Source organism: Anguilla anguilla, chromosome 14, assembly GCF_013347855.1.
Source record: "Anguilla anguilla isolate fAngAng1 chromosome 14, fAngAng1.pri, whole genome shotgun sequence".
Lineage (NCBI taxonomy): Eukaryota > Metazoa > Chordata > Actinopteri > Anguilliformes > Anguillidae > Anguilla > Anguilla anguilla.
Window position 1 is genome coordinate 9,148,784 of NC_049214.1, and position 115,480 is coordinate 9,264,263.

The following is a 115,480-nucleotide window of genomic DNA, read 5'->3' on the forward strand; positions in this document are numbered from 1 at the left end:
GAAAATATTTTTTCTAACAAAATCACACCTCCAACAAAATAGTTTCAGTAGTTCAGTATAGAAGCAGTTGTTGCAATATGGCTATAAAGAACATAATTTTTTTTTTTTTTGGTTTCTGGATGACTTAATATAACCAAGTTTTTGAGAAAACAGAAGTAATGTGTTGAAGATGGAGAGAGGAAGTGGTGATAAATGATAATGATAAAATTCTCCACCCAGAGACAGATCACAACTGTGTGGTGTTTGTGTCCAGGTGAAGCCTGGTGTATTTAGTGAATATTAAATATAAATAGTGTATTTTTGTAAAATCCTTTTTAAAAAAAAAAATTTTTTACAATGAAAAACATAAGTTGTGTCATTTCTAAAAATCATATTTTATTATGGCATTTCTTTGATAAAGTATTGCTTCTTCAGTTTTGCTGTGAATATAATAAAATTTATCGAAGTTCTTTGCAGCATTGGCTCAAAGTTAAATACTTAAATACTTAAAACATTGAAAACAATAACAAAACAAACAATGTAGCAAAGGTAGCAAAGTAAAAAATGAAAACAGTTTGCACAGAAAATGACAGCTGAGAGTACACCAGCATATTTATTGAAGTTTTGGCAGCAGTATAGACGATGCACGGAAAGCCATCTTTTCTGTGAGTTCATTCTCATTATATTTTATGAAGCATTTCTTCCCTTGTTTCTCCTTAAGCTTGGTCAGCATGCTGTTGCGATCCTGTTGAATCTCTGACACATTCCAACAGAAGCCCCTGTCACACGGTGTTCTCCATTTTGATCAGCTCCATTATTAACTGTATCGTTTTTTCATCTGGAGGTCAGGGGAAAAATAAACAAGATGTTATGAACCAATGCATAAGGTACGGCTAAGTTGCCACATATCCCTGGGGGATAAAACTGTTGATGAGATACAATACCAAGTGAAGTGTCAAAATTTTGTGAACATTTGAATTGGGTTATAGGGTCATTTTCCCACATAATGAAGAACATATTACTTGGGGAGGAGGGTGGGGGCAGGGCATCTAAACACGGGAGAAAGAATCTTTTGGTTTCTAAGTCTTTTGTCTACCACAGGTCTGCCTGTTTAAAATGTACTACTTCGATTTTAAACAGGATTACTACTCTCTTTTACTTTTTTCTTCTACAAAAAACAGCAATGAATTCAGGCCCATTACCTTCAAGGTTCATCTTGGGGTTCTCCAGTTTTTTCTCCAGAAGAGAGTCGATTAGCTTCCTGAGGTGCTTGAAGATCACCCCTATTCTCACAGGAGCCTGTACAGCACATATAGAGCATTAGGGAAAGGGGAATGAAAGGCCAGCACTGCCATTATGGCTCAGAAAACTGAGTCTTAATGGCATACAGCAGATGCTCTCACCCAGAGTAACAGAGTAACCAGTCATTACTTTTCCAGATATGTTTGGCCTGATGGCAGCGCTAGAGGAAAGGTCATGGGATTACCAGGTTTCATCCTCTGGAGAGCATGTATATGTACAGTAAATTTCATGGCAATCTGACCATGACTTTTCCAGATATGTCGGTCATGGACAGATGGACGTCATTACATAACCTCCTTGGTGGAGGTTATCATTGTGCTGGAGCATCAACCTGTACACTACGCTTCATTTTTAACTTTCTATGTAACATTAAAACTTCCACCAAGGCTTTGGCGTATCTAGCAACTATCCCCAGTTACTCTTAAATCATCTGCATTTATATCTGCATTTTATACATTAAAGAAAGCTCATTATCCACACTCATCTTAAACTTAGACTGTGTCAGACATCCATGCAACCTTTCCATGTCAGAAAATCAGAATCCTAGGTTAAGACTGCACATCTGGAGAGGCCCTTTAAAAAGCTACCAAACCCTTGGTCAACATGAGCTGGAGATAAAGAATGCTAACTGTCAGAGATAATGGAAGTGGGCACAAGTCCCTGTTCAGCCTCTTCCCAAGTCATTCCCAGTCAAATCTAATCAGACTGCTGCACTGACAAAGAAAATCATTAACTTATACGTGATGGAATACACTCCCACGAGATTAACGGTAAGATGGGCTACACCTGATATGAAAACAAGAACACGAACAGTTGGAATGTTCAAATTTGCTATGGCAGGTTCTCTCTCTGAACACTCAAGAGGAAATGGCTCTGCCAGTTCCGTTCCTTTGACGACCTCCTGACCTGGAAATAAATCCATCCGTCCAGGGAGATGAGTCTCTCGCGATGCTGCACGTCAATGTCTCCCCCAAACAGCAGCATGGGGAAGGGGGAGATCAGAGTAGTGTCCCGCAGGTAGACCTTAGAGTACTTCACCTGTAATCACAACACAGACTTACTGTCTTCAACTGTCAAACAATTCTGATGATTAATTAGGATATATATTTAGATGTCCGTGCTCAATGGGGCTCTGTGAAATATAAAAAAATGGGAGAGCAAACTTTGCAATGAAACAAAACTGATTATTTTGTAGATGCTAGACACACTCAAATAACTCTCCTAAAGGTTTATTATGCAGGCGCACATGTAATGCATTCGGCTGGACATGTTCAGGCGCAGCCTAATATTTCTAACTATGGCATGTACATACATGTACATGTCAAAAAGCAGTGAAGACCCTCAACAAATAACATTAAATTAATAACAAGTACAGACAGATACAGTTTGAAACAGAAAAAGAAGATTCAGAACGGTATAGGTTTTCACAGTGAAATGCATTTTCTTATATTTATATTACATATATTTGCACATTTTACCAAACAAATCTATCCCCACTCATCATACAGATAACAACCAGAGACTACGTCTGTACATTTATGTTGAAGTTATGATATGAACTTCATAATATCAGGCTGCAATTGATCCCCAATGACAGTTTCACTGACTCAATCGAGTTGACTATCACATCACCACATACCACCGCTTAAAAAGTTAAAAAAAGAATAAGAAGGAAATGAAAATAATACAAAAAACGAACCAGTAACTCCCAAGCAACTGGAAAGGAAACGTGCAGGGCTCACCTTTTCCTGGAAGAGCAGCCAGCCGTAGGTCTGCAGGGTGCGGTTGACCGAGGAGGGGTGAACCTCGGCCTTGCCCTGGGCCGTCTCCACAGTGCACACGGCCCGCTCCAGGACGTCCACGGAGGGGGTGTACAGGACCCGCCCCACGCTGTCGTACAGCCCCGCGGTCACCACCGTGTTCAGGATGGCGATCTCCTTGGCCGTCAGGGGCCCGCTGGGCCTCGGGTCGGACCGGTCCCGAGGGCGCTGATCCCGCCTGGGCTTCGCGGGGACGAACCCGACCTGCTCCATCATACGCATCAGCTCCTGCTTCACGTCCTACAATACAATACAATACAATGTACTTTATTGTCCCCGCGGGGAAATTTGTCTTGGACTCAAATGCTGCACACATATAGCTGTCTCCATAGTAGTGTAATAAATAAACAAACAACATAAGCAAATCACAACCACAAATTACACACATTGCACATTACACATATTGCACATATTACACAACCAGTGATAAGACGTCCTGACGGTGACAACCACGTCACACTGACATTCAGAGAGCTTCCGGAGTAGCGTCCAAACGGGCTTTCAGGCCCACAGACGTTATTCTTACTTTGACATGTCATAGGAAATACCTCTATGGTTAAAAGGGCAGTGCGATTGAGGAAGTGCTTTCTGCAGTAGGCCATCTCAGCGCGAGTGCCCTCACTGCGAACGTTCTTCCACCTGAAAATGGGAAGAATCCTGCAGTTCAGTAGCAGCAAAACATCATTCTACGTAGCCAATGACATCAATGAAAATCTCAGCTGTGGTCTTTGAATTATTTAAAAAATGTTTTAGACACAGAACAATCTATACTTACCCCAGGTATGCATTGTAAATGGTGAGGTGGTCTGAATTGGCCACGGCAAAAGCTGCTTTGGCCAGATTGGCTTCCTCTCTTCTGTTCATTGGCGTAGCAAATGGAGACTTCTCAGAGATGGCTGCAGCTATAGTGGCCTGTCACACAAATTGCACCGCAATTAAAAAAAAATAAAAAAAATAAAATAAAAAATAAATAAATAAATAAAACTTATTGTGACTGATTCTTGCATTTACAGCATACCAGAATTGGCCTGAAAACGCTACATTGGGAGGTGGCTAATGCTGCTAAGCCCTTTGATTTGTTCACAGCAGTCAGTGGTGTCTGTGCCTGTTACAGGTGTAAGGGGATGTGCTTACGATGGGCTCCAGGCAGCCGAAGATGGCGGCGAAGACCAGCATCTTGCCAATCTTGACGTTGACGGGCAGGGCGGCGAGGTGGTGTCCCAGGGGGGTGAGCGTGGGACTGTCCGGCTGGCAGGCACCGATCCGGCGCAGCAGGCTCACCGCGTTGCTCACGGACTGGGGCTGGGGCGCGTCCAGCGCTCGGGACAGGAAGTCTTCAGGAGAGCCGTACTCACACTTCTGCGGGGCCACACACAGTGAGCTCATACCTGCCTTTCTGCCCCCTCATACGGTTTACTTGACTGGGGTGAATCTCAGGGATTCAGGTTATACGTGTGTCTAAAGGTAGAGGCAGCACAGCTTAAAAGACACTGAAGAGCTCTTGAAAGTAAAATGAGTTTTTTTGGACATACCAGGTGTTTTTCAGGTACATGCAGAACTACTTAAATACACATTACTGCTATTTATCATTGTACTTATCATTTACTTACATAGCATACATGTGATCCATTTACAAGGCTGGATATTTACTTTGGCGAGTCAGGCTAAGTACCTTGGTCAAGGGTATAATGATAGCACTCCACCTGGGATTGGAAACTGCTCACTTCCTTAACCACCATGTTACCTCACAAATCCATGATTATGAGCATGAACATGAATATGTAAATGCCTGTGTTCAATTCAAGCCACAATTAGGCTAGATGAAGTGGTAGCGAAATGATAGTCATATTGAAGTTGTAAGGAAAATTACTGCCAGTTGAAGTTTGAAAAAAACTTTCTTTTTTTAACACAACACCTGGTCTTTGGGACACCCATAGTATATATTATTTAAAAAATACTGCAAAAAAGCCAGTAAAATAATGTAAGAAAGAATCAGAAATGCAAATTTACCATGATGTGGAGACAGAGCTCTTCCAAAGGCACTCGAAGTATCTCCGGCACAGAGTAATCCATAAAGCTTTGAAATCTGTAACAGGAGAATTTATATACTAAAACAAATCATCTTCAATGAATATTAACATAAATATTATATAATCATATTTCATACATGTATACATTACATGATATATACCAGCATATAAATTTACCGGCAGATGATTTGTTACTGTGTCACCTGCTGGCTGACTGTGACATAACAGGCTAGGCCCAGGGCTCAGAGACCAAGTGTCCACGGCAACAAGTGTCCATGACGAGACACCCACCTATACTTGGCGAAGAGACGAAAGCAAAATCCCTCTCGAACCCGCCCTGCTCGACCTTGCCTCTGGAGGGCGCTGGCCTTACTAATGAACGTCTCCACCAGGGAGCTCATCTGACTGCTCTCGTGATATCTGTGGACAAGGCAGAGTGTAGCACAATGCAAGGGGAACCATCACACACCATACAGCAACAGCATAACATTCCACACACACCACTACTGCACAACACAGCAATTTCATTCTATTTCAGGCACTGGCAAGTAGTAAAGATATTAAATGTACTGCTTGAGTACATCTGATTTGGTCAAGACACACTTATTATTCCACGTTATGTGTTACACTGTACCTGTTCTCTTTTGTTTTTCCTGTGTCAATGACAAAAACAACATCTGGTATCGTAACTCCAGTCTCTGCGATGTTTGTGGATAACACAATCTGAAAGAAATATAAAATTTACACAAAAGGACAAGCCTTAACACATCATTCAGGTCTACATTACAATATGATTATAATTTTATAATAAAAACTCAAACAAAGAAAACTAAGTAAATAATTTCCTAACAGCAGTACCTTCCTTATGCCAGTAGGAGGCACTGTGAATGCAGCAGCCTGGTCCTGAGTAGACAGAGTAGAGTGCAGAGCAACCAACATATATCTGCAGAAAATGAAATTCATGCATGCTTTTAGTGCTCAAACACAACAGATCTCCTAGTAGGATACACTAGTAAACTGACTGAAATCAGCTGATCCACTGAAAATCCCTCAACCTCCCAGGCCCACCATTCCCTGCAGACCAAACCCAGCTTTCTTTGTAGAAAGTCAAAGTTCACCTCTCTTTGACCCGGAATCTTCTGTCTGTGGACAGGAGATCGTAGAGCTGCTGGATGTGCGCAAGACCAGGCAGGAACACCAGAACAGCACCATCGACATCAGCAAATTGAGGGGATTTATCTGTCACCGGAAACAGCAGTGTTAATATGACAATATGACTGTTCACTCAATAAGATATACAAATATCTTTTATTAGCCTGTAATCATTTTTAGTTACGAAATAAATTAACTTGTGTAGTGTGTATTCCTGCTTCTTGCTCACTGCATGCTGGGATAGGCTCCAGTTGCTCCCCCCCCCCACCAGGAGTATGCAGTTTAGAATATGGATGGATGGATGGATGGTATCTGGAGCCTTGTGGAAGTTTACCCAAGTAATCCAGGAGGTCCAGGATGAGGTCCATGTTGATTTTGTTGGGGTTCATGTACTGAAGTGCGTGTCGTGTACGGCTGCTGTAATGGTCCAGGTCAGGGCCCCCGTCCCAGCCGGCCCCTGGGTCTCTGATCACAAAGTCCTAAAACCAGGGGGAAGTGCAGAGGGATTTTATAACGAGATCTCACTGCAGAATCGGCGTTCGTGAGCAACGCTGCAGCGAAACCACGAGCGCGTCTTACCTGGTGCACCCGGGTCTTCCCTCCTTTCACCGTGACGTTGACGTTCACTTCCTCCTCTTCCTCCAGGAACTTCTGGCTGTAGTCGGAGTCCTGCTCCAACACGTAGCCCGTCTCCTCCACTATCTCTTCTAGATGGAAAACCTAATGGCGCACAGCAGCCAGGAGGCGAGGGTCACGTCATCACCTGCTTGTGTTTTTGCTAACAGACAAGGCAGCACAGCTCAGAAGGTGCCATGCCTGGACCTCCGAGCGTGTGGGGGGGGTGGGGGATATGGCTTAACAGTCGACTGACAGACTGTGCCACACATCGCACCAGACAGCAGACAGCCCCACTCTTTAATTACCAATTCGTTATAAATCTCAAAATAGATTGTGGTCGTATTAGCAGAACAATAGTTACTAAACACTAGAAAGAGAACATTAAAATAAGCAGAAAATCTTTTTACCCCATCCAAATTTCAGTGAACATATTTTGGTGGTTTGGTCACCAATGATCATTCACAAAAAAAGCTATTTCCTGTCAAAGGTTCACTGCTGTCAGAAATTACATAAGTATTTACTCCACAAATGCAGTACATATATAAAAAATGACAACATTATTAACATCATCCATATCTTCACAAGGAAACTGAATCTCACACTTGCACCAGTTTCTAATACGTCATAGCTGCGAAAGACCTGCATTCACACTTTCCCTTCAGTAGGGCACTTACTGTAGGCAAGACAGTATGTTTGTTACTCCTACGTCTTTCACGTTGATACTTGGTTCTTACTTTTACAGTGAATTCCTGATGTCCTGATGTCCGTCTAACCTCACTGTAACCCATGTAACTGCGAGTCGCTCTGGGTAAGAGTGCCTGCAGAATGAGTGTGTATGTGGGCCCCCGATGCTCACCTCCACGGGGAAGGTCCTGCCCGGGACGGTCACCACAGGGCAGCGGTTGAAGTAGGCCGCAAACTTGTTGCAGTCGACCGTGGCGCTCATCAGCACCAGGTGCAGGTCCGAGCGCTTCTGAACGATGTCCCTCAGGATGGTCAGGAGGAAGTCCGACTGGACGCTGCGCTCGTGCACCTGAATCACAAGCAACAGTTGGGAGAGCTCAGCTCCCAGTGCTGTACTCCAGTACACTTCCAAAACAAGACCAATGCGCAGAACACAGTCCTTTTGCATCATTTTCCATGTAAAAGCATCACATCTCAACAAACACCATTGTTTTACATAGAAAAATAGAGAATATAGTTCAGTGCAGAACTACAAGAAGTTACAATCAACTAATACTAAAATTCCTTGATATTCCTTTGTGTGGTGCTGCAATTCGGGATATTCAACATTATTAATGAAATCCTTATTAAGAATCATTGGTAAGCAAGGGTTCTAAAATGGGAATAGTGTTATGAACGGATTATATCTGAAAGGGATGCCGGTCTTTCCCCACCTCATCGACGATGATGTGTGTCAAACTGCTCAGCAGGCCGTCCTGCTGCAGTTTCCTCAGCAGGACCCCAGTGGTGCAGTACAGCAAACGGGTCGAGTCGCCCGACCGGGTTTCCATACGGATCTGATAACCGCACAGCGACGTCTGCAGGCAAAACATCCAGCTATTTCACACTCAAATACATATCACAAAATTCAGAACTAAACTATAATAACATCGCCTTTATTGTGCTGTGCAGTCTGTCTTTTGGTGTTTGTTCCATTGGACTTTTGCCGATTTGCAATTAAATATCTGTTCTGTTCAATAAACATATCTTTATTTGCTGCACAGACATTAAAGTTTGAGTGCTATGTGAAGGTAAAGAACAAAATTCCTATTTTATTCTATTATTAACTCTCTGAAGTACAGGGTCAGTGGTCTAGAACTCCATTACTTTCTATTACCAGTAGTGCTTGTTACATCAGCACTAGAAAGTCCAGATAAGAACATTCTAAACACTTGTGATCTTACTCCTGAAAGGGTTAAAGTGCCAGCGGGTGAACGGCTGTGCTCCAGGCCTCTCACCTTGGCCCCTGGCCCGTCCTCGCAGCCCAGCTCCTGGGACACTCTGGTGGCCAGGCTCATGGCGGAGATCCTGCGGGGCTGGGTCACCACCACGCTGCAGGGCTGGGCCTCAGGCCCCCCAGCCAGCAGGTCATCCAGGATGAACTGGGGGACCTGGGTGCTCTTGCCGCTGCCGGTCTCCCCGGCGACCACCACCACCCGGTGCCTCCGGATGGCCTCCAGGACGCGCTGGCGATGCTGGAAGACGGGCAGCTGCTGCCGCTCCCGCAGCAGGCGCTGGGCTAGCGGCGAGCCGCGCAGCTTCAGCAGGAGGGCGCGGCTCGCGCCCCAGCCCCCGCCCGCCGGGGCCGCCTCCGCCCCCGGGCCCTCGTCCTCCTGAGACAGGAGGTTCTCCCACGAGTCCTCGGGGTCGTCCGCGGCCTGCGGACCCGACCGGGCGGGGCACGGCGGCTCGTGTGGCTGCTGCTGCTTGAGGCGGCTCAGCAGCCGGGCGATGAACTGGTCCCTGGGCTTGTTGATCTCCGTGCGCGTCTGCTCCGCCTCCTGCTGCTCGCTGTCCCGCCACTCCAGCCACACCTCCCGATACGTGGACGGCAGCAGCTGGTGCACCGACTGGGAGAAGAGAGGAGTGACACGGGGGGGGGGGCAGCATTGAGCAGAGCATGATGGGAGAGGGAGAGAGAGAAAGGGATGAGAAAGGGGAGATAATGAAGGAGAGAGGGAGAGAAGGGAGAGAGACACAGAGGGGGACAGCGTTCAGCAGAGCATGATGGGAGAGGGAGAGATAGAGAGAGTGGGGAGAGAAAATGAGGGAGAGAGGGGAGAGAACATGGAAATGAGAGAGATGAGAAAGAATAAGAAAGACAAGGTGTAAGGGGGACATGGAGAGGGTGAGAGAAAGTAAGAGAGTGAGGGGTGAAAAAAGGGAAGGGGGAGGGAGAGAACAAAAGAAAGAAAAAGGAGAATGAAAAAATGAGGGTGAGAAAGAAAACGCCAGTAGTGCTGTGACTTAAGTAAATTCTTCAGTGCACTCAGCATCCTGACGCTCCCATTGGCAGATGTGAGTGCATTTTCCATACCTGTCCCTTGACTAGGTTGTAGAGGGCCAGGGTCGCTCCCAAGTGCTGTGCCTGCATGCCGTCTTCGGTCAAGATAGTGGGGCAGACCTCCAGTACGTTTTCAACCCTTTGAACGCGCACTCTGGGAAAGATCAACACGTATTCATCTTAATGCAGCTTAATGCAGCATCCATTCAGTTCTCAACCACAGTTTAAACACATGAACCACAGGGAGCCTACAGTTAATGTTCAATTCAATTGTTAATGGCTCTACAGTATTAAGTCGGTAAAACTTTCTGAAACTACTTACAGCCTAAACATCTTAAGTACAGTTTCCATACTATCCATGACAACATCCAAGAACTATTTTTATCATAAAAGATCTGAACATTTTATATTTAATAGGATAAATCATTGCTGACATATCACAACATCTCAAAACGGTATGATCCCAATATCCAGACAAAAGACTTTGGGCCTCATTCACAAGACATGCATGCAATCAAATTTTATCATTAACCGTGCTTACAAAATGTATCCACAAACATTTAAGCACGTTTACAAACCTGCATTTCCAGTACTTGCCCACAGGAACCTTCTGGAAGGATGGTGGTGGGCTTTTGGGGAGGTTTTTCCTGCACCAGTCGATAAGAAACTGCTTGGGAGACTTGCCTGTCCAGCTCCGGGATGTATAGTCAAAGTTTCTGATGTCTTTTGGCTCATTCTTCTTCACTGCTGGATACACAGCGTTGCAAAATGCCACATTACCACCGCTGATCGACATGTACAGTAATTCAAAATGCAAAGCTATGATTAAAAGGCCAGTTTGTGGCCTGCCTTAAAGTAGCGGTTTGAGTGCCTTACTCTTTTCTGCTGGGGGTGCTTCAGATTTTTCAAAAAGGCTAAAGTTCAGATCCTCCTTTCCCTCCAGAACAGGAGCTGGTTTCTTCTCCTCTTTGGGAGCTTCAGTCACTTTTATTGCTGGATTAAACATTGGATGTGATTCCAATGGCTTCATTTCTGAAACATGAGTAAAATGACATTCATATTAATTATGGCGGTTATGATGCACACTATATCCTAAATTTCAGGCTGTGATTGTGAAGTGGGCCGATATGGGTCGATCTAGCCTCACCCTCCCAGTGTGAAAGGTCCTGACTCAAGTCTGATTTTAGAGACTGCCATAATGTGACAATTGCAATTCTTTGGCTATGGTTGTTAGTTTTTACTGAGGCGGCGTTATCACACCTATGATTTAGTAATTGTACAAATCATTTTTTGTTGCTGTTTGGACTGCCAACGTGAAATCCCTGCAGAAGGGTCTCATACAAAAATACTTCACAAATTGCATCTAAAAGCAATGAGTCAATGTACTGAGGCAGAGCCTCGTGGAGTCAGTGTCTCTCTGGCAGACCTTGCTGGATGACTCGGATTCTGTCCTGTGCAGTCCTTTGGCCGGCTTTGTCTCTCTTTGCTTTTGCTGAAACGGCCATTTCTCTCGCGTCATACAGCTGGGCTGTGAGCACCAGGTATCTGTCATTCTGCACAAGACAACACACATTTCAACTCACCCATGTTACCATGGCAACAATGTCACTCAAACAAAATCACCGTTGCAAAAAAAGGGACCACACTTCATAACAGACCCAGATCAACATGCATTTGAAATAATACACACAACCACAGAAATAAAAAAGATTCTGTATCCTCTTGATATTTGAAAAATAAATAAATAAAATATTTTTTTTAAAATTGATATCCAGAAGAAAGAAATTCTTACAATAATTTGGTGTTATCTATCAGGCCACCATACGCACTCACTCTTTTGAGAGGAGTGTAAGATGGTTCTAGATGTTAACAACTTACAGGATCAAACTTCTCATTCAGCTCTGGGTTTCGTGGTTTCCCTCTGTCCTCTTCTTCCTCACTTTCATCTTCGCTGGACTGTTCAGCATATCTCAGGATCCAATCCTTCATGCTTGTTGCTTCATCCTTTACAGGAGCCTTCTACCATAAAGACAACCAACAAAACACTCAAAGATCAAGACAGGTATTCCAGGTGTTACTCGTGTTCACTCATTCCCTCCTGTATAACCGATAAAATGCACTGAATTTCAAATGCTCTGAAATATTAAATATTGTATTTTGTTTTATCTACAGTGCTCTAAGTACTTCCTCAATGTACAATTTACAAGTGCTTCTGTTGTAGGTAGCGGAGAACTGACCCAAGCAAAATGAAGTGGATGTCGTTTTAGGGTAGGGGTAGAGCAGCATTACTATAGATAGTAAATGAAATGTACCTTTGCATCTTCTCGGTCTGGCTCTTTGGGAACCTCTGCTCTAGGCTGCTGTTGCTTCCTCTCTGTCGGGTTCTGAAATTTTGGCTTGGTCTTATGGTTCTCCTCGTGCATCTTTTGACTGAAACCCTCAGGTAGCTCCTCTGCTCAAACAACAGGAATTGAACATTTGGCAGCAATCATACCAACACAGAAGGCATATTTTAAGTATAGCACTGCTGCTCTAGTGGTCAGGGGACTAGACAAGAGTTAACAGGAATAACAAGCTCTATTTTCAGATTCAGTGCAATGCAAAGAAATAGGGATTTGTGTAACAGGTCTAATAACTTAAATGAGTAAAATGAAAAAGGTAAAATAAATCTTTGCTCTGCATTTACCATCCTTGAGATTTAGGCAAAGCCAGTCGAGTGCAGAGTGCAGATCCCCCCCATACAGCACGCTGGATTTCATAGCTTCCTCTATGTGCTCTGTCTTAAAGTGGAGTTTCTGCAGAGCTGTGTATAAGTCCTGTAGAGAGAAAGCATGAGGACTGACAGCTCATCTTCACTTATTCTGACTGCAGGGTATCATCATGCAAATGACAAAATTAAAAAAACAATGAACCTATATCACAATGACCAAAGCTTGAAAATTAAGGTGAAACCTTAAAATGCCAATTTCATGTTGAAAGGCAGCATTTTCTTGCTTCGCCATGTAGAAAATCCACCTACCAGAAGCTTTTTTGTTGTCAGTCTCCCTGATACTGGTCCTTTATCACCATTTTCTTGTCTATAGTCATTGATCAGCTTGATTATTTTTTTCTCCAAGTCCGCTTGTATGAAAACCTTTAAAAAACAGCAAGCATTGGCAAGGGCATTAAAACTCGATGTTCAACAGGCTCATTCTAGCTTTTGAATAAATAGAGGCTGTGCAAGCCAGAACGCCTTACTTTGAGAATAGACTTGTCATGTATTGGTATTCCCCCTGTATCTACTTGTGGAGTACTGGTGAAGCTGTATGTCTTCGGCGCTTTGATAAATAAAATAAAAACAATAATATTATACATAAGAACAGTAATATATAACTATTTTTGGAATTATACAATTCCACGGAAGTATATGTTAAGGACATCGGAAATGTGCAATAACGACATCTATGACATGCAATCGGAGTGATAACAGGGACAATTCTGCAATAACCAAAGACAATTCTGCAATAACCAAATGAAACAGCTAGTTAGCGAAGTTTGAATTATCGATAACTAGCTATGAAGACTTTCTTGCGCAAAAGGAAGTTAATAAGTCGCTACATCAACACACCTTTGGATTTGTTGTCCTTCGCAGCAGTTTTAACAGAGTTTTGTTTCTGCTGTGGTTTCTTTCCAGTAGCATTTGCGTCTGGCATGTCATTTCCAGAAGGAGCGTTATCATTGCATGCTGCAGCCGGTGGCACCGCAGTTGAATTCGCCGACTTTTTCTTTTTCCCACCCATTGCGAGCTAGTGATTATTTGACCGTAAAACCAGGGCTATATATTCGAATCGGACATCTGCCTGTCACCGTGAAGCTGGATCATGCACGAAGCCAGCTATCTGTGTGGCACGTTGGCATCAACCGGCCTAGTTTCCACTATGCTAGCTAACTAGCTGAAGAAGGTAGCCAGACAGCACCAGCAGTAGCCTTTCACGTTCAACTTGAAATTGAGACGATCTTCGAAATACATTACACGTAAGTGTTTACGAGCGAATATTATAGATTTATTTTCTTAAACAATACTAGCCTTCTTTCTACAACGTAATATTTTATATGTCCTTCCATTACAAACTAAAAGTCTCTGTAGTCCACGACAATTGTCCTCTCCCGCTTGCCATACCGGAAATGCGCTTGTTGTTGAAAAGTGCATTTTGGGTGTTGTCGGCTATTTTGCAACAGGTGAGAGATTTCTTTTGCAGTTGCTCTCTGCACCTGTATACTCCTGTGTGTAATGTGAAGCACTAAATATGTCAACAAGGAAGACTGAGCAAGCATATGGTAATAAGCCGTATCATAAATCATGTATTGGTCGTGCCAAATGACATGTATCCTGCCTTCCACTCATAGACTGTATAAAAATGTACATGCCTTCCTGCCTTCCACGATGCTTCCTGCCTACGCCACGGCTGAGCTACATCTTTCCAGCAGGTGGCGCGGGACTTCACTTTCTGGTGCCTACTATCGTAAGAAATTTAATACTGTACCCGTAATAAATGTAATACTGTTTAATAGTTTCCTTTAAAACGTGGAATTTCGCACGATTCTTAAAAAAATTATATAGGGTCGCTTACTAATTTATGCACGGATTTGACTCCTAATATTTCACAATGGATACATGGCTATTGCCTGTGATTTAGAATATTTAATCAAAAATATAATTCATTTTAAAAAGTGAATTTATTTATGATTTAATAAGCTACATTACATCAATTTAATGACTTCATTTTTTCCATATCTGGGGGAGTAAAAACATGTAAGCATGCACACATGCAGAAGAGAAGACTTGTTACACTGCTGATAGACCAGCATCTTCTCTTTCCTTCCATAGTTCAAAGGGAATCCTTGACTTTCAGTGTCTTTTAAAGCTGAGCTCCACTGGTGAGAGCATTATCACACAGCACTCAGTGCAGATATATTACACACACACACACACACACACATACATATATATATATATATTACACTGCCAATTACATCAAAATGTGTGCTCAGGGTGTGATGTAGAATACAGCTCACCAGGTGACACTGTTTTCAGTGGTGGGATAATGGCTTTTGACTGTCTTAGGGTACGGTGTCTGCACATTTGAACAGATTATGCATGCATTCCCAATGTGCTAAATAACGTCTGGATACAGCAGATCTGCTATTGAACTTAGGGTGTCCGATCTGATAACACCTGCAGGAGCAGGCCATAAATTCAGTACAGGGGATATTTTCCAGTATGACACAATGATGGGAGACCTTCTCCCCATCTCCTACGCATGCACCCTCATAGCATTGTTAAAGTTATTGTGGTCCTCATTGAACAGCTAGTTACATCTGCCTTGCAACCTTAAAATAAAAGTTTTCTTTGGGTCTGAATTTTTACAATGTGACTCAATGGATGGAAAAATCTGGCCAGCTCATCAATTGCCTAACACATATACCAGATATACCACTTAATATATTTGTAACCCACAGATGTATTTGATTCATATGCAAATTCAGTTTCATTGTCTATAATTGTTTATAAATTGTGCAAAATGTTCAATGCTGAATAATATGGTATACAGCAGGGCGTCCTAACCCTATTCCTGGAGATCTGCCATCCTGTAGGCTTTCATTTCAAACCTAATTTGGCACACCTGATTCTACTAATTAGCAGCTGAAAATATTTAGCTGTTGAATGAGGTGTGCTTTGTGAGGGTCAGAGTCCAAACCTACAGGATGGTAGCTCTCCAAGAACAGGGTTGGGTGGCCCTAGTATACAGAATCACTCATGGACTGATTTGAGCAATCAAATGCATATGAAATGTTTTTTCATTTTATTTGATATACCATACCAATGAAATCGTTCACTTTGGCTCAGTGTGTTTTGTGATAATTCTCAATCCTTTGCTGTGTTCTATATCTGCTTGATCACAGAGGAATCAGAGCATGCAATGCCATTGAGTAAGCAGTAAAATAAGCACTGCACAAAGCTGGTGAATCTGTGGTTGGATGCTTGAGCAGTTGGGGAGAGGGGGGTACGTCGGTATTGTTTTCTGTATTTATTTTAGTGTATATAAATGATGCACGGTGTGTTGTTTATTTTAGTGCATAAATGTGATGAAAGAATGAATATTTGGATATTTTTTCCATAGGACTATCAGCATTATTTAGATGGTTGTAGAGAGGAGATTCCGGCTCGTGACCCTCTGTCATAGGAAGAGGAAATGAGGTCAGCTACAACCCAACCCACACAGCATAGCAGTGAATCTGTTTGACATTTGAGTCAGTTCACTCAATCAGTCAGTGAAGAAAGAAATTCACATTATTCAGTCAGTATTTTTACCTGAATCTTAAAGCGGTGTGGTTGTGCCGTTAAATTATTATAACAAATGAACAACAAGAATACAGAGCTGGGCATAACAAATACAGCAATGCTTTGTTTTGTTTGTGTGAAATAAAAAAATTTAAAAAATGGATTAAGTGAAACTAAAGTCTGCACATGGAAATCATACAGAGCTGTGTCTGGCTTGCCAATATTTTGGGGATTGCTCATGACAAAATGTGGTTTCATAAAAGTGAAGCCATCCAAATGGCCGACCACTCAGGAAATAAGATGTGGCCTTGTTACCTAATGGTTGATTTACATCCTGACCACAGATTGACAGGAAATTGTGACACATTCAAAATAAAGTGGTATATATAAACAGGGAGTTGAAAAACAACGGAAATGTAATTAAAAAAAAAAAAAATACACCCCAGAGTTTCCGGAGTTTTTATTTTTATTTTTTATTGTGCTTCAAAAAAAAAAAAAAAACACGAGGATCAGGCAGTAATTATGTTGAGAAACACATGCTGTAGGTTTGTCAGTTTTTTTGTGATGATCCCTTTTTTTGCTCACTGAGATAAACAAGGGCTGTGAAACAAATTATAATCTATGATGTAAATTATGAGCTTCAGAAGGAAAACAGTCCTCCATTTAGACAGCAGCTTTGACCTCATGGCAACAACAGTAAGATTAGATGACTGCAAAAACTACTCTTGCACACTGAATGTCCAGTGTTTTTCTTTTTCTTGGTCCATTCTGCACCAACATCTGCAATCTCCATTCAATCCAAAAATAAAAACCATCATACATTAGGTGTTGTGGTGTAATGCATCAAAATAATTCTGTCTAGTCTCACAAGGAAACCAATGTGTACAGTATAGCTTGAGGACACATTTTTTCCAGCTGAAAAGATGCAATTCAATTGACAACAATAACAACTCTCATATTTTTTTAACCAACCAATTTTTGTATACAAACACTGAAAAGAGGATGTCTGTGTGTACCACAGCATGTACATGCTTTTAATCTCCTCCTGAACTTGATTTTATCTGAGGTTTTCCTGTTACAATGCAGAGTAAAGAGCAAAGTTAGTACAGGAAAAATGGACAGTGGATCTGCTGTTCTCAGACTTAAGGTGCTGGAGGAGGGAGAAGCTTTACAATCAGTGCCTCTCTGTCAGCTGCCTGGTGCTGGGTTTAAACAGGATCAGCATAAATAGTAACAATTTAATGGTTTCAGGGGCCTGTGTTTGTGTCTGTATCAACATGTACCCCCTTGCCTCTATCTGTAGTGTACCTTGTTACAGTTCATCAAGGAAATGAGTCTATGATTACAGATTAGAGATGTGAACAAAAGCATCTGACTTAAAGAAACAAAGCACTGCCTACTTACTCTAATACGTACTGTTTGTTTTATACATTTCACAATCCTGTAAGGATTTCTTTTTAATTGCTGTGCAATTGGCCGTTTCATAGCTAATTAGTGCTGCTCTGTGATTACAACTAACTATATTTTTAGAAACTGCAAGCAGCAGGTACAAGCTGCAAGCTTGTTTTTGCCTTAGATTTCTCGACTACATAAATCTAATACTCTGCCTTCCCCCTTCTGTCCTGCCGCCAAAATGGAGAGAATTTGGATGCCACGTGTAGCATTTCTCTAATGCACTGCTGTTGAACCTTTTGAAAAAAGTTTCCCTTATGACACAGATTTTCTAGGCACTCTTTCTGGAGAAATTAACCTGTCTTTAGCAGTTTGATTACGATCGGTTTGGCTGCGCCAAACAGTCTTGAGTTTAACATCCTGTCCGCGGTGTTTGTCGAAACAGTCACTTTGAGTTCCTGCGCAGCGATGGGGACTTTGGAGGGTAGCCTATTTCCCGCTTTCTCCTTTTGATCCCACAGGCCTTCTTCGGAGGGGGAGTGCGCAGCATGAGTCGGGAGCCCTGGCCTTAGCGCTTTCGCTGCTCTTGGACGGAAGGTGTCAAGTTCTAGCCAGATAACGCCAGTGGAATGATATGCCGGTCCAGCGCCAAGTCTCACGGCAGCTCCATCTCCAGTCTGCTGTCTTTCTCTGGGCTTTCGTAAACTGAACCAAAAAGAAGAAGTTTAAGGGCCAATTCATGGTGCAAGGGCCGGTTTTGCATTTTCCAGCTGCTAGACCCTAGAACCCTTGTAAACCGTGTAAAACCAACACCCCCTCCTCCCAGAACATGAACATTTTAACAGATTTTTAGATATGCCTTACACTTTTTGGGGGTCAAAAAGCCCAGCCACGTTTTCACTTCTTTTCCCTCATCTGATCTGTGAAATGCTTTCAAAACCTGTCCAGGCCATCAGATCTACGCCCGTTTCGCGCTAATTGGTCCCAGCGCTTCCTGCCGGATGTTGCAGAAGCTCCATTGGCATTCACGTCACAGCTCCCTGTTCCTGCCAGCGCTGGCGGACGTCTGCTCCAGACGTGGCTCTCTTTAGAGGGCGGCAGGGGGCGGAAGCTTTGAAGAAACCTGCTGATTGGAGGGAGCAGAACTGAAGCAGTGCAGGAAGAGAAGCATCCTGGCTGGAAGATGGAAGAGCAGGCAGGGGGAGCAGAAGTACACTGGCCAGGAAAGCATCGATTTTAAATCTCAGGGCTTTGCAGTTTTGTGGAATGCACAGTGTAAGGCCTCTTAAAAACAATGTCTGCTGTGTCATTGGAAATCACCAGAAAATCTTAATATGTCCATGTTTAGATAAAATATATAGAATGAATAAAAAACCTTTCAGATAGCAAGCACATGTTGTTTGCCAGTGCATTTCTTTGCAATTGATAGATGCAAAGCCAAAACATGAGGCACTGGATCTGAGATACTTTTTGCAGCAGTTAACATAATTATGAACCTTTTAAATGTATTTTGATGCCGATTAACATGAAATGATCCATCAACTGTAACAGTATGGAAATAAAGCGATTAATTTTACTGCATTCAAGACTGACTGACCAGTCCAGGCCTGGGCCCTGTGTCAAGGCAGTTATTGCTTATTAGCGCCACATGTAGCATTGCAGCTTCATCCAAGCGCAGGATGCAAACCTAGAGGCATATCAATATGTGAGACTGCTAGACTTCAGGAATGGCACTCCTGGTGGAAATGATCCAAATATTCCATTGTTTGGTCTCCTGCTTTCATTGATTTCCTGTTCTCAACTCTGCCTCACTACAAGCCAATTTGCCAGGTCCCTTCTAGGATAGAAAATAACCCCAGCGGTATTTTTTGGCTATCACTGTTAGCTAGTAGTTGGAGAGAGGGACGCAAATGCCTTTTCCTATGCTGCATGATGCTTCAGCTGCATGACCAATAGCTATCATCTCCTGTGAAGTATGTGAAGTCATCTGTGACTTTGTTGCAAAAGTCAACATAGCATAGTTTGATTGTCTACTCCGAAACAGAATGTGTCTTTGGTTAAATTATAGTTTTGAGATTCTGAAACCTGTTGTCATAGCCAAATGTTGCCTCTCATTGTTCAGTGCGCTTGTAAGACATTTCCTTATTAAAGATTAATTGAGCAGTATATTAAGGAATAATGTGGCTTACTGTTTACAAGCTCTGATCAGTTCTAAGTGCTTTTGACATTCATAGAGGAAGTTTTTAACATACTTTTGAGTGGATGTTAGATGAAGACAAAAAACCTCCACATTTTACAGTGTCAATATATTGTAATAGCGCATGCATTTCCTCATAGGCTGTTCTGAATGTGTTTCTGTTTCCCAGATTCGATCTGCTGGCGCCATGAAAATTGTTTATAACTTTCCTAGTTTCCTCATATCGCCCTTTATAAGTCAACTGTCATTATGCTAGGATTCAAAACATGATAACTTACAGTTTTAATTAGCTTCCTTTTATCACTAAAAGTGGCTAATGTGGCTTTTAAATGTGTTGGTCTCCAGTAAATGACTTTATTAAAATGGAACTTCTGTATGTTGAAGAAGTCATATAAGAACACCATACAAGCCACAACAAAGTAAGGAGTGGAAATATTTGCTTGTTGTGAATCTGATTCTGAGAAAGTTTTAAGTGAACAGTTAGCCTCTCTGAGTACTGTTTGAACAAGGATAGTAATATTTTCCACGCTGCTCATGGCTTCGTCCCGTGTGGCTTTGATTAACTTTTCTTCATTCATTATGTACACAGGCGGCTTTGCTCTTTGATATATTTGTTGCATGTTTCTGATTGTAGAATTTTAGGCTCGGCTGTTGAGCTGGATTTGTAAAAACTGCAGGAGATCCCCACATAAAAGCTTCACGTGTTTTAATGCTGTTTTCATTGCAATCCTTAAAGCCTGTTTAAATGGGACTGAACGTCTGTGTGGACATTTGTAAAGAAAGAGAAGTAGGCTTGAGCCTTTTAAAATGTTTGTCCAGGAGCACTCTTTCCAGTATATACTGTACATCCATCTCATGGTCTGTATGCCTTGAAGTACATGTGAGCATACATGTATATGTAATCATTTTATATTATACATTCAATGAAATGGCTGCTGTGTTTTTTAAATGTCAAGATGATTTTATTATTTTGTAGCAAAGTGATACATGGATACATTTAGTTTTGCCATGTGGGTGGGAGTTGGCACTCATGCCTACATCACATGATCAAACTGAGGGTCGTCTATGTGACATTTACATCTCTGTAATGAGCTGGAAAATGCTGTGTGTCTGGAAATGTGTCTGGAAGTTGGGGGTTCTGTCATGCCCCTCTAAATGTCTGTATGTTTTTGAAAGGTGGAGCATGTCCTGAAGAGAGGTGTCGGGATTCACCACAGAGAGCTCCTCCCTGGTGAAACCATAGTGATCCTGTTCTCCAAAGGCACGCTCAAGGCCAGCAAGAGCTTTCATCTTCTTCCCCTGCCACCCTGACAGGAAATCTTTCAATGCCTCCTCAAAGCCTCTGTAAGTGTTGAACCTAATGCTGCTTTTTACAAGGGGTTCACAGATCAACACTAGCACAACACTGATAATCTAGAATAACTGGGCACCTCTTTTTAAAATCTGAGGAACATGATATCAGTGAAATATGCGGAAATTTGTGTTTTTCAACCGAACTGTATCATGGCTTACTGGCTTTGAATGCTACAGAGGCATGCAGGCTGCTTGATGTTTGGATGTTAGGAGGTAATCGGAAGGTTAAAAGCAGTACTACAATTCCCTCTCAGTCTAGCTACAGCCCTGCTTCAAAGAATAATGCAGTGTTGGTCCTTTTAAGGCTTGCTTTCTTAAAAGAGCCTCTAGTAGTTTTCTTTGGAAGACCTGGAAAATACACATGGTGCATTTGCTTTGCCAACAAAACAACAGTTTTCAAAAATGAAAAAAATGAAAATAAAAATACAAAAAACTTAATGTTTTGTGACTTGCAGCAAATAAACAGCCTTGAACTGCTCTAAACATTTTTGTTCCATCACCGAGTTGCCATGTTAGACTCAACAAAGTTGACTCAAGCAGTGCCAGCAGCCCTCTTGTGCTTTGCGTAGTGATTTGCAGCCTCTTATGCCCTCTTAGTAAATTCCCACAAGGCCTTGTGTGCCATCCAGAGCTTTTGGGGGTAAACATGCCAGTCCACCAATTGACAGCACCCAACGCCTGTACTGGTGGCTTGTTTCTGAAACAGAGGAGCCGGTGACAAATGTTTGCAGTTTAAACGTTTGTATGTAAATTGTTGCCATTCATTTTTTATTGCAATAGTGCTGTTTAACCATTGATGCATTCTACAGTAACAATAAAAAAACTGTATCATGATGTACAAGTGTGGCACAGAAATTGTGCTTTGACCATGGTACTATCCTTGTGTCGCTTCTCTACTAAATACCAGTACATGTGAAATTTTAGCTGTCTTAGTCGAGTTGTGTGCTAAAAAATGAAATAGTTCCCTGAAACTCATTCTTTTTCTTTTTATCTATCAAGGCAACAAAAAATGATTTCCGTAAATCTGAGACTTAGCTCATGTACTCTGAATAATGCTTGTCATTTCACAAAATCAGGATTTGACATTAAACAAACAGACACATATTGTTTACGTGAGAGAGGAGCTAGGAGTCAAGCTGTTATGAATAAAGGCTCATTTTCTGCTGGCATTCAGTGAAGTTTAGGAAAGGAAACTGGTGTCCAGAGTGGCTGTTTTCAACATCTGGTGATGATAAACGTGCCAAGAGAACATGCATTCAAGGACTTGGAGTTTTTAAAACAAAGAAATAAAAGTTTGGGCTTTGTTCCAGTGTGCGACTGTTCTTCTTGGGTAGCCAGAGCAATCATGAGTTCTACCTACTGCAGAACTATAATGGGACCTACATTGTATTGTATATAGGTTTATTAAATAAAGTGAGCACAAGACACAGTGACATGTTGGTTGGGCATGGTGGTCACCTTAGCCATACTTTCATAGAGCAGCATCATTCTATAGCATGCTGTATTAGTGCCACAGTTAGCAGCACTAACACACTACGTGCCTTCTGTTAGTGTCTGTATCAATCTGTATCGATCTCAGCCATTTTCTGCTCCAGTGTAGCCTCTGGGATCTATACGGCAGAGATACACTGCACTCTGGGAAAATAATCTCAATGTTTTTAGAGTTCTGTCAGGCTGTCAGAGTTGTGCAGTCTTGTTGAAGATGCAACTCTCACCTGAAATATAAGACTTAAGTTCCTCTGATCACCACATAGCACTGCCCTAGTATAACCACATCTCAGTCTGGGATTCTGATACAGTGGTCTGCATATTTGTAGAACTACTACTAGTCTCTTATTTTCTATTGTACCCTGGTTAGGATTTTCTGAATGACTGCACAGCAACTGTGTTTACACTGGTAACGTTCATGCATTGAAAATTCCCTAATACAGTACCTTTGTCTGTCTATCTTCAAAAAGTAAATTTGTGCCAATTGTTTTGAAATGACCGAGTCCACTCTTTCCCCAGACAACAGAGGGAATGTTCATTTCCTGGGGGAGAGTCAAGTGGTCTGTTGCTACATAAATGTGGTGTTGATGCCAACAGTCAATGCTCTGTTGGAGGTATTTGTGGGCTATGGACCTATTCAGTCCCTCAATGTCAGTGCAATCAAATTTGGATCTATTTGAAGGGGTGGAAATAATGTTCATCTTGGCACAATATTCATGAAGATTAATTGCAGAAAAGGGCAAATTTGTCATTGAAACGAATTACATGACATATCTGTGGCCTTTCATTATTCACAATGCCCCATTGAATCTAAACCCTTTGGAATTGCCACACCTATCGAGCCACAGAACCCTATTGTTCTCTCAGAAAAAATGAAAATGGATTTTGAAGTGGGTTTGTGTGGTTTATCCTTGAGATCTGTACCTTTTTGTTTTTCCATTTTGTATGAAATGGTCAAATTAAACGAATACCAGAACTACACCACATTTTTTGGATCTAAGAATAGGCAATAAAATCTATTTTGCTTTGGCTGCAAGTGAGCACATCCAGTTTTAAATCCTTGCTTTGAATATTATCACATTTTTGTGTCCCATACTGCTTTCAAAATTGTGTAATGCATTGCGTGATTGTGTATTAATGAAATATACTTCAGCAATCTCTTGACTGCATTCCAATTCTGAAAATATATTCATATATATTCAAGTGAAGTGGCAAAGGAAAATTCTGTACTGATGTCAAGAAACATTTTTTAATACAGTGTCATCACTACATAGAGCAGTTTGTCCAGTCATGCAGTTTGTCCTATGGGGGCGTATTTGTAACAATTGCTTGTGAGATGCAGTCATGTAATGCACATTTTTTTCATGAAACGGCTGTATATGACCCTTCATGTTTAATATTGCAGTGTAGGATAGACACACACACATTGCATGCACACACACACACACACACACAAACATATTCCACTCCACTAGTTATATAAGAAACAAAATTTAAACCGCAAAATGGCACAAAATGTTCCACAGCCGTGTTAGCTTGCATGTTAAAAAGTACAGCTGACTGTCAGTTATTCATGTCAGAAATTCTTCCAAAGATAATACATTTTTTACCATTTTTCTGGTATAGCTGTCCTGTTGAGCAAAAGCTGGCCTACTACACTGTACTGAATCTGTAATGTTCTAGTGATGCACTCAGGGTATGTGCTGGAGAAGCCCAATTATGTATTGCACTACGTTGCTGCTCCTAGAGTTGTTGAGAGTTCAACTCCAGCTCATTAACAGCATTTCATGCAGAAAAGACTGTGGGCTCAGACAGTGATTAATGAAGACCTTGTATATCCAAAACCACCATTTAAAAAAAAAAATGTGGTATCAACATTTTTTTCTCATTGTTGATCTGTTTATGGAGCAATCCTCTGATGAAAGTAGTTCTCAAAGGCAAACAAACTGAATAACATCTGTTCACAATTACAGTTGTAGTGTATTAATTATTCACAGTTTTTCTTCAACATGCAGAGCATATCTTACACTATTATTTATGAGTACAGCTTGGTATTTACCAGTGCTATTCGGGTTGGTACCTACCTTAAAAGTAGTGCAGTGTCACATATGGGTTTGAACCGACAGTGCTATAATTTGACTACCGTCTTGCTGCAGCCATAACAGCATTACAGATGCCACAGGCCTGCACCACTATTTGGAAAACTTAGTCTTGTGCTATAATTTTCTGTACCCTAAGGTTTTAGCAGGCTGGTAGCTGAAATGGAGAATGTATCGCTTTTAGGTTGAGCTATCTGTCTTTTGGGGTGTTCACTATACCTCTAGTCTTAGAGCAGCCAGATATACAGGGATTTACAACACAGTGTTTCACTGGTCTGTTGTTTCACAGTGAGGTATGAACAATCATATTCTCTGTCTCTTATCATGGGCTTTTTGAGTGCTGTACTGTGTCACCATAAATAGACGACTTACCAAATTCCATTACAGAAATGAAGAAACTAAAAGCTTGGTACATCACCATAAAAATCCATATTAAGGAGGATGTTGTGATGTATTTCACAATCTTGCAATATCTTGCCAAACTGGGAAAGGAGGCTAAAGGACTACATATAACCTTACGTATTTTGACATCCAGAAAATATTGGATGCTGCTCAGGTTACGGCCAGAAAGAATAAATAAAGAAAATCCCACTTTGCCTTACTTTCCATTCTTTGAATAGTTTTAAACTCTGATTTTTATGGGTCTTTCCCCTCATTTTCAATATCCGTTTGTATTTCGAGGCCTGTCTCATTGTTGGAATGGGCTCATTGCTGTCCATTTGAGTGCAGCTCAGTATGCTCCAAAGCATGTGTTGCCAGAACTTCTTTTCACTGACCTGCGCAGTCATAGCGTTGGAGGAGTACACTGTAAGCACAGCTGCTTCACACAGACTGCAGGTGCCTAATTGATCAGATGAGGTCTGCGATGCGCGGAGGCGCAGACAGTCTTGCCGTATGAAATCCTTCCTCCCTTGGTGCCAGGTATGCAGGCTGTGTGCCTGCTGGCCATGGTTGGTGCTGGCACAGTCGACACTGGTAAGATCTAGACTTGACACCAGACCATGGGAACCAGACAAACCGGAATTGGATTTTCACTGCCTTATTTTACATTTTGTAAATATAATGAATAGTTATCTTTAAGAGAAAACCACCGAAGAAGTTAAGATGTGTAGGTGGGTTTGTGAAATCTTTCAGTGCATGATGTTATTGAGTTGTTGTTGTGACAACTTGATGTCTCCTATATTACACTGGGTTCACTTTGCAGTGCTCCACCGCTCATGGGGTAGCATTGAAAAATATTTTTAGAACATTGATACCCGGATCAGTCATTCTGCAGTTTTTATTCCCACAAAAAAATGTAACGAAATTCATGAATGCCAGCATCCATTGCATGCGTTCTCTTTCCTCATCCAATATTTTAAAAAATAAGGTATTACTCATTTTAGATTGTCAATCCTACTGGTAATAATGTACAGTATAACCCCAACTGCATGTTTTAGCACTGAAGCTATATTTTGTCCTGAGCTATCACTTTTTATGCATTTATAAACAAGATAGTATTGAATGTTTTAATATGTTTTAATATTTCATATGTAATACTATATGTTTGTACTGAAGCTTTGTTTTGCTGAAGCTTTGTGTTGCTCTGTAGATGGCTAAAACAATGCTGCTAGAGCAGAGGAAATTCAGCCCTACAGTGGCTCTACAAGACTGTGTGTGTTTGATACCACAGAGAGTCCACCCTGACCAGGTTTACAAAGAAAGGTAAACTCTTTAGCAGCATGACTCCAAATAATCACCACAATAAAAGCAAAATATCGATAGGATAAAGGCTCAAGCATCATTAGGTAGAGTGTGAGGAAACTGGAAAAGCAAACATTGTTAACCTCTCATGTGCTAATCTTCTGAAACACCAGGAAACTCCTGTTTGCTGATTGCTTGCCATTATTAACCTGCCACACAAACTTTCTCCTTTGTAATTTGATTCACATCAAGTGAACATTTTACTGCATGTGTGATTACGTCCTTTGAGTCATCAAGGGTGTTGGATTTTTACTAAAAAGTAAATATTTAGTGGAGATCTGAAGAGCTATTTTAGTGCTAGATATGAATGGGTATCATTGTTTAAATGAAAGTTCTTATAATAGAATAATGTTGTTGTATAATATCGAGTGGAAGAAAGACAGTCTTTCTTCCTATTGCATCCTGTACAAACACAGACTATTCCTCTGATATTCAACTGCCCTGCCCCAGGGAGAACATCCTTATTTATACTGGCTTATAGAGACTTTTACCAGCATTGAGCTTCTTTCTGTGCTGCTTGTCCAGTCTGTCCAAGTCACGGGAAATGGCCAGCTACCTCGACTGAATTGTGTATGAATAACCATCTTACAGTATCATATTACCATTTTTATAAATGAAAGAGATCCCCATCTGCAATAAAATCCACAAGCATACATTCAATGGTTCAGTTTCAGAGGATGTGGGGGCCTGTTTAAATCAAGCCAAATATGAAGTTTTAAAAACAATTGCAGTGGAGCACATCCACATCCATAATGACCACTTGTGATTTTGCCCTAAAACATTTTTAAAAGGCTATCATTTAGCTCCAATCATTACAGTCAATGTATGAGCAGTGATCACTATATTCAGTTTTCAGATTTCTGGAAACTTTGAGGCTACTGCACAATTATACAAGATTTATGGTCAGCAATGAAGAATGTAAGTGTAAGCAATAAATTCATCGTACACAATGTATCATACACGCGCAAGTCTTCTCTTATTTCACTGGGGTTGAACAAGCTCTGCACTAAATGTTAAGTAGTTAACTGTAGCTGAATAGCATGGAAACACACCACCACACCCAGCATTGAAACACCATCTGCCCTTCACACACAAACCCCAGGTTCATCAGGTTATCTATCAGGGGAGTGAGTGAACATTAAGCTGTCTTGTCTATGCACTGTTATCCAGCATACATTACAGGGAGACATTCCTTATACAGTAGAATTATGGTAGTGTTTGGAAATGTAAGTTATTTAACTTGGCATCAATGCTGAAAGATGACATCAGTGCTTAAACACTTTCTCATAACTGGTGTGGTTTGGGTGTGAGGCACACTCGGTTTATGTGTACATACTGTTTCTGCACGAAACATTTTAATTATTATTATTTTTATTTTTTTTACAAAATCTGATTCCCGGTTCCTCTGGATCTGTCCTACCTCCGAAGTGTCCTCTGTCAGTTTGTCCATCACTTTCATTCTACAGTTCACCTGCTGGGTTATACAGATATTGCAGTAAAGGGCACTTCACACTGTTGTTGCCGACATGCTACAGAAGCCTGACCAGCCAACACTGTGGCCAATAATGTGCTGCATCTGTGGGCTGCAGCTGGCCACAGTCAGCACTGGCATGGTCAGATTGTGATACTAAACCACAGGGCTTGTCACTACATTGAAAACCAGTGCTGCAGCTGGACAAGTCTCCCATCACATATAGTATGTTTTGCTTGACGTTGTAATAAGAACTGAATTATCAATTTTGTCATTTGTAATCAGGTACTGAAAATGAATGTGACCAATCACCCTGTTCCATTTCAACAGACTAATTTTCTTGCAAGTCTTCAGATATTTTAAACATGTCTTCATTAGAAGTGATCCCTACACATGAAGCAGATTTTGTGGTTGAATTGTATCATAGTGGAATACTGCAGACAGAGCCAGAATTTTTATACTTGGTTGCTCAATCCCCAGATTTATTTTTCCACTGTATTTCTTTTGCTCCTTACCAAATTCTAGCTAAATAATAAATTAGTGTGCAAATTCTGTTACACCTCAAAATCCCTTCAAATTCACACATAGCTGTTTACTGAATTCAGCTATTTGTTCGTCTCTTTGGGAAAAGTGAAATGTGAGAAGCCGCAAGTTTTCTCAATACCTCCCTGAGACTCCTTAGAAAGCTAGTTCTCGAATCCCTGTGGGTTTCTTTCTGGTAAAAACATTTAGAAGGGATCACACTTAAGCCTGAAAGCAGATGACATCTCCAAGTTTCCTTTTTTTTGTCATTCTGCTGCATGCTGAAAAGCAGACCCAGCAGTCTGTCTACAGTGGGCTGCTGGGGGTATGGGCCTCTCTGAAAGCAATTATTCACTTAGTTCCCAGTATCCCTCTTCCAGATGAGCTGCACTGCCTCTGTAATCAATAAAAATGAAAAAAGTGTCAACGTGTACCCAGGGTTATTTCTTAAAATACGTATGGAGAACTTATTGTCAGAATATTTTACCATATATATAAAAAAGCCTTGTACCTGTATTCATAGTAGAAAGTAAAGCAAGGATTTATTTTGGGCAGACTGATTTATAAGGCTGCCTTGCCAATTCAGCCAAACACTAATGCATGTTTGGATGGTCCTGAAGATGGCAACGAGAAAATGACTTACACATCACTCCAACATTTGTTTAGGTTTTGCTTTCCACGATCAACTTGTCCGCTTTTCATTGACCAAACAATTGATTGTGATGTAGATGATGAGATTATGATTGGCTGTTGTTTCACATGATGAGATGTGTTTCAATCAGGCTTCAGCTCACACCCATCTCTTCTCTCAGTTGACAATCCACAGTGCCCTGTAACCGCTTGATACATGCAGACAATGCAAACACAATTTATTAAACTTAACGAGGAGATCTCTGGATTTGTCAAACTGTATTTTGGATGAAGAACACAAAATTATTATCCTGATTAAATATGAGTCAGGACAAATCTTAATAGAATGCAGCAGACAAATGTATGCTGAAATCCAGAGAGTGGATAACTGCACTCTTTTGTGAACTTCTATGTTTCTGTTCTCTTGTACCGTGCTCAGATTTGCTGTGGTCTGGGAGGACAGTAATTCAATCTTTACCATGCATTAATTCATCATTTTCATATAGTTGTGTTAGATTGTGAGCCATTGTTGACTGGCTACATATATTCATTTAAAATTATGTTCCTGCCCATTAATAGTATGGGTATAAAATAGCAGGAGTTACATTAATGCATGAGGAAGGTGGAGGCTTTCAAGCTCAGGATGTCCTCCACCCAGTAAGGCAGACGCCAGCCTGGTGTCTGTCTACTCACTGTGTGAGATGAAAGAACAGATGGGCTCGGTCACTTCCCTTAAAAGCATTTCAATGAACATGGAAATACACGAAGGACTATGGATAGAAGTGCTTTTCTGGGTTTGAAAATGTTGATGCTAAAGTCAAAATGTTAAAAATCATAACCTGAAGCAATCAAATAAAATATACATTCAGATTATGTTTTCCCTTTGTTTGGGTTTCTTTTCTCATTGTGGAAAAAGCGGGGCAAAGACAATTTTGGAGGACATTCAGAGGTGACACAGTTCCAGTAAAGTTTGTCTGGAACTATAAAATTATTTAACATTGAGGCAGTCAAATGCAAGTAGCTAACCTATGAAAAGTATAATTGAAATATGATCACATATACTGTATAATGTCATTTGTCTATAAAAAAACTTCACACATTCACAGACACTCATTGGATACAACACAAAAAATGTAACTAGGACTGTGGTAGGTTAGTCACTCCATTAACATTTGAAGTAAATGGTTTTATTGATGACAGAATATTAATGTGCCAATGATTTATTGTATTTGTTCATGATAAAGTAATAGATAGCAAATAGATTCACATTTTATTTTACTGTAATTATTGTGGTAAATATCAGCATATAAATTATTCAAATCCAGCTGTAAAGTGGTTTGTCCTAAAACAGGATTACACTCTCTTTAATTCATTAGCCACAACAAGGGATTTACATGTGCTCTAAAAAGATCTTAAACCCTCAGCCATCTTTTATCCATCATTTTAGCCATCATTTATCTCTTAAACATCAATGACAATGACAAACAAATGACAATTTCCATGACTTGTTATTAATTTTCAACAAATGTTGTCTCTGAACATATCTTCTCTACTCACAACTCCTCAGTAACTTTATAGTTCTTTTAGAATTGTGAATTATTTTGCTGTCTGTGATGCATGCATATTAGAAACAGAAGAGTCACCTCTTCAGGCTGCACCTCTCCCCATTCCTCCCTACTTCCCTGTAATCTTTAAATTGACTGTAAGCTTAGGGTTGAAACTAGGTAGCTGTTTCGTAGTTGACTTAGTTAATGCACTCGTCTTAACTACTGCTTGTATTTTTGCATAGACTGCGTTGTTGCTGTTCTGGTTTGTGTTAGTGTTAATCAGTTTAACCTACAGGGTCCAAGTTCAACTATGCGGTTGTTCCCTGCACTTGGAAGGGTACTTCTCTCTACGGTTCTCAACACACTTGTTCCTGGTTATGGTTATACACTTTGTTGTACGTCGCTCTGGATAAAAGCGTCTGCCAAATGCCTGTAATGTAACAGGACCTCTACATAAATGTGATAAAGTTTTAATTTTACATTCAGTCATGTTACATAACCTGGTTTTATTTGAATAATTAAATTTATATAATTCAGTCACAGGGTACAGTTTGACATGACTGTCACAGATGTTTGAACACTGAACTGAATAGCATGAATGCTATAGTGTGCAGTAAGATTGCTGATACAGCTCTTTGGGGATGCTGAATGATACATCCCCCCTCTGCACATCTTTCTTTAAAACAAATACATTTCAGCTGTGGTGCCAGGAAGGGAGTTAGGGTGCTGTCCACCAGGAGGCAGCACTGGCCCCACACACAGGTATGGCCACAGCTGCAATGCATTGTAATCACTGCAGCTGTGGCCCATTACCTAATCACCGGGCCTAATAAAAGGCCTGGTTCGCAGGCCTAAAGGGAGAGAGCTTTGGTGAGCTACTGTATGAGATGGACAAGAGCTAGGGTTAGGGTTAGCGTTAGGGTTAGTTTTTTCCTCTTTTCCTCTTTTCTTTTTCTTTTTTCTTTGTAGTGTTTGGTTGCCAGATTGGCCTTTTTGTATTTAATATTCTTATTGTTTTGGGATTTTTATACCAATAAAAGGCAGCAAGCCAAACACTTCTTTTAGTTTTTTTTCCTGTCTCTTGACCACGTGAGCTGTGGTCACCCCCGGCCCTTCAATTTCAAAACAAAGCTAGATCAAAATAATTCACCAACAACATTTATGAAATATCCACCAGACTCATTTTTCAGATAAGGTTAAAGATTCAAACTACCTACATCAGTTTCATAGTCTTACTGTATAGTGTTAAAGGCCTGCCCACTGCAAAAAAAGTGACTGGACTTAGGGAGTGGTTTTAAACAATGGGTTTTACCATGGAAGAAAACTTATCCTTTAAAAAGTAGACAGCAGATGTTTACATCATCAAGCTCTCGCGTGCCATCAGTGCTGCGGTGAGCATGATGACATAAACATATATTATGTAGTTTTTTAAACAATATCAGAAATCAAAGAATACTATTTTAAAAATACAATTTGTTATAATCATATGATATGAAAACATGTTGTTTAGAAAAAGAGGTTGTGTAATTGTTTTCTCATGAGAAAATGACATGACAATGTTTTTCCACTATGGGATATCCCATTGTTCCAAAGCACTTTCCAGGTCCAGTCCCTTTTTTTTTGCAGTGGGTGGGACTTTTAATACATCGTCATAGATTTTCAAGTCAGAGTAGAAATTCCAGTCAGAGCATGCTTCTATTGAAATTGTTAGTTCATACTTACCTCACAGCAACAGATATACAAGACCTCCCATCTACAACGGTGTCCCCTCAATCCTAATCCTAGAGATCCAGCAAATCAGCTGGGTTGCACTTAAGTGTGTGACAGTATGGAATAGCACGTTTTTGCTGCAGACAGAGATAGTAGTTAGTGGTCTCTTTTTGTATCCGGACTCCTGAACAGAAGATGGTTCTGCTCAGCAGATTTTTGTTCCAGGAAAAGGAAGCTTTTCTCCCTTTCCTGCTCACTTTTCAGTGCCATATAATGAGATAAAAATAGTATGAACATGCAGCAAAGAGATGTGTTTATCCCAGTATTCACATGGGATGTTTTAAGAGCTTGACTAAGCACTGTATTTAGTTCATGGGCACTTTAGTAAGATGTGTATCTTCCTCTCCCTGCTGCATTTTCAGTTGAACAGACTTTTGCCCATACAGTCTCCTGATCTCACTGCACAAGTTACCCATGAACACTTCTGTTTTCTGTGTTCATGTAATCACGTTTCCCCGGTTATCAAGGACAGTGCCGGCCCTGGGGAAGGGTGGAGTTGAAAAGTGTTGGGTCTATTTTAAGCACTCTTCATGGCTTTGCATACCTTTTAAATCTTTCCAATCAGACAGGACAAGACCTGAAACCTCTCTGTCCATCTCTGCTCCAGCTTCTAAATTGGCATTGTACATTTATTTAATTATACTTATGGAGTCAGGGTAACGCTTAGTCAGAACTTATATTGGGCCGCTGTAAAGATTATGGATTGCAGTTGCTGTTTGATTTATGAAGGTCAGCCCACAAATGAACAGGTCTTGTTTTTCAGTCAAATGGAAAGTCACTACAAATGCAGGTTAAACATAATGCAGATCCAGAAACAATTTAGAAAGGTATGCAACACTAGTGTAGTGCCTCAAGTTTTAGTAGAACAGAGCAGGATATGTTATTGAATACATTTGGGTCTAGTATAGTAATTCCAGCATAATTCGCCACTTTGATTACTGAGGACATGAAAGGCACAGACCAACTGTTGAGTGCTTTGAGAACATAAGTGGCCATTCCCAGCCCAATGTAAATAGTGTGGGTTCAGGCAGAGTGTGGTTGGAGAGGTGACTCATAGCATTTCCCTACTGACCACAGGCAGCCACTCAGCATTCTGGGATTGGGGGCTCTCTCTGGTTGGCCCAAAGACAAACTAACTGACCCTCTGTGAGGACTGGCACTGTGGATCTTAATGCCCAACATGTTTGTGCAGCTGGAGTGGACAGTAGGGCCAGAGAAGAGCCTGGGAAGTAGGGGAAAGCACTAGTACAGGGTCTCCCTTTTGTCCCCTTTTGTACCCTATTGTAAATTAGTTCTTCAAGTGCAACTTGTAAGTGACCAGAGAGTTGTGTTTCAAGAATTTATCTACCCATACTAATGATATCAAACAAGCCATGATAGTGACATAAGAAAATAAGATAACCTATTTATGATGAGCAATATGTTTACATTTGTACTGAGAAATGTATAGAATAATATATGAAATATATTGCAAAATATACCAATTATTGCCACTTTGGTCTCAGGCCTGAATATAACCACCAGAATGTATTATTAAATGATAAAAACAATATTTTGGTGGTGTTATATGTTGCATGGTTTGACCCTTGCTGGCACCTGAACACTTATGAGGGCATTCTGGGATTGATTGACCTTGAAATTGTACTGTAATTAGGCAGTAAAGGTGGACACCTGCTGTACTCCGTCTCTACCCCAGTTATTACTATAACTCCACCACAGTTATTACTATAAATGTATGTGTCACTATAGTGATGCATTACATTACATTTCATTTATTTGGCAGAATACGTTGCAATAGGTGTATCCTGGAAAATGTACTTGTAGTGTCACCATAGACCGAAATGTATTATAAGCTATACTGTAATATATTTTTCAATATATTTTTGTTGCATATGTGTGTGCCAGACTGTTTGTTGACTATTGGAGTCTCCTCAGCATCAGTATAAAGGCATTACTTATAGTGTTTGTCCCCAGTGGCTCAGGAGTCCTCACTTTTCATTCTTAATGGCATGGTCTTGGTTCCCCCCTTTCCAGAACTCTGTTTCGTGTGTTCTGTTGGGAAACCCCAGCAGGGAGGGAGAGCGGGCTTTGAGATGTGCTATGCACATGTGTTGTAGTCTGTCTGCGGGCTTGTGAGGACCAAGGGCACTTCATTGGGAGAATGCACAGCTGCCTTGTCACTCAGCTGCCAGAGTGGGGCTGGCACAGCTTCCCCAACTGGAGCTCTGCCCTGAAACTGGAGCATCAGGCTGGTGAAATCACGACTCATTTACACAGAGCCAATGGGGCTGCATAGGTGATAGGGCAGAGCCACCTGACTAGTTGACCAACCTAACCAGACCGGCAGATGGTGAACCGAGGGCGTGATGTGAATCGCTGCAGTTCGCTTAGGCTAGAGCCTCATATTCTTGAACAAGCATGCCAAAAATATTTTAAAAAATTGTAAGTGCACTTCTTTTATGACTGTTTATTTTAAGATAGCTATTTGAATTCATCATGCTTTATTTTTGGAAACAATCGTTAGAATGAAATGTTTTCTTTGTAACAATGACTAACAAAGCAGAACATAACACCATAGCAATAAAACGTGATTCACAGGTTGGAGATTAAAAAAGTAACACATATTTGGGAAATTTGTGAGACGACCCCCCGATGTATCATTTGAACTGTTTCCATGTTGATTGACCCATAACATACCCATCTCGTCTTGAACCCAGTTTCTCAGCTTTCCAAAACCAATCTGCTGAATAACTGTGAAAAGCAGTGACCTCTTTTTTTTCTTTCTTTGAGACCCTGATCTCAAACAGTAAGGGTATAACAGTAAGGCATTACAGGCGTTAGGAGTGTTTTCTTGACTGGAGCAGATTAAAGTGATTGCTCTGATGCTAATGGCAGGAAGTGCTGTTTTTGCTGGACAGATACTGATGTGGGGGTAGGTTGGAGATGATGGATGGTCAGTGTCTCTTGGAGAAGACACCCCGTGCACAGTCAGCCTTTTCTCGCACCTCCCTGCCGAGTCGACCGTCGGGATCGGGGCTGGGGGTGGGGTGGGGTGGGGGAGACAGTGCAAATATTGACTTCGCGCGAGTGGCCAGGTCTCCGGCAGGTCCGAGTGCGGATCAGTGCGGTGTTAAAGGTCGGGGGCCGGGACGCTGAAGAGATACGCCAGCTGCAGGCGAACAATGGCCCAGTGCTTGCCTGAGACCGCCTCTCGCTCATCTCTGGCACTGTGCTGTTTTGTCTCTGTGTGAGTCTATTGCATGACATGCACTAACACAGCTGGCTTACTTTCCCTCCCTCCCCCACAATGGCTTTTTGTAGCCTCAGCCAGCCTGTTTTGTTGACCAGGACCACTTGACATAGAATTTCATTATAAAGGGAGTTCATCTCATATCTCTGTTTCTCACTTTGCCAGTCACTGCTTTTGGCTTTTGGATCAGTGAGAAATCTGGCTTGTGTGTGCAGTGTGAATAGTTTTATAGACTGGAGAATGACATTCTTGAACAAGCATACCAAAATTATTCAGAAACGCTTACCTTTTAAGCCAAGCTTAAGCTTAAGGAAAGTGTGTACCCCACACCATCAGCATGTAAACCTCACTCTGCGGTTGTATTTTATTGCTCTGCTAAATGTTAAATTGAAACTTTGCCCCAGTAGCTTTACTTGCTAATACTTGTGGCAAGCAAATATAGAAGTATACTTTACAAGTACAGCTCAGACCTGTGCTGCGAATATAATTCAGCCTTGCTTAAAAATTTGGTCAGTTGGCCCTAGATGTACATTGAGGACGCTGATGTGATTTACCATGCTCTCCCTCTCTGAAGGGGTGCCAAGATACACAGTTGACTTCACTGCTGGCATAAGGTGCAGGTAACCTCAACGTGACTGGAATAGGTCAGTGCCCAGAAGCAATCTGTGAACGATTCCCAGTTTGTGTATGCAAGTAAACAGTGTATGCAGGCAAGTAAACAGTAACAACACATCCCATTGCCAAGTCAATTTTATTTCCTGTCTTCAAGCACCAAAGCTCACACCCACACGTCTGTATAATGAAGATATTATTGAGCTTTGCTGCCATTTTTAAATGTGTGTGTGCGTGTGTGTGTGTGCCCGCACGCTTGTGCATTTATATGTGCAAAAACGGTAAATGTGCTGTTGCACATGCTTCTGCCTCTTTTCAAATTAACGTTTGGTGAATCAGGAATACACCTTTGTGTACACAGAGGCCAAGTTAGATGAAGAAGAGGAGACATACCTCAGACCACACCGACCCCAGTGTTCGTGATATGACACTTTTTACAGAGTGTTCATGTTCAGTCAAAAGTGCAAGATGATGAAGTTTTACAACACAAACAAAGAGTATTGACTGCATGTCAGTTTCATAAGTATACAAATATAGGTCCAAAACACTCGGACTCTATTAATTAAGAAAAAAAAAATCTAACTCATGTTCAGTTAAATGTAGAATCCTGTATTCATTTAACCTTGGAGAAAAGAATTCTGCTGGCTGGTGTTTCTGCCAACAAAGCTTGCCCTTTGCTGGCAGTTTCTCGATGTTATTTAGTGACACCAGTGGATCCTCTTGATGTCATACTTTCAGAACGGTCTATGGTGATTATTCTTGGTGCCATGGATTTGACTCTCAAGGTTGGTTCTGCTGCTGCTGAATCAATTAAAGCCCCTCATTCTCTAAATCTAATGTCCATGGCCTTCAGGTACAGTCTTGCCTTTAACAAGTAAAACGCATGTTCATTTGAATTCAGGACGGGAGACTGACTTGACCAGTCATTCCACTTTTTGGCCCTGGCCCAGTTTTTTAAATGTACTTTTTTTTAATGAACTCTTGGCTGTTCTGGTTGTGAGGCGTACTAGTGGTTTGCATCTTGCTGTAAACCCACTGAGCTCTTGCTGGTGTAGCCTTCTCTTTATGGTAGCCATTGACACATCTATGCCTATATCCTGGAGTTGTAGATGTGGAGACTCTTAGACTGTTGGCTAGTGAAAAGGGGTTTTTCTTCACAATTGAAAATATTTTTTGGTCATCCACTACAGTGGTCTACCATTCCTTTTCTATTCAGGAACATTGGAAATACATGAACTTTAAAAATACCCAACAATATTTAACTACATGTAATAGTTGGTTGTATATTTTCATCAAAAAAGATGGGCAATATAATTCTTAGATTAGTGCTGAAACTGTTGTAAGGCAGAAAAGGGGTCAGTTGATTCATGCATCTAGGAGGTGCTTCTAATGAGGAGATCGTATCAGAAACAGTGGAGCTCTCATTTTACACACCAGCTTTCCAGTAACTGGCCATGACGTCAGAGGGCAGATTAAGTAACTGTAGGCCTCATGGGTCTAATTAATGAAGCAGATTCCTGGAAATGGAAGTAGAATAATCTCTCTATTTATGCATGTCTGTATGTTGGTCAGTCTGTAGAATATTGTTTACTTAGCAATTATTTGGAGGAAGTATCATTGTGGCATAGACAGCAAAAGTATGGCGTACAAAGGAATGTTATCAGATGAGCCCACCAATAAGCTTCAGTGACCAGTACTGACCAAGCAATCGCTCCATATAGCAAATGGGACCCACAGCGAATTAACAGGCACTGAATAACTTCTGCCCAGTACACTGCCAGCCAGTGGCAAGCTATTTTAGTGCTGACTGAGAGGGATTTTTGGTAATTTAATTATGTTTCAAACTGTGTATCGGTTGTTAGGCTTCCATGAAAGGACACACATTGTTTCTCCTGAATAAACCATCCATACCTTTTTCAGTATGCACGTTGAAAACGTTATGCACCTGCAAAAAAGTTTTTAAAGCTTTATCCCTACAAAGGTTGTTTTACAACAAAAATTTATTTTGCAATGCCGAAGTTTAAACAGAAGACGTGAAAATCACTCGTCTAAGTGAATATTTCTGGAGTCTCCAAATGGCCTTTTTGGAAACTTGCCTAAACATATGTAGCTCAGAAAAAACAATGCAGCATGACCCTTTTTCGTGGTATTGTCAACATAAATTGAACCAGGACTTGTCCAGTGTTGTGGCTGTGGCTCCTTTGTGTTTCTAAGCCCACCAGGCACAGCCATAAGCATCTGCATCCACTAAAAATAAATAAATCTAACAGGTGAAAAAAAAACTTCCATTTCCACTGTTTGAGCATCTGTTACTTTGTCTCAGTAGTATTTAGAGTAATCCAATGGTTACCTTTCAGAAGAGACCAGGATTATGCCTGTAGTCAAAAGAGTTTAAAAAAATAGTGACCTTTTTTTGGTGTATGCCATTTTCAGGCTTGTGTTAAAAAGAGGGGTGCTACAGAAGAGGTTAATCATTAAAATATTGAAGTTAAAAACAACAGGGAAATAATGAAAACCTCTGATTAAGAAAGGGAGAAAAAATCAGAATTCAAAGTAAATGACTGAGTTTTGCTACTGGAGGATGATTTGAAGAGCCTGCATCAGTCTGTCCAAAGCCCACTGTACACTCATATATCATTAGGCTTTCAGGGGTGCACTGGTTGTCTTTCACAGTACGAATACCTGGCTTCTTTGGCTATATTCTGTTCCCAGTGACTCATCCTCTCCCCCTGCTCTGTCTGCAGGAAGCATCATTCACTGCACAAAGTGTCTGGCGGAGCTGCTAAGAGAGATGGGTCCGGCAGCTAAGGGTGTCTGCAGAGAGGAGAGAAGGATCCAGCACAAGCTGTGTCCATCTGAGCGTCTGTGAATGGCGAGTGGTACAGAGGTAGGAACAGCTAGTTATCTGGAATTATTTTCTTTTTGTTTCTCAATTAAATATTTGGGATCTCAAATCCCAGCTGAATTTGGAATGTGCAATTCGCAAACTACTGTATGTACAAGCATGATCATATGCACCCCTGCTGACAGCTTGGAAAAGTGAAGACAACTCGCAGTTCTCCTTAAAAACACACGGTGTCAGCCAGCTGCTTCTTTTCATACCGCAGCCACAAGCTGCGCACGAGCAGAGGAGACCCAATTATACGTGTGCGTGGGAAGCAAGCCATAGGCGCCCGGATGGCTAACAGGGGTCACTTGAACAATGAACAACGCTATCCCCACTATCAGAGTCCCTCCCATATATCCCTTGGGCAATGTAAAGCCAATTGTGTGGCACCCCTGTCGGGCTGCCGGCCACAGCTGGCACTGGTTAGATTTTATTCAAGACTATGGTGCTCACGCACGTACCAAAAGGGGTCCTTTTACTGTGTGAGCTACCCAACAGCCCAAAATTATTTTTTTTCTTCCACAGCTAAGCCCCACCTACCTCAGGGGGTTGTATGAGAGTGCAGACGGTTGTTTGCTTTCCTCCCTTGTAGCACTTTGTGTTGCATACTACCAGATAGCCCCCACTGGAAACAATTATTTATTGTGCATTTCTTGTTATTGTGTATCTTTCCCCCATATCTGAAAATCTGCCCATATGATCTTTTAATAGCGCCACAAACCATAGTTATGTATTTAATTACAACAGTGTTACAAAGTAAATCCAAGGATTTATTCAAATTTCAGGACAACAAACCCTTTTTGGGTCTGTCCATTCTGTCAAGGTGGCACCTACAATTGCTTTACAATAGGAACAAGTGTGACGTTTTACAGTTGGTGTCACATGTCAACAGAAATGGCTGTTGTTGGTCTTTAAAGACCATTTGAAATCATAACTTCTGCCAGGCTACACCTTAGTACATACAGTGACCAGACATCATCCCTCTACAGTTTTTAAGTGTTCATTAAAAGACTGGACAAAAATGTGCTGACTTTTTTTATTTGTGTTACTAAGCATAGTGGGTTTTTAATTTTTCAAAAATCGCGAAACACAAATTTGTACATAAAATTCTAAAACTATTTTAATATAAAAAATAATTTTGCATATTGCTTTTATATATATGGAACAGTAAAAAAAAAGTTAAAATGGAGGTGTTTTCATCGCAAGCACATGTACATAATATGGGTGCTTATTGTAAAGGAATACACAGGGTGCTTCGGTTGCAGTAGTAGCAGTCCAGCCAAGGCAATATTTGACATTATCACACATAGTCCATAATGAGTTCAGCCTCCAGACTTGTATATGCCGTCTGGGGAGTGAGAAGCAGGGTTACATTCACAGGGTGTCCACTTGAGTCCTCCTTGTCTTAGTGGCTACTGCCAAAATGGTTTCCATTAGTGGGGGTTTCCTGTAAACTGGTGTGTGGTATTTCCTCCTCTTTTGCTGGCACCACTGGCTTTTTGAAGAAATCAGACACAAATACAACCTGCAAGGTGGACAGAGGACAGGTGTCAAATGGAATTGTACATTTGTCCTATATCTCATAATTCTACAAACCCATTTGTCCCATTTAATTTTCCTGTAGCACGTTTTACATTTTTAATTAAGAAATGTGCTATTCATTTTTCATTTGAATCCAGATGGGGGAAAGGGTTACTGATAGTAATGGAACGACAGTACAGAAACTGCGATGGCGCTAGAATTAAACCCCCAAATGCGAGCATGGAATAAAATTGGCGAATCTCATGCCTGTTGGATCACAAAATAAAATAAACTGTCACAACTGATATAATCCACTGTGTGATCACCGCAGATAAGTTGATGCAGAGTCGTTGTTTCCAGGGCGACAGCCCTGGTGCATACTCACAATAAGTATGGCCATCAGGGCTCCCTGGATCAGGCCAGTGAGGACGTCGCTCCAGTGGTGCTTGTAGTCCGACACGCGGGAGAGGCCCACGTACACAGAGGCAGCGACCAGGAAGAACTGGAGGGTGGGCCGGAGCAGCCGGGCCCACTCGGCCTGAAGCCTGGCCTGAATATAAAGCTGGGGGGGCGGGGGGGGGGAATGGAGTCAATCGCTGAGACGAACATCCCATGCTTTACTTTAATAACATTGTGTTCGGCAGATTAGTCAATGCTGGATATGTAAATATGAATTTAGTATCATAAGCCTTATTGTTTTCAGCTAGAATTGAGCAGTTTCAGCTTCTGAACGACACAAATCAAGTCCATATACTGTACATCTTATTCGGCGTAATAATATTTAGCCATTTTCTTCAGCAACAGTAAATAAGCAAAAAACAACAACAACAAAAAAATGTCTGGGAGGGTATCTTCTGTTCAGTTCCGTTAGGCATACATAGTGTATTTAGATGGCTAGCTGACGTATTTATACATCATCATAATACATACTGTATTCACCACTTTCTAGATCTAGCTCTTTCTCAGTAGCATTAAACTGTACGTGTTCATGTACTATTTTGTTCTACATCAGTGTTTGCTTCTAGATTTCACCTTACAGAGGAGAACCATTTATGCATATACTGGTTTACAGTCCTTGTTTTCTGGGCCACGTGCTGGAAAAGTCAACATGGACGTTTAAGCGGTCTGCAGCTTGTCTGATTGGATGTGCTGCCTGTCTGCTCTTCCTGCCGTCACCCCAGCTGAAAGCCAGCCGCCGTTGAGCTCATTCCTCCTTCCCAGATGCAAATAGCAACATTTGCCTTTTAGATGTTATCCAAAAGCAACAGAGCAAAGGGAGACTGAGGTCTGCCTTCAAAAACAATTCAGTCACGCCATTTTTACATTTGGGTCTGGCTGAAAGAAACGACAGACCTCCTCTCTCACATCGTAAGCCTAAGAGGGAAATCCAAGTGTACTGGCTCTGAAAGACGTCAATGCCGAGAGCAGGCTGTGTCCGATCTCGCCTCTCCCCGACTGACATTTTGCCATGGGAGTCAACTGGCCAAAAGGTCGGATGGCGCAGTCTGTGCGCCTGGTATTGTTTGTGTCTTGGGTGGGCACCGCATGCCGGGTGTTGTGGGCGTCCTCACAGCCTGTTTTCAATAAGGTCTCTCTGTGGCCCCAGAGATGCAGGGCAGCAGTGCCCCGAGCTACTCTGTTCCCTCTCAACCCCGTCGCTGTGGCGGGAGCCGCCGCGCAAGCCAGCCCTCCCATAATAAACAACACGTTGAGCCGGGCCTTTCTGGTTACCGCAAACCCCAGTCTGACCACAGCCTCTTCAGCAGCCAGCCAGTGCCCTTCCACAGCTTGCTCTCCAGGCTAGACACACTCTTCCCTCCCCGTCAGAGGAGACAGAGTGAGGCTGTCGTTCTGCCACAGAGAGGTATTGTAACTTTTGGCATTGTCACCGAAGGATTGTATGTGGGTGGCTGAAAGCACGTGGCTCGATATGTCTGTAAGTGTTTCCTTCATAAAAACTGCTTGTGCTTTTCCTTAAAACTGTGCTCTCCATTGCTTCTTTGTTAACCGTTTCAGAAATAATCGTTAATGCACACAATTACACATATGTAAAAAGGACAGTACTAAATGGCTGCCTATTGTGTTTATTCCACACCCTACTCTAAATGAAAACATAAATTATCCCAGATTCTGTGTACTTTAATCCAGTCCCTCTATGTACTACTAGAGCGGTGGGAAGAACAACAGGCAAAATTCTTTACTAGGAAATATGACACTTGGCGAGTGCTGTGCATGAGGCCATATTTTCTGACTTGACCTGATACTCTGTTCGTGCTATGACTTCACGTCCCAGTGGGGGGCGATCTGGAGTAAGCTTGCAGTGTTTAGTGTGCACGTGGAATCTGGGTTTAGCCCCAGCTGACTTCATCAGTGGATGTGCGCCAACTGGTGCAACAGCTTACAAGGGATTCAGCAGGAAAAATGAGCCTTGAGCGAATTTTAATCAGGTTGCAGAGACACACTGCAGCTGCATTCCATGGTGTTGTGTGAGCAGTTATTCATGTTTAAGATTTGAGAGATGGGTTCATTTCGCTCTGCCCATGGTCTCATTCAATACAGCTGACTTAAATGCTCTGACACAAGCTTTTTTTCTGAGCAAAATCAAATGGTCCAAGCCAAATATCAGGCTTCTTTTCATGGCCTCTGATTAGATGTGATGTGATGTGCATGGTTATCTCCTCTGCTTCAGTAGGAAGCTAACCCAAAAGCTCGAGGAAAAAAAAAACAAACAAAAAAAAAAACATCCTCTTTCCAAAACTAAGATTGGTTACCCCTGAAAACATCTTAAAAGTTCATTTTGCTTGGTTACAGAACCTACAGCTGTGTTATCGGAAATGCTTTATCTGAAAATAGACCATTTATTTAAACTAAACAACCTCTTCCACTGGCCCAGACCTAACACACTGCAGACTGTACGCTTGCTTTTCAATGACCTCAAGCCCGCAGAGCAAGTTCAATAAATGTGTGAAAAGTTGTCATATGGAGCCAGTGAAGCACACATGACTTGCCACATCACACTGACACTATAATTCCACAGCATGAACAGAGAAATTCCATGTTCTTATCAGATGAGGTTGGATTTACTGTGGTGTGATGGGGCACAGTGCCTAAAACACAGATACTAATCCAAAGGAGATACTTTCCATTCAGAAGGACCCGTGCAGTTGTACCTGTGAATAAATTCCTGAAGTTGAGTTGCTTCAATAAAAGGCCAGATGTATAAATAGATTCTGTGAACAGGTGTAAACCATATAAATAGTGCTGGATATGGTCAACTGCTACAGAAATAAATATTAATGCCAGAGTATTATTATGCTAAATCCTGGGATTACCATGTGATATATTATGGCCTGTGATGTAACACAAATGCAGGTCAATCTTTATAGATGCGAAGTTTTCTTTGCGTTGCGTAGTGCACTGTGATCATTAAGTCAGGTCTACCTATAGTCCCGTCCTCAAAAAATATAATCCAGTTGGTTTTATACACTTCTTTAAACCGTTAGTAGGCTCACGTTAATAGAAGAGAGACAAAATGTTTGATAAAGGCAATGGTTGAGTAGCCATGACTAAAGAACTTACAGATATATATTTTAAAAATGTATTCTTATAATTTGAATTCTAAAGGTTAAATCCCTGCAGAGGTTTGTCTCTTCTAATGTCATTTTATGATTTTCCTTAGTACAGGCTATACAGATGTATAAAAAACAAAATCGCTATAACGTACATTCACCCCTTCCCCAGTACCACATAAACATTGTGTAAATTTAACCTACGGTACTGGTCAGAGAACACTACCCTTCACTGGTTGGTTCATTCAGTTCACCAGAAATGATGGACATTTCCTCTATAAATAGAAAGGAATGTTCGGCAATAGTTTCATCCTATTATACAGCTTCCTGTGTGGCATAATGGCAGCAGAATGAATAAGTGACTGTATACATAATTCCAAGGTGATGTACAACTGCAGAATTTTCCATATAGTGTCTTGATTATATAACAACTATAATTTAATGCAATGTAACACAGCACCTTCAAACATATACCATGTATTGCCACTACTGCTTAGGAACAGAAGACTATTTGCATTGCTATTTGGACTTCTAAAAAAAACCTGATTAGTTTGTGCTTTTAAGGTTATCAGCAGCCAGTTAAAAATAGTCTCATTGGTGGTTCTGTTATCATCATTGCAGTCAGTAAATGAACACAGTGCTTCCTGGCATTATAGGAAGAAAGGTGAAAAGCCCATAGGATTGCCTTGCTGTCAGTAACCTCTGTGGCAAGAAACAAGACCTTGAAACACAATGAATTAGAATAAATGAAACTGACACACAATAAAAGGAACAATGAGACTACACACCACTTTGAATCTGTGTACAGACAATGTCGTTCACATATCCGTGAGTGCGTATAGTGTGCATGTCTTTGCTCGGTTCTCAGAAAGGAAATCTCTCTGTCCGGGCTGAAAAGACCACTGTCCTCAGACATTTTCAAAAGTGAAACTGACCTCTCCCCTTCCGACCATTAAATAAGATGGCAGACCAACAATTGTAAATTAATTAAACATTTTTCTCAGAGTTCATACTTACTGCTAGGAAAAGCATGCAGTACATGGAGAAGGAAGAGTGACCAGAATAGAAGGAGAGCCTGCAAAACAAAAGACAAAATGAATATGGGAGTTTGTGCAGTTGCATTGACTGGTCACGGAGAAACAAACCCCCATACACCATTGTCGTTGATTGATATATTCCCCCCATTGTTCACTAGAATAACACACACACACACCTTTTTCCTGGCGACTGAACCTAGCAAAATGTCACATCCATTGGCGTCTGTAATCCAACACGACAGGGGATGTTGAAGCAGTACCAGAAAATGAGGCTGAATTATTTGTCGGATTTAGGGCCTTCCTGTTTACTTAAGCAGGGAAGTAGAGGATCCGCCCATAGATGGCTGTGATAAGGAACTGCTGAATTAAAACCTGGAGTATACGTGTAGTGAATGGGGGGGGGGGCTGCTGTCAGCTACATGTCAGCTGTAGTATTAGGCCGGGATTATATTATCCACTGGTCAACTTTCCCAGGCACAGGGCAGATAAATCATAAAACCAGCAGCAGAGCAGCATGCATGCCTCAGTCACGCCTCACAAGTCACATGGGCAATGCCAAATGTCCATTAACATGGCATGTACTGTACTTTAGGTCCAAAGAAAAGAAACATGCATAAAAGCAGCATGACACCATGTGTAAAAGATTCAAGCCCGTTTCATTACAAGGGTTGGAATGTAACACTGGTTGGGTATACATTTTCAGTTCCAGGAAACCTGTAATTTTAGACAGCAACATGGCACCATCCTTGAGCTTCGGTTTCCAATGCTCAATTCTTGGATGGCTGCAAGATCATCCTGGTTTATTCAGAACCGCAGCTTTTGAGCCATGCTTGATTTACTCGTTCCACGAATGACTCCCACACTCATTGAAACAGTTGAGAACATGAGTCAGATTTATCTTCCTATATTACAGTAGCTATAGGAACCACACCTTCTATAAGTATGACCCTGTACAGACTTGAATTCCAAACTGTGTGATTCAAGTTCACAGAATAATCTGAGTGTGTTCATTAAGCACTCCACCCTGACTAATGTGCTTGTGCATTTGTTTCTAATTGGCATACTGGAAATAGGTATCATGACAAGGAAAAAAAAAAACACAGAGAAAAAAAAAAACTAAATCTTGCTAGCTAAAAAGTGTTGCTCAAGATTTTTAACAGAAGAACACTGAAAGTAGATGGAACAGGATGTGGACGAGGCCTTAGTCTTGCTTCTCTCATGAAAAACCATTGTGGCTCTGAGGCACGCAATTAGTTTCATGTTTTGTCACTTCCAGTCACATTAGTTCTACTACTTCTTTTCTTAAAAAGCTATCTCATCCCAACATGGGCAAAATTACTGAATGTTGTCATGCAATTATTTACTGAAGGGAGAAAAGTTAAAAATTGAATTTCAGTTGTTTAACTTTCCTTTCAATTGTTATTCTGTCTTTGTGCAAATGTAAAATAATTGTGGGGGGCAGCCTGGCATCTTTCACAGTTCAAAAAGGCGAAAGGACACTTAGCATTGTGTGCATGGAGATGAAGTGAACAGCTTTGTTTAAGATTGGAATTCTGCTCATTGGTTAAAGAATTATGTGAGAGTGATCACACTGGTCAAAGAGCAGATCAATATAAAATTCAAAATGCATGTCTGTTTAGTTCGTGAGTTAGACCTGCGGCCACATAAATGTTCTTGTTCTAAAGGATCATGATAAACCCAGCCCCCCGACACTCCGTAACTATGGCAACACAGGGACACTGGTAGAAACCAGGTACACTGCTTTTCAGGAGTCACTATAAAATTAGTTAATAGTGATTTTATAACTATCCTGTTTTGTGTGCAGATATGGCTTATAAAATGCAATCTAAACATACAGTACCTGTACCTTTACACATACTCTACAACCAAAAGTATCCGGACACCCCTTGATCTGGGGCTGTTTTTCATGGTTTGGGCTTGACCCCTTAGTTCCAGTGAAGGCGAATCTTAATGTTACAGCAACAGAATTTGACTAGCCTGCACAGAACCCTTACCTGAACCGCATACAACAGCTTTGGGATCAATTGGAAAGCCAAATGCGAGCCAGGCCTAATCGCCCAATCAGTGCCAGACTTCACTAATGCTCTTATGGCTGAATGAATGCAAATCCCTACAGCAATGCTCCAACATCTAGTATATAGCCTTCCCAGAAGAGTGGTGGTTGTTATAGCAGAAAAGGGTGAACCAACACCATATTAATGCCCATAATTTTGGATGAGATGTAGGTGTCCTTACACACTATACTTTTGGCCATATAGTGTATAAGGAAGCTTTTCTTTCTACAGTTAAGTTGAAGAAAAAATTCAGACAATTTTATCAGATTTATGGAAAATATTTTCAATCTCAGCATCACTTACCGGCCCTCATTGACCATGGTCTTGTCGCCGGTGCAGTTGAAATCTTCGACGTAGACATCGACTTTGCAGATCTGGTCCCACTGGTCTGGCTTGCACACATCCAAGAAATGTGGCCTCAGCCGACCGATCGCGTACTTGGCAATGTCAGTCAGGGACTGGCTCATAGCAGCACCAAATAAAAAAGTGCCCACTGCCTTATAAACACAGGCCACATAGCTATTGCCAAAAGATGACTTTGAATTGACACGCTTACAATACACTGAAAGGCACTCCCCAAAGATCATCTGTAAGAATGAGATGGGTGAACATGGATTAATGCCACAAATTCCAGCCACCATCATTCAGTTTCATTCATATATGAAGCACAGAACTTGCCAAAACAGTCATCACTTATTGAGTAATGCTTTTGTTGGCAACATTTTACACAAATATACCCTACCAGAAGAGTTCTCCAATTTTATCAAAATTTATTTTGAACAAATAATGTTTGGTATCACCCAATAAAAATGACCATTATGCCAACATCAAGGAATCCCGATGCAAAATGTTGCCAACACTTCAGTTACAAATTCCAGTTAAGAGACAGTAGGTAACAATTAGCAAAAAAATGAAATATTAGGCCGTGACTGAGTGTCCACTGAATTTGGCTACATCATACATCTGCAATGCAGCAATGACAGGAAAGCAAACCGTATGGAGACAGAGAAAATTCAAGTGGTACTTCACAATGCAGCCATCACTGATTTACTTAAAAAAGACACAGCTGGAGATGGATGTGCATCAAACATTTCTTGTGACACAAATAAAGTGAACCCACAATCACTTGTGTTCCAGCTCCCACTGCCCACTAAATTACAGAAGCTTATCATTTCAAATTGTTGCATTGCCTTTAAAAAACTGCTATTGGTCACACAATAACAATTATTGGTCACACAATAACACAGAGACCCCACATACATAGGTATGAAATTTCACACTGTGTGGAGTCTGATTTATGTAAATATTTGCTCTGCATTAGCCTCTTGCTAATAAATAATAATAATTAATAAAAAAAGAGGGCATTAAAATGGGTTATGGGAACAATTAAAAATTCTACCGGTTTATGCATTATAGTCTTATTTACTGAGAACAATGACTTGAAAATTTTATATATTTAATCCATGACATCATAGCTCATTAATTATAGAGGCACTGATGTCAAAGCATGACAAAATGGAAGATAATTAAAATCCCCTGACTCAGAAACTATTTCTTGCTTTTCAATATTCGATATCAGCTAAGGCGTAAATTAGTTATACTGAGTTTAAGACATGATACCAAATTATTCATCACAACCCTTCAAAAGTGGGGAGGAAAATAACGTAGGGACAGCCTAACATCGTTACCATTCCAGACACCGAATAAAGCATATGGTGCAATAACACTGGCAGATTCCATAACACATCTGAAATGCAAAATATTCTAAATGTTAACAGTGTGCAGAGATTAAATGATTGGATTAGCTTCAGTTCAGGTCCATTTAGTCTTTGTCTAGGAAAATGGTTGAGAAGTGAGAGTTGTTTTTATATTTGTTGCGCTATTTTTGCACAAGGAATGTTGTGCTAGAAAAGGAAAAACAAGAATTTAACATTAGATCGATGTAGCCTATATGAGTGCATACATAATTTTATAAGTAATCTGTAATCTGCCATTGTTTTCGCTTTCTTTATTACTTCATCTTGGTGCAAGTATTCACACTGCAAATGTGCAGAAACTCGGTTGTAGATCTCATATTACCCATCCTTCTCTTTACATTTTTCTCACCACAGACAAGAACAAAGCAACTCCCCAAAGAGGAAAAAGAGGCCACGTTGCAAGGATAGCAGTGTACCTGTAAAAACTGTTTTACGGTAACATTATGGACCTCACGGTAGTTGTTTTCTAGTGTGAGGTGCTTACTTGTAAATGGTTTTATATTTGTTTTCTTGTTCTCAGTCAATTCAAGCATATGAATAGTGAAGAGATTCGTTTAAATTCTAGCGGTGACAAAATTTTTGTAACTTTAAAGATCATAACCACCATTATCAGGTCGATTTGCAGTGTGTCAACTGGTACCAGAGAAGTACAATGTTAGGTGTGTAGAGTAGAACAGAATTCTCCACATGAGAAATAAATGCATACGGAAATGTTATCAGATGGGCCCAGAGTGCATTGCTGTATGGATTCATACCTTGCAAATATGGCCATTTTCCAGATCATTCCTAATTATAAGCCTTTTATTTGTGTCTCATTGACACCATTATTTTGTTATGCATTTGTTTTTAATGTGGATGAACCTGTTGTTGTGCAAAGACAGCAGAGGAATGATATGGGTATAGTAAGCACTACATAGTAAGGTACATTGCATTTAATGCTGAGGTATACGCCACCAGCAGCGATGGTGTTCATACAACAGCAGATGAGCAGACAGAGCAGAAATGGCACATTTAGGAGGCAAAGCAAAATGACTTACAGCAAGCACTGTGCAGGGAATCATTATCCCACCTAACAACTGATAGGATATGGTGTCTTCTTTAAAGGGGTACTTGACTGAATCATCGTTACAGAAAAATCCTCGTTTGAATGGATTGTGTAGCAGTGTGAGTATTGTGAATGGGAGTCCAGCTAGCAAAAGCAATAAGAGAATAGAGAACAGTTAACAGGAGGCTCCACACCCACATGTTGTTACTAGACTCCTCATTTGAGGGCAATTAGTATTCAAACAGAGAAGAACAATGAGAAATGACCACTGTAGGTTAAAGAAAGTACTTTAGGCACGTACTTCCGCCCAGCTTGCCTGATGAAAAAATTGTGTTAACTGTAGATGTGCACATACTGTAGCAGCCCAGACAACAAAAAATAGATTAAATACTGATGAAGCCTGAACAGAAATAATTGTCTGTGGTTAACCTAATTCAACTTTTTTCAGTCCTGAATTTGTCTCTGTATGACTTTGTCCTGAACAAGTAGGCGTAACTAGAGAAAACAGGACAAATCAGCAAAGCATACAGCATTTCACTATACTGTATAAATGGTACTATAATATTTTATTTCCTTGAGGTCTGCAGCAAAACTATTGTTGAAGTTGTGATTTATGTGCATTATTATAATTGAATCACGCCTCTGTTTTCTTCATCATACTGTATATAAAAACCAAAGTGGATGAAGAATGTAGGCTGTGGGAATTAAATTTTCCCATAGCACTGCAAGGCCATGCAAGATCATGGCTTAGTTGTAAACTCTCAAGGGACAAACTCTCCAGGCTTGACCTCAAATTTCAAACTAGTCAACAAATGTGTGGGATTTACCCACAGATAGTTTTTCTTTGCATCCACTGTGGTGAATGCCACAGTGTTTGGTTTGAAATAGGAAATAGCAGTGGCTGGACTCATATGCCAAGAAACAGAGAGAATCAACATCTCCTCCAGAATGTCAATGTAAATTACTAATTCCTAAGCAAGCCATCATGAGTTTGGAGACTACAAGGTTATGAGCTAATATACATTATTAATAACATGCTTTGCCATTTGGCTACTTTGCTCGCAATTTTATTTGATTATTTTATTTTTATTTACTGTAGGATTCTTAGTGCTGTGAAGTATACATGTGTCAGGCTAATTTTATTCAAAATATGCATCAAGCTACTTCTAGTATTATCAACGGGTGTGCTATCTCCTATACCTCTGGTTGTTAATGATAGCAAATTTAGTGTAATTTAGCAGTTGTCCCTGTGTAAAAATTACAGTGGCAGTCAACACTGTAAAAAAGGGACAAAATGACCAAGCCCTTGTGACACGTCACTTCGGCTAATCAGAGGGGGAAAAAACTGGGCCATGGAAAAAGTGCCGTTTTGAGAAGGCAGCTTCCTTTTTAGTTTAGTTTAGTTTAGAGTTCTGTGCTCCCGATGTGAGGAGGAGACGGCTTCTTCGACTCATGTGACTATTCTCGCTATTTTTCACGTTAAACCCACCACTAATCATACTGACCATGTCATCGGATGATGACGAGGTCAGCATATTCTGTTTGTGTGTCCGAACTAAGGCGGCCATTAGAGAGCGATGAGACCAACAGAACTCGCTGGTGTCAGAACAAAGACTGTTGCGGGTACAAAACCTGTTGCCTTCCACCTCTGGTCCAGTTTCCGGAACAAGTGTAATTTGTACATATCGACCCATCATTGGAAACAACGCTAAGCACGCATAACTATTCACGTAGGATCTGGGTTTTAAAGGGTTTGTCTTACCGTTATTAGTTTGCTGGCTAACGCACTGCAAACATGTAGGATCTGGGTTAGACATTCTTACCATTATTCACCTACTGGCTGAAGCACTGTAAGCAAAGTAGTTATCTAAAGCAAGTGAACTGTAGGAAAGCCTGTATGGTAGGCCTAGCAGTTAGCTAATGTATTTAAATGCATTTAGCTACAGCTAAGTTTGAACAGCTATGATAGGAATATATAGTTAATAGGAACATTTGTTCCAATTAACACCAGAGGCAAGGGTCAGTCCACTGTGCACTCATCCTTCATAGTTAATACAGCTACATACAGGCTAAGTGAACAAAAGTACCAGTAACTTGTACGTACAAATGAGCAAAACAAAGTACCAAAGGTTAAGTTATGTGATAGTGTTTTATCCCATAAGGGATCGACCGGAAGGGGAAGGCAACAGGTTTTGTACCCGCAACAGTCTTTGCACTTACACCAGCTTACCGCCTCTCAATCCTCGGTGAGGCCAATTGCCTCGCCAATGCTGACCATTGAACACTTAGTTGCAGGGCTCACACTTCTGCTTTGGAATGAGCGCTTACCGCGGGAGTCAACCGGAGGCCCAACTTAACTATGAATACACAAATATATTTATTCTGGGTTTAATACGTCTGCTTCTTCTTTTTATACTACCCAACAGGCTCCTTTGCTAATTAAGGTTCCTTTGCTACTTCAAACATGATATACTCAATGTCTCTCTCATATCTGCTAAGGAACTTGATTATGCTGTAGGCTTTTGTAAGAACTTCACTAGAATGTGTACTACTCTTCACCAGGCCTTATTGCATGCACATTTTAAAAATCACAGGTCTGTTTTCTGAAATTAACTTTATAACAGTGACAAATATTACTGAAATGTGGGAAAATAAAAATGTTAGGCATGTAGGCTATCACCAGTCATGTTAGCAGGCTTACTGTTACTGCTTTTGTCTTAATGAAGTTGCAATGATTTAAATAAAAAACTGGAAAATTGGGAGAATTAAAAGGAAAAACAGCTTAGTCAAAAACCAAGGAAATATTTGCCTATGTGATTCTGGCAACTGCCCTATCGGTAACGGAACTCTTCAAATTCACCAGCTTGTAGTCATAGTGACACCTAAAAATCATACGAGTAAATAACTTGTAGCCATAGGTGCTTGTTACTGAAAACAGACAAAAGGAACCGCTCAAATCATCAGGTTAAGGCGGCTCTGTGAAATCCCCTAGCTGAGCTTTTCTTTCTGTGGAAAGCCAAAAACCACAGAAAACAAACAATAGGACGTGACATTTTATTAAAATAATATGAAAAGCACAGTGTTCACTCATAGTGAGAGAGGCAGACCACAGGCTGCTTGCTTCTCTCTCATGTAACAGACAGCAGAAATAAAGAAAAGAGAAAACACCCAGTGATGTATGCTCTGTAGCACTGTTTGTGAGATTTCAGTAAAACCACATTCTGTAACCATTAAGCACAGAAGACCCAGCCCTCGCATGCAAAGTTAACCGCTTAAGTGTCATTCTTTAACTAGCGATCACATTATAAGCACATTGACAAATGCTATAAATATTTACAATTGATTAAAAGTTTTGCAGACAGTGGAAACACCAAGTGTTTAATAGAATTAGCTGAAGCTATTCAGAAAATGCATTAAACATGATTTTACGCAAGATTTGTTATTTCGTTACAAACAAACACTAAAAAACGTTTACTGTCCACATTTACACAGTTTCTTCAACAAAATCAATTCACTATAAGATAACATGCTTGAAGCACTGAACTCAAATTTAAAGTAATACAGCTCAATGTACAATCAATTATATCATTACACATGAGAAGTGTATATTCATAATTAAATAAAATGTTTAAATTTCTTTAATCTTACAAATCTAATGCCTCCATGAAAGTTAGACTATGTGTCTACAGCCATAATAACAGCATAGTGAAAATCCTAGCAGCTGAAAACCACACAAACTAAAACCCGTCATTTACAGAAATGTCAACAGACAGCCCCTGAAAAAAGGGGACAGTCCACATTATAGTTTTCAAGAAATCCCTGGCAAACAAAAGCAGATCTATTTTGTCAATACAGACCTTTCACAGTTATGTAAAGAGATCTCCCAGTGAAAATTTCAGTCTTTACCCACAACAGCTGCATTAAAAGTACCACTGACTTGACTTGTCTCCAACACGGCTGCAAAACGGCATACCAGTTTTAATATTACAATCCTGGGGTCCTCAACAGACATAAACTGCCACAAGCTACGAGTGATTTCTGCATTTTTTAAATGTTTTTTTTTTTGTGGGGAAAAAAGACATTTTGTAACCCAGCTCTTGTAAGGCTATTTTAGATTTTCATTAACGTGAGTGCAGGAGGAGAACCTTGCAGACAAGGGCCTTTTGGGGTTCACAGAAGTAGCAGAAACTGTCAGCAGGTCTGCATGCAAATCAACTGAACTTCTGTCCAAAAGCCCGACTGACAGAGGTAATGAGAGAAGATTCTGGCCACGCAACCACGGGGGATAAAGTTGCACAGTAACGACTTCTGCTTCTGACATTGGAAAAATGATACTGAATTTCTATCGACCACTTCAAATCAAGTCAGTAACTATGTGTTCTAGAAAAACATTATCAGATGTTTATAATATCAGATGTTTTTTATGCAAAAGAGATACTAACTCTGTTTTCCAGATCTACGATAATAATTTGTATTTAAATCAGTGGTAGAGGCAGGCCCAAGGGAGCACCCATTTACTGGCATATGGCTCATCAGGGTCAATCAGCTATCATTTAATTCAATTGCTGCACTCACCATGGTGAGTTGTCATATGTGCTTAAACACGCTAAGTGCTTGAACAAATAAGTGCATGCTCTGTCTAGGCCCAAAGTAATATTTCCTCTTGTGTTCAGGCATATCGTTTCATTGGAACGTGTATTGCAAGCTTCACGATGAAGTGTGTCAACATGTAGAACATAAGCGCATAACGCACGTTTATATGGTTAACATATGAAATACTACTTGTGCCTATACTGCTTGTATGACGATTTCATCCTGACTATCATTTTTTTCCCCTTTTGCATAGTTTCATGTGGCCACAGCAGAACAGAGGGTTTATGTGTTCCAATGTTTAATTCTGCTGTGGACAGTAAAGCTATGCATTAAAATAACAAAAAATGTCCTGTACTGTAATGTGCAGAAGCTTATATCCGAGGACAATTTTGATATAAATACAATATACACCCCTTCACAATTTTGATCCAACTGAGAAATTGGCACTGGGTACAATAATCTGTCTGGCCACCGTGTCTTTTTCCCCAGTGTGAGAGACAATATCCCACCTTGTGAAATTCCTGTAAGAGGGTAAAGCGATTCTTTATCTCAATCATACTTCATTCGATATCGGACTAGAGGGCACACAGTAACTTATTTGCCTAGAGGGAGTCTTCCCCTGGCCCTTGATAATCAGTGCTAAATTTTAAGTGTTGTGTTACATCAAAAACATATGAATTGAATGAAAATTACAATTGTCAACCTAATTTATTACTAATTGTTTTATTTTTTGTTTCCAGATTTTATATAGAGGTTTTACAAAACATAATTGAACATTTGATATAAAAATATGGCATTATTTTTTTTTAGCTCAGACTGATTAGTATATGGTTCTAATAGTACCTGTGTGCTGGCAAAATGCCCAGTTGAAACAGTTCTTTTTTGAATGACAATCTGAGGAATAGCTTTTCATACTACAGCTGTAGAATCTTCATTTGCAATGACAACCCAGTGTTAAATTAATAACTGTTTAGAAATGCACCAACTGCTGATGAAAACCACAAATGACCCTACTGACTGACTGAGCTCCCATTGCAGTTTCAGAAGTATTAGCCATCTAATCTCTCCAGTGGTTGACAGAGGACACCCAGCCTGCATTTAGATGTAAAGTTTCTATCAGAAAACAAAAAACAAAAAAACTGTTAGATGATGAGGGCGAATAACGTGTAAACTGCATAATAGATGAATGCACACAACAAGCTTATAACGTTCCCTGAATCATTAGCAAAGTACAGAGTTTAAGTCATCTTAACTGCCAAATTTTATAGGTAGAGCAACAATAGAGTTGTACTGCAGAAGCACTCTGTTCTTTTGACCCCCATCACCGCAGCTTAGTCATTGTGTACCTCACCACATTCTATTAGTCAGTCTCACGTTACAGATATAGATAGGCCAGATCGCGCATGATTCATTAGACAGAGACATTGCAACAAAAGACACAGAGGCAGACAGATCCCCATGAGACAGCCCATGAGTGACAGCCATGGCTTTCCACGGTGGCTCGGTCATGGAGGGAGGCCATGGCGCTCACTCACTGGAGCCTCGCACGTGTAAGCATGCTTCGTTCTGCCTCTCCCACACCAGAGACCGGTGGAGATTACTTACAGAGCATATAGGCAGGGAGAAGCCCACCGTGTACAGCACGGTGGAGGTGACTGTACTGGGATGGAACGGGTACTTGATGCTGTCATCGTTACAGAAAAATCCCCTCTGATAGGGCTTTATTTTGCCCAGGTTAAATGCTGCCAGGGGCAACCCAGCTGTGGATGGAAACAGGTTACACACATTAACAATTCTGCTGAAAAGTTCCTCACAAGGGGTGGGCACTGTAGAGCCACATAGCTGTTAGAATAGGCATTCTCAAATAGCTACTCAGAGGACAGTGGGCAGTGGATCCATGAAAAAAAAAATCCTCCTGTTACTTTTTCTGGTATCTGATGCATCTGTATAGGTAGTTTTACCACATATATAACACACATGTATATAACACAGAGAACTGGAGACTGAAATGATGGCTTGGATAAGCTACAGGAGTTGGTAAGAAAAATAACTTTTCAGATCAAGGAAAGACCAGTCAGTGACTGATAGTAATTTAGCTCCCCCCACTTTGCAGATATGGGTTGTAAAATTAAATATAACAGATCAGAATGGATATTAGTGTGATATTCTACACATCGTATAGCTACATATTAGATGTGCTGATAAACAAAATGCACAGTTGCCTTAAAATTAATAATAGCGGCTTATAAAAGCTTCACTATTTCTACCACATTTAGCCCAATTGAAGTAAAATGCTGCAACCAAAAATAGTACCACGGGACCTTAAACAAGATTAATGAATGAATTATATTTTCATAAATTACACACAAGATTATGCATGAGATCACTTCCTCTGATGTCTGATGAGCAAGACTGATGAGCAGGACTCAAATAGAACAATGAATCATCATGTGCTTTCAGCGTTTCAGCACTAAAATTTCTAAGCCAAACTAGTCTTAGCTATATCTTATGGTCGCAAATCTTATTATTATTATTTTTTTGTGCTGTTAATTTGAATGTACAGTAGCGCTGGGATCCTTGGATCCACCTAGCTAATACATGGCATTACAAGGGGACTACTGTCTAGCTGTGAAAAAATAAGATGGTACTTTTCTTTGGTTCGCAAATTCACACACCATGTTTCACTCAGTCAGGACAGAGGATTCCTCTGTGCTTTCATTTTTAATCTAGCACTTCACAGCACATACAGTGTGTTCCTTGTCAGCTGATAGCCAATTAATTTGAATGAAAGTTAGCAAAAGAATGCTTGTCACATCCCATACATTCCCCAGTTCCTTTTCCAACGACTGAACTAATTGAATTTGTATAGAACCACAGCGGAAGGACTGAAGGCTTTTTCTTTGGCTTGTTAGAATAAATAAATGACACTCAGTGTGCCACATCACGTGTGTGAAAGAATTCCATTTGGTGTTCTGTCCAATGTGCTATAATACACTTAAAGAGGAGGGTTGTACCACAAACCAGTTAGCTGTCACTGGCCTGAGATGAAACATTGGGAACAGTCTGCACATTCTACCTACACATGGCAAATGGTACATTGGGCAAAGTTCAAAAAGCTATAGCTAGCTCATATACTGAAAATAATACCCAGAGTCAGCATTGTCCAATTTTACACCTTTTTTAGCACGCACTAAAATGCTATCCTGCAATTCTATGTGATATTTCAAGCAACTGTAGGGAGACATGATGAAGCAATAAATTGTGGATTGCAATACTATGTAGTCTTTTATGAGCAATGTTTTATAGCAGCCAGACAGATAAAAGATAACAGATTACGATGACAGAATAAGTGAATTTTAAGCATTGACATATAAATATGCTTAAGTATATTGAAAGATAATAAACTCTATATTTGTCCCATGGAGAAATTATTAAAATCTATAATGTCATTGCAAAAAGATAGTATGAATGAATATTTGGCTTGGAAAAGAGGGAGGAATGTCTTAACTTCATGCATCTTTTAATAGTAGTCTAAAATTTACATGGGGTTTAGATAGTTGTCCTTTTCTTGACACAAGGTGAACTTATTAACATTCCAAAATGAATTTTTCAAAATTATAAAGTGCATTTTATACTGTTTTTTTATTGTTTACAAATGCAGAAGAGACATCTTGCACAACTGTTTTGGCTGGTTTCTTCAGTGTGCAGGCTCCTGCAAAAGTTTGTAATGTGCACTTTAAAATATCATTTTTGAGTGCAAGGGAGAGCATGGTGATTGCTGATACAAACTTGACGCATAACATAAGGTGTCAGGTGGCCCTCACAGCTGTAATGAGCATTCCTAGCCACAAAGACCTTGTTTAACCTTGTATCCACTATAGGTGTCCCTCCTGGGACTGTATTTTGGCTCTCGGTCAATCCCTGACATGTGTAACTGTGTCAACAATGTAAGTTGCTCTGGATAAGAATTACTGCTCAAGGCCAAATGTGATACAGGTGAAATTCAACAAAGACTACGTCCCGCTTGACAAAACTGACACATATCCAGTTTTTTATGTTCAGGCAATGTATGATTGGCTGAAGGATATTGCTATATTATCACCAACATTCCATTATTGCTGAACTTTGATATTGAATGCTTTTGCTAATATATAATGTATAAACACGTAACCCAGAAAAACACACCGCCGAAGTGGAGCCATTAATGGCATCTTTGTAGTCCGCCAGTCGCCAGCATACAGGCATGGAAACACAGTTTTGTTTATCAAACTCTCAACAAATGCATGGTCTTCCATTTTATTTTTGTTAAGGTTAGGCTAGTTGATGACTTTACACATAGCTAAAAATAATTACAGGAAATTAGAACATTCTCTAATAATATTGTCATGACAACTGAGCTGGCGATGGGGTCAAAGTTCAATACAATTCAACTTTGACCCCATCGCCACATTCACTTAGACTGGGACAGACACAGGAATTTATTTTTGAAATAGGTTCATTCTGTCTGCTTTTAGAGCATGGTGCATTTCATTAGCAGATCACATGCTTTTTTCCAAACCAAGTAACTTGGAAACAGTGGAAGAGTTTCCACGGAGAATTGTGCTCATATAAAATCCCACTGGCCCGACATTGGCCCTGGAAAGATGCATAGCATCAACTGTAGCTCAACTAACCCTTTTGGTGGACATGATAGGCTTTTCAGCAAATTCCCAGGCTCTTCAACGTGTACAATTAACTACCAATACTGAACTTCTTTTCTTACCTTTGGACAGCTAATAATGTGGTCTGTCATTTTACCTACCGATTTACCATTTGACCTAACTCATCAATTTATCTTTCAACCTGGGCACACTGATGTACAGGCATTTCAATTTCACGCCCCATAAACATAATTTTGACTGTACTAATTAAAGACAAAATTATATCTTATGCTTAATATGCACACGATTCAAAGGGCTTTAATTGTTTAAAATACCTGTTACCATATACTGTAAGGTCAACTGCACAGGAAATCTGGAAAAATCCTATGAACACCGACTTGCGCATGTAGGCAAAGCAAGCACACGTGTGTACACACACACACCGTATTGATTTTGCTCATACGATGCATGGGAAGTAAAGCAATTCAGATAAATGGCCCTTGGCAATATGCCTATATGCAGTAACGTAAAACTGCCCATATGGGTTTGGTTAGGGAAGTTTACCCTGGGGAATATATAGCCTATAAGATTTATCCAACTTCACTTTCTGTTCATAACAGACCCAGTCTATGGACTCCTGTTATTGAATCACAGCAGATAAATTATCTCATTATGACCTCTCATAAACAACCATGATAATCGATCTACATGGATACAAACTGTTGGGAAGGATAGTGGGGGGTACGGGTAAGGGGGTGTAGTTCTAATGTAGTCATGAGTTTTGAAACGCTTGGAAGGATCTTCCACATATTGCGTCAATTTCATAAACTAAAACATTTTGGATTGCATTACTAAACTAAAGCTGTTCCATGTCACCAGCATTAATTATAAATTATCTGCGTGCAACCATACTTGAATAGCCTACTGTGGTGCGATGGCTGTTACCGTGGTGTGGTCATTGGTGTCAGAGAATCAGACAGACAATCACTTGACGTTAAGACATATCTGAATAATTTAACGGACAGCCACACAGTGGATTCATTTGCAGCGAAATCATGTAGCCTTAGCCTACTGTGCTCCACTGCCCCATCTGTTATTACCACGGAAGCAATCTCGATCTTTATAAAGACGAAGGGTGCATTTTTGAAGCGCTAAACATTGCTAAGCATGTCCATGAAATTTCAGAAAATCGTGTAATGTACACGTTGTATTAATTAGCTAAAATAACTAATGAATATACAAAGCGAAGTAAAGAATATCTCCAGTTACTGGTTGTTGCCACAGTAAAACCAAGCATGCGTACGTTCATCTAACAATCTAGCGTGACGATTTGAAGCATCCAAGGGGTAGTCATTATCATCGTTTTATTCATAGTTAGAGCGTTGAGTTTGTCTAAGGCTATTTTAAACATTGTAGACCTATCAAATGTCTGCTTGCACTGGATTCCATGACAGAGACGAATTGGCAACATAGAAATAACCTACATAACCATTCGCAGCTGTTTAGAAATACTCTAAACTACTCTAAACCGGAGTAGGTCTGACAGGATGCAGCCACAAGAGCAAGTTACAAGTTACACGATCATTGCCCAAAGCAACTTAAATTCTTCCGAAACTGCAACACGATTTCAGAATATAGCATAGCCTAGGTTACTTGAAGATTAATATCAAATAATATGCGAGTTCGTGGTACGCAACCGCTATACATCACCGGGCAGCACATGTAGCTTCCCTTAACATGCACGCAGACTCAGTCACGGTTTAGGCACGACACGTTCCACCTGATCGTCTGTTTCAAAAAAGCACGCTATTTAGTTTTCACGCAAACTAGCTAATTGTATAACACTCTCCCTACGATAGCACAGCAATAACACTAAAGACACTGATCATTAGATTAGGCTTTTCTTGGTTATGTCTAAATAATATATTTGATTTATTCTCAAAACTACGTGCATGCCCCAATATAAGGTTGATAATATTTTATAGTGCTTATAGCCGTCACAATTTGTATGCGGAAAAAAGAAGAGTTTAAAGCAACTAGCGACCAAAGCATGACCACTCCCTTTGTCTTGACGTAACACGTAACAAGAATGAACCTGTCAAGGAGCATGCTTAAAGCGTTCAAATAAAACACAAAATCACATGTAGCTCGTTTGTAAACACATAACCCCCTTTGTACATACCAAGTATAAGACACGCTATGTCTAAGAGAATGAATGGGATTCCTCTTGTTTCGAACATGTTCGATCTTCCGTTGGTAATAATAAATCGCTCCTCGGATGGTTGAGTGTTCGATTGATTTCCTTGAAAAGTGCCTGACGTCCACCGATCGTTTTTTGCATTTAAAGGTAAAACTGCAATATAACTATTCACTGATAAAATGCAAATAAAATGTAGACTATCGACATACGGAGGACTACGTTTGTTATGGTTTGCTTATTCCTTTTGTTTCTGCTAAGTACAACACAAGAACGTAAAAATAAAAGCAAAGGGCGCGGACCCTCTCCCACTGAACTTGACCCACCACCGTCTCATTTACCAGGGCTATTCTCAAATGCTGGCAGTCCAGCACAATACCGACCAGAACTGTTCACGGAGAGACAAGCATTGAGATGTCATGTTAGTAGTTTACGGGGATAAGGCGAGGAGCCTATCGCGTGCCTGCCAGCATCGCCACGTCCATATCGCTCCACCTTCTTTTCACTGCGGTACTGCGGTGGAAAATTAAGACTACTTCCTTGTTTGGTCACACCCCTAGCTACGTCATTATTTATTTATTCATTTGCAAGAATTCCTGTCACAACCCTTATGGTACTTCTGACGGCAAAGGTGTGTCTTTCATTGAAACACATGCAATAGCATCAGTAAAAGCTTCAGTTTTATGCCAAAGGAGGAAGAAGCAGTCATGGGGAGCATCAGCCTGACTCAACATGAATATAACAATTCTGACAAACCACAGATTCCATGGTGGTATTTTCATGTCGTAACTTTAAAGCAGTGTGCTTAAATAGAAGGACTTGTAATGCACACAACTAACACGCTGAGATACTGGCATCAGATGACAATCTTTTATTACCCCTGGTTTCTGATCATTTTATTTGGGAGGTACTGCAGTATTCAGTGCCAGTGTCAGGCACCTAGTGCCACACTTGAACCCACAGTTTCACTCAAAACCCAGTTATTTTTAAACAGCGTTGTTTCTTGGAGCTACTCTAAATATACGAAATACTATATGACAGTCATAGTCATACACAACATTATTGTAGGTCACAGTAGAAATGACATAATCAAAATTTTCACTTAGCCTTGCCGCCAGCATCATAATTTTCCTGGAAAATTATATGAAAGTAGTAATTAGTAGAAAAATATTTTACTTACTGTTTTATGCATACTCAGAAACATAAAGCTGTGGTTTAGGTAAAGAGTGCCTCATTCTCCTGAAATGTACAGAGTCTTTGTTCTACCAAGTCTATGTAAAATACAAATAACTGCAAACAATAAATATGACTATTATCAATCCCCCTGCTATTGTATTATACTGTATATGATCAAATACTGACTAAAAAATAGTACCATATTTATAGGGTTTCAGCTTTGAGACATATTCCATCTGTTATTCATTCTCTGACAACAAAAAGAGAAGGAAAAAAAAAAACCTGAGAATATGGATGAGCATGGCAGAACTGGATTATGTGTCATACATACTAGCTACAGTTTCCAATGTGACTACATGGTCATAATAAATGCAAAACTATTTTGACAACTGTGCATTCTACTGTAAATTTTATGTTTAACATAAGTGTATCTGAACATTTAAATGTCATGACTACTTTGACTAATTTAAATGAAATGGAACTAAACCGACTGGTACTTTTCAATGCATGTGTTGCTTTAGCAAACAGTCTGTCACCTTTAGACATTGCCCTGGTTGTTGCTGCAAGGTGTCGTAAATCGTACCATGTGACCTGCTTTTCTCCCTCATACGTAACTGTTGGCTGTTGTACAACAACACGACATGGCTTTTAAGTCAAGCATTTCATTTCAGGTCTGTCCTCGTTGCGATCCTAATACTATCACATGACTAATCCCTGCCTTGGCAGTAAAGTCACTTTATAGGATTGGCCCTGTATTAAGTGAATGAACTTGCAGTATACCACTGGGATGGATGGAATATTCTTCCACGAATATGAGGCAATGTCACAATTAACTTCTACTTCAACCTGGACTGCAGCCATGTGGGATCTAGAATAGGAATTTCATAATTGTGGGCTTCTGTGTATCTAAATCTTGTTACAATCAATGTTCATGCCAGTAATGGATACTGGATGTTTCAGGTTCTGTGTTCAATTCAATTATAATCTTATTTTACAAGCATAATCATACCATCATGTCAGTAATCTGCAATAACTGTTATAACACATTTTTTTTTATCAATGAATGTGTTACCAAAAAAAAAAAAAAAAGATTAAAAACAAGTATTTTTTTTAGTTTTTTTTTTTTTTTTTAGCGGTGCAACATTTAAAACACCATGCACAAGTCATTAGAAGTGTGCGTACAGATACTCGAGTAATTTCCCCATCATTGCATAATGGAATCGATAATTGAGAACGTATTTTCCTTTCTATTTAATATTTAATCTGCTCTCAGAATATTTCGTAATCTACCAGAGCGTCATTTCCATATGTTTAATCACACAGGTTATATAAATAAGTAAATAAATAAATAAACGTGCATCAATACTTTGAAAGCTGCTTGCATATCAACAGAAACATAAACATTCAAAGCCTAGAATGTTATATTCTTGAACATTTTTTTAAACATGTCTTCTTGGTTTACACTTTAATTGAACTGGACAAGAACTGATGTTTCGCAATGAGCACTACCTCCCCTCATTTTACTCTCAAATATTTACATTCAAATTCTGCCGTGTCTGGACTCTTCTACATTATTCAGCTCCATCCGATGCTAAGATCGTATCAATGAAACACTGCCATCTAATGGATATCGGTACTAAGCAGATGCTTATGACGTGCAATATTGAACTCTTTCAGTACTATAAGCATGGTATGCACTCATAGTGTTAAATAAGCTTTCTGAAACTAAGTGTCTCCAAGAGATGATCCCAAATCAGCAAACCTGACTCTTACTACAACCACAACCTCACTCTTATTGCAGTCAAATGGTACAATCATTTTTACCTGGTTCATGGCCCATGCTGATTCTTATTCTGAGATTTTTGTGATTGCCATTCAAAAATGAAAAAAAGGGGGGGAAAACTGCTTGTGAGAGGTTAGGCTTGCTGAATTCAATCGAGAAATGAAAAGGGGGCAAACTGTGAAGGTGGTACTGGTGCTGAAATGCATGATCTAAGGCAGGGGTTCCCAAAATGTATACATCCCAAGGCCCTCTAACAAGTTCTCCATGTGCCTGAGAGCCCCAATTTAATGAAAAAAAAATCAACTTAGTTTTGATACTTTCACCCAACACCCACCAGTGACTAAAGCGACTATTTATCAGAGTAGAACATAAAAGTTTTATTTAAATTGTGATGCCATTATATCATGGATGTCCGCAGGACATCTATCTACGACCCCACGATACAAAGGATCCAAGGTGTGCATGGATGACAATGCATTGTGCATATAAATTATGTTACCAAAATCAAAAACAGGAAGAAAAGTTGCAGACTCAAGTATTTTTCTTGCAATGAAGGAAAAACATTACTTATGCAAAATAATAGTAATAATAAAAAATCAGCTTCAACATTTGTCCAAGTTCAATATGAACTTTGAAATGTAGATATTTATCGTTCCAAAAACCAAGGTACTTTTAGCATGAAACATGCTGAAATGCAGTGTTATCATGCAATCTAGAGCAACAACTATCAGATTAAACAATTTTATCTTAATAATATTCTGAATAATATTAAAAGCAGATTGAACATTTTCTGTGGCACACTTAGAAGTATCAACATCTGAGAAGACTACAGTGCCATCAGAATATTATATTACATTTTATTTGGCAAATTCTGTAAATTCTACAAACAAATAACCCTAACCAAAACAAAAAGCCAACTTTAATGATCTATTTATTCTTGTGTTATTCTAATGATTTTGATTATGATTGCTATTAGTAGAAAAAAATTCCATATATATTCACTAATTTCATAGTTTAATCTTGTAAATATGTTTGATGACATACTGTGCAGTCAGGCAGAAAAATGCATACAATCACTCATACAGCTTTTAGCGTGCCATAAAGGAGAATTTATGTACCGGTGAAGAAGCACACGTAGTTTCAGAATGCAGTTTTTATTTTTTCCATTCCCTTTAAAAGAAAATGTATAGAAGAAAGAAATATTTTTTTACAATGCAGCTTCACTACAATATCCTGCAAAAAAGAAACTGAATGTCATTCAAAAAGTCTTCTCTTCTGTAGCAGTTATAACAACCTTTCTATTTATATGCAAACATCACAGCTTCCAATGCAAAGTGCATTCCTAAATATATTAGATTGTTCTCTGTACAGGCTTTGGTAAACCAAATACAAAAATAGGACCTTTGAGTCCTGAGTAAAAACATGTCATAGAGGATTTTTAAGTACAATTTGTAGAAAACCAAACTTCTCTTTATTAACAACACTACATCAACAACCCTACATTTTGTGTGTGAATTTACTCATGGCAAAGTACAATTTACAACAGCTGCTTTTCCATAATGTGGCCTTGTATTGTTCTGTGTATTACACCGCAATTGTTTATCAAGACTACAAGTTATAAAGACATTCAGATTTTCTGGTTGGGTAATGAGACACAACGGAAGGAAACAACATGCCTGAGAGTGCACATACAATGCTTGGACACTAGATGGAACAAGAACCTCTGCCAAGAAACAGCTGCGCGTTTGAAAGGTCTTTAAATTTACAATGTCGCAGTTCTTTGAACTGCCCGTTAAGTAAAAGATGTGCATTATTATGAACTGTCAGAAGTTTAGCTATTGTAAAACATAGCTGGAGAGAATTTATCAATACTGTCTTATGGTTGAGAATGACACAAAATGCTGAAAAAATACCACTTCGCTGACATTTATTTTTGCATATCAACACCTGCAACCACGTTGTGCATGAGTTGTCACATTCAACATTTTAGGTTTTTGGACCTTTGTAATACCTTTCTTTGCATTGAGTGCAGTTTCAAATAACAAAAATACCAAACTCTTTGTTTTTACATCATTAAAAAGCTCACATGTATTGTGTACACAAAAATAAATATAGAGTAAAATGTAACTTTTGGGGTTACATACAGTGTATGAAATATGAAAAAATATGTGCTATTAATTCTGCGTAATAGTTATGCATTTTGACAGGATTTCTCCATTTGAACATTTAAAGCCTGGGATTTCAACTGGAGGTCCATGATCTCAATTAATCCCCCCTACTCCCATCCTGGTCCTCGCTTGCAATCTCAGCCTCCCCACCCCATATTTTTATTGTACTGGGGTCACATAAAAGCACCCAAGATGCCCAGTGTCAAAAAACCTATCCCTTATTCCCAGCCCAAATGGCTTCCAAACATACAAGCAGTACAGCATGTCAAATAAATATCGTTTGATTCATTAAATAAGACAAATTGGTAGGAAAAAATATAAACTAGATGGTTTTTAAAATAAGACAGAGAAGATGTACATATGAACAGCAAACCAAGGCCCAGTCACACTCTATAAACCTGGTCCTTACCAGCGGATTTCTACGACAAAGTAAAACACACTATTACAGGTCTACAGTTATGTGTTAGTTATGAACCTTTATGAGTGAATAGTATGTATTATAAATGTATTGAATGTATTTTCTGCTTTGATATTGAATCTCTGGCTGAATGTGCCACTTTTGAATCCATGTGTAATTCAACATAATGAAAGAGGCCCATATATAGAGTAAATTCAGTTAATTCAGCAATCCTGTAGACTTTTCCTTGGCAACAGACAATTTACTTTCAATAACACCAACAATCATAGCCACCCCATCTTTTTCACTTTGGGGTTACCATAATTCAAACTGAAGTCTGCCTAAAGGCTCTTGTTATGCTAATAGTACAATACTTAAAGAATGCTTATAGTCACAGATTATGATTTATTAATGTACCCAATGCATGCTGGGATAGGCACCAGCACCCCCATGACCGGGTTAGATAATGGATGGATGGATGGATGGATAGATTTTTGGACTGTAAATGTACTACTGTAAAAAATGCATACATGTGCACATTAAAATATATAAGACACAAAATCAAACTATATAAGACAGGGGAAACATTTTGTAACCAGGCTTTTAAGTGTTTTAAGATTTTCAGCAGGCATTGAGGCTGATCTTGTGAATATTCAGATCATAAATGAATGGATAAATCTCATTGACTGCAGGGGACTGTGTTTGTGATCAATATGACTTTTGACTGTGAGCACTAAACACATACTTTTACTCAATGTAAATGGCAGCACCTCCAATGAATTTGTGCCAAATTATGTCCAAGAAATGTTTTTGATTGCATGACTCATTCTGCAGCTGCAGTACTGTTGTCAGCTAACAACTATCACAAATGGGCATATTTCCATTCACAAACAGTACAATGTTAAGTGTTAAATCAACTCTGATCAAGTAGATGTTACTCTAATATAGGAAATTATGATCCCTTTTGGAGTTGAACTCATAGTTGAAGAATGTTGCAATATCTCAGAACACTTTACTGTGTAATGTCCAGCACTGAAGCATGCAAGTCTTGAAGTGTTTACTATGTGGTATTTGTTGTTGGTAGCCTTAATATATTCTTATGCCTACTGAAAATTCCCCACTCCCGTAGCCAAATTGCTTGCACTGTACAATATGAAAGTCAGGCCAAACTTGACTGAAAGATAGAGACAATGTGATTAAGTGATCCTTTTCTAAACTTCTCATAATGATGGCTCAACACATTATGCTTCTTATCTAGAGACAAATACAGCTGCCATCTATTCACATCTTTACAAATATAATCTGCCAGAAACTTTGGGGATTTGATACAGGCCTCAGTGGGGAGGGTGGAAGTTGAAGATGGGGCTAGCACATATAAATCTCTTTTATCCTGTCATTTCTATTCATCCTACATTTCTAACCCCTAACCTCATTCCTGCCTCTGTCATTGCTTTACCATACCTTTTCAAGTCCTCTACTTCCACCCTATAAAAATGTATATCTCCACTGTTACAGTTACAAATCCTCTACTTCCACCCTCTCAAAACCCCTTCCCCACACAGTTGTTATTATTATGTTTTAACCTAAACCACTTCAGGTCTTCTCCTTGCAGTTTCTGAAAACATCTACCCGCGCCATTTCAAGTCTTCCACCAGCACTCTCTCATGTCTTTTTGCCTGCTCCGTTGTGTTTCTGTCTGCGCAGGTGGGCCTCGATCTCGTGTCTGAAGAAGAGCATTCCCAGCTGTCCGTGGGAGGCCTCGTTCATGGCTTTAGACTGCATGCACATCTTGTACTGCTCGGGCGGGAGCTCGTCTGCGCAGCGCTTCTCGTGCCACAGGTGGAAGAGCCCGCGCGAGGGCGAGCGCACCACCAGCAGGTTGCTGTGCAGGTACTTCCTGTAGAGGTGAACGTCCTCCCCGCCCCAGCCCTTGATGTCCACATCAAAGCCACCTGCAAAGACACAAGGAGAATCAGCATTTACAGTTCGCTAAGACTATACTGGACCTACAGCAATGTTGACATAGATACTGTTGTCCTGTTCTATTAGGACTATTATTTAAGTGACACAAGTTACCAAGTTCCCACAATAGAAATTATTTTCATGATTCATGTTTCAGTACGACTTTATGTTGGGGTGTTGTGTGTGTGTGTGTGTGTGTGTGTGTGAATGTGTTTGTATAAGAGAGTGAAATATCATGTGTAAGTTTGCGAGGAAGGGTGCGAGAGAGATGAAAAATGGAAGAGAGGGAGGACGTTTTTTTTATTTTTATCTCTCCATCAAACTGGTAATTCAGAGCTCAGAGTCAGAACAAAGAACTGAAGCATGAAGATAAGAACCCATTTTCATTTGCCATCTATTTACAAATCAGAGCCTGAAACACGTTCTATTTCCAAAATTTTATCACCTAAACACCCAATAACACAAATGCTGCTAGAGCTCTGCAGCTGCGTCGTTGTTCTGCGCCTGTGACCCAAATAGACCCCACTTGTCCTCGAGTTCCACTGCAGAGAATGAATGGAGGCAGCGAGAGCACTAGAGGTGCTGTGTGATCCTCCTCAATCACCTTATCACATTTTAAAATATAAATTAGCCTATATAAAGCCCTAACCAGACAAATGCACACACACATACACAGGCGCACAGACACACACACAGACGCACGCACACATACACTTACAGTACCAATTTTAAAGATATCCAATCTTTATTGTCTTAGTGGGAGGCATTTACAATCTTGCCCCTGGAAGTCAATGTATTCTGAATAGGGGAAGTAATAGGAAATAAGATATTTTATCTTTGACTACAGAAATTGGTATTTTTATCCCACATGTAAAAATAAAAAATAGCAAGTACAAAAAAATGAATAGGTTATAAATAAATAGGTTACAAATCACCATTTCTCCTTCATTACTCATGTTTTTCAATAACAGGAAAAACAAGCTGTCAGACGATAAACGGTCTGAACTGCCATTCCTAGACATATTGTCCACTTTCCAGAAATTGGTGGTAATAAAATATTTTACAACTTCTGATGTCATGGCCTGGCTTTACCTTGAGTGGAAAAATCAATTGAAGCAAACTTGCTAAAGGAGCTGATATCCCAAGGGCTTGCCATACCGCAAATGGTGTGGATTTGGCCATGGCACTTTGCAAATGGACCAGGCTGTCTTTCATGTTTTCTTCTATTAAAATTTGACAAGTCAATTTCCGAGAAAGCAACCGATTCCAAGTTGTGCTGTTTGTATATAAACACTTATGATACCATGAAACATTTACATGTAAATGACATGCAACCGATGCAACATGCACAAATGCAATGAACTTACATGAATGAGGGTACATCTTTCATATAGTATTGCGGATACAGACCTTATTTTTATTTTAAAGCATATAGTCTTTAAGATATGTGTATGCCAACACATCAAGTGACATGATTAGTATGTTTAGTAATATGCCCACTGTTAGACATAATGAATATATTTACCTATATTGATGAAATCTGACCTATACTGACAGGTCATGCCGAAGCCAAAATCCCTCCAGAATCCTGTATCTTTTTTGATTACCTGAAAAAGATAAATACACCAATTTGTTTTTTTTAACACAGGTCAACTTGCCTGTCTTAAAATGGTTCGAGGTTTTGTAAAATGTGTTTTTACAAAAATTGAAACATTTAGAGAGGATACTTTACCAGCTGCTGTTCTATTGGTGGAATGTTGTCATGGTGACCATAAATCAGGCTTGGGTTATACTGACTGAATAGAACTGGATAGAATACTTTTTTACCTAAGAGATTGGGAAAAACGACATTATCTCAGAAATGGACTGTCATTTGATACAAACAAGATGGTTAAGCCTAAAAAAAAACCCCTGAAAAAAACACTTCAATTTAGTAGAAGACACCCATACTTCTTAATGGTAAGTAACTCATGAAGCTCACACGTGATGTTCACCCAGTTGGCTTCTTTCTTGGGCTTCAATGGATGGAAAATGACCACTCCATCAATTACAAAATTTCTCACTGGGACTTCCAATCATCGTTCAAGCCAAGTTTGTGCCATGTGGTCCATGGTACCATGGTCCAAATTATATGTGCCTGTACACTGCGAATGCACAGTACAGGACATAGTATAATGCGTATCAATGACTGTTTCATGCGAATGTGAATTTTCACATTTGTTACATGAAGGTGACTGTGAATCACTGATGCTCACAGATTTCTCTGAATGAAAGGGGTCCTCACCGGGCTGTGCATTGAGTCGGCAGGAGTCCAGAAACTCGGCCGTGAAGTAGATGTCCACGTCACAGAAGAAGAGCAGGACGTTGCCACCCTTCCACGCCCTTGCGCCCACGTCCAGGCCCCGCCCCCGGGAGAACTCCTCATTCAGCTGGATCAAGGTGAAGTTCTTGAAGTTTATCTCTCTGCACAGAAGAAGAGTAGGACTTCAATCTCTTGTAGTAGGGGTTTCAGAGTGACTTGCATTAACTGAACTTTCCACTTGCTGAGCCATCACTTAAAAAATGATAGAATGACCAAGAGCCCAAAAACTTCTCACCCACAAGGTTGAATGATGCCTACAGAGAAATATCAGGAACTTTTATGCATGTAATATCAAGTATATTTCCCGTTTATTTATGATAGGCAAGGACCATAAAATTATTTTGTCTTGAAGTGGATCTGGTAATGAAATTATAAAGTTGCTTACTTTAACTCAGGGGGCGATTAAATCTTAGATGACATGGTTTTGCATAATTCACATTACAATTCAATTTAAAATAAGCTGTAAAGGTTGTCTGAGGAAGGACAAAATAATAATTGGAATGAGGTAGTTTATTATTAGGCAGAACAGTGGTGTAGTGAATAGCACTTTTGCCTCTCAACAAGAAGGCACTGAGTTTGAATCTTGGCTGAGGGCCTTTCTGTGTGGACTTGGCATGTTCTCCTGTGTCTGCGTGGGTTCCCTCTGGGTACTCTTGTATCCTCCCCCAGCCCAAAGGCATGCAGGTTAGGTTAATTGGAGAGTGTGAATTGTCCTTGGGGAATGAATTTGTGAGTGAATAGTGTGTGGGCCATGCAATGGATTAGTGACCTATCCAGGGTATTTCAGCCATTCACCCAATACTGGGATAGGCCACAGAACACCACCCACCCAACCGCTAAACCCCCACCTCCGACCCCACGATTCTGACCCTGGAGTAAGTTCTTTGGATGGATAAATGGATGGATGGATAGTTCATTACTGTAATGTCTTACAATGTAGACTAAAAAAAGGAATCAAAGAAAAAGCTTTGTTAAGTTTTATTTTTCATTGACCAGGCGATTAAGAATTAAGAATGTGAGTTCTCGGTCAAGCACCCTATTTTTGTCTTTAATTCCTAGGACAGTCCCACAAGAAATGTAGCATGCATTGCCCATTGCCATAACCAGGATGTGCAGGAACAGTAAAGGACACTAAGGAGCTGCTTCCATTAAAGCAAGACTGTCAGAGAAAGGTAAGCACTGTCCAAATGATTCACAAAACCTGTTGATTAGGTACAGCACACAATAGCCCCATCCCTATTAGTCATCGTTAATTTCCACAGTGCAGCACAGAAAGACCGTCTGAATCCTGAATTTCAGAAACAAAAAAAAAGGTCCTGATTAATCTCTTATCTAGGACTTGCCCCTGGGCAAAATGAATTTTTCAAATGAGATGAGTTAACCTAATAATTGGCAAACTGATATTAAGTGGGCACATGGTACATTAAAAATATCATACCTCAAACACCTGACTGGAGCTGTGCCACATTTCACAAACATTATCTCCCACTGCAATGTTCTCTGTGCTTCATTCACCCACAGTACCAAGGGATGAGTAGAAGAGAAGACAGACAGAAGACAAGTGGTGTGATTTTATATCATTGCCCGGATGGATAACTGAGCATAACTGAGCAAAAGATGCACAGTAATGAGGACAACATGCTGGCCAGGCCCACAGTTATCCTTAGGCACACTTGTGAAGGTGAAAGGCAGTTATGTGCAGTTTTCTTTGAAGCACCTTGAGGTACACTAGTCCTCAGTGTTGTCAATGTCAGCCATTTTGCCTCTGGTGATGTACCTGTTACTCAGAGTGCCAGGTTTGTTTATGCCCCATGACACAGCCATCAGGAAATGCTTTAAATAGCTAATGCTATGGGAGAACAAAGTACACAATGCAAATATGATGAATAATTTACTTTCAGGCTTCACCTTGAGAAGGAAGTTTTAGAAAATGTGTCATTACCTCACCAGATTTTTAAAAAAAAGTTTGATTCCTATAGAAGAGAGTACTAAAGATGGTCTATCAAGAGTAGAGACTGCTTATTAATTTTCTATTTACATTTCAACCCCTTTCCTCCTAACTGAAGGGTCCTGCTCATCAGAGACAGTCACCATCTCAATATGATAGCATATTTACAGTATGTGCCTGAATCACAGTCTGATATTTTAAAGTATCTAAGTATTCCTTTTTAGTGCATCACATACCTTATAAACAGAGCACACCCCAGAAAGGGGACTGGCACAGGTGTGTAGATTAATCAAAAAGATTTTAACTTTCAATAATCATCAAATATTCACAGTGCACACAAGTTTCTTTTATTCCTGTACCCCGCCTACAGTAAAAACATTGTTTTTGCTGCCCATCCTTATTCATTAGAGCCAGGATTGAGAGACGTCAGTTATTTTTGAATGCCTTGAGTTTCCCTTTGTCTTGTTTGTCATGCAAAATCATTTATACCTTCAACACTCGGACTCAGTGACACCAAAGTGTCACCAATCCTTGAGAAGTGTTTGGAACACATCAGATGGAGTTGACGTTGACATGCTCTGACACAGCTGCAGGTCTAACAGTGCCACTAGATCTGTCTGAGTCATGCTGACAAATGAGGAGAATTAAGAATTTGATTCCATTATGGGGTCCTCACTCAAAATTAAAAATCCTTCCAGTTAAACGAACTGGCAGGACGAAAGCAATGTGTAATTTGTCATATACTTACATGTACATATTTGGCAGACACTCTTATCCAGAGTGACACCTTACATCATACAATAAGATCACAGCAGCTTTAGTATGATAGCACCTTTATGCAGTAGATGGTCTGCTTGGTTATTCTCTAGACCAGGGATAGGCGATTTTAAATATGAGTTTTTTTTTCACCAATTACCCTGGCTAAATGAGCTAATTAACTGTATACACCAACACTGGTTCACTCATGGATTAGATCACGGTAAAACGCTTCATATCGGGACACAAGAACAGTCTGCCATTCATGTGTTGATCAAGAAATGTTGCGAAAATGTCAGATGGTGTAAATATAGATAATTAAATAATTAAGGCCAGAAGTTGTCATGAAAATCATAAACAGATATGGCCCTTTTCACCTACCTCTGCTCTAGATCACCAACACCAACTTGAAGTAATATCTCCAGTTTGAATATTTCTTTGTGTAGTACTTCTCCATACAGTTTAACCCAAATCAACCTCTGGGTTATAGCACAGGAACATATTGGTGTGATGCATAGAGCTTTCAGATGAAAAATTCAGTGGTTTCCCAGGGTAATCCAACAAGAGCCCACTTTTTAAGAGTACTTCTTAAGAGTACTTCTTAGGGTCAACAAGGCATCTGCTTTCTAATAAGGGACACTGCAGTCTTGTTGTAGTTCAGCCACCAGTAAAAGTTTGGGGGCCAAAACAGGATAAATGCTGAGTGCTTGCTTACTAATATTTTGGGCACGGGAACACCAGTTGAGGAATTTATACTGGTTTACAATTCTAAAGATGGAGAGAACGGTTTATTCCAGCTCATCGAAATTCCTCTACAGTAGGGAAAGCCAGCTAAAAATAGCCAGGATTTATTATTTTCCTTCCTGTATGTGTTAGCAAATTCAGATTTGTCTGCAGGGAGTCATCATATTCTTGGAAAAAAAAAAAAAAGCTAGAACTGCTCATGTCCCTGGGGAATAGATTGGAGAGGGGTGGGGTGAGGGGCAGATATTTCCATATTCACCACTAGCATCCAAAGAGTATGTGTTGTCATTTCAAACTGCCAAACAAGTCCTCCACTCTGGGCCATATAATTCATAATTAAATTAAGTTATTACAGGGAATGAGTGAATGAGCAAACTGACAAATGGACAGCAGAGCAGTAAGGGTCAGTTTACTGGGATAATTTGGATTAATTATCCTCTCTACACTCCAGTCTGTTAAAGTAATTCATCTTAATGAACGTAACTGCACAGTGCCCTACGTGGTGCAAATTACAAGCACTCAGTGTGGCTCTTAGTATGCTTATTATGCATAGGTTTACTGGGCAGGAATGCACTGCAGTGGTTAGGAGACTGGACAAAGCATTGCAGGCCTAAGTGCAAAATGTCATCTGAACAGGGTGCTTCAGTGTAAATGTTCTACACAGTCACATTTTCAGTGTTAATTCAACACTAACACAGTACACATGAGTCCAACAGGGACCAGAGCAGAACCCTATTTACTCAGTAACAGTTGATTTAACACTACACATTGTACTGTGTATGAAATACCCAGCATTATACAATAAACATTAAAATATGTAAATTGCCTTGAGCAATAACATTTCTTTATAACAAATGATGTCAGTAACATGAACAACAGTTAATTTTAAAATTTAAAACGAATTTAACAAAAAAAAGTTAATTTTAAAATAATAATAATAATATACACTATATGGCAAAAAAGTATGTGGACACCTGATATCCAACATCTCATCTAAAATTATGGGCATTAATATGGAGTTGGTCCACCCTTTGCTCCTATAACAACCACCAATCTTATGGGACGGCTATATTCTAGATTTTGGAGCATTGCTGCCAGGATTTGCTTCAATTCAGCCAGAAGACCATTAGTGAGGTCAAGCACTGATTGGGCGATTAGGCCTGGCTTGCAGTTGGCTTTCCAATTGATCCCAAAGGTGTTGGATGGGCTTGAGGTCAGGGCTCTGTTCGGACCAGTCAAGTTCTTCCACACCGCTTTCAACAAAACCATTTATATACTGACCTTGCTGTGTGCCCTGGGGCATTGCCATGCTGAAAAAGGAAATGGCCTTTCCCAAACTAGAATCATCGAGAATGTCATTATATGCGGTATCATTAAGTTTTGCTTTCACTGGAGCTATCACATCACAAAATCGCTGTGCTGCTCACATTACACCACAGCCTTTTTATAATCTGTGGTCTTGTCGATGTAGTGGTGCACACACTACATGATCGAATGCAGATGAGATTCACAAATTACAGGATCTTTCACATTGAGGATTCCAAACCTCTGTTGTCTCAGAAAAAACATGCTGGAGGTGATTATATTTTCTTGCGCTCATTTGTACTGAAAAGAAAACAAATAGGACATAATGCAATATATGGTGCAATGGTTGGGAAGATTCAGGCAGCAAGGATTGTCTGTTCAGAGAGAGTTGGATGTGAATAAGCCAGTGGAATGACAATGTAGCATGTTCAAACTGCATCGCCGGGAATGACGTATTTGTGCTTTTCTTTGTATTATTAAATTCTTAGATAAAAATAATAAAGTAGCCTTCAAAGCCATGTTGTTTTGTAGTTATCCTCCGCTTGGTTTCCCCCCCACTGGTCATACAGTGCTCACACTATAAGATTGTGTGCCTACGATTTCAAACATGCTTGAAAATGTGAGGGTGTCTGGGACTCCTAAAAATCGCAGTCGGAAGAGACTCAGAACCGCTCACGCTCATACTTAATGACCGTCAGTGACAGGCGCGAGCCCCGATTAGGCTCCAACCTGGGGTTTTTGCGGCAGATCTCAGAACTCGTCTGCGACTGAAAAATCGGCCCAAACATCATGTAGTGTGAGCCCGGGATAAGGGGCTTAGCCCAAGCCATGAAAAACAGCCCTAGAGCAAGGGGTGTCCAGATACTTTTGGTCATATAATGTATCAATAAATTAGCAAATACGTTAGCACTTTATTATTTCAATCAGCATAACCAGACCATAATACAACATAATACAACCATAATAATCACATTGCTCAGTGTTGCTGCATGTGTAAATAATATTGCAATAAAATATTTTTATTTTATTTTATAAAATATAAGAACATCCATACTATTGCAGAGCATGTTATAAAATGCAGAAACAAAGTATAGTATGGCCTTACTGGTTTTAAAACCACAACCACCCCAGCACACTATCTAATACTGCTCCAGGAAGTAGTGTGTCAGTCTGTCTCTGCTCTGTGAGGCATCTGCTATTCATATACTGTGTACTGGAAATAACATTGTTTTGGAATCTACAAGGATATTTGAATGTTAAGATGAAAGTATTTTTGCTCTCTTTTAGAGAACAACTTCAAAAGCAGAGGTCCATACGATTTAACGTGACATCCACCACCTGCTTCTGTCTGAACCCACAGACCTCTTATCTGGGGTGAAGATAAGAACAGCTCATTTCATTTTGAAATACATGCTTTCTGAAGCTTACGTTTAATCGAAGGGACAATCTCTTCCATTTCCTATTAATTTCTGGGGCAGTTTCTACAGTGCAGTAATTTTGTATTATGTCCTGAATTAGGTCTCTCTGCATCCTAAAACTGCTGCTTGAAGATTTAGAATTAAGTATGAAACAGATTAACAAAAATAAGGCACAGGGCGATTTTTCATTTTAAACTGTGCATGCAAATACTACTTAAAAGACTCCTGGTGATAATAAAATATTCCTTATCCTTAACTCAGAGTGTCCCTGTCAATATTGCAAAACCATTATTTCCTTCCTTCTTGAACTGACAGAGAATTTAGCTTTGTTTTTGCCAAATGAGCTTAAATTTTAATCCACTAAAAAACAACTATTTTGTTTTTGGAAATAACATGATTTTGTGGACTCAAAATATCCTCACTTCTCCCTACCCCTTCACAGTCCCTTTTCTAGATGTATTAGAAGTAAATCCAGTACTTAGGGGTGCTATTGTCACAATATACTCCAAGCTTAGAGTGCACAAACATGTAACATCGCTGAATGATTACCAGGGAAAAGACCAGAATACTCTCACTACAGGCTTAACATTACCATCTATTTTGGAGCGTGTGCATACTTTGTTGAAATATGTGAGGCCAAGTTTCATTCAGTTCAGTTCCATCCATCCATCCATCCATTACCTATACCCGCTGATCTTGGGCAGGGTTGCGGGGGGCACTGGAGCCTATCCCAGCATGCATTGGGTGAGAGGAATACACCCTGGACAGGCCGCCAATCTATGGCAGGGCACACATACCATTCACTCACACTCTCATACCTATGGGCACGTTAGAGTCTCTAATTAGCCAATCCTGCATGTGTTTGGACTGTGGGAGGAAACCTGAGTACGTGGAGGAAACTCCACACAGGAAGGCACAGGCCAGGATACGAACGGGATTTGCTACCCACTATGTGTTTGGACAGGTCTTTTTCGAAAAATTTGCATGAGTGCATTATATTTCAGTCTTGTATATTTGGATAGTGCTCTTGGGTCTATGGGGGTATACCTTATAGCCTGTCTTTTGGTGTTGCCCTTTTGGTGGGCTGCTTTTCTGCTTTTCCTAACTTTCCTAACTGACAGATTGGCGGTTGTTTTGGTTGGGGTAAAGGGATAACTGTTTTCTCTGCAGCTATAGAAGGAGATCTAGTGGAAGAGGTTCTCTTGAACCTGGCAGGCATTTCTCAACTGGAGAGAGGTTCTGGAGCCTCAAAACGTTTTCCAGTTGGATGTTGCACTGCCATGGTGTAGGTGTACATGGATATTTTTGTGCCTTATCCAATTTGACACTCTCCTCCGCTGAAACCCATTGTTAGGGATACCAGCACTGATACTATAAAAAGCACCTACAGTGCTTCTGCAAGATGTAAAAAAAAGCAAAGTCCTTTTCATTGGGTACACCATGAATGTGCAAATAAACTTTAAAACAGCCAGGACTGGATTAAATCTACTTCTGCAAATTAAGGCAAGTGTTCCTTTTATTCGTAAGCAGTTTGGTGAGATTTGGTGATAACACAACTCATCAAATTACTGTTGTGAAGAAAAAGGCTTGTATTTGGCTGTGACATTACGACAACAGTTTATTGAATCCAAGAATCACTGAAATGCTATGCGCTTTGGTATATCCAACCTAATGCCTTTGCAGTTTCATTTCATAATACTTTAGTTATTTATTTATGCATTTTTGTATTCATTTATTTATTGTTTCCAGAAGATATAAGAACAGTTTTAATCTCCAGTTTGATATACACTTCAAAATATAATTATAATGCGAGGTACAGTAGCTACTGTTGCTTCACAGGACGATCCCAGGTTTCCTTGGGTGCACCACTGTGTGACTCATCTCCGCATACCAGGGCCACCCCACTGCCACAGTGCAGCTTGGGAACAGGAAGTAGGACTCAAACAGATGAGTTTGTCCTTTGGGCCTCCAGACTGGGAGACGGCTTGGCCACAGAAACAGACACTCAGTGGAAATGCAGGTGCTCAGCGGAAGAAGCGTGTTTACATTGTCTCGACTGTTAGCGGGCGAGGCCCAGAGCTCAACAAGCAGGAAAGTGCCATTCAACTCAACCCATCTGCTGTTGACTTTACCAAAGGGATGGGCTTCCTCTCTTGGGAGGTGGGGTTTCTAAAACATAAACTGGTGCTTTGGAGATATCTCTGGTGACATGCTATTTTATCTGCAGTTTTGGAGAAAAACAGCCCTTCCCCCTATGTATGCACATGTGTCTTTATGTCATGTCTATGCTGACTTTAGGAAAAGGAAGGAAGTCTGTTCATCTTACATAGGGTCACAAAAACCATGATGGCCTGAAACACAGAAGTCTTGTCGGAATACCACATTCTACACTTTTCTGTGGTATTTCCCTGGGCATTTAAACATACCTGTGGGCTACAGTATATTCTTACAAGAATTTCTCAGTGGTGGCAGCTTGCTGAAGTAAAATTTTTACTGGAGCTTTATTACAAATCAATACATCCTCAAGATGTGAAAATATTTTTCTTACAGAATGATAATAATATGAATGGATTTGACTTTGACGTTTAGACATCTGTTGGGAAAGAACTATTTAAACAGTTGTCACTATGCTTTATCCTCATCTTATGCATGCCTGACATCCATTTTGGCTAATATGCAATCCCTTATACTCAGTCATACTCATCGGGGCATACTTATTTTTGCTACAGAGGCAAGACTTCTTTTTATGATTGACATTTTGTTAAATATGGCATTCATACATGGACCCATCTCTTCCTTAAGATTTTAATATATATTAGGGTGGTTACTACACCTACCAATTAAAATGCTTGGAAACTGGCCAGCAATGGATATGCTGTGACCATTGTTCTGTTAGAGGTGGAGTCTGGTGTACAGATTCTATTTGGTACTGAGAAATCTACCAAGTTCATCCCAACTGCTGCTTGATTGTATAAACTATGTAATATAATTCCAGAGCAGAGATTTCTGAATAACAGACTGGGTAGAAACCCTATAATAATTTGACAAAGCACATTAAGACTTGAAGGCTTAGGCAACAGGTGGTTGCATTGCATCCAGATTCATAGGACATTACAGAACCCTGCATTCATAGGACATTACAGAACCCTGCATTCATAATCTTGCTATCAAGAACTAATACTGATCTACAGTATCCATGGAGCTAATCTCTCAATTTGCTTAGTTTGAAGTAAATTTCCTTCGAGATGTTATCGTTCAACATTCAGAGTAAACAGGCAAAACTTACAATGTACAAAGTTGGTAATTAGCATGAATTTGTCCCCATTCACAAAATGGATGTTGAGGAAAGGGACTTACTCAGAGAGAAATAATGCAATGCATCCCCACAATAACAAAGCTCTGCTCCCTTTGACCACAAATATTGTACACTAGGGTAGGCTTGTCATGTAGAATAACAAGCAAGTATTGTTTTATTTGAGTTATTTGAGTAAATACTTACAATTTATAGGGGAGAAACTGACATCTGTGTAAATTCCCCTCTTTGGGAAGTACAAAATTATTTAGCAAAATATTAAATAATGATATATTTTCCTCTTCTTATAGTGATCTTCTGCAGCCCCAATATCAACTGTAACTGAATGTCCAGTTTCAATAAAAAATTTTTTTGTGGTTGCACAAAAGCATTCTGAATAAACTCTTGCTTGAAACCCTCAACTGAAGGGCTACACACCCGTGCTTCTCTTTACTTTGGTCAAAAAGCCTCCAGCTCTCCTTTTCACCTATTATTTATTTGTTTATTTAATCATGAATTAATTGAAGCTGTTTTGTATTTAGATTGAAATCAAAGGGCAAGGTTACAGTCTCTTGACTACACACTTGTCGGATGTGCAAAAATCTGGCCTTGGAGAACTTGTTTTACTTGCTTAACAAGAAAAACAGGACCAGTCATTCCCTGATGGTTACTTTGAACACCTTTTAAAAATGTTTTTCTCTTCTTCAAATCCTCATAAAATGGAGAGAGGCTCAGAAAATCTCTTGGGAGAAAACACTGCAGCAGGAAGAAGAAAAAAAAAAAAACAGCATTTAGACAGATCTATTAACAGTGATTTCAGATGTGGTGTGATGAGCTTCCCTTGGGAGCCTGTCTGTCTAATTTCTCCGGGCAGGGTTTGACATCAGAGATTCAATCAAGTACGGCAAAAAGCAAGAATCCATCTGGCAAGGGTGAGGGGATAATGGCAGCCTGCCAGACATCAGCAACCTGTCAAAAAAACCTGGTGATCTAATGCTATCCTGGACCCGATCTATCCCGACCACAAAGACCTGTAATTTCCTACACAGGCAAGGGGTCAGTCCATGTTGCCAGTTGCCCACTGTTGCATTATTCATCAAGCGATGAGGGTTGTTTTGAAATGCTTTATTAACACAGTGCAAGTATGCACTATTTACTCGGCTCCCTGTGTGCAAGGGCGTATTTCTTATGTTGAACGGAAAACAAATCCTCAGTAAATTTTTATTAAAATATATTACCACTTCAATTTCAACCAGGAACGAAGCACATTGTGGGCGGATTTATTTATTGCCATTTGCAAAATTGTGCTCATGAAAAAATATAAATTTAGCATTGAACATGGGCCGCCTTCATTATAAACAGAATTGATTTTGGCATGTGGGTACATTCTGGTGGAGTCTTTGAAAAAAACAAACCTTTCCATAAATAAAATTCCAGTTGGCGGAAATAGATTTGCCTAAATCTTATTTATTGAAAATTGCATTCCTGTGAGATTATATCATTCTAATGATGCCTTCACAAACAATCAATTACAGGCTAGTATGCAATAAGGGCCTTATCCTGGCTTGAGATAAGAACACTTAACTCGAAAAAAGTTAAGTGCTTTTTTCCCCTGCTTAAATCCTGGTTTGAATGACTTGAGTGGGGATGTAATAGATGCATACTTGGAATGGTTCTCACTGAAAGGTAGCTGTGGCCCATTGAATTCCAAGTCACATGAATTATGGCTAATTAAATTTTATGTATGTAGCCATTACTTGAGTAAATAAAGGTGTAATTAATATGACAAACCTATTGGCCAGCACATGAAATTACAGCTCAATGGATTTGAGATAATCACACTTTTACAAAGAATACGGACAAAAATGGATTATAAAATTAATGTAATTTTATGGCAGTTTACATAAATATGCCTCTCTAATTAAAATGGAATTAAATCAGAACTTTCCCAGATTATTGTTTGTTTTTTCATGCCGCCCTTATGTTAGCTGACTGTTAGCAGCAACACTGTTGGCTGTTCTGTAGCTTTTGCAATGTCCCCCTCTTTGTCACCATTATTGGCTGACAACAAAATTAACCGAGCTTCTCCTTTTTATATGGATATATAGCATATACGTAACTAAAGGAGGCATTTATTGCTTAATTCTGGCAACATCTAACACGTACACAGTTAAACCCAGAATTAATCTGTGAACATAATAAAGACTCATGGTACTCAAAATGTTTACATTTCATTTTCTTGATTAACAAATGAGACACCTTTCAAAATTATTGATGACCTCTGGGAGGTAATACTTTTATTCTCATGCAGTACCATTCTCTTTCTACAAATGTAAACCATTTTCAACTGTATCACTACAAAGACAGGCACTTTTTGACTTTGCTTGTAAATCAGAAGATTAACCACACAAACTTGAACTGGAAACTCAAGGGAATAGGCCTACTATTTATTTTAGTTTTGTTTTAGTTTAGTTTCTATTGTCTAAATGCCCGAATGAAAATACAGTTGTAAGAGGTGTATTTAAGTTTATACCGGATCTGTTATTTCTTACATGCTGTGCTTTTATTTGCGGATTCGGATAATTAAGATACACAAAGGAGCCCCATTTAAATGTATGACATGATGCCTGTTTTCTGAAGCTATTCATGCCTTGTAAAACTGAAGTTTTTTTTTTTTTTTTTTTTTAAAAGGAAATTGCAGTTGAATGGGAACTGTGAATGAGTTTAATGTGGATTTTCAATCTATGGGTGTGGGTCTAATTGAATTATATTTAGTTACACTTGAATAAACCACCTATTTAAGAGACTATTTATCTGGAGCGAGGATACCTATTATCTCAGGTGCATATAAGTGACATGTAGCTGGGAGTGTGTAAAATCAATACGTTCCTCAAATTAGGATTGTGCTTGCAATTTTATAGCTTTTTGAAGTACTGCTTCCATCAAGAAGAAACAAGCAAACTGCAGATTTCTGCTGCATCATATTTGCCATATTGGAGGTAACACAATGATGTGCATGAAACAAACAAACATATTCAGTATGAAAGATGTTCAGTATGAAATGGGGTTCAAGAGTCAAGACATTAGTGGTTTAAGTCATACTTATTCCCTGTGGACAGGAGTCTGCAACCGTGGAAATCAATTGTTTCTGTCAAGTTATGCCTGGTCTGGTAGAGCTGGCATTAGCTCCTTCTGGTAGTGTTGCAGGCACCCACTGACTACGATCTGCCATCAGCGAACGATGCGTCTCTCTGCCATTTGGTGCTAGCTCTACTGTAGTACAGTTAGTCATGTACAGAGGGCTGTATGTGTTTTAGCTGCTGAGCTCCCAGCATACATGCGTGCGACACTAGTGCTTTCAAATATTGTAGAAAAAAGGTGAGGGGAAAAACAATCATAAATCTCACTTTCTTGCCTGAATTCAATGAATATTTTCATTTAACTTTGACTGCTTCTTAAAATGCTCCTTATAATCCTTATTTAAATGCATGTGGTCACTGTTTTCTTTCTTTGGCTAGTTCAAGGATAACCAGAATTGACTTGACAAACTGCACAAGAAAACATAACAGTCACATTGAAGTCAAGTGTGAGTCAACGCTGAGGATTAGTGTTAATTGAATCCAGGCCTGTGAGCTTTGGGAAACGCTCACACACTCACAGGTTCCTGAGCTGGCGGCATTATCAGGGGAGATGGTCTGACTCACCTGGAAGTGTTTTCCAAGATTCCTTTCACTTCGCTCATCTGATCCTTCCCGAAATACACCACTGTGAGGTGGATTCTCCCGTCCTGACGAACGCAGACTTCTCTGGGGAAAAAAAGGATCAGGAATCAGAAGTCAATGTCTGAAACAGCAGCAAAATCCCATTGAATGTTTACTCGTGCTGAAGACATGTACCACAGTACAATTGCATAATTTAAACAACGTATGACATTGCGTCCAAATATCCAGAGTGACTTATAACATAAGAGACACCGATAAATGAACAATGGTGATGGACCTGACTATGAACATTTCCAGACCATCAGATATATAAACATAACTAAAGCAGGAAGTAAGACAACTATACCAACCCAACTATAGACCCTGGCCTAAAACCCCCACAAAGCAAGTCAGGGGAGACAGTGGCGAGGAAAGACTCCCCAGAAGGCAAGTAGAAAGAAACCTTGGCAGGAACCAGACGCAGTAGGGGGGAGTCCATCTTGTTTGTTTTATTTAGTACCGGGACATTTTTCAGCATATGTATATATATTTTTTCCATTTTGGTGCAGAAAGCCGCCTCGGTGCCCGCCAGTTATATTATCTAAGAATGAATGATTTTTACCTGGCCCTGCCCTCAGCCGCATGTGACGCGCCTCGGTGAGACGGGCGGATTTACAGCGCCGTAAAGGGGCGCTGGGAAACACTTGAGGAAGTTCTCAGCTCGGTGGCGAGAGCTACGGCGCCGTTTCCGTTCCGCGGGAGGCGCGTTGTAAATTCCAGCCGCGGGCGGGCGCAGGCTTCCTAGCTACCGAAGGAGGGAGCAGTAAGTCTTCCGGCTGCGGCGTGGTTCCTCTGAAGCTCCCGCTCCCATGCCCAGGGAAAATGGTACATTAATTATGAGATTATAACGGCTGATAATTCACTCTTTTCTATGTGCCTCCTGAGTAACCGTGGCTCAATCTGAGGCTGTTACTGTTTTGTCTGGGCCTGTGATTTGAATTTAACCCCGTCTGCCTAGCGTCTATGGCGTGGAGTGCTGTCGGAGATCCTATTGGTATCTTCTTTGTCTTGCCTGGTAAATTTGCTCCTTTTAAAATCTTAATAACAAAAAACTACAAAATAAATACCTTTCAAACTTCACAGAGAGTATGCACTAATTTTATTTTATTAGTATCTTACAATAGTTGTGTGTAATTTTGGACTTCAAATAGATCATTATTTGTTTCACGGTTGCCATAAAGATGAAATGCAAATAATTGCAATTAATATAATGATCTCTATTTTTTAAAGAAATGTAATACATCTTCTAGGGCTATGCCATCAATGGAAACCATTTCCTACATTCTAGGGTAAATCATGTCATTGAATATAATTTCAAAGCACTACTGGATTTTGATACATTGCAACATAATCATATTTTACTTCCATACAGTTCAACCCACAGTTCGGTTCAAAGAGATTAATCACATAATCCCATTACTATGATGTTTTCCTCCTTAAGCGCCCTATGATCATTTCTCCCAGATATTTGCATGAGAAAGAACAGCCGCTGACACTTAAATTGCACTGTCAGTCTCTTTGATTTCAAGCCTCCTTACAGAATATGACAGGAAAATTGATGAGAGATCCAGTCACAGTGCGCACTGCGGTCAACAGATTTCACAATGCGACACACACAACAAGGCGGGGAAGGGAGCGGCTTCTTCCCCCCGCTTCCTCTGAGATATGCAAAGCGCGGACCAGCACCGAGAGCGGCGAGAAACCGGTGGAGGCTAATTCCTCATTCGGAATAGCCGGCCAGCTGGAAGAGAGCCATCACCAGGGAACCAGAGGAGGCTGCTGGTTATTGATTAGCTGTCAGAGGGAGAAGGGGTGGAAATGTTTGAGAGATGCCGCAGTCTGGCCCGGCCACCCTGGCTCAGACGTTGCAATCACCCTGCAATACAGCGCGCTCCTGTCATGTGTCACACCGCATCTCAGAACCCATCTGTTTATTTGCGTCTGCAGTGTACACCGCCTTGTGCACCACTGCTCCTGTCTAATGATCTACTGTAAAGACAAGCAGCCTGTTGCCTAAAGCACACTCTTCGGTGACATGGTCCTCTTGTCCAGGAACTGGGAGCGGGAAATGTATTTCTACAGGGAGTGTGCAGTCTCTTCCTTTTTATTATAGAGAGGGGTGGACAAATGGGTACAATCTTTGTAAAAAATATAGGTAGCTGTGTGGTGCTGCGGTTAAAGAACTGGGTTCATAACCACAAGGCTACAAGGTTGAGCCCCAGATGACACAAAGATGCAGGCTTGATTGCTTGGATAGGCATTGCTGTTTTACCTTTGAGCAAAATATGTATAGCTTCAGACAATTTCTAGCTGTACAAATAGAAACATAACAAATGTTCATGACAAATAGAAATGTCAGCTATTTAAATTGCCATTAATAAGATAGCAATAATAATAATAATAATAATAATAATAATAATAATAATAATAATAATAACATACAACAACAAAAAAATCGCAGCCGAGCCCTTTTGGCACATGACCACTCCTGAATTCCCAGGCGCTTACACTTTTTAGGAAAAGCAGCAAAAGTATCCTGGGTCAGAAAAAGTAGCCCTTTACCATCTAAGGAGGTTTCCCTACAAGAGAACTTAATCATTTGGAAAAACATAAACCCATTAGCATGGGCATCTTTTTCAATATAAACAAGCGCTCAAGCAGGTTTTCGATTGCATGTGTGTGTGTGTGTATACAAAAGGCAAGTTGCTTTTAATGACTGTAAGCATGTTCAGCGCTAAATGAATATTCACATGGTGCTCTACAACAGTATTCAAGCCTTTCACTGTAAGGACGATGCCTTTCAAGGGTATTCAGTCTTTTCTGTGGAAATCAGAAGACTGAAAGGAGATAATTTCAAATGAGCTGAAAGAGCTTTGCAAAAGAATTGAAGTCATGAAAATTCCCATCAATGGAGAGTACTTTTGTTTCATATCCAAATGATTTAAATTGTAGATTTCCAATGGTTTATTTATATGGTCCAATGAAAGTGTCTGTTATTGCAGGGCTTACCAGATACATAAATTGCTAACTGGTGCAGGATCTAGCCGTATGTGAATAAATTATTCAATTATTTATGTCGAAGGTACTGGGGAACTGAAGACTGGTGTAAATTATTTTTTTCTAGCCCTGAATGGACTTAGCCATTATCATTCTTTATTTATTTATTTATTTAGCAAACCCACCAACTGTACCTAATTAAATTATAAATTAAATATATTTAATTTATAATTTAATATAGAAATATAATTTAGGAGTCCTGATGTACACATTTAAGTGTAAGTAAGAAAAATACAACCCCACTTTATATTTGAAATCTAGTCGTACTCTTCTCAGGCACTGGTCTGACTATTACTTAGGCCAGTGTTAGGAAGGGAATTCAGCTAACTGGAGGAGGCAGGAAGGAAGTGCTAGAGACAGCTATGGCTAGACTGAGTGGGAGCACAGGGTGCACTATGCAGTACGGGACCCACATACAAACACTGCCTGGGGCAGAGAGACAAGAGGCAGCTCCACAGCCCCCATGTGAAATTCCTGCCCTTTGAAAGACACATTCTAATGGAGATGACAAATTCGCTACATAGATGACAAATATGTTTTAGTTTTTTTTATTTTTTAAAAATTTAAAAACAGTGAGTGGCACCTTCCCAAAACCAACCACTTTTATGTCCCTTTTGTTCATTTTATTCATTTTTTAAAAACTCTTTTGTCAGTTCCACAGGAGCATAAGCTGAGGTCGAGGATGTTCTGCTTTCTTTGGTGAAAGGAAAGTGAAGATTCCAATATCATTCACATGGCTAACATTAAAAAAAAATCCCTTATGTATCAGTCCACCCCAAGAAGTGTTCTCAAAGAAGCCTCTTAGATCAGAACTTGTCAGTCTGTTGTCATACATTTTGAAAGTGTGATATAATAGGATGCCAATACTATAGTAAATCTGAACAGCCATCCTACCAAGAATCAAAGCAAATTTTATTTCCTAATTTTCATTTCACTAATTTTAATTTCTCAGCCATTTGATCGGGAATTTTAATCCCTTACATGTCTTTTAACTTATATGAACACAAAAAAGCTTTTATCTGAATTTCTTCGTGGACCTTCAGTCATATTGGCATAAGATAATCAAGGAGCCCCACCACCTTAAGGCAAGTTTTATTTTTAAATACTGTATATCTTAATTTTCATGAATTTCTGCACATTTTGCCCTTAACCAGCAGTGCTGTTTTCCATGAGGAAGCACTGAGGATATTTGCATTGGAAAACAGTTTGCTCAGCCACAGCAGACCTGTGTTTTTATGTCTTTATGCTGCATGTGCAGTTTAGTTCTTACATTAACTACCGTGTTGTTAAATGCGAGGTTTAAAAGCTCAGCTGTTACTGTGAAGCACTTTGAAGGGAAAATGTAGAATAAGCATTTTACAGCAGCAAAATAGCAAACCGCGGCCACCCATGTTTAACAAACAGCAAACAAACAGCATTGCTGAGTGGCTAATCAACTAATGCAGAAATGCAACCATTCTGCCTCAGATATTTATGCCTCAATGCTTAATCAATGAATTGATCCTGTTCCGTGCAGCATGTTATGTAATTAAAAGGAAATGTAAGATGCTGCATTAAAGAAGAGAAATGTGCACCTAACTCTCTGCGATAGCCTTCCTCCCGCCTGCCTAAACCTACCTGCGATAAGAGTGGTTGGCTAACATGGCTGGATATTTATAGGTTACTCATCATAGCACGTCAAAAAACTCAAAAACACAATCTTATGATATGGAGCCTCACTTTATCCTTGTGCTTTGTGCTTTATTTGAAGGCCACTGGGACAAAGCACACCAGGTGGACTATGTGTGCAATGTGACATATTGTGACATCATTAGAGACTGAAGTAAAGGAGAGGTGTATAAAGTAATGACAGTGTTCGGCCCTGCATATATCTGTCAGGGAGCCACTATCTGCAGCATGTTGCCTGTGCGTGACAGTGAATTCCATATGGATGAGCTGACAACAGGAAGAACTGCAACAGAATTCAGCAGCAGTTTGAGTGCCAGTCCTTTCACTGTAGCTTCCGCTCTTTATTCCTGCGGTCTCACAAAGAGGCACATCACAGTCGACGTTCCAACGGCTCTGGACAAGTAACAGCAGGTAAATGTGGTGTCACATCGGCGGCTGCATGAATGAGAACGAGGGATGTTGTTGAGCGAAGCAGTGGTGGATTAAACCGAGGTGATCTTAAGGCCAACTATGAAAGCAGGTAAATGAGAGAAAAAGAGAGAGAGAGATTAAAGAGAGAAAGGCAAACTGCAGTGTAAGCCGGCTGCTCTGCGGTAAACGCTGTGCCGCCAATGACAAGTTCCGTGGGATATTTGTGGGATGTGCAGTGAGTCAGCACCGTGATATAATAACTAATCCGAAGATCATTTGGCATGTCGTGCTTTTTTGCTATCCAACATTTTGAAACGCTGCCGAGAGTCAGAGAGTTTGAATCCTAACCTGAAGTTGTGCATGAAGTTCCTGAATTTGTCCGCCCGCCTGGCCAGCGGCACGACGATGTTGATGAGCATGCTGGCCGTGTCCACCCTCTCGTTCTTCACCTTCATCAGGGGGCCGAACGGGCGGAAGAACACCAGCTTCCTGAACTCGTGGCTGCGGTCGCCCCTGAAGGTCAGCTCATATAAAGTACCCTTGTCCTTCTCTGTACGAGAAATCCCTGCCAATGATAAATACGCAGTAAGGCACAGTGGACACAGTGAAACACATTTAGTTCAAAATGGTTCCACCTAAAATATTTAAACATGCATGACAAGGAGTAGAAGAAGCACTTATAGATATCTAAATAATCGTCTTTGGACAAACTGCATATTCAGCATCGATGTGATTTCCCCAGTCTAAACCTACAATGCCAAGAGAAAAGGATTTTGTTTTAATTAATTTGTTTATTAGCATTCTTTGGCTGAAAACTGAAATGGCAATCTTCTCCTGGCAGGACAGAAACTCAACGAAATAACTCACAGAGTAATACGGAATTACATTCTGGGAAGACCAAGCATTGTGTAAACTGTTAATAATCAAATGGAGATTTCACACCACATGAAAGTCTGGCTGGGAAATGACTTGGTCTTGGTTCTTGGGGAGGGAGGGCCAATGTAATTCACTGTAATGACTCAATCACATTCCCACGACAATTCGGTGGGAACAAGAGCATTTAAGGACCTGGCAGAGACTGTAGCATCGGCTGTATTCCCAGACAAGATACAGCTGCTTCAGGGCGCCAGGCAATAATGCCAAGTGTGGCTGGCTGTACACCCCAGGTTGCCTTAAAACTAGCTTTACTTATTGAACCATTTCACGGCATTGGAGATTTGGAAAAACTAACGGCAATCAACTTTCCCTTTCACAATTTTAAAGCCCTGCCAGCTTCAGGACATTAATCAAAACTCTTATTTTGGAAATCCAGAGCAGAGCTTGGTACAATACAATCAGTGCATATGCAGGTGAGGCATTTTCATACTCTACTTAAAATACATTTCAGTGAAATTTCAGTCAATATACGACCATCGTAAAAAATCCCGAAAGCTCCATTAATCAATAAAGGAGATTTTTCTTTTGAGGACCAGGAAGGTATTTTCTTTTGACTGGTTTTCATGATTTTGGATGTCAGATGGAGAAGAATAAAAAGGAACAGACGTCTGCAATGCCGACATTTGAAAATTTACAGCCTCAAACCATTCCCGTTGCTCTCTGAACATTAAACCGCAGCAGCCCAACTACATAAAACTTGGCTAGACACAAAAAATGTGAGAAAGCACACTTTAATGTATCAATTATTACATATGATTACCTTCAAATGTTCATTTTTGGTTTTTAGCCAATTGTATTACCCACATTTTTATTTTACTGTAATTTAGAACAATTAATGATATTTGCAGTCCTGTCCCATTGCTGCAGTGTTCTCCATAAAGTCCATAAAGGAGACTGCAGACCAGGATGAGGGTCTTCTAGGGTCATGCTGCCAGCTGCCGGCTCTTTTCACTCTGCAGATCACAAGCTGAGCCGCCAGTTGTTGCACTAATTATGATCTAGAGGATGAGGCAGTGGAAACCCTGCGGAATGAAGCCCTTCTTCTCTAGGCTACAGTATGGCATGCATTTCCCAGTATGCATTTCCCCATGTCTCCCCAAGCCACATACAGCACTGATATGGTCAGTTTTTCATTCTGGATCTCAGGTGCATCACTGCTCTAAGGACTAGTGGGTTAGCTGGACAAGCCACCAGAGAGACCCAGTTCCTTGTACCTGTGTGTCTTCCCTTCAGGCAATACAAAGCTACAGCAGTAAACCAAAAGGTGGGACACGAATTAAGAGACCAAGGACAAAAATAAAGGTTGAATTCATAAATACTAAGTTTACAAAATGACCATATTAACATTCAGATATACTGTTATGAAGAAATGTGAGGAAATGCAACCCGTACGTCATATGAGCATTTTAAAACTTGCACCAGGCATGCAGTTTATTCCCTCATTGCAAAGCTAAAAATAAGTCAAGGCTACTGAGGAGACATTAATGGCAAATATGTAAAATAAAGACGTTGATGTTGAAAGGAAGCCCATTATATATAGGCGGTGAGTGTGTCGACAAAAAGACACTCGAGACAATAAAATCTTTAGAACTCCTGGAACGCCGAGAATGTTGATACATCGTCATGCTGGGGTTCATATGAGGCAATTCATAAAATAAATTTCATAAAATGTTGGATAAATTATCTGGGTGTGATTTGCTGTGTGGTTTACTCCACCAAGAAAAAAAAAGAACATAACCCTCATCCAAATTAAACTCGATGAGCTATCTCTAATGATGTCACAATACAGCATATGTACACACACAGACACACATATACTGTACAGCTGTTTCATACAATTATTTTAATTCTCAGGCTCATTTCCTGTGATGTTGGCACACTCATCAAAGAGATGATTGAGTGTGTTTCAAGCACAAACATGTTTGTCAGAGGATGTGTAATACAGACATCATTTGCAGGCATTGTAAAGTTATCTGAGGCATGGGTATAATGTGCCTTGGAAACACTAAATATTATAGGTGAGTGTTGAAAAGCCAGTGTCTGTATTTGATTGAAACCATTAAAAACACAGATGTGGCCATTTCTTCAGCTACCTGTGGATAATCTGTAAAGAATCTGGTCAAATGTTTCAGATAAAATATGTTTATAACATATAAAAAGGAGTTTATACTCCAAAGCTGTACACTTGGCAATGTTTAAAAGATGTGCTTTCATGTTTAAATGAATGCAATTAAATACTTTATAATGTCAAAATGCATAATGTAAAGCATAATGAGGACCAATATCTTTGTACTGAATATAGATATGTAATACGTAAGGTTTGGGTTTGGCTTCCTGGGTGGATGATCATACGACAGCCGTCTTAGAGAACTTTTCCTTCAATTGCAATTCCAGGCCCGATATAAAATCTGTTTATTGTGCATATCAGGCTACTGGACTTGTTAGTACATGATCTATTGTGTCCTGTGGCGTGTCCTCTTATTGGCGGAGAGCTGATTCAGTAATAACTCAGCCTCTGTACAAGGCCTGACCTTTAAGAGGAAGCTTACAGTCTCCATCAGGCTGAAGAAACATGGAGATGGATCAGGCCAGAACCAAACACAGCTGTGTTCATTTCCTACCCTGGATCATCACACACAGACTAACAGGACATCCTGGCATGAGTCACATGAGAAGCTGTATTTTTGCCACCATTCTCTCATTCTGCGGCAGTTGATACTACTGCACTCTTGTGTAAAAGCATACACAAACAACAAAACAAATCAGGTCTGCTTGTATATGATGAAAAAAAAAATGTTTGGCATTTTTGCTGACCATGAGATTTTGAGGCTTTTACAGTCTACAGTACTTCACTGGCTGTCAATGCCAGATAGTTTACAAAATGTCAGATACTCCAAGACATAACTGAAACAATTGTACTTCGCACAACAAGGTTGGAACTGAATCTAAACATGTCTTTGGACAAGGTCATGGCAGCTTGCAATGGTCTATCAGAAAACTTCCACTGATCTGTTTGGAGTGGAATTCTAATCTGACAACACAGACATAACACAAAAATGTTTTTAAAGGAACATGTTGAATTGAATTAGATTTGGTTATGTCTCAAACTTCTGTAGGAAGTTCCCCTTCAAAACAAATTATCTGAGTCTTTATTCCACTGAATCCAATTTATCAGTTTATTAGTTAAATATATACATTGAGTATACGCAGCAAGTATTTTTTGTAGATGGATTCCTTGAGAATTTCTGTATAATGTGTTCCAAGAATACTTAATATCAAATATTTCAAATGTTACTTACAACATTCAAATTATTTCATATAAATAATGTAACATAATAAAATAATGTAATAACTTAAAATGATATATTTTAGTATCAGACAATGATTTCATAGTTGTAACCTTTCACAAAAGGCAGCCTTTTTTGACACTAGTGCAAACAGAAATGATAACATTGACAAATTATTCACTTTTGTAATTCAGTCCATTTACTTTTGTGTAATGACATATTCATCACTCACAGCCACATGACTCCAGTGTATCTGTATGTGTGTTCATTCTTCAATCGATTTCTCAGTAATTCAGACAGTATCGATGAACACAGAGAAGCCTGTGGATTTATGAATGACTCACCTTCGATGAAGTCGGCGTGTGAGTACGCTTTCTGCTGCTGGGGGTTGTCCCCGTCCCGGGGCGTGTTGAGGGCCTGCACTGCGGTCTCCAGCGTCTCGCTCAACTCGTCTCGGCGGTCCTTGCGGACGGGCTTCTCCTCGGGGTGCCGGGTGAGGCCCATCTCCAGCTGGTAGACCTTCTGCAGGGTGAAGCTCTCGAAGGGCACCACGGCGTACTCGCTGGGCAGCTTGACGCCGGAGTGGACCTCGGCCCGGCCCAGCTGGGACCGTAGGAACTCCTGCAGGTCGGCGTGGTTCCTCTCAGCCGCCCCGTCCAGCAGGCCCACGGGGGGCGCCCCGGCAGCCCTCTCGAGCGAGTCCTGGACGCTCTTGAGCTGCTCGCTGCGCTCCTGCAGGGCCTCCTTCAGCTGGGAGATCTGCTTCTTCAGGCTGCTGATGTAGTGGCGGTGCTGCTCCTCGCGCTCCTGCAGGAGGGCCTGGTAGCCCTCCTTCCCCGTGGGGGAGTTGGCCCGGGGCAGGGGGGCCCGGCTCTCGTCCGAGTGCGGGCTGCAGGCCAGCACGTACAGGAGGGAGAGGCAGCAGCAGGCCACCACCAGCACCACCCCAACTCGGGACGCCCAGGCCACAAGTCCCCTGCGCAACATAGCACCACCCACAGCTACATCAGGGGTCCTGCCCTGTGCGGCCAGGGCTGCTCATTGCAGGTGGAGCGGTACGGTCCCAAAAGCTAGACCTCCTCAAACTCAAGCCCGGCAGCCCACCATGAACAAGGCTTTCAGAAATCAAGCCACTGACGTGGATCTCCAAGGAGGTGTCTGATGACGGAAAAACGCTCTAACTGTATCCTAAATGCAAACTTGACTCAAGTATTAAATATGATGGGTTTTGTAATATTGTGCTCACCATTACCCACAGTCAAATTTCAATAGACCAAAAAAAGCTGCTGTGCTGCATCCTGTGAGTTATGCCACCTTCATATAAAAAGGCCCAAGCAATTTGTTTGCCCAGATGACTGGCTGTCTCCTGTGGATCTTGTGAGATGAATTTGCGTGTGCTATCAGACCGCTTGAATCACTGTGTGCCAGTTTAATGTCCCCATGCTGTACAGAAGTAGGGGATGGGTAGGGGATAATATAACAGTTTGCGATGTCCTTAATGAGTCTGCTACAACGTGTCGTGCCAACTCAATTGTCCTTTATGAAGCCAGGCATACATCTCCTTCCCCAGGGCCAATCTACTCAATATATACTGCTGAACCCATCTTCTTTCAGTTCAGCAAACACTATCAGCCATCACTCATCTGTGCCTTTTCCCATGCAAAAAAAGCTGCTCTGACGTTCAAGAATGCTGACAAGCTGTGTCTATCGAACGTGGCTCTAATCTGTTTATCTGGTCAATATTTTCATTCCAGGTCAATGTTGTGTGACGCGCCAAGAAATGTCTAGCACAGTCTTTTCTGCTGCCCGCATCCCATCACAACCTCACTAGCTTACTGGCCCACACAAAGAAATTACTGTCTGCCCATGTCATGTGACAAAGGAGAGGCATCCTTAATGGTACACTTTGCACATTGTGACCTAAATTTGCCGTTTGCTCCCCATTGTCTGCCCAAATCTGGAACAAAGTGTTTGTGCGCACTGAATAGTTTTAATTAACAAGTTCTGTCAACCATCTTATGTCAACGCAATGTGCAGAATATCCCAAAGCTATTAATTATGTTGTTCAATTTCCCATATGTAGTTTGCAACTATTTAGATAACACCAGCTATGCGTTCTGGGGCAGAATGTGCTTCATCAAGTAAAAGGTTTTCAATGGTTCATAAGAATAATTTTACGGTAAATTCCATAAAGACAATGCTAAGGCAAGCTACAGCAAATAGAGCATTGTGTGGCTTTTCTTTCAATGTATTATGAAGTCTCTCCATGGTGATGGGAAAAAAAATAGCTCCTCAATTATGGCATCCTCTTGTGAGTCTTGGGAGATCTGGAATGAGAGAAATACTTAAATTAGTATGCAAGGGAGTCCTCAAAGGAATGCTTTCAGGGGACACAAATTTGTCTTGGGTTGTTTGAGCGCAACAAAGGACTGTGTACTGGTTTAACAGATTAATTGGTAAGTGTCATAAGGTCATGAGCTTCTGCTTGAATCTGCTGCATATGCAATATAGCCAATAGAAATTCATCATTGCACAATCATTGGGGTGCAATGATGCGCACAAGAAAAAAGGCAGCTAACGATTAATTTTTTTATATATGAAAAGCTCCTTTCTAGTTATTCAATACAGTCTGGATGAAAGCAAATTACATATTTGTTAACAGAATTGGTGAATGTAATTTGAGTGACTTTGAAATACAACAGACAAGTTTTCCATAAAAAAAGAACATTACACACAGCTGAAATATATCACTGCTACATGCTGACTGCCAGACCTCCCTCGTAGAGGTGGATGTGGGATGAATCAAGGTAACACAGCATAACAGACTGCGACACATTGTAATGGATGAATTCACAGCCACTGTTAAATAAGCTTGGCTAGCTTTTGAGTAATAGCTGCAAAGCAAAAACAATATATAATGTGATTCAGTTCAGTAAGTTGGCCATTGCTTTTTGTAGTGCAACTATATGTAGCTAATATGCATACATATTAGCATACGCCATGCAGTAGCACTTTTGACATTATAGGACACCCTACATACAGTATAATGCCAATGCATTTTTCAGTGTTATAAGTCAGATCTATAAGAATGCTGTCCTTCTTTTTCCTAGAAAAGGCAGGAGAACTGGCTGCTGTAATGTTCCCCAGCTACAGTCTATTAACTGATGACTGTAGGCTGTCCAGATGTCCTGCCTGACAGTCAGACCTTGCCTTTTATTCCAGAACATGTGCACACTTCCTTTGCTCTTGCATGACCTCATCTGCTCATAGCCCGAAGAATTCCCATAGCCCCAGTTCAGAACTTTGCAGATAAATAAACAATTGCCACAAATGCTGCAAAGCAAACAAGTTAACATTTATAGACAGTACAGAAATGCTACCTAAAAACATAAGAGATACACTTCTGTTTCAATGTTGAATGTAGATTTCTGTTTCATTCAATGTTCAGATGATTAATTAACAGACAGAACACACTTAAATAATGACTGGAACTTCTTTCAGGACTAGAAAAAAGGAACTGAAAAGGAGTGGCAGTATTTCTATTCTTCCTTTTGATAAATACTGTGTGGTGCAATTTTTTCAGGCAAAACAGTACTTTTCTCTCTAGGGTCCCACTGTTACTAGGCAACATTTGTAACTGATCTACCAATGTATTCAAAACTCCAAGTAATCAGAAGCTGACAATGGTGTCAGTATTTTGGTGAAAAGCCAAATACCTGTGCATACATACAGTGTGTGTGGGGTATGTGTATGTATATATATATATAAATATATATATATATATATATATATATATACACTCACACACATTTATTTACTCATTTAGTTTTTTACACACAATATAAAGTGAACAAAGCAAAGGATAGGCTCAGATAGCTTGATAGCTGGCTCTGATAGCTGTATGTTGAAGTCCTTTTCTAACATGAGTAAGGAACAATGTTGTAGCAGTTGTGTGAAAGTAGCGAGAACACGCTAAATTTGGCCTTGTGGAGAGACGCCAGCATCTCTCAGTGAGGAGGAATTGCCTGCCGGCTGTCTGGCCAAATACACAGTCAAGAAGCAAGGCCTCCACTGCAGCTTAGAGAGTCAGAGAGACAGTGTGTGTGCCCCTGTTGACTTACTGCACAATTAGCCCTTTTATTGGCCTGGAGGCTGGTTTTAATGAAAGGATTACTTATGTTCGCAGTCAATGCTGAACTCTATATCTTAATGGCAGGGTAAAACTGAACACTAAAAAGGCTGCCTATTCAATCGGGATTCAACAACTATTTACCATTTTGAAAATCTGAAAATCATGTAAGTATCATTATTTTGATAAAAAAAATTGGAGCAGTCACGTCAAAGCTCACGGAATCACGGAAAACTGAAAAAAGTTTTTTTAAGATGGTCAGTTATTAAATTAATAAATAGATCTCATGCACAGTTGTGGGAAACAATTGAAATGCACAACTGTAGCAACAGTGAACTATAGCAAGTGCTTTAAGTTTAAAAAAAATCAATGGACACCATGCTTTTTTTGCCTTTTACAGAACGTTAGAAATAGAGCACGCTGAATCACAAGGAAAGGACATGAGGAAATGACGTGAGGATGGAGGAATTGAGGAAATGTGTATTGGGCACATGGATCTTTGTTCAGTCAGCCATCAGTTTAAAGCCACGTCAATGAACATACATGGCAGATGGGGAGAGATAAATACAAATTGGAATACAAAATTCCAAATAGGATGCACTTGTATTTCCTTGCTTAAGCATCCTTCGGGAGCCCCCAAGCTCCGCATTCCTAGCTCCAAGGCACATTTAAGGGGTTGCAATGTCCTTTAAGATGGCAGACGTTGATCAATTTCTGGGTCAGGTGAAGACCGAGAAGATGAACACTGATAATGTAAGCGATTGGAAAGAGCCCCTTGTCAGTCGAGGACCGAAGAGACAAGGACGGATAAAATAAGTGATGAGCCCCCAGCCTTACCAGTATATCATATCATAAAATCCCCATATTTATTATATGACATTCTTTTTCTGATCACATGCTATGTTATTGGGGGGGGGGGGGGGGGGCAGGGGGGGGAGGGGCGGCGGTTACTCGGCCTGTCCCCCCCCCCCCCATCCCATGCACAGATTACAGTTTTACATACCATTAGTTCAGCTGAGTATTTATTGAAGCAATTTGGGTGAATTACCTTGCTCAAGGGTACTATGGCAGGGCTGCAGCTAGGAACTGAAACAACAACCACTGAGTTATAAGCTCAGATCACTAACCATTATATTGCACTATCACCCAGTCCTTTGCCTTTATGGCAAAGGACTCTTCTGAAGGGGCAGCATATACTTTTATGTGCTCTTACTCAGTGCATTGTTCAAACCACAGACTGTGTTTATTTTGAGTGGCAAGAGCACTGTGTTTCAATGTCTGGCAGAAATCAGGGGAAATATGTCATAATGTGTTTTGAGGCTCAGACAAATTCCAAACCACTTGTTGTAACTAGATTTGCTCAGTACAACTGGGAACAACCTATCTAAGATTTTTCTACAGGCCTAATTTGTATTTATTTGTATTTGTCTGTTTGGAGTGCTTTGAACACACATAGATAACATTCAGTGGTTTTTCGGTAGCTCTCAACCTACTCAAGTAGGAATAAAAGTGAAAGGACTGTGTCTTACAAATATATTTGCTTTTCTGCGATATTGATAAAGCATTACACAAGTCCTCCTGCAAGCTGATAGATCAGTAGTGTACATGTTGTTCCATTTCGAGCATCAAGAACTTTCCTGTTCAATAGGGACTTGGAGGTTGCTCATCCTACATTTTTATTTCAACTGCATAAATAAACAAATAAATAAATAAAGAAAGAAAGAACAGCAGCAACACAAGTTTATAGTCCTGGACTGCAGCTAAGGAATGAGGTTTTCTCCTTTTCTCGTTTTTGGCATATTCTGTTTTTCAGGACTGGTCGCTGATCTCATACTGTCGATCCAGTGACAGAAACAAGGGTAATGAATGTCTGGTCCCAGGGGAAGACCGAGCTAAATGGAATGGCTGCAAGAGACAGCCGTCTGTATCTGACTGTGTTACAAAAGAGTCTCTGAAAACAAAATGGCTGAGCATGACAGGCTCTTTATTGATCCTATATATATGGGTATATGGGGGTCCTGTTGCTGCCTAATTATTGTGATTGACATGTTGCTATGGCTAAGGTTCAGCAGTGTGTTCAGAAAAACAAAAGTTCTCATTTCAGTGGTTTGAGTTGCTTGTAAAACATACAGAACAAATAGGTGTTTGTTTAAAGGTCTGCTTACAGTGCCCTTGTGTTAGATGTAAAAATGTCGACAAGGATGAATCCAAAATAAAGACGTGGCATGATACTGAATAGCAAGGCTATTTTAAAATAATCAAGTGAATCTGAATGACACGGCCTTTCATATGTATCCATATTTAACTTAAAATGAAAAAAAAAATATGGAACTAATACAGGGAGTCGCAATTGCACTCCATATTAAAACATACTGTATGAATTTTGTACATGGAGAGGAGGGATACTCAAAATCTCATGATTTGACTTCTGTGCAAGAAGTCATCTGTGTGCTGTTCGCTGTATTTGCAAAATAAATAATAAATAAAATAAATACAGCTGGTATGATATTGATGATGAACAGCTGTATGCGCTGTCCATTGTTAATAATGTAACATTTCATCTCAGTTTTTGAACATAAATATTTTCATATAAAATATAATATCAAAAAAGGCAGAGACTCCAGTACCTATCTTTGACACCAGAGGATATGACCATTAATACTAACATACCATTCTTTCGTCACACCATAATCCAGCAAGCTTCATTGGTAATCTTCACCACTGCTGATTTACATGTCAGAATTTGACAGCGTATGGTGAACACGCGCCATGCCAATTACTTTTGTCCTTTAAATTTTTATGAATTCAAACTCGCAAGATGTTTGAACAAGACTATATGCACTGGACTGCTCATTCTTCACAAAATAACCCTGATTTAAACAGTGAGAGATTAAACTGCTATTCGAAAATTAGTCAGCTCTTCAATTTCCTGTAATTTTTCTTTCTGGTAGAATTTTAGAGACTGCTTTGGGAAACATCAGAAACAAGGTTAAATTCACAGACGTTCCATTCCCTCCTTGCTTAATTGCTAGGATACTCAGCCATTCCCTATCAGAGACAGGTGAACTCAAAGAAGCACAAAACATTCCAATGGACTAAAATATGTAGAACTGAAGCATTATCATAAATGAGGCACAGTCATACATTTTAGTAGGAAAACTAAGTGTACGAAAGTTACAATAAGCAATAAGCATATTTTTATGTCTATATACTATATAAATTCACACAAGGCCATTGGCATATGATTCACATCGGTGGTGCGGGGAATTGTCATCCTGGAAGAGACCACTCCCATCAGGATCAAAATGTTTCATCGTAGGATAGAGGTGATCACTCAGAATAACTTTCTATTGATTTCCACTTCCCTCTAAGGGGACAAATGGACCAAAGCATGCCAGGAAAATGCCCTACACAGTATACATGCTATGGCCTTCGCAGGTACCAGACCTCATTCCAGTTCAACACCTATCGGAGGTTACAGACAGATGTGTCAGACAGCTCTCCACAAACATCATCAAAACACCAAATGAGGGAATATGTTTGAGAAGAATGGTGTTCCATACTTCCAGTAGAGCTCCAGAGATTTGTAAAATCAATACCAAGGCGTATTGAAGCTGTTTGTGGTGGCCCACCCAACGCCTTACTAAGACACTTTATGTTGGTTTTTCCTCTGATTTGTCACCCATCTATATATATATATATATATATATAACACCCAAACAGTGTCCTAACTGTCTCCCAGATGACTGTATTTAATTATTGCTGTACTTGTTTTTGCATTTAAGTGCTTGTTCACTTAAATGCAAAAACAAGTACAGCAATCAGTGTTCTTCTGGCTTTCTCAGGCTCCAGCTTAGTCTTGGTCTTAATGTCAAAGTGTATAATGGCAGCCTCAAATTTCACAGTGGTTCCATTCCCACACTGGTGTTCGCATAATCATGAGAAAGACCAACGCTGACTCATGTCTGACTGGATCCACAGGTAGCACTTCTAGACAAACCATTGAGTGTGATATAGAATATCTTTCTCTATTGAATCAGACAGGAAATGCCCCCAAGGTAATAGATGTAACCATTTGAAGAATAACATGAATTTGAAATGGCAAGAACTTTTTAACAGCACTAAGAATAATTTTGGTAGAAATTTGAATACAAAAACATGGACACAGAAAGTGATGCAGCATGCACATTCCCCTGTCCATTGCACAGCATGGCTGCGGCTCACAAGTCCATTCATGTGGGATGTTCTGCTGAAATTCTGAAGCTCTTTGCAATAGGTGTGGTGGGAGGGAGGCATTAAGAAAACAGTGACTCCAGTCAAGTTATTTAGCCTTGCTTAATTAGGGCATTACTTCCCTTGACTGTTCAAGGCTTTGGTTTTGTGTTCCATCTGTGAGGCGGTATCTCAATACAGCCTGTTTATTGACCATATTCAGTTGAAATGTGTTATTCAGAAGAAAAAGAATATACTTAAGAAACCTGAAGGAACGGGAACCTAATTCAACTCATCCTCATGCATCTAAAGCAATCTCAATGACGAGGGAGACTGTGCAAACTGCTGACATCCAGTATTTTTCCACAGTCTTTGATTACATGTGAGTTAGATCCTACTTGCAGTTTCTTGCCATAAGGACCTCTTTGGGAGAAGGCACCAGTCTCATTCGTCAGCAGACATGTGCTGTGAACCAAGCTTTAGCCTCATCTCTACAGCTTTTCTTTAAGCATGTTTCAGGCAATGGTGCGTGAAGTGGAGGATCATGGCATTGTGGTATACTGAGCAAAAAAGCAGTAGTTTCCACTTCTGAGGGAGACTCATCCTTGCAGAAACATTTTTTTTTTTTTTTACCATGAAGCAAAAAGCATGACTATTTCGATTTTAAAATTACTCCTTTTTTAATCCTCGCGAAATTGGGCTCATAAGCATTCGGTTCACAGATTGTGACGCAAATGTGTGTAGAAACTCATGTATTTTTCATGAACTGACTTCGGTAGGAAGCAAATAAGACCTACAAGAATTGCTTTGTATGTCGGAAAATCCTGGGCCTTGTAGAAAGAGTTAGTTCTCTGGGGATTCAATAATATGGATTCATAGAGGGAAGCAGGTCCTATTATCAAGAGACCAGACTGCTCAAGGCCAAAAAAAAGAGGGGGGTGAGAGGTGAGGCAGTCACCTTTTAACCTCGCTTCTGGCTTTAACAAATTGAACATACTGTTAGCTCACCAAATAAGCTAGGGTCTGCCGACCCAAATTAAAAACACAACATTAATCCCACAGATATGTTCCATGACCCTCTACTGATGTCTCTAGGTTTGTGGGTTTTTTTGTTTTGTTTTTTTTTTTTACTTGTGTTGAGTGTCTTCTGCTTCTGATGTTTTTCTGAAGGTCAACAAAGTGAGAAAACATCTCCTGTGGTGAGACCGGTGGCTCCTCCGTGAAGGAGGAGGAGGAGGAGGAGGAAAGGGGCTTTTGAAAGAGCTGTCCATGCTGACACCCGAGCAGGGGAAGGGCGTCCGGCCGAGCGCGGACGGGCCCTTTGTCTGAGCGAGTGGACGACATCAAACCAATCCCAGGTGTTTCCACGGCCTGATTGTGGAAGGAGAGAGGAGAGAGCGAGAGAGCCCGCTTTGATGTTCCATTGACCCTGGGCTAATTTTCACTTAAACACTAATTAGGTCAGGACTCCATGCTGTATATCGGAGCCTGTAGAAGCCAGCATCTGTGTTGCATTATAATAAAAAAATGGCTACTGACTACTCTTATTTCCTTCCATTTCCGCTTACCCGCTGTGTGTTTATTTGTTTACTCATGTAGCACCCAAAAAAAGCGTCTGTGTTTTACAAACAAAACATACAGAGACACACCACAACTATTCCTTCTTGGTCATACAAATTGTGTTTGTACTGAGAATGTAATACAATTCCCAAAGGGTACTTGTATTCTTCATCCTGTTTTAGAAGGGGTGGCTAAGTAATTAATGTGAGTTACAACACTCACAAAAAACAACAATGTATTATGCACTGCATCTCATTCAGTATATAATTAAAAGCCTTATATAAACAACATCTTTGTGTGAAGGGACAATGGGACCTAGCCAAGCTGAGTCTGTCAAAGACCTAATTTCTTCCAACAAGGCAACAACACAAACTCTAAGTCAGTAAAATCTCTTAGATTGGATCCTCAATTATTCCATTGTTTCTTTTTACAATTAGAACATGTTCATATAATTATTGCAGATACATTTGATGTTAGAAAATAACAATCAAAACAATCAATGCTTTCTTTTAATTTTTAATAGCCACCGCCATTACTACTCTTGCATCCCTAAGGGGATGCTTAGTGCTATATTATGCCTGTGGAAATTATCATAAAAACACATGGTGCTGAAGCCAGTTCACAGACAGCGTCCTTACTGTAGCTCACACCAGCGCACATCCACCACATGTTGGGTCACATCTGCGCAGAGGGCTATCAGAGTCCACGCCTCTCTTTGTTATGCGATTACCCCCTATCCTCAGAGCACCCTGCAGCAACTTGTGTTCTTCTGGCACAGAATACCAGCAAAAAAAGCAGAGGCCCTGTCCAGGAAGTGGTGCAAGAATCTGGACAGCTCCACAGCACACAGCAAGATCCAGCAGGCAGGCTGCCCTTATGTCTGGGTCCAGTTCCTGACTCATACCTTGGCAAAGGGGAACCATGTGTCTATGGAAAACGGTCCTACCACATTGGCTGCAGGTGACGGAGTTGAGGAGCTCGCATCACTGGAGACCTGAACGTGCATTACAGATGTCTGCTGATTCACTAGACATACACAATGTTTCAAGGTTTAATGGGCATATGGTATGAGGGAGCAAATACTTCCCTTGAGAGGCAACAGCGAGAAGAAATAGTAACAGAAAAAGCGACGCAAGAATCAATGCTGCACTTGTGAATTTTGCTTCATTGGTTTGTGAATACAAAAAAGGTTCCATTTCTCTTGTTTGAAAGGGGCTGTGAATCTGCCTCAGTTGCATCAGAACTGCCTTTCACGAGCCTGGCAATAATAGCCGCAGGCAAATAATAAACTATAACACGAATAGGAGTAGACTATCCATCTTCACTTGAACGTGGTTTTTCATAACTGTTCTCAGTAAAGACAGCTAAAGTACCAGTCCCATGGGGACAACCAGAACATTTGTTTGAACCCTCTGTATAACCCTCTCCACCCTTGCTTAAAACAGCTGACTCAATGTTCGATGCGCACCCCAACCTTTATAGAACATGCCATCGTACAAGTTGAGCAAAAATAGATATCGATAAGAGGTGGTTCACTGTGTGCTTCATTGTACACCACGGTTTCAGGTTTAAGGTTTTTCCCATTTTCTCTGCTCTGTTCTTGTCGTAATCGTGTTACCACAGAGAAAGTAGATTATTTTCTGACGTGCTGTGATGTTCTGTTCCAGTGGGCCTGTGGTTTATGTTCCACCACCGCTTGCTCTTCAAATATTACTAATGTGCCCTTCATCACGGTGAATGTGAAGAATATGTTTTTACAGGCATTTATGAGGCTACAGGGCAGCCATGAACCTAATTCAATGTCCTGTTCAAAAGAATACTTTTTTCCTGCTTTCTCCACGATGAAAATAACTTTGATTAAATTAATTAAAAAGTGGTGCCCTGTTTCACTAAACCCCACCTTTCACAACACAGATGTATCATGTTTAACGATATTAGAGCTGGTTTTCCAGCAGTGATGTGCTTTGCTGTTCCATTCCACAAATCTAGCAAAAGGAAAGAATAGTTCTGACATTTTCCAGATATGAGATGATACTATCTTTATCTATGTTAATAAACACAGCCAAATGTGCTCTAAAAACAAACTAGCTCAATCAGGGTCATAAGCAAGTATATCTGTTGACTATATAAGCAGCTCAGATGTAGAACAAAAATATGTGACCTATTTCCCCTCAAGAATAAAATACTCCAGTGATTAAGAAAAACAGAGGAAAATATGTCTGAAAACAATAATTATTTAGGCCCAGCAGATGTAGGCACCCTGTTCACAGGAAGAATCCAGGTGATAATGACCTGCTTCACTCGTCAGACCAGAGAACACCTGGGTTTCAGGGAGTCTGGGCAGGCCTCAGACACACGAGGCTGCAGGAGATCGCGCCCTGCGTCTGCATGCGGTGACCCAGAAACTCCTGGAGCCCAGGTAAGAGGGCTAGGGGCGGTCCGCGTGCGGGGTCAGGTTTCGAGCGTGCTGGCGGTGAGCGTGCAGAGAGAAGAGCTCGGTTAATGATGCCGCTGTGGGCTTGTCTGGCTGCGCGGATCAGGAGGGAGCCTGTAACCTGAGTGCTGAGCCCTGCCTGTCAGAGCCACTGCAGGAGGATGTGGAATATTTTTACACAGGAGAGCTCACGGAGCAGACTGACCGCGGCTATGACAGCCGTCCAGCCGCCCACGGCTCAGGGCCATGGCTAATTAGGCTACATGACCCCCGAGTACAGGAAAGTAACAGGCCACACTGCACTCACCCTGTGGAGAAATTGGGGAGTGGGTATTATGAGAACAGTTTACGGCTGTATTCTGATGAAAGTAGCCAATTCAAAGTGCAAGTTGAATCATTACTATATTTGCTTATCCTAAGAGCTGAGCTGTGACTGTAAAGCAAATCTGAGTTATTGCAACCGCTGAAAAATGCCAAGGGCCCTTCAAGAATATTTGTACACATTCGCTCCTTTCCGCATTGACGATTAATCTCTTCAATTCTCATTTGCACTTAGCAAACAGTCTGCGTATGCCTCCCTGTGTGTTTATGTGAGAGGGAAAGTGTGTGTGTGTGACTGGCTGGGAGAAAGGGGAGGGGTGCGTGACTGTAAATGTGTTAAGTATGTGAAACTCAGAAAGGGAGGGTTTGTTGCACAGTGTTGCAGAGTGTTTAAGTGTACCTCTAACAGGCTCTATGAGTAAGCTTGTTCTCCAAGCAACTCCAGTCTGTCTACCAGATCTACCCTCATTGCCAAGCAATTACAGTTCCTCTGGGTGGAGTGTGATCCCTGTTTCTCCTCAAGACAACTATTAGACGCCTTTCTCCAGCACCGTTAGAGCAATTACATTTATAGGATTCAGACCTCAGCGCACCTTTCTGCTTACAATTCTCATTGCTACACCATGTGCTTTGAACAGGAACTGGAATCTGAACATTTGAATTATTATAGCACCAACTGACATATCATGGGTTTTGTATTCACATCATGAGTTTTACCAAAACAGCGAATCACATATTGCATAATTGTTTGAAATGTCTGAACTATGAACTATTTGAACATTGTGAAAATATTGTGTAGACTGGTTTCACTAAAGAAATTGAAAATAATACTGAAAACAACATTTTGAGGCTTTTGGAATTCAGCCAACTGCCCACTCAAAGATCCAAAAACAAACAGACAAAAATTGCAGCACAATTACAGGTGTCCAAGGCATTTTGTCACACCCAGAAGCAATTCTAAATAGCTTTGTTTCCTGGTTCCTCACATGCAAATATATAATATTTTTTTCCCACATCCACCAATAATGTTCAGAAAGTAGCACATGTAATTCAAAACAGTCAAAACATAATCCTGAGGCATATGCCTGACACTTTATTTATAATGAAACAAAAGCCTGCTATGTCATCTGAAATCATGTAGTTGGTCAAGTTGTCCTTAAACCATTATTTTATCCTTACCAAAAAGCATTTATGTTATAATATTCTAAACAATGCCTGTTCTTCCTGCGTGTAAGCCCATATCCACAATTTTACAATAATCATTTTTAAAAGAAAAACTTACCTCCTGGAAATTAAACTTGGGAAACCCAGAAAACACTATACTGCCTTTTCAGGAGAAAAGTTCCAGACACCGAACAAACAGTGCATTTATACCAAGCCACTGGCATGAGAACACTGCTTCCATGCATGAGGGACTCAGGCAGAGCAACCCCACAGTCCCACTCCACTTCTCACCCGAGCACATGCTACCTCACACTCTCTGCCTACCTGCAGCTATCTGCTCCCGCGAGCTCCTCTGATAAGATGAGGGGGAGGGGGGGGGGGTGAGCTCTGACATGGTCTGGCTTCCTCTCTGCGGCCGCTGTCCTCTTCCTCCCTCCCAGCGCTAAGTCCTCTGCAGCGGAGCCCAGCGGAGTGTTCCCATGCCCACAGCAGAGCAGGCTCTACACTTTTTCCTCGTCATCGGGGGCTGTCATGAGTTTTCCGGAGTGAGCGAGTGAGGGAAAGTGTGACAGAGAGAAGAGAGAAGAGAGAGAGAGAGAGAGAGAGAGGGAGGGGGAGAGAGAGAACACGAGAGAGTGGCTCAGGCTCCTTCAGCGCACTGCACAGTGTAACTGTATCTTCTGTTCCAGCTTGCAAGCGCAAGGCTCCTCCCCCTCTGCTACTATAAAGGCCAAGTTGTTACCTGAAGCAACCTTCTGTTAGCCTCTCTGTTTACACAAGACACACTGGGAAGCTTTTACCTAGTTCCCAGCATTTATTCCTCATATTGGCTCTTGATTTAAAAAAAAAAAAAAAATTATTCAAGGTGAAACATCCCAGAGATTGGTACCATCTGGTTTAGAATAGATTGAATTATGTGTAATTTAGGGATAAAAATCCCTTTTTTTTTTTTTTTTTTTTGCAGATTTAGTCACCAGAATGGGAAACAGCCCTAGCTGACTGATGTAAACATCAGGTACATGAGGAATGAACATGGTTGCAGTCTTCAGGGAGAAACACTGATGTACAAATGCCCCTGCATTGCAGGTCAGGCTGCACTGTGCTCTCTGTAATTACATCTGAGGTCAGAATAGAGCAATCAGACAAATTCAATTTCAGTCAATTTAACATCCTCAGCCTTAACTCAGCTCATTTTAGTTATATTGTATACAAGCCTCAATCTTAACACAACTCATTCAGTTAGTTTAATAATCTACTGAACAACCAGTAGTACTGTAGCTACAACATCTGACCCAAAAACCATAGTATTACTTTTAGAAGAGTTTGTTTGACTGGGCTTTTTTTCACAGCAGTATGTACATCCTCCGAGGATGCTAAGAGCTGCTTGGGCTGTTTGTTTGTTTCTGTGCTGTCTTGTGAATAAGGTTTCAAACTGAAACTGGAGCTTCAAGGCCAGTCCACAGAGGAGAATTTCTCACGCAGGCGCTCTGCTGCCACCTGCACCATGTGAAAGCCCCAATTCTGCTGGCAGTATTTTACAGGCAGTGGAAATCATTGCGGAACTGAAGAACTCTTGTTCTGCTGGTTGCCCGTTTTGAAGGAAGGAATGTGAGCCACAGTTCTCCACAGTGGCCCATTCTGTCCCTGCGCTCCACTAGTTCACCCCTGCTGTCATTTCTTAAGCAGAATTACAAGAGAGGAGGCTTGCCAAGACTTCTTATCAGCTATCCAACTCTGGACATCCAAGTGAACAATTCTCACAGAAACTGAGACATTCTTAGAGAGGCTACAACTCGGGTGTTAGCTTCTCGTCTCAATGGACTGTCCAAAAGATTTATTTGAATCTTTCAATAAGTAAGGAAATTGGTTACATGTGGTTAGCCAAACAAGATATGAAACCAGCTAGGTTAAAATATAATTTGGTGTAATTTTTACAAATGAATATTTTATATAGATGTGCACACTCAAACACAGCATGACTGGAGAAATTAAGCAAATATGTCCTGTTTTGTTTTGTTTTTACATTTTGTAACCATTGCTTAATATTGGTTTATTTATTTTGAAGCTGTAAATAGGCTTACCATATTTTGTCCTCTCTCTCAGAGTAGCTGTTTCCCCTCAGTGGTCCGTGCTGTGAGGGTCCCTCTGCTGGACAAACATCCTCAGTGCTGGCTATCAGAAGCAGGGTCACTAGAGGAAGGGAGGTTGAGCGGCTAATCCGTGCTACACCTTCCCATTTTTGAAAAGCAAAAGGTTCCATCCATGTTACCCCTCCTCAGATTTGAATGTAAACTGAGACCCAGACTCGATGCTGCAGAACCAACATGCCAAATGGCGTACAGGCTTTCAGTTTTCCAACACTAAGCCGATGATGTTTATTCTGAGCTTTCATCTACGCCATCAGAAGGTTTAAACTGAATTTACAGAGATACAGGTTTGGATACAATCAACTCACAGTTTGATTCAAAATTAAAAACCGCAGAATTTGATACAGTGCGTGATGAGTTAAAAAAACACCAAAATTAACAAGCAGTTTATGAATAAGAAATGAACACTTTATTCTCACTGTGAGTCAGGACAAAATTGAATCCAGATTTTTACAAATGACCCAGTTCTGTCTGAGCATCCAGGTTCCCTGTAATTCTCTAAACAACTGTAAACGATTGACCCTGCAACCATGACCATGATCACCGAACCAATTCCTCCCCAGTGGATAAATATGGATCTCTTACATGGAAACCTTTTCATCATAGAAATTTAATTTATAAACTGTTCAGGTAGGAAAGTGTCATCTCCCCTTAGTATATTTGCAACTGCTTCTCAGCCTGCATAACAAGCACAGGTGTTCCCACTTCACCTCAGTCTGATATTGAACAAAAGTGTACCTCTAGACGTACAGCGCTGTGAAAAAGTATTTCCTCTGTTACTGTGCATTTGTCACACTGAATAGTTTAGAATCTTTGAACAAAATATAATATTAAACAAACAAACCTGAAGTAAACACAAAACACATTTTTTATAATTTCATTTATTTAATGAAGAAAGTTATCAAACACCCATGTGGAAAAGTAATTGCCCCCTTGATAAGTGCTTGCACCAACAACTGCAACCAAATAATTTTACATCAGTCTTTCACATCAAAACTGCTTTGTGGAGAATTGTGGAAGAAGCAAGCTAGCTACTGTGCTCCCTACACATACAAAAAGCCATCATTCCATTCACTCAATAAATGACATTTTAGGGAATGAATACTTCACTGTGAGATTCAACTGGACAATTACATGCCAGACGGCGACTTAAGGAACCCCTAGTGTTCCAAGTCAGCATAACACACTTGGGACACATTCAAACCCAGACAGACAGCCATATCTAGGTGAATTCACTGTGGCTGAGTATTCAGACCTGTGCAGGAAATATGAAAAGAGTAAGGCAGAGCTGTTCATGTTCAAGGTTTTGTGATTGATGGGAGGGGAAAGCAGGAGGCCCAGGACCCCTCAAAGCTGCTCTTCAGTTGGCTGCTCTAAGCTTTGGCACCGAGATAGGGCCATTCTTCAGATAGACAGAAAGTAGACGTGACAGAGTTGAGATTGAGAGTGAGTGTACTATGGTGCTGTTTTGCCGGCTCAGAAGATGTGCACGGGGGCTGGATTTGTCCTCCTGAGCTAATGGAATAAATTGATCATAGGCTTCACACAACACCGCAGCAAAAAATGCATTTAAATTTCCCCAATTTCTATTCTGACAGACCTCTACTCTGTAGTGCTAGCGTAGAAGAATCCCTTGTGTGCTCAGTGTAATTGTTAGCCTGCGGAGTTCTAACCAGGGTAATGTGGTACACACAAAGGGACGTTAACACAAGTCATATTGCTTGAAGCAAAATATTTAGCATATTTGTTATTTTTAACTTTAACTTTAAATTTTTTTATTTTAGTTATCATATCCTTTATTCCAAATTCAGAATGCCTACTCATAATTGTAGACTCATCTCATCACTGTAATATCCTCTGTAAACTAGAGGGAGCCCAGCAAGCATGTGTTTTCCTCTGAAGTGCTGCCACCCTCTGGATCATGCTGTCATTTATATTTAGCTTGCAGGCTCAGGATCAACAAGATAAGTAACTTATGTCTGGTGAGAGGGAAAATCTGTGATTTGAAACCCTCCATCCCTGGAATGGCAACACTGGTGTGGTCAGGATTCTATACCAGAGAACAGAGCATGTCACTACATGGCAAACCAAAGCTTTAACAGGATGTGTCATTCGATCATTTGTGTGGCAGTTTTGGATCCAACTTGTTTGCTGAATTTCTCAATTAGCGTAATCCTTTTTCCAGTTCGACATTTATATTAAACAACACATTAAAACTGAAGAGTGCATATTGAACCCTATATTACTACCATCACAACCACTAAGATAAACAAAACCAGCTTACATAATGACACTTACGGAACTGAGTTTTTTCACCTCTACCTCTAAGTGTTAAAGTAGCAGAATGAACGTGACAGCCAGAGCAAACCTCGAATTCCGACAACAAACAAAATCTTCCCTTCTAGCCCTCAAGCAAGCTATCTCTTTGGTCTTCTAATTCAGAAGAATTATACACATGGTAAAAGTCTGCCTGTTGCTGGGATACTGTGGGAAGGTTCCAGACTCTGGCTGGGGAAGGTTTTAAGAGATTTACAAGAAAGGAAACGAGAAAAGAGCTGAGAGCCTACAGCACCAGCAGAGATGCAAGAGCATTTAAGAATAAACTAAAATGCAGGTGCAAGGGAAACTACTTTATTCAGACTGAAGAGCCACATTCATGATTAGGAATGAATTGTAGAACTTTTTTGGAAAAGAAAAAATTGGAATGGAAACTGATGAAAGGCACCTATTTTGATGAAATATCCTTCATACGTCAGAATCGAAAATTCATATTAACAACCCCATAAGTATATATTTAAATGTTTTAACGCAACATATAAATACGCCTTTCACATTGCCACTCCACTAAACCATATTGTCAAGGAGGTGTGCATGCATTTTACTAATTGTACATTTTATTGTTATTTTTGTGTACACATGCAGCTGACCTGTTGCAACATTATTTCACATTGAATGATCGTCAGGTATAACTACACAACGGTAAAGCCTAGTTTATGTTGTTTTCTTTTGTTTTGTCTAATAGTGTAAGGTTACTGCTCAAACTGGCTCTAACCTAGATGGCAATGAGGAATGGTTTACATATGACGTGTCTTATGGATATGAATGTTAATGAGCGCAGGATACACACCCACACTGTGTAGAACAGGTCACAATAATCAAATAGTGTTTATTGCAATTTAATGGTTATAATTGGGTCAAAAACTTGAAAGAAATATTAAGACGACAATCAATTGTCACTTCTGGGCATATAACCACAATTTGAATCCAGTTGCCTAGACCTCTAATTATGTTTCAGACAGTTGATTTTGGTAAGCCTGGGCTTATGGCCTATGTCTCTTGACTGTTCTTATTTCACAGCCTTATTGTGACTTCCTTTACTTCCATAGCACAACTCAGGTCTTCATGTTGACATATGCTAATAACAGACTCAAAAGCCTAGAAACAAGACTAGATACTGAAAACTCTTATACCTGCACTAAGGAAGCAATTGAACAGACCTGCCTTCTCAGAAACACGTGAAGCCATGGGAGGACTATGCATAAACATGAATGAGGTATTGGATGTGGTTAAATGTAGTCCACAATCTCTTGCATTGTGTATCATAATTAAATGACTTTACCATAGGCTTATCAAGTCTGTTAAAAAAAATAAAAATAACATCTTCCAGAAGGGTCAGCTAAACAAATTTATTATACTAAAATATTAGAAATTCAGTTTCCGGTGTCATGTACTTACTATCAAAATATTTAGTACCTGCTGTCATAGCTCATGCCATTTCTTTTTAGAAATAATAAGTCATACACAACACTGTCTGCCTAACATATTTAGGGTTATTGTAAATTTAAAATATTATATTTATTATATCATTGCACTATTATGTTTAGTTAATTCAATGGCAAGTTCATGTTTAACTCAACCATGCTGTTGGCAGAAATCTGTGATGCTCCCTGAAGGACAGTACAAAAAAAAAATGTTTATGCCGCTTCTGGGATTTTGGGGGGTGGGAGTGGAAAGGATTTGCAATTGGGCTGCGCCATTTCAATTGGATGTTTGGACAATCACTGACTAGTCCCAATAATGATAAATAAAAGCAGCAGGAATATACTGACGTTTTAGCTTCAGTACCCCACAGGAAAAGTAATTAGCAGACACAATGTACAAAGCTTATCCACTGATTACCCCACCATACTGCAAGCTTGCAGGCCAAGAAACTCAACTGTGGTGTCGGCCTCAGAGGAGATCCTTCTCATGGTTTGTGCTCTCATTGTGTAATATGCCAAGTCTCAATTGGAATAATTAAGCTATGAGGAGCTCTCCCAAGCAGTCTCCTCTCTTGAGTCTTCGGTGTGTTTACAGTAAGAAGTATGAAATAATTGTCAGCAAAAACACTTAATTTACCAGCAAGCATTTGCTAGAATGGAAGATGATGTTTTAAGATGTTGTCTACATGTGAGGCTAATGTTGAGCTGGGTTATTGCAATTATCTGGCCATTAGCCATTTTCATTCCTACCATACGTCTGACACTTTATGCGGTACTTACATGAAGTAGTAGGTCAATGCAGAATAACCTTTTAGGGTAGTTTCTCCACTCTTCACATAACATGTCTATGGAACTCTGAAAAGCCAATGCAATTTCAGGAAGGACATCGATTCATTTGGGACTCCATGTCACGTGTTAACTGTACACTGGAGAACTGAAATGAATGTTGTTCCAAAACAAAACTACACACAGACTGCCCTGTTCCCCTAGTTTCAGATGTGATATCACACCGTTAATATTGAAAATTTGCTTTACAGTTATTTCAGACTTTATTTTGAGATGTATCTTTTTGGGGAGCTACACCTATACTTCATTCTACAATTCCTTTTGAAATGGTACATTTAGCACCTCACAAATGAAAGAAGAGAGTCTTAATAAACCCTTAGCGCAAGCCCTCTGGATGCCAGCATCCTGAGATTGCTCAACTCAGACATTCAGTGCTCCTGCAACCTGACTAAGAGTGAAAACAACAAACTTCAGTGTTCTAGCTTCATTAGTAGATGATACACGACAACTATGCAAAATACAGAGTTTGTGCCATAATTGTTATGTTGGTCTTACATTTAACAAGTACCCCTCCCCTGCAGTCTCATGTGCAACTACACCCCCAAAGCATGACACACTGGACAACAGTCTATCTGGGAGTTCATAAAAATATTATTTTACCACCAAAAATTTGTACTCCGAATTAAGATAGACCCAACAATTCACCAATTTACCACGAAACTAGAACATCGGCAATATTTTTCTGATGGTGGAATATTATTTTATTGTAATCTTATTACACATAATGAGGTAATGAGGGGGTATTAGTATCTCAGTGTTTGTCACTTTCGGCATGAGAAATACTCATTCAAATTTACTGTGTGCTGTTATGTGCTAGATGAATGTAAAATTTCTCTTGGAGGGATCATAA

The 115,480-nt window shown here is 40.2% G+C and overlaps 3 protein-coding genes and 2 long non-coding RNA genes across 8 annotated transcripts; 1 reads left to right on the top strand and 4 right to left on the bottom strand.

Moving 5' to 3' along the window:
* Nucleotides 1-355: 355 nt before the first annotated feature.
* On the bottom strand, nt 356-14,082 carry dhx29 (DEAH (Asp-Glu-Ala-His) box polypeptide 29). Its single transcript, XM_035390259.1, has 27 exons — nt 13,516-14,082; nt 13,146-13,225; nt 12,928-13,041; nt 12,595-12,724; nt 12,221-12,360; nt 11,787-11,927; nt 11,335-11,461; nt 10,785-10,940; nt 10,487-10,655; nt 9,942-10,062; nt 8,863-9,474; nt 8,299-8,442; nt 7,758-7,934; nt 6,863-7,003; nt 6,618-6,762; nt 6,250-6,370; nt 5,990-6,074; nt 5,766-5,854; nt 5,423-5,551; nt 5,112-5,187; nt 4,236-4,460; nt 3,877-4,013; nt 3,650-3,740; nt 3,024-3,341; nt 2,188-2,319; nt 1,182-1,278; nt 356-817 (listed from the first exon to the last, which is right to left on the bottom strand). Exons 1-27 carry the CDS (start codon nt 13,685-13,687, stop codon nt 762-764), a joined length of 4,125 nt encoding a protein of 1,374 aa, XP_035246150.1. The 5' UTR covers nt 13,688-14,082; the 3' UTR covers nt 356-761.
* Nucleotides 14,083-14,126: 44 nt separating this feature from the next.
* On the top strand, nt 14,127-40,075 carry LOC118212416. Its single transcript, XR_004762214.1, has 4 exons — nt 14,127-14,410; nt 18,144-18,897; nt 20,996-21,163; nt 39,049-40,075. It is a non-coding gene; the product is annotated as an uncharacterized LOC118212416 (long non-coding RNA).
* Nucleotides 28,435-32,586, bottom strand: LOC118212417. Its single transcript, XR_004762215.1, has 3 exons — nt 32,395-32,586; nt 29,139-29,325; nt 28,435-28,891 (listed from the first exon to the last, which is right to left on the bottom strand). It is a non-coding gene; the product is annotated as an uncharacterized LOC118212417 (long non-coding RNA).
* Nucleotides 40,076-40,213: 138 nt separating the features above from the next.
* Nucleotides 40,214-62,113, bottom strand: LOC118212415 (phospholipid phosphatase 1-like). 3 transcript variants are annotated; one of them, XM_035390261.1, is made up of 6 exons: nt 61,611-62,113; nt 50,188-50,339; nt 47,697-47,980; nt 45,299-45,356; nt 41,098-41,274; nt 40,214-40,716 (listed from the first exon to the last, which is right to left on the bottom strand). In XM_035390261.1, the coding sequence occupies exons 1-6, from the start codon at nt 61,666-61,668 to the stop codon at nt 40,597-40,599; spliced, it is 849 nt and encodes a 282-aa protein (XP_035246152.1). In that variant the 5' UTR covers nt 61,669-62,113; the 3' UTR covers nt 40,214-40,596. The 3 variants fall into 3 exon arrangements, with proteins under 3 accessions (XP_035246152.1, XP_035246151.1, XP_035246153.1); XM_035390260.1 differs by lacking the exon at nt 50,188-50,339 and adding an exon at nt 56,394-56,548 and having other exon boundaries at nt 61,611-62,106; XM_035390262.1 differs by lacking the exon at nt 61,611-62,113 and adding an exon at nt 56,394-56,532.
* Nucleotides 62,114-65,722: 3,609 nt separating this feature from the next.
* Nucleotides 65,723-108,539, bottom strand: csgalnact1a (chondroitin sulfate N-acetylgalactosaminyltransferase 1a). Of its 2 annotated transcripts, none has more exons than XM_035391538.1 (8): nt 108,201-108,539; nt 94,401-96,383; nt 90,182-90,398; nt 84,641-84,742; nt 71,396-71,574; nt 70,844-70,938; nt 70,637-70,718; nt 65,723-69,101 (listed from the first exon to the last, which is right to left on the bottom strand). In XM_035391538.1, the coding sequence occupies exons 2-8, from the start codon at nt 95,041-95,043 to the stop codon at nt 68,812-68,814; spliced, it is 1,608 nt and encodes a 535-aa protein (XP_035247429.1). In that variant the 5' UTR covers nt 95,044-96,383; nt 108,201-108,539; the 3' UTR covers nt 65,723-68,811. The 2 variants fall into 2 exon arrangements, with proteins under 2 accessions (XP_035247429.1, XP_035247430.1); XM_035391539.1 differs by lacking the exon at nt 108,201-108,539 and adding an exon at nt 107,995-108,190.
* Nucleotides 108,540-115,480: the final 6,941 nt, after the last annotated feature.

Coding starts and splice junctions, on each gene's coding strand:
- dhx29 (XM_035390259.1), bottom strand. CDS start 13,687: ATGGGTGGGAAAAAGAAAAAGTCGGCGAATTCAACTGCGGTGCCACCG. Junction 11,928..12,220: donor CAGACCGAGAAGATGCAAAG/GTACATTTCATT, acceptor TCTTTATGGTAG/AAGGCTCCTGTAAAGGATGA. Junction 2,320..3,023: donor GGCTGCTCTTCCAGGAAAAG/GTGAGCCCTGCA, acceptor TTGTGATTACAG/GTGAAGTACTCTAAGGTCTA.
- LOC118212415 (XM_035390260.1), bottom strand. CDS start 61,668: ATGTTCGAAACAAGAGGAATCCCATTCATTCTCTTAGACATAGCGTGT. Junction 56,549..61,610: donor CATAGCGTGTCTTATACTTG/GTATGTACAAAG, acceptor TTCCATCCACAG/CTGGGTTGCCCCTGGCAGCA. Junction 47,981..56,393: donor TCTCCCTGCCTATATGCTCT/GTAAGTAATCTC, acceptor TCATTCTTACAG/ATGATCTTTGGGGAGTGCCT.
- csgalnact1a (XM_035391538.1), bottom strand. CDS start 95,043: ATGTTGCGCAGGGGACTTGTGGCCTGGGCGTCCCGAGTTGGGGTGGTG. Junction 70,939..71,395: donor CCGACTCAATGCACAGCCCG/GTGAGGACCCCT, acceptor CCAATCTCTTAG/GTAAAAAAGTATTCTATCCA. Junction 70,719..70,843: donor CACCAATAGAACAGCAGCTG/GTAAAGTATCCT, acceptor TATCTTTTTCAG/GTAATCAAAAAAGATACAGG.